At 37.7% G+C, this 144,179-nt stretch overlaps 6 protein-coding genes across 7 annotated transcripts in view; 1 reads left to right on the top strand and 5 right to left on the bottom strand.

Annotated features, from left to right (window-relative positions):
• Positions 1-4,117, bottom strand: part of LOC148300319 (endocuticle structural glycoprotein SgAbd-2-like) — a 7,076-nt gene extending 2,959 nt beyond the window's left edge. The window contains exon 1 of the mRNA XM_088274944.1: positions 4,085-4,117. Coding sequence (XP_088131070.1) covers positions 4,085-4,096 — 12 coding nt within the window. The 5' untranslated portion in view covers positions 4,097-4,117. The remainder of the gene's footprint in view (positions 1-4,084) is intronic.
• Positions 4,118-25,658: 21,541 nt separating this feature from the next.
• LOC148300318 (uncharacterized) lies at positions 25,659-27,153 on the bottom strand. Its single transcript, XM_088274956.1, has 3 exons — positions 27,083-27,153; positions 26,377-26,526; positions 25,659-25,987 (listed from the first exon to the last, which is right to left on the bottom strand). Exons 1-3 carry the CDS (start codon positions 27,119-27,121, stop codon positions 25,730-25,732), a joined length of 447 nt encoding a protein of 148 aa, XP_088131082.1. The 5' UTR covers positions 27,122-27,153; the 3' UTR covers positions 25,659-25,729.
• Positions 27,154-42,754: 15,601 nt separating this feature from the next.
• On the bottom strand, positions 42,755-50,331 carry LOC148300317 (salivary endonuclease-like). The gene is made up of 7 exons (XM_088274943.1): positions 49,973-50,331; positions 48,521-48,705; positions 47,639-47,930; positions 46,735-46,988; positions 45,412-45,567; positions 44,157-44,435; positions 42,755-42,908 (listed from the first exon to the last, which is right to left on the bottom strand). Exons 1-6 carry the CDS (start codon positions 50,214-50,216, stop codon positions 44,187-44,189), a joined length of 1,380 nt encoding a protein of 459 aa, XP_088131069.1. The 5' UTR covers positions 50,217-50,331; the 3' UTR covers positions 42,755-42,908; positions 44,157-44,186.
• An 8,237-nt stretch (positions 50,332-58,568) lies between these two features.
• Positions 58,569-89,526, bottom strand: LOC148300316 (uncharacterized). The gene is made up of 11 exons (XM_088274951.1): positions 88,540-89,526; positions 79,721-79,849; positions 77,700-77,908; positions 74,850-75,102; positions 74,072-74,180; positions 72,707-72,796; positions 71,628-71,691; positions 69,696-69,849; positions 68,101-68,279; positions 67,002-67,126; positions 58,569-65,474 (listed from the first exon to the last, which is right to left on the bottom strand). The coding sequence occupies exons 2-11, from the start codon at positions 79,800-79,802 to the stop codon at positions 65,006-65,008; spliced, it is 1,734 nt and encodes a 577-aa protein (XP_088131077.1). The 5' UTR covers positions 79,803-79,849; positions 88,540-89,526; the 3' UTR covers positions 58,569-65,005.
• A 1,292-nt stretch (positions 89,527-90,818) lies between these two features.
• On the top strand, positions 90,819-123,788 carry LOC148300315 (conserved oligomeric Golgi complex subunit 7-like). 2 transcript variants are annotated; one of them, XM_088274952.1, is made up of 19 exons: positions 90,819-90,957; positions 91,115-91,236; positions 96,643-96,780; positions 96,863-96,952; positions 99,419-99,499; positions 103,300-103,473; positions 104,278-104,415; positions 105,787-105,904; positions 106,478-106,656; positions 107,545-107,725; positions 108,691-108,824; positions 110,275-110,409; positions 112,926-113,061; positions 115,572-115,739; positions 116,685-116,779; positions 119,116-119,220; positions 120,928-121,021; positions 121,810-121,924; positions 123,649-123,788. In XM_088274952.1, exons 3-18 carry the CDS (start codon positions 96,778-96,780, stop codon positions 121,905-121,907), a joined length of 1,929 nt encoding a protein of 642 aa, XP_088131078.1. In that variant the 5' UTR covers positions 90,819-90,957; positions 91,115-91,236; positions 96,643-96,777; the 3' UTR covers positions 121,908-121,924; positions 123,649-123,788. The 2 variants fall into 2 exon arrangements, with proteins under 2 accessions (XP_088131078.1, XP_088131080.1); XM_088274954.1 differs by having other exon boundaries at positions 121,810-121,909; positions 123,649-123,775.
• Positions 123,789-123,800: 12 nt separating this feature from the next.
• Positions 123,801-138,048, bottom strand: LOC148300314 (phenoloxidase-activating factor 2-like). The gene is made up of 7 exons (XM_088274955.1): positions 137,817-138,048; positions 134,580-134,694; positions 131,860-132,069; positions 129,990-130,228; positions 128,672-128,856; positions 127,643-127,807; positions 123,801-125,952 (listed from the first exon to the last, which is right to left on the bottom strand). The coding sequence occupies exons 1-7, from the start codon at positions 138,013-138,015 to the stop codon at positions 125,779-125,781; spliced, it is 1,287 nt and encodes a 428-aa protein (XP_088131081.1). The 5' UTR covers positions 138,016-138,048; the 3' UTR covers positions 123,801-125,778.
• Positions 138,049-144,179: the final 6,131 nt, after the last annotated feature.

Here is a 144,179-nt window from a genome sequence, read left to right as displayed (position 1 = left end):
TACCTGTTCCATGTGCCTGAGGGGGTATTCCCATACGGGATTCTTCTACATCTATAACAAGAGTCTTCTTGCTTACTTTATAATTTTTATTTTAATGTACCTATACGCTTTAAATTTTAATTTTTAATGTATATATATATATATATATATATATATATATATATATATATATATATATATATATATATATATATATATACATATATATATTTATATATATTATCATTATTTCACCCTTTGACTGCCAAAAGCCGATATTTCGCTCACTCCTTTCAACAACGTCATAAATCAAAACACTTGATTTTTCAGGATATCGTTTTTAAAGTTTAATAATAATAAAAACCCTTATCCGCACTCAATGGTGCATAGGACACTGCGTCATATAAACGCAGTGTTATCTTGATCGTTTACACATGAAGGAAAGGTGATCAGCCCTCCGCTTCAGGTACCAGTCCAGGGTAGTATTAAATAAATATGACAGTGAAAAAATCACTTATATTTATTTTACCCCCCTTGGGAATTGAACCCGGGACCTCCAGAACGGTAGCCGAGCGCGCTGACCATTACACTACGGAGGCGGACAAAGTTACAGTTTAAAAATATAATAAAATTTATTAAAAATAAATATCAAGCTATCATATTCAACTTTTTACTGTGCAACAGATCTTTTTAGGTAAAACCTGAATCTTTTTTCTCCGTTTGTAAAATATTTAGTATACATATTTAAAAAAATAATTAAACAATACATTTTCTTCAAAATGCAAAAACATCACTTTCTGCCCTGTAGCGGGTAAATACCAAGTTAAAAATATGCCGCTTTTGCTGGGATATAGTATAGTATTTTCTGGGCATTCCGACAACTGATAATTGACGATTTTCGATATATGACGTTGTTGAAAGGAGTGAACTATGTGTTCACCGGCAGTATGTTTTACTTTTTAGACAGTCATCTATCAGTGACCTATGCTAATTTTGTCACACTTCCAGCACTCCGCAAACATCTGTTGACCTTTTAGCTATGATCAGGCTATGACCCAACTATAAGTGCTAAGAGTTGGATTCGAAACGAGTTTTAGCTCTAGGAGTGAGTACGTAACATTTCAGAGAAATCTCGCTTTCCGATGTGATAATTTAGAATCTGTTTGGAAACGACATCCCATCGACCTTGGCATACTGAAAATCACAAATAGGCCCCCTATGGCGTCACCTATAGAGATGTGCCTTTATCTGTTACCTAAATGAAATTGAATTCTTTTTATTTTATTAATTAATTTATTTTAACTTCATGTACATAAAAAATACGTACATAATCGGGCTTCTAGCTTGGAAGCAATATCTTTCGACTAACCAAAAACAGACAAGTGATATTGATCAAAACGTTTGATACCATATATAGCTGTTTGCAATCAGATAGTAGATAGTACTTGAACATTAAAAAAAAATACAAATTGATGATAATAAGGAAGGCAAAGGAAGAAGGGAGTTTAGGGAAGGATGTAGAGGGAGGAGGTTTGATGGACAGTTAGGATTCTAATGACAGATAGTAATGTCTCGGATGTTCCTTGAAAGTTGTTAGAGAAGGTGCATTTGTTTACGCGGAGAGGTAATTCATTCCATAGTCTGGCCGCTTGGACAGAGAAGGAGTTACTGAAGAATGATGTGTTATGGCGAGGAATGGAAAGTGTCCTTTCTTGGGAAGAACCAAGTGATAGACCATGATCTGAGAGGTATATAAAGTTTTCAGTGAGATATTCTTCTTCTAAGTTCTGTTTTTAAGAGGGATTTTCCTCCTGCGATTGTCAATCCATCCCTTTAGTTGTCTACCTTGGGGCTGGACGTGCATTGTAACGTAGGGGGAGTCTGTCGGTGACAAACTAACTAAGATAGAATAGAGCGCCACACCAGTCGGTCTAATGTATGAAGTGAAGCATGGAGTTCGCAGAAAGATGAAAGTAGACTGGATGCAGTCGGGATGCCATCTCTCAGTGCGGCAAGACCATGTATGGTAGATGTTCCAATGGTGATATAAGGAAAGGGTGCAAGGCTGAGATGAGCACTATCCAGCAAACTAAGGAAGGCGGCTTGGGATGGTTTGGGAAGGATGAGAGTAGACTGGATGCAGTCGGGATGCCATCTCTCAGTGCGGCAAGACCATGTATGGTAGATGTTCCAATGGTAATATAAGGAAAGGGTGCAAGGCTGAGATGAGCACTATCCAGCAAACTAAGGAAGGCGGCTTGGGATGGTTTGGGAAGGTTGAGAGTAGACTGGATGCAGTCGGGATGCCATCTCTCAGTGCGGCAAGACCATGTATGGTAGATGTTCCAATGGTGATATAAGGAAAGGGTGCAAGGCTGAGATGAGCACTATCCAGCAAACTAAGGAAGGCGGCTTGGGATGGTTTGGGAAGGATGAGAGTAGACTGGATGCAGTCGGGATGCCATCTCTCAGTGGGGTAAGACCATGTATGGTAGATGTTCCAATGGTGATATAAGGAAAGGGTGCAAGGCTGAGATGAGCACTATCCAGCAAACTAAGGAAGGCGGCTCGGGATGGTTTGGGAAGGATGAGAGTAGACTGGATGCAGTCGGGATGCCATCTCTCAGTGCGGCAAGACCATGTATGGTAGCTGTTCCAATGGTGATACAAGGAAAGGGTGCGATGGTGCATAGGGCACTGCATCATATGAACGCAGTGTTATCTTGATCGTTAACACACGAAGGATAGGTGATCAGCCCTCCACTTCAGGTACCAGTCCAGGGTAATATTAAATAAATATTAAAGTGAAAAAATCACTTATATTTATTAGACCCCACTCTGGGAATTGAACCGGGACCTCCAGAACGGTAGCCAAGCGTGCTGACCATTACACTACGGAGGCGGACAATTTAAATTATTTAAAAAAATAATGAATAATATATTTTCAAATTCCCATATTGTATTGAATATTTAAGTATTACCGAATTTGTGGAAAATCATTGTATGACAGAATTAAAAACGAAGATATAAGAAAGGAATGTAAGGCTGAACGAGGAATAATTGAAAAGATTAGGAAGAGTTCTTTACGGCGGTATGGACATGTGGAGCGAATGGGTAACGAGAGAATGACCAAGAAAATATATGTGGCGAATGTGAGAGGGAAAACAGAACGTGGACGACCGAAAAAGACTTGGCACGATCAGATCAATCAGAACCTAAAATCTGGCGGTGTCAAAAGTCTGCGTAATCGGAGGGCATGTAGGACTAGATGTATGGATGTGAAGGAGGCGAGGAGTGTATGTCAGGACAGAAGAGTGTGGAGTTCCATCCTCTCTGCCTACCCCTGCGGGGAAACGGCGTGATGTTAGCAGTAGTAGTAGTAGAAGTTAGAGTATTTCTTCTTGTACATAATAAGCAAGGTATAAAATAAATGCGATTCATATCTTAAAAAAACGTATGAACTAACTAACTAACTAACTAACCATCACGCCGCTTCCCCGCAGGGGTAGGCAGCGAGAGTCGAGCGCCACACCACTCTGTCCTTGCAAACATTCTTCGCCTCTTCTACATGAATGCATCTCCTCATACATACCCGACGATTATTACGACTCCTGACCCGGCCGCTTTCAAGTATTTGACATACCCGATTGTGCCAAGTTTTCCTCGGTCGTCCTCTGCTTCTTTTTCCAACTACATTCGCTCCATAAATTTGTTTAACCGTTCTTTCTTCACTCATACGCTCCACATGTCCAAACCATCTCAACACACCTTTCTTAATTTTATCGATAATGCTTATCTCAGCCTTGCATTCTTTCCTTATTTCATCATTCGAACATCTATCAAACATCGTTTTGCCACACATTCGTCTGAGGGATCGCATTTCGACTGCATTCAGTCTGCTTTCATCCTTCTTTTGCCAACTCCATGCTTCGCTTCCATACATAAGGGTTGGAACCAGAACTCCATTGTGTACTGTACGTATGTATCTCGTACGTATGTATCTCGCAAATTACCAACAAACAGAACAATACAGAAAAATCGTATTTATACCTGTCCCGACGACAATGTGTGATGTTTAGTAAAAATATGAAAATATTGTACTTACAGATATATACATGATGAAGAGACTTCACAGAGTAAACTCGAGTCCGTCTCGGAGCAAGTTATATAACTTTGGAGCAACTGACATTTAAATTTTCGACATCAAATTAGCAAACATCAGATAGAGAAGTCCCTCCTATAACGCGGCCTTACTTAGCGCGGTCCAGAATGTACGAAAAGTGGCTTATTCGCTCACTCCTTTCAACAACGTCATATATCCACAAAACTTTGATTTTCAGGAGATTGTTTTTAAAGTTTAAAAATATAATAAAATGCATTTAAAATAAATATCAAGTCACTAATTGAATTTTTTACTGTGCAACAGATTTTTTTAGGTAAAACCTGATTTTTTCCTCCATTTGAAAAATATTTAGTATATTTGAAAAAATAATTAAAACATTTTCTTCAAAATGCAAAAACAACACTTTCTGCCCTGTAGCGGGTAAATATTAAGTTAAAAATATGCCGCTTTTGCTGGGATATAATACATTTTCTGGGCATTCCAAAAACATGCACAACTGAAAATTGTCGATTTTTGATATATGACGTTGTTGACAGGAGTGCCTATGACGGTCGTAAGCCCCATTAATGCCCAGACTTCCATATTCCTCTTCATCTTTGATGAGATGTCAAAAAATAATTTCACAGAAATAGTGTGAAATTTAAGTATTTTTTTTTTAAATAATAAAAATACAAATATTTCTCTTTTATTCAAAATTTTAAAAATCGTGATTTTTTAATAGAAGCTGACGACTGCGCCTTTCACCCTCGGATCATAACTCATCGCTAGATGTTTCCGTGTCGTATTTTAAATGCTGTTTATTTTTTTTATATTCTTTTTGCAACATCTTCTATTATTTCGAGGTCAGAATACAAAATAAACATGTTTTATTTTAAAGGAACTATGATATGGGAGAGATTGAAATTGGTTTTTTACCTTGTTACTGAAAAGCAAAAGATCTAGTGTTTAGTCATATTTTCTTATTTTGTTTTTACCTTTTTCTTCTTCTCCGTCTTAATCCTCATTGCTGAGGGCTGTGACCCTTGCAGAAGCAATGACTCTTCTCCAGTTATCCCTTGACTGCGCTGCACGTAGCGCTCCAACCACTGAGGTGCCTGCTGCTGCCTTAATTTGATCGGTCCATTGTGTGGGGATCTTCCTCTCCCTCTCTTTCCCTCCAGGCTACAGATCACAACTAGTCGTTCCAGGCTATCCTTGTTGCCACGCGCAACGTGTCCAAAGAACTGGAGAATCCGTCGGGTACAGATATTGGCCAGAGTCAAGCCATCCAGGCGTAGTTGGAAAGTAGTTTTTACCTTTTACTTTATATATTTTCTCATTTTTTTGTATTTTCTCATTTGTTTATTTTAAATATGCTTCTTACCTTATGTTTTCTTCGTTCATTTCTTTCAAATATGCTTCTTATGCCTATTTATTATACCTGTTTATTGTCCATACATGGACAATAAACAGGTATAATAAATAAATAATAAATAATAAATATAATAAATATATAATTAATCTATCAGCGGAAGCTAAACTGGCAGTACGCAATGGAGTTCTGGTTCCAACCCTTATGTATGGAAGCGAAGCATGGAGTTGGCAAAAGAAGGATGAAAGCAGACTGAATGCATTCGAAATGCGATCGCTCAGACGAATGTGTGGCAAAACGATGTTTGATAGATGTTCGAATGATGAAATAAGGAAAGAATGTAAGGCTGAGATAAGCATTATCAATAAAATTAAGAAAGGTGTGTTGAGATGGTTTGGACATGTGGAGCGTATGAGTGAAGAAAGAACGGTTAAACAAATTTATGGGGCGAATGTAGTCGAAAAAAGAAGCAGAGGACGACCGAGGAAAACTTGGCACAATCAGGTATGTCAAATACTTGAAAGCGGCCGGGTCAGGAGTCGTAATAATCGTCGGGTATGTATGAGGAGATGCATGAATGTAGAAGAGGCAAAGAATGTTTGCAAAGACCGAGTGGTTTGGATTCTCTCTGCCTACCCCTGCGGGGAAGTGGCGTGATGGTTAGTTAGTTAGTTAGTTTATTGTTTTTATATTTTGCCATGTATTAGTATTAGTTTTAGTTATTTAAAAAAAAAATCTTTTTTGTTACTTTATTATTTGTGTTCCAGTCTTGTTAACCTTAATCCCATGTCCCAAAATGACAAATGGAAATTACTCATCGGGAATATTATATGTATATATGACTTATGTATGTAATATGTTTTGAAAAATAAAATAAAACTAACTAACAAACCATCACGCCGCTTCCCCGCAGGGGTAGGCAGAGAGAATAGAGCGCCACACCACTCTGTCCTTGAAAACATTCTTCGCCTCCTCCACGTTCATGCATCTCCTCATACATACCCGCCGATTGTTACGACTCCTAACCTGACCACTTACAAGTATTTGGCATACTTGATCGTGCCATGTTTTTCTCGGTCTTCCTCTGCTTCTTTAATTCGCCTCATAAATTTGTTTTACCGTTCTTTCCTCACTCATTCAAAAAATAAAATAAATAAATAAATATGGCAAATTTAGTCCCATACTCGGAATGGATCATATTCAGACGGGAGGAATATGTAATTTAACATACTCAACCTATAAAGGATTGTATTAGACTCGTGAAGTGTTTATAACAGCCGATATAATCAAAATTTTCATTCATCGTTTTCATTTGGAAAATTCGCCTTCTTATAAGAACGTTGTTTTCGTAAGTTGGTAATGAATGACGTCACAGAAACGATGGAGTTGTTTTAATATTGGTAACATCGCTTAATTATTGGCGGCTCTATTTATCGATGTCTATGGTCCACCCTCCCCTCATATTTGTATAACACAAATGATAGTGTAGTGGTAAACAAACAATCCACACTACTACTATTACAGCTCTATAAACCATATACAATAAACGATATGACGTCATAAAACGTTCGACGACGGAAATTTGATGACGTATGCGAACGCACGTTTTTCGTTTTATTAAAATATGTAAAGTTTAAACCTTCATATCTCCCTTAGTTCCCTACAGATGTCAATAAGAATGCTACCGATAGTCTTGTGATTTTTCATATTAATTTATTAGCCAATAAACCAACATCGTGAAATAAATCTGTTGGCTTTGACCTTGTAGCGGAAAACCAAAAGTAGATTCGCAGCGGTGCCAATAAAAGGGAGGTGACAATAATGGGACACTTTACCCTATCAACTTTTAAAATGACATCATCGGTCAAAACAAGAGACCATTTTTTATGTTTATTTTTTAATCATTTTTCGACATTTTGAATAATTTTATTTTAATATAACTTACTAACAGACTTACCATCACGCCACTTGCCCACAGGGGTAGGCAGAGAGGATAGAACGCCACACTTTCTTTGCAAACAGTCTCTGCAACAATTATGAATTTCCTCATACATATCCGCCGATTATTTTGACTCCTAACCTGACCGATTTCAGGCATTTGAGATTCTCATAAATATATCATGTCATACTTTCCTCGGTCTTCCTCTGTTTCTATTACCAACCACATCTTCTTCTTCTAACCCTTATCCGGACCCCAATGGTGCATAGGGCACTGCATCGTATAGACGCAGTGTTATCTTGATCGTTAAATACACGAAGGCAAGGTGATCAGCCTTCCGCTTCAGGTACCAGTCCAGGGTCATATTAAATAAATATTGGACTGAAAAATCACTAATATTCATTTTGACCCTCTTGGGAATCGAACCCGGGATCTCCAGCCTAGTGCGCTAACCCCTACACTATGGAGGCGGACAATAAATATATATACATATATATATATATATATGTATATATATATATATATATATATATATATATATATATATATATATATATATATATATATACATATATATATGTATATATATATATATATATATATATATATATATATATATATATATATATATATATATATATATATATGTATATATATATGTATATATATATATATATATATATATATATATATATATATATATATATATATATATATATATATATATATATATATATATATATATATATATATTTATTTATATATATATATATATATAAATATATTTATATATATATATATATATATATATATATATATATATATATATATATATACATATATATATATATATATATATATATATATATATATATATATAAATATATGTATATATATATATATATATATATATATATATATATATATATATATATATATATATATATATATATATATATATATATATATATATATATATATATATATATATATATATATATATACCGTTCTGGAGGTCCCGGGCTCGATTCCCAAGGGGGGTAAAATAAATATTAGTGATTTTTTCACTGTAATATTTATTCAAAATTACCATGGACTGGTACCTGAAGCGGAGGGCTGATCACCTTTCCTTCATGTATCGACGATCAAGATAACACTGCGTTTATATGACACAGTGCCCTATGCACCATTGGGGTGCGGATAAGGGTTTTATATTATATATATATATATATATATATATATATATATATATATATATATATATATATATATATATATATATTCGTACGTGAGATTCTATGAATGTACCTATTTTTAAAATTCACTAAATAATACAAAACCTATCTTGAAACGCACATATGTGCAATTTTCTCATCGTTATTTATCTTAAAACAACGTTTGAACGATCGCAGTACGTGCAGAATTCATATTTTCTGCTTATCACATCAAAATACGAAAGAATGCACTTTTTAGTATCAGATATCATTATTTTCCAACATATTTAAAGAGAAATTTCTCGGGTAGTTCCATCATTCAGCACTTGTCTTCTGAAGACAGAGTTCCACTGGATCTACAGCGTTGTATTTTGTATCTTTTATGTGTTTTAAAAGTTGAAAATGTCAAAGTATATATTCTTATTATTTTTTTGTTCGCTGGGAGTTGTAATTCAGGTATTTGTTAAACAATATTGTCTTATAATTGGTTCTAATAAACCCTTTTTGGTCATTATTCAACAATCTAATGTAGACAAAGTTCCACTGGATCTACAGCGTTGTTTTTTGTATCTTTTAAGTGTTTTAAAAGTTTAAAATGTCAAAATATATTTTCCTATTAATTTTTTGTTCGCTGGGAGCTGTAATTCAGGTATTTTTAAAACAATATTATCGTACAATCGATTCTAATAAATTATTTTTGGTTTAATTACCTAACGTCAATGTGAATTCCAAAAATCTAGCTGCGACTTATGCAACATCGCTTATCATAGCCCCAAGGGCTTCAATTTTATTTGTTTTATATTCTACACCTAGTCGTGAGTTAGTTTGCTATTTGTGTTTAAAGTTACTGGTACTAGCACTCCGTTGTGAACCGCCAGTTTGGCTTCCGCGGGCATGTTTTTGTTTGCAATGTCTCCAAATACTTGTTCACAAATTTGGATTATCTCTAACTGTAGGAGTTATTTTTCATATTATTTTTTGACATCTCATCAAAGATGAAGAAGAATATGAAAGTCTGGGCATTTACGGGGCTGACGGCCGTCATAGGCTGGTTTAAGTGATCACTTTACACACTTGTAACATTCACCAATAAAAGTCAATTGTAAAATAATATGAAAATAACTCCTGTAATTAGAGATTCCAGATTTTATGAACAAGTGTTTGGACACACTCAAAATATTTTAAAATAGATCCATTTTTATGAAAATGTAAATAATATACCGGTTTTTTTTATTATTATTTTAGATTGATCAAAGTTTGGCAGCGGAATCCCAAGTGGCAGTCGACGAGGAAGAGGCTCTCCCCGGAAAATGGCTGCAATCGTTCATCGAGCTGTGGAAAGAGATTCCGTATCCGTTCAAGCAAAACCTCCAGCATCCACCCAACCAGACGGTGCTGGGCGACGAATACGCAGAAGATAACAAGGAATACGCTGAAAGTGACAGGACTTTCTATAAAGACGATAAGGAAGAACAGGGCGAAAGGAATGGCCAAGAGGCCGACGTGTTGGTCCAACAATTAAAATATCTTTTGCTGAAAAAAGATAGCAACGACGACGATTTTGATGAATACGTTGTAGACAATGCCCCATTAAACAGTGATGACTCTTTGAGAATGCTCGATGAAGAGAGCCGCTTCAACGCTACGATACTTCTGCACCAGTTGACAGAGTTGTTGAACAAACGAATCGAGGAAGACGTTGCTGAAGAAAGCTACGACGAGTCGCAAAATTGGGGCGATGATGAAGACGAGGATATGGAGCTGTCGAGCAGGTTCAAGAGGGTTCATCCGAAACCAAAGCCTCGCCCGGCTGGAAGACGCTCCAAGCGAAAAGGCCGCAAGCCGCATAAGCCTATTAAACCAAGCAAACCTAGAGGCCACTTCAACGCCACAGTGGTTCTGGAACAGCTAAACGACCTCTTGCACAGCAGCGTACACAAGGACGATCTCTGCCCACTGGAGAAAGAAAAAGAAGCCCCTTGGTTCGACTACGCGTTGGACAATGAAAAATATTTCGGTAAAAAAGTCGATAGGCACCATAACAAAAACCACAAACCTCGTCCACATGGAAAACCCAGTCAAAACCCTGGCACAGCCCCCAAAAACTCGACTCGATTCAAGTTACCGCGTCCACATAGACCTCCGTTCAATTCTTCAGTCATAAGAGAGCAACTACTGGATCTTTTAGGTCCGGATATACACAAAGACGATCTGTGCCCGTTGGAAAAAGAATACGAAGCCCCTTGGTTCGATTACGCTCTGGATAACGAACGGTATTTCGGCAAAAGACCCGGTCATCCAAAAAATAATATGGGTAACAACAAGCCCCGTCCGCATGGCAAACCGTCTCAAAACCCTAACAACTCGACTCGATCACAGTTACCAAAAAAACCTTTCAAAAATCGGTTCAATTCCACGGTAGTCAAAGAACAATTGATGGATTTACTCAGCCAAGATATACACAAAGACGGGCTGGACGCTTGCGAGAAAGAGGAGGAAGCGCCGTGGTTCGATTACGCATTGGACAATGAAAGATATTTCGGCCCGTGCAAGGCAAATGAAACAAATGGACCCAAAGACCTTCGGTCGAAGCCACGGCCCAAAAATTTTTGCAAATGCAACAGGTGCTTGCCGATCGAAATTTTGAAAGAATTGCGCAAAAATGGATTCAATCCTGCGACAGTAAAGGAGCAAATGAAGGATCTTCTCAACAGGAAGACGGATGTTGATGATCCCAAAAAAGGCGAAGGGGCAAAGAGCTTCGACAACTTGAACGAAAAAATCGCTAAGAATAATGGTGCTGATGGAAAAAGCCTACTGCGAACGTTCTCCGAGGAATCTGATCAATCGATCAAGACTGGAGGACGCGGACAAGTCAATTTGGGAGATGGGAATCTGTTCAATAGAGTAGGAGCTGATTCGGCATCAGACAACACCACGCGCGCCTTGCCAAGCATCAAGAAGCTGGAGCAAACTTCTCTACTAACGATTCTCAGGCGGCTGTGCCCTCTCTTGTCTCAGCAACTAAACTCGACAAATGTGTCGACTTCTCCACCCACTTCTCCCACAACGACTCCTCCACCCACGCCGCCCCCTCCACCGCCACCGCCCCCTCCACCTCCACCGCCTCCTCCCCCACCGCCCTCAGAAAACAACAACCATTCGTTGTCGAACCTTCAAAAACTGGAGCAAACGTCCTTCTTGTCGGTGGTCAAGAGGCTGTGCCCGCTGCTGTCTGCGACTAATGTGACTACTGATTCATCTTCTCCACCGCCACCGCCTGCTCCCCTGCCTCCAGTCCTACCATCTCCTCCTTCCAACTGTTTTTCACCCGCTGCTCCCAGCTCACAACCGTTAGTCTGCTATTGTGTTCCACCTCAAAACCAACATCAAGTGCCCCCTAACCCTCAAAATCCATAGTTCTCCAAGCCTTAATTCGGTAGTGTAATAGCAAAATCTGTCAAATTTTTCATTTTCTTTCAAGTGTTTTTTTTTTAATTACCTAACGTCCAAGTGACTCTGAATTCTAGCTACGGCTTATGCAACACCGTTTATCATGTCCCTACTCAGGCTTCAACTTTATAAGTTTCATAGCCTATGCCTACTCGTGAGTGGATTTACTCTTTATGTTTAAAGTTACTATAATTTCATTGTCCGCCTCCGTAGTGTAATGGTCAGCACGCTCGGCTACCGTTCGGAGGTCCCGGGTTCGATTCCCAGGGGGGGTAAAATAAATATAAGTGATTTTTTCACTGTAATATTTATTCAATATCACCCTGGACTGGTACCTGAAGCGGAGGGCTGATCACCTTTCCTTCATGTTGAAACGATTAAGATAACACTGCGTTAATATGACACAGTGCCCTATGCACCATTGGGGTGCTGATAAGGGTTTTATATTATATTATATACATATAAATACACAAAACAACATTTTGAGTGTGTCCAAATACTTATTCGCAAAATCTGGATTATCTCCAATTACAGGAGTTATTTTCATATTATTTTTTGACATCTCATCAAGGATGAAGAAGAATATGGAAGTCTGGGCATTTACGGGGCTGACGACCGTCATAGGCTGGTTTAAGTGAAGTGATCACTGTTTGTTTTTGCTCTGCCTGTAAAATTTGGTCAGAGACAGATGTACCCCTTTGCCTTTACACTACCGAATTGTTCCCAATGAACCACCCACGCTAAATGAATGATATAATCGAATGACATTGTAAACAAATATTTATTTTTAAATCTTCAAAATAAATAAAAATTGAGCATATTATACGCGTGTATTTTTTGCTCTACTACGTTTTGAGTGTGTCCAAATACTTGTTCACAAATATGGATTATTTCCGATTAGGAGTTCATTTTTGCATTATTTTTTTGACATCTTATTGTAGATGACGAAGAATATGGAGGGCTTGGAATTTACAGGGCTTACGACCGACATAGGCTGGTTTAAGTGTTCACTGATATATATATATATATATATATATATATATATATATATATATATATATATATATATATATATATATATATATATATATATATATATATATATATATATATATATATATATATATATATATATATATATATATATATATATATATATATATATATATATATATATATATATATATATATATGTATATATATACAGTATCTACTCAATGAATTAGGGCCACCCATTATTTTTTTGAATACTCTGAAATCTTTTGGATTATTATATTTATTTTACATAAATACTTTAAGTTTTCTATTGACATCTAATATCATGTATATTACCTTCAATAATATGTAAAATATACCTGGATTATTTAAGCCTTTACAAAATTTCAAACCCTTTTTCTGAGAAAGGTCCCTAATTAGCACAGGTAGACAGATAGTTGAAAGTTAAAATAATAGTCCTATCTCATTTATTAGTGAAGTTTCTTGAGTTCTGGTTGTTGTTTTGTTCAGAGAGGTTATATAGTTATCGTGTCTTGTGAAAAAAACTTAATTTTTAATTTTAGTTCATAAAGTATAAAATTTTTTTGTAAACACAAGTGTTTTTTTTTGAAAAGGACAAAATGGGAAAAAGTAAAGACATTTCTGAGGAAAAAAAGTCTAGTGTTATAGTGCTACTGAAATTAGGAATACTATCTAATAGAGAAATTTCAAAAAAAGAAAACGTTTCTCGTCAAACAGTGGACATAATTTCAAAATCAATAAAAAATCAGTCACCCGCCACCAGCAATCGGCGAAAGAACTGTCGTAGGATTAGAAAAACAACACCGAGGACTGATTGAAAAATCGTTCAAAGTGCCTTAGAAAACCGTAGTGCATCAGCAAAAACATTAAAAATAAAATTGGAAGAAGAGGGTATAAATATATCGGTATCAACACTGAGGCGACGTCTTTACGAAGTAAATCTGAAATGCAGGCGCCCTGTAAAAGTACCAAAATTGACACCACGAATGAAAGCGGATCGATTAAAATGGGCCAGGCTACATCGAAATTACTCGGTTGATGATTGGAAAAAGGTATTTATTTAAATTGAATTTTCAACATATCATTTTAGTAAATAAACTTATATATTTGAATTAAACTTAAATTTTCATTATTTTTCAGGTCATCTTTAGTGATGAGTGCCGGTTAGAAGCCGTGACAGAGAGCCGTCAATTCGTCAGGAGAACATCAATGGAACGTTACAATGAGGCCTGTGTGGTAAAAGTTATCAAACAACCCCCGGCAACAATGATATGGTCATGTATTATTAACAATTTACCTGGACCGTTGTTTTTCGTGGAAGGAACAATGAACCAAAATTCCTATAAGCAGGTCCTCGAACGAATTTTATTGCCCTTCTACCATACACTCGACCCAATAGAAGGTCCATACACCTTCATGCAGGATGGGGCACCTTGCCACCGGGCTAAATCAATAATAAAATTTTTGTCTTACAAAAATCTGCCTTTGCTCCCCTGGCCTGGAAATTCTCCGGACCTTAATCCTATAGAAAACGTATGGAGCATGTTAAAAAATAAGGTATACTCATTTCCAAATCCGACAGTAGACTGTCTAAAAAAAATGTTCAAAAAATTTGGTCAGAAGACGAAGAAATAAAAAACATGATAAAACAGTGCATTTTAAGTATGCCAAAAAGAATTGAGGCAGTTATTTCTGCCAAAGGTGGAAATACTAAATACTAACTATATTTATATGAAAATATATGCATAATTTAAGCGTAATAAAGTGTTCATGTGTAAATAAAATTCAATGTTGTTTTATTCAAGGTTTTCTCTGAGTTATTCCTGTTTGAATTGAGAAATTGCGCGAAATTCTGCGTGGCCCTAATTCATTGAGTAGATACTGTATATATATATATATATATATATAAATATATATATATATATATATATATATATATATATATATATATATATATATATTTATATATATATATATATATATATATATATATATATATATATATATATATATATATATATATATATATATATATATATATATATATATATATATATATATATATAAATATATATATATATATATCTATATATATATATAAATAGATATATATATTTATATATATATATATATATATATATATATATATATATATATATATATATATATATATATATATATATATATATATATATATATATATATATGTATATATATATATATATATATATACATAAGCCATTGTATGACAAAATTAAAAACGAAGATATAAGAAAGAGATATAAGAAAGGCTGAACGAGGAATAATTGAAAAGATTAGGAAGAGTTCTTTGCGGTGGTATGGACATGTGGAGCGAATGGATAGCGAGAGAATGACTAAGAAAGTATATGTGGCGAATGCGAGAGGGAAAACAGAACGTGCACGACGGAAAAAGACTTGGCACGATCAGATCAATCAGAACCTAAAATCTGGCGGTGTCAAAAGTCTGCGTAATCGGAGGGCATGTATGACTAGATGTATGGATGCGAAGGAGGCGAGGAGTGTATGTCAGGACAGAAGAGTGTGGCGTTCCATCCTCTCTGCCTACCTCTGCGGGGATACGGCGTGATGGTAGTAGTAGTAGTAGTAGTAGTATATATATATCTTCTTCTTCATCATCGATCTTGCATATTTTTCTCATATATTTATATATATATATATGTATATATATATATATATATTTATATATATATATATATATATATATATATATATATATATATATATATATATATATATAATATATATATATATATATATATATATATATATATATATATATATATATTTATATATATATATATATATATATATATATATATATATATATATATATATATATATATATATATATAAATATATTTATATATATATATATATATATATATATATATATATATATATATATATATATATATATATATATATATATATATATTATATATATATATATATATATATATATATATATATATATATATATATATATATATATATATATATATATATATATATATATATATAATACATATCGCTCACTCCTTTCAAGAACGTCATAAATAAAAAACTTGATTTTTCAGGGTAACGTTTTTAAAGTTTAAAAATATAATACAATTTATAAAAAATAAATATCAAGCCACTTATTGAAAATTTCACTGTGCAACAGAACTTTTTGGGTAAAACCTGAAGGTTTTTTCTCCATATGAAAAATATTTAGTATATTTAAAAAAAAAATAATTAAACAATACCTTTTCTTCAAAATGCAAAAACAACACTTTCTGCCCTGTAGCGGGTAAATATTAAGTTTAAAATATGCCTCTTTTGCTGGGATATAGTACATTTACTGGGCATTCCGAAAACATGCACAACTAAAATCTGCCCTGTAGCGGGTAAATATTAAGTTAAAAATATGCCGCTTTTGCTGGGATACAGCACATTTACTGGGCATTCCGAAAAATTGACGATTTTTGATTTATGACGTTCTTGAAAGGAGTGAGCGATATATACATATCACGTTCCATATCGTCAATTTTTGTATTAGTCAGTAATTGACTGCTATTCAAAAGCGTTGAAACAATAGTTTGCCAAGCAAGCAGTATAATTTTACAATGAAAACATGTTCTTTTGAAAAGATGTTTTTTTTTAATAATAAATATGACGTTTACGTAAAAGCTGTAGAAAAACAATACACAACAGACTGAGGTAGAATCAAATAATTAAATATTTGTATTTGTGAGGGTATAGCATATAGTATGTAATGCTCAGCGTGTTTAGCTACCGTGCTGGAGGTCCCGGGTTCGATTCCCAGGGGGGTTGAAAATAAATATTAGTGATTTAACACTATAATATTTATTTAATATTACCCTGGACTGGTACCTGAAGCGGAGGGCTGATCACCTTTCCTTGTAAACGATCAAGCCTATGCCTATTTGTGGGTGGATTTACTCTTTATGTTTAAAGTTACTATAATTTCATTGTCCGCCTCCGTAGTGTAATGGTCAGCACGCTCGGCTACCGTTCAGGAGGTCCCGGGTTCGATCCCCAAGGGGGGTAAAATAAATATAAGTGATTTTTTTCACTGTGATATTTATTCAAAATTGCCATGGACTGGAACCTGAAGCGGAGGGCTGATCACCTTTCCTTCATGTATAAACGATCAAGATAACACTGCGTTTATATGACACAGTGCCCTATGCACCATTGGGGTGCGGATAAGGGTTTTATTATTATTATTTTGTGTGTATATTAGGTTAAAATTGTTTAAAACAGTAAAAATGTATGTAAAAAGAACTCCACCGACAAGACACACAAGGTGGCTTGGTGGGTCCGTGCAAAAAAATTTTTTTTCATGTTTATAATTTAAATACTTTAAATAAATGTATACAATTTATGTCAAAAAATAAGAAAAAAAGAAGAAGACTACTCGGAATTGTGATAGCTGTGTAAATTTGAGCGATGGCGCCGCCATGAGCTGAGGATTTGCGAAGCGCACAACCTTCTCCAATTGGACATCAAATCTTCTTCCTTCTTCTCACCCTTATCCGCACCCAACGGTGCATAGGGCACTGCATCGTATAGAAACAGTGTTATCTTGATCGTTGAATACACGAAGGAAAGGTGATCAGCCTTCCGCTTCAGGCACCAGTCCAGGGTCATATTAAATAAACATTAGACTGAAAAATCACTGATGTTTATTTTGACCCTCTTGGGAATCGAACCCGGGACCTCCAGCATGGTAGCCTAGTGTGCTGGCCATTACACTACAGAGGCGGACAATCCATGCCATCAAATCACACTGGATATTTAAATTTTCAAAAAACTAAATTAAAAAAAAAAAAAAAGAAAAAAAAAAACCCTTACCGCACCCCAATGGTGCATAGGGCACTGCTTCATATAAACGCAGTGTTATCTCGATCGTTTACACATGAAGGAAGGGTGATCAGCCCTCCGCTTCAGGTACCAGTCCAAGGTAATATTGAATAAATATTACAGTGAAAAAAAATCACTTATTTTTATTTGACCTCCCTGGGAATCGAACCCGGGACCTCCAGAACGGTAGCCGAGCATGCTGACCATTACACTACGGAGGCGAACGAAATTTAAAAAATCGTACGTAAATATTTAAATAAAACTTTTTCATTGCACCTCACAGAAAAAATATATATATTAAATGTCGACGACTTTATACCTTATCAGAAAGATATTTCCAGTGAACTATAAAGTAATAGTGTATTTCAAAAGTCATTCAAAAAAAATTTAGATGGACATAAAAAAAATACTTTGGATTTTCGTCAATATATATGTAAGTCAACAACATTTTGAGTGTGTCCAAATACTTGTTCACAAAATCTAACACACCTCACATACTATAAAAGAGTTTCTGCTCAAAAAGCTTCTTTACATCTCACCAATAGATGTCTCTAGTGAAGTTCTAGTGATTCAAGAATAATTTTTCAACGAGGACGACCGAAAAAGACTTGGCACGATCAGATCAATCAGAACCTAAAATCTGGCGGTGTCAAAAGTCTGCGTAGTCGGATGGCATGTATGACTAGATGTATGGATGCGAAGGAGGCGAGGAGTATGTCAGGACAGAAGAGTGTGGCGTTCCATCCTCTCTGCCTACCTCTGCGGGGAAACGGCGTGATGGTAGTAGTAGTAGTAGTAGTTTATTTCTAAGAATAATTCAAATTATTTTTTTCAATACAAAAACAATGTTTCAACGAATAACTGGATCTCAATGAAATCAAGGATGTTGAATCAGGTAAGGAGTTTCCGAGAGACCAGGGAAGGGACGAGGTTCTAAAGGATGGCAGTAACGTTCGTTCTTCATTGCAGATCCTACGTGTGGCTAGCGCTGCTGAAGGAAATGAAGAGTCGTCAACTGTAGCCAATTCGGAAAATGGCGTTTCTGGGTACATCGATTCTGTATATAAATCAAATGATGGTAAAGAGTTCGCTGAACAAGCAACAGAGTATTACGGAACAAAAAAGATAAATTTGCCTAAGTTAGAAGTATATTTTGAAGCGCTTCTTAGAAATTTGATCGGAGATCCCTTGTCTGCGTTATACATCGATATTTTAAAGAAAACCTTGGCAAATGTACCAGGAAATAATGGTGCAAAGGCGAAGATATACACAGCTGAAGTCAACCATCCTGAAAAACACGAAATAAAAGATATGTCTCCAAAAAAGTCAAAAATCCTTTACGATATACCAGTTATTTCAGACTCCAAACATACTGGAACGAGAAAACTAGGCGAAAATGAAGATATTTCGACTGACGATGACGGGTTTCACACGCGCGCTGATGACGCTCCGGAAAACGGAAGAGGAAACGATGAAATTTCAAGCCAAAAAGACGTTTTAGGATTGGACACCGCTGACGATTCAGACTCCAAACGAACTGCAACGAGAAAATCAGGCGAAAATGATGAAGATTCTAATGACGATGACGGGTTTCACACGCGCGCTGATGACGCTTCGGCAAACGGAAGAGGAAACGATGAATGTTCAAGCCAAAAAGACGATGTAGAATTGAGGACGGCTGACAGCTTCGACCAGAAAGGTGGAACAGACATTCCTGGCGTAGAGAAGTGCTCGTGGCGTTTTCATACTACGGCCAGACCATTTTGCTTGGAGACTAGCTGCCGGCAGAATTGCCACTGCGCTAAGCAAGTCTACTACGGCTGTTGCTGTTGTTGCTGCTGTTGCGTTTATTGGTGTTTATTTGATAGAGAAAAATACCACATTTTTTGCCAATATTCGACATACTAATTATGTGTTAACCCTTTCCAGTCCAAAAAAAAATAATCCATCAGGTCCACAAAAGATTTACATCATTAAAGGGTAAAACAATACATCCAAGTTTTTTTTTTAATACAACTACTTTCATTCAAACCCTTATACGCACCCTATGGTGCATAGGGCACTGCATCATATAAATGCAAAGTTATCTTGATCATTAACATATGAAGGAAAGGTGATCAGCCCTACGCTTCGCGTACCAGTCTAGTGTTATATTGAATAAATATTACAGTTAAAAAATCACTGGTATTTATTTGACCCCCCCTGGGAATCGAACCCGGGACCTCCAGTATAGTAGCCGAGCGTGCCGACCATTACACGAATATAACTGCCCTTGTGTTAAATATATTTTTATTTTATTTTAAATGTACTTAAACCACCTCGTGCGTGTGTTATTGTGCGGGAAGCCAGAAAAGGATATTTAAAAGACTTGGCACGATCAGATCAATCAGAACCAAAAATCTGGCGGTGTCAAAAGTCTGCGTAATCGGAGGGCATGTATGACTAGATGTATGGATGTGAAGGAGGCGAGGAGTGTATGTCAGGACAGAAGAGTGTGGCGTTCCATCCTCTCTGCCTACCCCTGCGGGGAAATGGCGTGATGGTAGTAGTAGTAGTAGTAAAAGAAATGCTTGCTTACAGTTTGTTTATTGATATAAATTCTTACACTTTAATTACTATTGATATTAACTATTATAATTTATTTAATCGATTATGGAACTTTGAGTTAATTATGAAGCTAAAATATACGTCCTTTAGCAATCGAGCGATGCAGGCGAATCTCGGCCGCTTTTGTTGAATCCGCTCGGGTTGCCAATTCAACAATTCAACGTCGAATGACATTCGACATAGGACTCACCGGAATAAAGTCGATGTCGAATGACATTCGACATAGGACTCACCGGAATAAAGTCGATGTCGAATGACATTCGACATAGAAGTTTTTGAGGTATCTCTACATGAGAGAGTACGGCTATTATCCTCGGCTCTACCCGACCGCGTATGATCCCGATAGTTACCTAAGACAGCGTCGGCATAGATTGTTTCACATTCCTATACACAGGACCAACCTGCCGATGGTTATGCCTGTAGGAAGAGCTACCGCTATGTTGAACAATATCACATTGGATATTGATCTGTTCCATGTGTCCGAAGGAGTTTTCCGATGCGGGATTCTTCTACACCTTTAAGTCTTCTTGGTTACTTTTAATATATACGCCTTGAATATTGTTTGTTATGTATATATTATTTTTTTGTTGAATAAATTGCTGTTGTTGAATAAATAGGGCCGGAATGGGTCAAGGTAGTGAAAGACTAATAACTCGGTAGTATTCAGATTCTGGTTTATTATGGCTAAGTATAACTATGTCCGCCTCCGTAGTGTAATGGTCAGCACGCTCGGCTACCGTTCTGGAGGACCCGGGTTCGATTCCCAGGGGGGGGTAAGAATAAATATGAGTAATTTTTTCACTGTAATATTTATTCAATATTACCCTGGACTGGTACCTGAAGCGGAGGGCTGATCACCTTTCCTTCATGTGTAAACGATCAAGATAACACTGCGTTTATATGACGCAGTGCCCTATGCACCATTGGGGTGCGGTAAAGGATTTATTATTTATTAAGTATTACTATGTCCGCCTCCGTAGTGTTATGGCCAGCACGCTCGGCTACCGTTCTGGAGGACCCGGGTTCGATTCCTATGGGGGGTAAGAATAAATATGAGTAATTTTTTCACTGTAATATTTATTCAATATTACCCTGGACTGGTACATGAAGCGGAGGGCTGATCACCTTTCCTTCGTGTGTAAACGATCAAGATAACACTGCGTTTATATGACGCAGTGCCCTATGCACCATTGGGGTGCGGTAAGGGATTTATTATTTATTAAGTATTACTATGTCCGCCTCCGTAGTGTTATGGTCAGCACGCTCGGCTACCGTTCTGAAGGTCCCGGGTTCGATTCCAAGGGGGTAAAATAAATATAAGTGATTTTTTCACTGTAATATTTATTCAATATTACCCTGGACTGGTACCTGAAGCGGAGGGCTGATCACCTTTCCTTCATGTGTAAACGATCAAGATAACACTGCGTTTATATGACGCAGTGCCCTATGCACCATTGGGGTGCGGATAAGGGTTTTATTATATTATTGTTATTACTACTATGTAGTACTAACCCTTACTGGTCCAATGTGGAATCTCATTCGACATGGAGTTTTTCCTCTTAGGTCCCGTGTCGGATGTTATTCGACATGTTTTCATCGTTAGTATTATTTATTTAAATTCCAAGCTTACATTTTTGTCACTCGTATCTATTACAACAGTATGTGGAGCAGAGGACAAAGGATTTTTTCCAATTGGAATGTAACTGTCTACCTAGATTTTTTATTTTAATTTCGGGGGACCAGGTGAGTGACTGCTTTTGTGGAGAGGAATCTAGATGCTGTTGTCCAAATTATTTAAAAAATCTCTGCCTTTTATTATCAGTGTTTAATATTTGTACCCGACGGATTCTCCAGTTCTTTGGACACGTTGCGCGTGGCAACGAGGATAGCCTGGAACGACTAGTTGTGATCGGTAGCCTGGAGGGAAAGAGAGGGAGAGGAAGATCCCCACACGGTGGACCGATTGAGTTAAGGTGGTTGGAGCGCTACGTGCAGCGCAGTCAAGGGATAACTGGAGAAGACTCATTGCTTCTGCAAGGGTCACAACCCTCAGCAATGAGGAATAAGACGGAGAAGAAGAATATTTTTTACTCCCGTGTCTTTTTTTATTAAATATTAAACATAAAATATTAATCGTCTTTAAAATATTAGCAACCTTCAGTGCATGTTGGTCTTCGGGTCGACCAAAAATCGCATGTCGCTCACTCCTTTCAAGAACGTCATAAATCAAAAATCGTCAATTTTCAGTTGTGCATGTTTTCGGAATGCTCAGAAAATGTACTACGTCTCAGCAGAAGCGGCATATTTTTAACTTAATATTTACCCGCTACAGGGCAGAAAGTGTTGATTTTGCATTTTGAAGAAAAGGTATTGTTTAATTATTTTTTTTAAATATACTAAATATTTTTCAAATGGAGAAAAAACCTTCAGGTTTTACATAAAAATATCTATTGCACAGTAAAAAGTTCAATAAATGGCTTGATATTTATTTTCAATACTTTGTATTATATTTTTATACTTTTAAAACGTTCTCCTGAAAAATCAAGTTTTTTTTATTTATGACGTTCTTGAAAGGAGTGAATGCCGAACCCTCTTCTAGTGGAACGGAAGGTCTGCTGATGACAGTCAGCAGTCCGCCTTCTCCTGAGGAGTGCAACGTGGTTTCTTCCCAGCAATGAGCAAATGCTGACAAGTTCCCGACTGGCCCACACTAGATTATCCCTCCTGTTCCCAACACAGATTCAAATAAAAACATATTTAATTAGCTAGAAGAAACAAAAATCCACTAAATGATCTATAAACCTTGTACATAATAAGCAAGGTAAATAATGAATGCAATTCCCAACTAAAAAAAAAACAAAAAAAACAGTACAGGGTAATATGAAATATATATTATAGTGTATTTTTTTACCCTCCTATAGGATTCGTACCCGGGATCTCCAACGCGGTATTACAACATGGCGGACCAAGTTATCCGAGCGTGCTCCGATACATGATCTCAATGGGAATATTGTGTGACAATGTGAACTATCTAGCCACACCGTCGAGTTGCAGCGCTGACGTGAACGGGACGGAAGCGTTTCGAGACGAACCAAACCGAAGATATCCGAGCGGACCCGACTCTGAAGCGAGAGAGCCAAAAAGCCGGGAGAACCACAGACTAACTAATTTATATAAAGACCGCCAACTGCCTCGATTTTTTATGGCTAGAAGTGATATTCGCCAGCGGCCGGAAACGACGTAAACGGCTAGAAGTACTAAGCTCCCGGCTGGGCGTGACTTCGCCGCGGCTGAATGTCGAATCCACCCGCCGAAATATTTATCATTCATTTTTCAGGTTAAATGGTATTTATATTGAAATTTGTTGTATTACATATTTTCAAAATTATAATATTAATATTACAAAGAAGATATTTCACTATCTAAATTTATTTATTTCAGTGTAAACAAAAATAGAAAGGTCACGGCTAAAACGCGACATTTATAAAAAGAGTTCAGGCGATTAATAATGGTTACTCAACTCATCCTTACAATGGTAAATGGTAATGGTAACTTTTTTGAAATTATTATCTCAAACTATGTATAAATATAACGCTTTTCAACAAAAACAAAAACGATAGAATTTTCAAATTACTATATTATATTTAAAATTCTAGAAAATACAATATTTTAAAAGGGCGGAAGGAGTGCCCACCACTTCCTGAAGTTATGTTTCTTAACGGGGGTGCCAGCGCCCCTTTGTGGGCGTTTTGGAAGTCTGGCTAGGCGTTTTTATTTTTTTTGCATTTGGGGGGTGTTGCAGAAGTTCAAGGGAGCGTTGTGTCAAGTAAGAAAAACTACACTTTCATACGCAAAATTTAACTTTAACTTTGGCATAATACTCAATATTATCAAGTTCTTCATATACGGATTTCTATTTTTCTATCGATAATTGTCTATAACCAGAGTTTGTCTATATTTATTTGAAATATTTGAACAACTTGTTCAAATATCTTGGTATCTCGTATTTTTCGTTCCCGTTTTGGTGTTTTTGTTAGTGTATTAGTGTATCTCGTCATTTCTGGTCGTTTTTTGAACAATCTGACGTTTACAAGTCGACCCCCCCTGGGGAGAACTGCTTGGATCGTTGACGCGAACAGACGTTTTATTTCGATTTTCTCTTCACTTCTTTAACTTTAAATATTGTAACTTATTTGTTATTATGTTTAGTATAGAATCGCATTTATTTCAATATAGGTTTAGGGATGAGTGGTAGAAGAAGAGGAAGACGGTCGGATTGAATGAGTATTTCAATAAATCAGTTCAATCAATTCAATAATTCCGATCAATATCGGAAGGACACGAAGCGGTGCAGTGTACTCGGTGTAGCGATGACGTAGCGTGGCGTAGCGGGGTCAAAGCGATGATATGGCTGCGTCGCAGTGGTGTTGTAGCAGCGTAGATGGACTCTCGGGCCGGACGGAGTATCTTCGTGACGTTGGCGAGGACTCTGGACTGAAGATCGTGGCGGTCTCGTGGCGTCGATGGTACTTGACAAGCTCCCGGTGGAGGAATGAGACGGCCTGTACCCCTTTTATATCAATCTTTTAGATCAAAGTCCGTTGACATGTTAGTCAAAACAAATCCAGGTAGCCTTTCACTGGACGTGTGCACTTCTTTTGCTCCCGGTCTCTGCCTCCTTTGATCTACACAGCTATTGGATTATGAGAATTCACTATTGTAAGCGGTCAGGACGACTGACTTACACGACTTGTTGGCCGCTACAAAGGGACTAACTGTAAGTACATCATACTCGTTTTCATTCTGGCACTACTCTCTCGCATTAACAATCACGATTACCAACACGCAACGGCAACACGCCACAATTAAACTGGTTGGAATAACCACAGCATTCAGCCATAACAACAAGGGGTTAAGGACTTTAAAAAATTAGGCACAGGTTCTAGCGAACCAGTGCGAACCGGCTGAATTCCACCACTGATTTTAGGGTAGTTTTCTCGTGGCAAGGTCAAAATAAAAGTCGATTGGGAATTCAAGCTATGTATTGTATATAAAGCGGTAAAACAATTGTCTGATGTCTTTCATTATCCTTCGGCGAGGTGACCGAAAAGCTGCGGCTCCTTGTCGATTGAGGTAATTTAGTAGAACAGGTTGTTAGTGATGGGAATAGTGCCGGGCAGGTTCAACAACCCCCTCATATCCTCAGTGAGGTGGCAACAGCGGGAGTACCCTAAATTTAAGTCGGTAGGATTCCATCCCAGCCAATGAAAATTTGGTGAGAGGCATTCGTCGATGGGACAGAGTTGGAATGCGTCTCCTGCGGCATCTGCGGCGTGAGGGTTGTTCAATCCAATGAACAGGGTCACTCTTTCAACCGGACGATATTGGTATACGACCTGGAAACGGAAAGAAGGTACATTATATTTTGATATTTCATGAAGAAGAATATGGATTCGGGACATTTATGGGGCTAACGACCATCATAGGCTGGTTAAAGTGATCACACATGTAACATTGTCCATCTCCGTGGTAAACCCGGCTAATGGTTATCGTGTTTAGCTACCGTGCTAGAGGTACCGGATTCTATTCCCAAAGGGGGTGAAAATAAATATTAGTGATTTTACACTCTAATATTATCTAATATTACCCTGGACTGGTCCCCGAAGCGCAGGACATCCCTTCATCCTCCGGGAGCTAGCGCTGGACGGGGACTACATGAGGCGGGCCGCAGCAGGAGCCGCTCGTGGCACTGGCCCTCTAACGGAACGCCAACAATAGTACTTACCTTGTAGAACCAGAGTGGAACTCGCTGTCTACCCAATAAAACGTCTGTCATGTTTTTGCTGGTCACGTGCTCAAGCTTCAGAGTTTTGTAAGTTCCTGTATACACTTTCGTTTGCATTGTTTGATTGTTACCAATCCTGGTTCGGAGGCCCTGAAAGCAAATCGCAATTCACAGAAACAGATTTTCAAAGAAGTTCTGGGTGTCCACAGGACTTGCGACCTGACATTGACTGGCTAAAGTGATCACTTTTTGTACGTACGTGACGCATTCGACCATTTAAACCACGACTCTGTCACATCAATGCCATTAAACTGAGGAACGAAGAAGTCAGCAATCATGAATCTGTAGCGAAACATTCTGGCCGGCATCGTCTTTTAAAAAATGTAGGCCAATGATTCCACCTGCCCAGAAAACACACAAAACGGTGGCTTTTAGTGGATGTAAGGGCGTCTCGACAAAGGCTTCTGGGTTTTCTCCACTTCAAAAGCAAATGCGCTTATTACCCTATGTCTTTGACATACAAACAAAAATGTGCTTCATCGGTTAGCAAAAAGCTTTGAAAATAAAATTTAATTGGCCCATTCGCGAACCTACGAAGCGCATAATGTCGTTCAGTCTATTCACGTGAAAAATCAAAACGTCGTAAAGTTAGAAACCAGTCATTAAATGCGGTCCAAGAGTACAAGCATATAGTAATTTAAAATACCTGTTCAAGTCGGTTCCAGTTGCCGCCATTGAAGCGCATCCATTGTGGAGCGATGTTAATGACTGAGCACGTGGCTGTTTGTTCAGCACCGAAGACAAAGTCAGCCCTAGCGGTTAGATGGCCTCTGTTGAAGAAATTCCCACTCCCAAAATATGTAACGTCCGCATTTGCTCCGAGAACTGTATTCAGATAAGCATTCTGGTTTTTGTATATATCATCTATGACGAATCAAAATTTGGTTGTGTCTGAAAAAATAATATTCCACAGTTTCAGCTGCACACAACTTCTGATTTCTCCATTCCTGACCCTGGCATAGAATCCAACTTTTCTAGGCATAGACTATACCCTCTACTCTAACCATTCTCTACACATGGCCACATATAAAATACCCTTAATCCAATTCCGCGCTCGGCAGGCCGGCCATACAAAATGGGCTCTCCTTTGAGCTTGTCGCTGGCCAATATCAATCCGATTACAATTTACCGATATTATCAATGTAACAGTCATCTTTCTAGAAGCTTTCACTAAAAGTCTCCGATACAGGGTTACCGACTACAAATGTTGCACGGAAATATAAAATGACTTTGTTTTAATTTAGTACTTTTCTAATCTACTTTAACATATATAAATAAATGAATAAACGTATTTTATAAACACAGTTTTACATTCCGCTTTATTTATAAGTATCAAGTTGCGAACACCCTGAATGTTTATACTGTGTTTTCCCTTTTTTAGGTTTTATTTAAAGGAACTTACCTTTGAATGGACGTGGACAATCGCCACCCGACACAATCACGGCGTTCTCTGCGGTCAGCTTTTGTTCGACATAGAACACTTCTCCGTTATTCGAAGAGTCACACAATTAGCACATATTAGCACAACTACTGAAAAGATCATAAGTTTGGCCATCAACAGTGAGTACAGTATCAATTACTGTTCCTATCATTTTTGCATTCGGACAAGTTGCTTTTTTAGTTTCATCGGACAAAATTTCCTTGTTACATTGAACATCGTCGATATTAATCGTTCTGCCTAGCCAATTATTCATGAAATACCTACCATTATCGCAGATGAAAACCTAAAATAATAATTAAGTAATTAACAAACAACTAAAGTGCTGGCGCACCTTCATTATATTGATAGTGCTTCCTTACACTCTGCGCTTATTTCAGCACTCTTTACTTACGTCTGTATGGAATTTAGTTAAAATATTTTGAATACGCAGGAGTCCTCCAGGACATGACATTATTAAATCCTGTCCCTTATCCAAAACGATGGAGTGGTTATTCGACTCAAGCAATTTTTTTTGGGACACATACACCGGTTGCAAATTTGGGTTCCTTAGAGAGCCTATAGGGATGGTGCATTCTCCAGCTGGAAATAAATTCACAACATAGGCAAGTTAGACCCCAAGTAGGGTATATATATATATATATATATAACAACATAGGCAAGTTAGACCCCAAGTAGGGTATATATATATATATATATATATATATATATATATATATATATATATATATATATATATATATATATATATATATATATATATATACCCTATATATATATATGGGCATGGAGTAAGAACATCTTATATACTCACCCTTTGCATTGCCGTCTCCAGGCAAAACCTTTGGCCTCGCTTCGTCCTGTTTGTACTTCCAAAAGTCTACGTACTGCTGGAAGTCATCCTTGGACAGCCTCCACACGAGTTCTTCGGGAGTCGGCAGGCTCTCATATATATATATATATATATATATATATATATATATAACAACATAGGCAAGTTAGACCCCAAGTAGGGTATATATATATATATATATATATATATATATATATATATATATATATATATATATATATATATATATATATATATATATATATATATATATATATATATATATATATATATATATATATATATATATATATATATATATATATATATATATATATATATATATATATATATATATATATATATATATATATATATATATATATATATATATATATATATATATGTATATATATATATGGGCATGGAGTAAGAACATCTTATATACTCACCCTTTGCATTGCCGTCTCCAGGCAAAACCTTTGGCCTCGCTTCGTCCTGTTTGTACTTCCAAAAGTCTACGTACTGCTGGAAGTCATCCTTGGACAGCCTCCACACGAGTTCTTCGGGAGTCGGCAGGCTCTCAAAGTCCACTCCGGCCAAGTTCAAGTCCTGGACGATCCCTGGTATAGCGTAGGCTCTAGCCGCTACCAGAAACGCGAGCAGGACGAAGCAACTCCTCGTCAACATTCTGGTCATCGTCTTCTGAGTTCTTCAAACTTTGCAGACAAATCGAGCGATGGGTCTTTTAGGTTTTTCAACTTTAAAATATCTGCTTTTGAGCGTTTCACTTATCGAAGCAGTGGATACTTCAGCTGAATTGATAGTCTTCGGGAAACCGCCACCTTATATACTAGTATCCAATCAACACACTGATAAGGGAACCAATTAATGTATTGGGAAATAAATTACACGATAAAAAGCCACTGATTTTTTAAAAAGATAAAAAACGTTTCATTGATGCTATCAGATCTTCTTCTTTTTCTAACTTTTATCCACAACCAATGGTGTATAAGGCACTGCATCGTAAAGAAGCAGTGTAATCTTGATCGAAATTATAACTTAAGTGGTAAAAAACTTTTTTAAATTCATTTCAAACCCATGTCCGCACCCCAATGATACATAGGGCACTGCATCATATAAACGCAGTGTTATCTTCATCGTTAACACGTGAAGGAAAGGTGATCAGCCCTGCGCTTCAGGTGCCAGTCTAAGGGGAATAGTAAACAAATTCAACTATCTATTTTCCCCGCTGGTAGAGGTAGAGGCAGAGAGAATACCGCCTCACACTGGCAAACAGCTATATATATGTATATATATATATATATATATATATATATATATATATATATATATATATATATATATATATATATATATATATATATACATATATATATATATATATATATATATATATATATATATATATATATATATTTCTAACATTTACTACGTTTCGTGTATGAGTTCGCTCCCTTCATCTTCATCTTCAAAATCTTCAAACCTTTATCCGCACTCGATGATGCATAGGGCACTGCATAGTATTTGTACGATGATAGAGTGTTATCATCATGAAGCAGTGGCTTTTAAGCAGTGTTATCTTGATCGTTAACACATGAAGGAAGGGTGATCAGCCCTCCGCTTCAGGTACCAGACCAGGGTTTTATAAAAATACTACAGGGTTATATTAAGCTGAAGCACGCTCGGCTACCGGGTTCGATTCCCAGGGGGGGAGGGTTCAATATTTATTAGTGCCTTATTAATACAAGTGATTTTTCACTATAATATTTATCCAATATCACCCTGGACCGGTACCTGAAGCGGAGGGCTGATCCACCCTTCCTTCTTGTGTTAACGATCAAGATAACACTGCTTAAAAGCCACTGCTTCATGATGATAACACTTTACCATCGTAGAAATACGATGCAGTGCCCTATGCACCATCGAGTGCGGATGAATTTAAGATGAAGATGAAGGGAGCGAACTCATACACGAAACGTAGTAGATGCTAGAAATATATATAAGGAGTGAAAACACATGAAAACAGTGAAAACACATCTTCGTGTGCTTACGATCAAGATAACACTGCGTTTTTAAGATATCAATTTAAATTTTTTAAATTTATTTATTTATTTATAGTTAATATACACATTATCCGCCTCCGTAGTGTAATGGTCAGCACGCTCGGCTACCGTTCTGGAGGTCCCGGATTCGATTCCCAGGGGGGGTCAAATAAATATTAGTGATTTTTTCACTGTAATATTTATCCAATATCACCCTGGACTGGTACCTGAAGCGGAGGGCTGATCCACCCTTCCTTCTTGTGTTAACGATCAAGATAACACTGCGTCTATATTATTCAGTGCCCTATGCACCATTGGGGTGCTGATAAGGGTATTATTATTGGTATTATAATATACACATTACAAACATAAATTTAAATCGTGGACATGAACAAAATAGGAAACTAAGCGAGAATACTATTTGCTAAAGGTGTAGAAGGATCCCGCTTCGGAAAACTCCTTCAGACACATGGAATAGATCAATATCCAATGAGATATTGTTCAACATAGCGGTAGCCCTTCCTACAGGCATAACCATCGGCAGGTTGCTCCTGTATATAGGAACGTGAAACTATCTATGCCGACGCTGTCCTTAGCTAACTATCGGGAACATACAGACCGATGCTCCGGATAGTTTCAGGATTATCCATCACACCGCGCAACAATGGATAGAAATGCCTCGTCAAATACACATTCCTTCTAGTCTCTAGACTGTTGTAGCCGAGCATACCCTGGAGGAACTGGTAGCTCTTCCTACAGGCATAACCATCGGCAGGTTGCTCCTGTATATAGGAACGTGAAACAATCTATGCCGACGCTGTCTTAGGTAACTATCGGGAACATACAGACCGATGCTCCGGATAATTTCAGGATTATCCATCATACCGCGCAACAATGGATAGAAATGCCTCGTCAAATACACATTCCTTCTAGTCTCTAGACTGTTGTAGCCGAGCATACCCTGAAGGAACTGGTAGCTCTTCCTACAGGCATAACCATCGGCAGGTTGCTCCTGTATATAGGAATGGGAAACAATCTATGCCCACGCTGTCCTTAGCTAACTATCGGCAACATACAGACCGATGCTCCGGATAGTTTCAGGATTATCCATCGTACCGCGCAACAATGGATAGAAACGCAGTGCCCAATGCACCATCGGGGTGCGGATAAGGGCTTGAAGAAGAAAGAAGAAGACTATTCCGCACGTAAATCTACATTTATCTCCTTAAAAAATCATGAATTCACATTGCGAAATATTTTTTTAATTAAATTTAGATAAATTGTTTTGATAAAAAATTGCGAAATCGATTCATTGAAGTTTCTGTCAGATATTATCGCATGTGGTATTAAGACATCCTGTATACAGTATTTCGCAATTAAAATCGCTTTGATAACATTTTTAACCCTTTGCCTCTTGGCCGAGAGTATTGAATTTTGAGGTTAATTTATCTGTATGCTTAAAACTACTTTAAACTTATGAATTACATGAAGTCTTGGTAACTGTAAACATAATGTGGATAACGAGAGAACGACTAAGAAGATATATGTGGCGATGTAAGAGGGACACTACTCCAATTCTTGGAACTTTTATATATATATATATATATATATATATATATATATATATATATATATATAGAGCCTTGTCCGCCTCCGTAGTGTAATGGTCAGCACGCTCGGCTACCGTTCTGGAGGTCCCGGGTTCAATTCGAGGGGGGTAAAATAAATATGAGTGATTTTTTCACTGTTATATTTATTCAATATTACCATGGACTGGTACCTGAAGCGGAGGGCTGATCACCTTAATAAATATATATATATATATATATATATATATATATATATATATATATATATATATATATATATATATATATATATATATATATATATATATATATATATATATATATGGTTATTAGAAGCAATGTGTACTAGGTACACAACACCGGGAAGGGAGGGTTTAACGTATTTTTATTATAATTCTTTGAGCGATGACCACATCGCAATTAATACAAGTTTCGAAATTTTCTGATCAGAAATCATTCATGATTACCTACTGATGATGAAACCGCCCACAAATGGTGATCACTCATCACAGTCTCGAGACGGATAAGGCGCAATTGTCAAAAGTATTTCTGGATTCATTGATTTTTAAATTTAATTAATCAATTTTTAATCTATTCAAATTTTCACTAGTCACTATCCCGCGTTCAAATGGAAAAGTTTTCATTGATAAACACGCACATTTCCAATGTGCGTAATTTCACAATGCTTAAAAATTCATAACTAACTGACTAACCATCGCGCTGCTCCACGCAGGGAGGCAGAAATAATAGAATACCGCTCTGCATATATATATATATATATATATATATATATATATATATATATATATATATATATATATATATATATATATATATATATACAGTATCTACTCAATGAATTAGGGCCACGCAGAATTTCACGCAATTTCTCAATTCAAACAGGAATAACTCAGAGAAAACCTTAAATAAAACAACATTGAATTTTATTTACACATGAACACTTTATTACGCTTAAATTATGCATATATTTTCATATAAATATAGTTAGTATTTAGTATTTCCACCTTTGGCAGAAATAACTGCCTCAATTCTTTTTGGCATACTTAAAATGCACTGTTTTATTATGTTTTTTATTTCTTCGTCTTCTGACCAATTTTTTTGAATATTTTTTTTTTGACAGTCTACTGTCGGATTTGGAAATGAGTAAACCTTATTTTTTAACATGCTCCATACGTTTTCTATAGGATTAAGGTCCGGAGAATTTCCAGGCCAGGGGAGCAAAGGCAGATTTTTGTTAGACAAAATTTTTATTATTGATTTAGCCCGGTGGCAAGGTGCCCCATCCTGCATGAAGGTGTATGGACCTTCTGTTGGGTCGAGTGTATGGTAGAAGGGCAATAAAATTCGTTCGAGGACCTGCTTATAGGAATTTTGGTTCATTGTTCCTTCCACGAAAAACAACGGCCCAAGTAAATTGTTAATAATACATGACCATATCATTGTTGCAGGGGGGTGTTTGATAACTTTTACCACACAGGCCTCATTGTAACGTTCCATTGGTGCTCTCCTGACGAATCGACGGCTCTCTGTCACGGCTTCTAACCGGCACTCATCACTAAAGATGACCTGAAAAATAATGAAAATTTAAGTTTAATTCAAATATATAAGTTTATTTACTAAAATGATATGTTGAAAATTCAATTTAAATAAATACCTTTTTCCAATCATCTACCGAGTAATTTCGATGTAGCCTGGCCCATTTTAATCGATCCGCTTTCATTCGTGGTGTCAATTTTGGTACTTTTACAGGGCGCCTGCATTTCAGATTTACTTCGTAAAGACGTCGCCTCAGTGTTGATACCGATATATTTATACCCTCTTCTTCCAATTTTATTTTTAATGTTTTAACTGATGCACTACGGTTTTTTAACGCACTTTGAACGATTTTTCGATCAGTCCTCGGTGTTGATTTTCTAATCCTACGACAGTTCTTTCGCCGATTGCTGGAGGCGGGTGACTGATTTTTTATTGATTTTGAAATTCTGTCCACTGTTTGATGAGAAACGTTTTCTTTTTTTGAAATTTCTCTATTAGATAGTATTCCTAATTTCAGTAGCACTATAACACTAGACTTTTTTTCCTCAGAAATGTCTTTACTTTTTCCCATTTTGTCTTTTTCAAAAAAAACACTTGTGTTTACAAAAAAAATTATACTTTATGAACTAATATTAAAAATTAAGTTTTTTTCACAAGACACGATAACTATATAACCTCTCTGAACAAAACAATAACCAGAACTCAAGAAACTTCACTAATAAATAAGATAGGACTAATTTTTGAACTTTCAACTATCTGTCTACCTGTGCTAATTAGGGACCTTTCTCAGAAAAAGGGTTTTAAATTTTGTAAAGGCTTAAATAATCCAGGTATATTTTACATATTATTGAAGGTAATATACATGATATTAGATGTCAACAGAAAACTTAAAGTATTTATGTAAAATAAATATAATAATCCAAAAGATTTCAGAGTATTCAAAAAAATAATGGGTGGCCCTAATTCATTGAGTAGATACTGTATATATATATATATATATATATATATATATATATATAAATATATATATATATATATATATATATCACCATTGGAACATCTACCATACATGGTCTTGCCGCACTGAGAGATGGCATCCCGACTGCATCCAGTCTACTCTCATCCTTCCCAAACCATCCCGAGCCGCCTTCCTTAGTTTGCTGGATAGTGCTCATCTCAGCCTTGCACCCTTTCCTTATATCACCATTGGAACATCTACCATACATGGTCTTGCCGCACTGAGAGATGGCATCCCGACTGCATCCAGTCTACTCTCATCCTTCCCAAACCATCCCGAGCCGCCTTCCTTAGTTTGCTGGATAGTGCTCATCTCAGCCTTGCACCCTTTCCTTATATCACCATTGGAACATCTACCATACATGGTCTTGCCGCACTGAGAGATGGCATCCCGACTGCATCCAGTCTACTCTCATCCTTCCCAAACCATCCCGAGCCGCCTTCCTTAGTTTGCTGGATAGTGCTCATCTCAGCCTTGCACCCTTTCCTTATATCACCATTGGAACATCTACCATACATGGTCTTGCCGCACTGAGAGATGGCATCCCGACTGCATCCAGTCTACTCTCATCCTTCCCAAACCATGCCAAGCCGCCTTCCTTAGTTTGCTGGATAGTGCTCATCTCAGCCTTGAACCCTTTCCTTATATCACCATTGGAACATCTACCATACATGGTCTTGCCGCACTGAGAGATGGCGTCCCGACTGCATCTAGTCTACTCTCATCCTTCCCAAACCATCCCAAGCCGCCTTCCTTAGTTTGCTGGATAGTGCTCATCTCAGCCTTGCACCCTTTCCTTATATCACCATTGGAACATCTACCATACATGGTCTTGCCGCACTGAGAGATGGCATCCCGACTGCATCCAGTCTACTCTCATCCTTCCCAAACCATCCCAAGCCGCCTTCCTTAGTTTGCTGGACAGTGCTCATCTCAGCCTTGCACCCTTTCCTTATATCACCATTGGAACATCTACCATACATGGTCTTGCCGCACTGAGAGATGGCATCCCGACTGCATCCAGTCTACTCTCATCCTTCCCAAACCATCCCAAGCCGCCTTCCTTAGTTTGCTGGATAGTGCTCATCTCAGCCTTGCACCCTTTCCTTATATCACCATTGGAACATCTACCATACATGGTCTGCCGCACTGCGAGATGGCATCCCGACTGCATCCAGTCTACTCTCATCCTTCCCAAACCATCCCAAGCCGCCTTCCTTAGTTTGCTGGATAGTGCTCATCTCAGCCTTGCACCCTTTCCTTATATCACCATTGGAACATCTACCATACATGGTCTTGCCTCACTGAGAGATGGCATCCCGACTGCATCCAGTCTACTCTCATCCTTCCCAAACCATCCCAAGCCGCCTTCCTTAGTTTGCTGGATAGTGCTCATCTCAGCCTTGCACCCTTTCCTTATATCACCATTGGAACATCTACCATACATGGTCTTGCCGCACTGAGAGATGGCATCCCGACTGCATCCAGTCTACTCTCATCCTTCCCAAACCATCCCAAGCCGCCTTCCTTAGTTTGCTGGATAGTGCTCATCTCAGCCTTGCACCCTTTCCTTATATCACCATTGGAACATCTACCATACATGGTCTTGCCGCACTGAGAGATGGCATCCCGACTGCATCCAGTCTACTCTCATCCTTCCCAAACCATCCCAAGCCGCCTTCCTTAGTTTGCTGGATAGTGCTCATCTCAGCCTTGCACCCTTTCCTTATATCACCATTGGAACATCTACCATACATGGTCTTGCCGCACTGAGAGATGGCATCCCGACTGCATCCAGTCTACTCTCATCCTTCCCAAACCATCCCAACCCGCCTTCCTTAGTTTAACGATCTCATGAAAGACAACTTTTTTGATATATGACGTTGTTGAAAGGAGTGAGCGATGTGTAACTTATGTAGGTATGTAAGTTTTTTATTTTTTTTTATCAAAATATAAAATTTAAATTAATATCCGTTAAACTTATTTTCATCATTTTCAGTTTTCAGGATTGAAAAAATAATAACATTTTTTCATTTAGCGTTTGAATTAATGAGGGGTTTTCACCCAAACATCCATAGTCTTCTTCATCTTTGTTAAGATGCCATTATAACTCCTAAGTGGACCAACCAAGATTTGTAAGCAAAGCATTGGACACACTCAACATATTGTCAATAAAATAACCGAGCAAATAATGAGTTATATAAAACATTTAATATTTTTTTCAGGCGTTTCCCAGTATGTGAATAATTCGGGAAGGATCTTACATATATTTCACCCAACTCAACCAAAGATGCTGCCGGGAACTCGCATGTGAATGGAGGTATTAATTTTAGAGGATATATCGCTCACTCCTTTCAAGAACGTCATTTATCAAAAATTGTCAATTTTCATTTGTGCATGTTTTCGGAATGCCCAGAAAATATTCTATATCCCAGCAAAAGAGGCATATTTTTAATTTAACATTTACCCGCTACAGGGCAGAAAATGTTGTTTTTGCATTTTGAAGAAAAGGTATCATTTAATTATTTTTTTAAATAAACTAAATATATTTAAAATGGAGAAAAAACCTTCAGGTTTTACCTCAAAAGATCTGTGGCACAGTAAAAAGTTTAATAAGTGGCTTGATATTTATTTTTAATACATTGTGTTATATTTTTAAGCTTTAAAAACGTTCTCATGAAAAATCAAGTTTTTTGATTTATGACGTTCTTGAAAGGAGCGAGCGATATGTGTCGCCTACTTTCAAAATCCGCCAGATCCAATTTTATAAGATTTCAAAATAAATACTCTATCGGAATGCCAATTGTGGTTTTTATTGTTTAAAATACTTATATACTTGAAAACCCTGCTAAACAATACTTAAAAACAGCGATGTATTTCAAATTCCGCTATATTCATGGAACTTACCTTCTGACCCGTATCGGCCAATCAGAGAGCGGGGATAGGTCAAAAATTAATATGACGTCATTATCGATTTGTCTCGTGTTTTTTTTTTAATATTGAAAAAAAAATAATTTAAATGTTAAAATTTTCTATTTTATAATATTTTATCTAAAGATAGACAAATCTTTTAACCGGATCCACGCAGCTCGCATAACCGTGTGTTTTAACAAAACATGCCCCATACGCGGCTGACATAAGCGTTTGTGTTTTTACATTGCTCCAAGTTTCCAACCTCAGTTCAACTTGGAGGGATTTTTTCATGGTGTGAAACTTTGGATAAAATAATACGTCGATCCTTGGCCTTATGACATCTGTTGAAATATCTGACTAATAATTTGTAACATCACAAGGATAAATAAAAGAACAGATCCCTGATTTTTCTCAAGGTCGGTAATTATTCCGCGCCATAATCATGCCCTATATCTGTCTCACTCTCGACGCTACGCATCGCCAGTGGGTAAGAGTGACACACGATGCGTGCTTTGATTTATTTATGTTACGATCTAATTTGTTTATATTACGATATACTTCAAGAATAATGTGACACACGTGTATTATAGAGTACCAAAAAGGCACAATGAATCCCATTGAACGTTTTTGTTTAGGAAAATAAGTCGTTTCTTAACTAAATACATGATAAAAGTAATCATTTAAAACACGGCGAAATACCGCCGCGCACGGGCGTCTCTTAGGAACAAAGTTAACGCGGTTAAAAGGTTAAATTATATTAAAATTAAACACTTAAAATTGAACATTTTAATGTATGAGAGTCAAATGAGTGGTTCGTTTCCATAAATTGTTCAATTTTTTAATTTTAAATTATTACACTTTGTTACAAATAAAGGTCAAGTCATGAATAATTTAGAAAATTTAGAAATACAAAAAAATTAAAATTCAGATAAAACAATAATTAAAAATATACTGTTTCAAAATACGTCACCATTATTATCAATGTTTCCTTTTACAAAAAATGTTGTTCCTTAACCCCCCTCCCTATATTTATTAACCTATATATATATTATAATAAAACCCTTATCTTGATCGTTTACGCATAAGGAAAGGTGATCAGCCCTCCGCTTCAGGTACCAGTCCAGGGTAATATTGAATAAATATGACAGTGAAAAAATCGCTAATATTTATTTTACCCCCCTTGGGAATCGAACCCGGGACCTACAGAACGGTAGCCGAGCGTGCTGACCATTACACTACGGAGGCGGACATATATATGTATATATATATATATATATATATATATATATATATATATATATATATATATATATATATATATATATATATATATATATATATATATATATATATATATATATATATATATATATATATATATATATATATATATATATATATATATATATATATATATATATATATATATATATATATATATATATATATATATATATATATATATATATATATATATATATATATATATATATATATATATATATATATATATATATATATATATATATATATATATATATATATATATATATATATATATATATATATATATATATATATATATATATATATATATATATATATATATATATATATATCTATGTATATATATATAACCATGAGAAATTTTAGCAGTGTGGATTTCAAACATGGTAGAATGGTGAATGAATGTGACAGGTTGTAATCTCTGTAAATACCCAGATATCCGTATTCTTCTTCATCTGTGTTGATTTTATTTAAAATAATTCTGAAAATTATGTGTGGGGTTCTCAGAAGAAAGATAAAAATAGACTCTTTTTATTGAGTAGAATTTTTTTATTAGTATGTGAGGTCCGAATCCTGGATTATAATCACCTACATCGCTCACTCCTTTCAAGAACGTCACAATACATGGAATTAATAATAACAATAAAACCCTTATCCGCACCTTGGGGTGCACAGGGCACTGCGTCATATAAACGCAGTGTTATATTGATCGTTTTACGCATGAAGGAAAGGTGATCAGCCCTCCGCTTCAGGTACCAGTCCAGGGTAATATTGAAAAAATACAGCAGTGAAAAAATCACTTATATTTATTTTATTCCCGTTGGGAATCGAACCCGGGACCTACAGAACGGTAGCCGAGCGTGCTAAGTGTAATGGTCAGCATGCTCGCCTACCTTTCTAAAGGTCCCGGGTTCGATTCCCAGGGGGGTTTCAATGAATATAAGTGATTTTTTCACTGTAATATTTATTCAATATTACACTGGACTGGTACCTGAAGTGGAGGGCTGATCACCTTTCCTTCATGTGTAATCGATCGAGGTAACACTGCATTTATATGAAGCAGTGCCCTATGCACCATTGGGGTGCGGTAAGGGATTTATTATTATTATGTGAACAAGTATTTGGACACACTCAAAATGTTGTAAATAATTTAACTGTTCAAATTATAAGCTAAAATAACAAAAATGAAAATGTTTGTCCGCTTCCGTAGTGTAATGGTCAGCACGCTCGGCTACCGTACTGGAGGTCCCGGGTTCGATTCCCAGGGGGGGGGATATAGTAAACATGGGTTTATTTTATCACTCTAATATATATTCAATATTACCCTGGACTGGTACCTGAAGCGGAGGGCTGATCACCTTTCTTTCATGCATTAACCATCAAGATGACACTGCGTTTATATGATGCAGTGCCCTATGCACCATTGGGGTGTGGATAAGGGTTTGAAAATGAATATTTATTCAATATCACCCTGGACTGGTGAATGAAGCCGAGGGCTGATCACCTTTCCTTCCTGTATTAACCATCAAGATGACACTGCGTTTATATGATGGAGTGCTCTATGCCCCATTGGGGTGCGCATAAGGGTTTAAAAATGAATATTTATTCAATATTACCCTGGACTGGTGCCTGAAGCAGAGGGCTGATCCTTCCCGTATTAACCATCAAGATGACACTGCGTTTATATGATACAGTGCTCTATGCCCCATTGGGGTGCGGATAAGGGTTTAAAAATGAATATTTATTCAATATTACCCTGGACTGGTGCCTGAAGCAGAGGGCTGATCCTTCCCGTATTAACCATCAAGATGACACTGCGTTTATATGATGGAGTGCTCTATGCCCCATTGGGGTGCGGATAAGGGTTTAAAAATGAATATTTATTCAATATTACCCTGGACTGGTGCCTGAAGCAGAGGGCTGATCCTTCCCGTATTAACCATCAAGATGACACTGCGTTTATATGATACAGTGCTCTATGCCCCATTGGGGTGCGGATAAGGGTTTAAAAATGAATATTTATTCAATATTACCCTGGACTGGTGCCTGAAGCAGAGGGCTGATCCTTCCCGTATTAACCATCAAGATGACACTGCGTTTATATGATGGAGTGCTCTATGCCCCATTGGGGTGCGGATAAGGGTTTAAAAATGAATATTTATTCAATATTACCCTGGACTGGTGCCTGAAGCAGAGGGCTGATCCTTCCCGTATTAACCATCAAGATGACACTGCGTTTATATGATGGAGTGCTCTATGCACCATTGGGGTGCGGATAAGGGTTTGAAAATGAATATTTATTCAATATTACCCTGGACTGGTGCCTGAAGCAGAGGGCTGATCCTTCCCGTATTAACCATCAAGATGACACTGCGTTTATATGATGCAGTGCTCTATGCCCCATTGGGGTGCGGATAAGGGTTTAAAAATGAATATTTATTCAATATTACCCTGGACTGGTGCCTGAAGCAGAGGGCTGATCCTTCCCGTATTAACCATCAAGATGACACTGCGTTTATATGATGGAGTGCTCTATGCCCCATTGGGGTGCGGATAAGGGTTTGAAAATGAATATTTATTCAATATTACCCTGGACTGGTGCCTGAAGCAGAGGGCTGATCCTTCCCGTATTAACCATCAAGATGACACTGCGTTTATATGATGGAGTGCTCTATGCACCATTGGGGTGCGGATAATGGTTTCGATTATAATTGTGGATAATCCAGATTTGTGAGCAAGTATACGCTAAAAATGTTGTATATAGGATAATTCATATTATTTTTTGAGATCTCATCAAAGATGAAGAAGAATATGGAAGTCTGGGCATTTACGGGGATGACGACCGCCATAGACTGGTTTAGGAAAACGCCCAGACTTCCATAGTCTTCTTCATCTTTGATGAGATGTCAAAAAATAATATGAGCTAGTAAGATATCAAATAGTCAATGATCACGTTTTTGTAAAAACATGCACAAGGTCACTTTCTCCTGTATGACTATGTTATATATAATATTCCCAGAGCAATTTCTATTTCTCATTTTGACACATCGCTCACTCCTTTCATGAACGTCATAAATCAAAAAACTTGATTTTTCAGGAGAGCGTTTTTAATGTTTAAAAATATAACACAATGTATTAAAAATAAATATCAAGACACTTATTGAACTTTTTACTGTGCAACAGATCTTTTTAGGTAAAACCTGAAGGTTTTTTCTCCATTTGAAAAATATTTAGTATATTTCAAAAAATAATTAAACAATACATTTTCTTCAAAATGCAATAACAACACTTTCTGCCCTGTAGCGGGTAAATATTAAGTTAAAAATATGCATCTTTTGCTGGGATATAGTACATTTTTTGGGCATACCGAAAACTTGCATAACTGAAAATTGACGATTTTTTATTTATGACGTTCTTGAAAGGAGTGAGCGACATGGGATTAAGGTGAACAACACAACGAAGGTTTGATAGTCCCTAGAATTAACAGTAAATATAGGAGTCCAGCACTGCAATATATCGTTACAAACATTTTTAATTTGTCACCGACGGAGGTTAGAGGTCAAAACAAAATATGGAACAAAGGCAAAATAAAGGAATGGGGAAATGATCAAGAGTTCATTTTATGAAAATTGTAAAATGTTTATATTCTTAATTTTTTTTCTTTTTTTGTGTGTATATTAGGTTAAAATCGTTGAAAACAATAAAAAATTTATGTAAAAAGAACTGCACCGACAAGACACACAAGGTGGCTTGGTCTCTTTATGTTGGGTCTCTGCAAAAGAAAAAAAAACTACTAAATATGTGTAAATTGCGATTTAAATAAATGTATACAAACAAAAAACAACATTTTGAGTGTGTCCAAATACTTAGCAAGTATTTGGACACACTCAAAATGTTGTAAATAAATTATCTGGTCAAATTATAAGCTTAATAATAAAAATGAAAATGGTATTTTCTGGCGTTTCTCATGTGTGTGATTATAATCCAGGATTCGGACCTCACATACTAATAAAAGAGTTTCTGCTTGGTAAAAAAGCTTGTTTACATCTCACCAATAGATGTCTCTAGTGAAGTTCTAGTGATTCAAGAACAAGGTTTCTAAATTGGTTCATATATATATAGAACTTCCAAGAATTTGAGTAGTGTGGTTGTCAATAATGGGTAGAATTGGTGAATGTTACACGTGTGTAAAGTGATCACTTAAACCAGCCTATGACGGTCGTCAGGCCCGTAAATGCCCAGACTTCCATATTCTTCTTCATCTTTGATGAGATGTCAAAAAATAATAACAAAAAACAAAACTAAACTGGAACACAAATAATAAAGTTACAGAAAAAAAATATTTTAAATAACCAAAACTAATACTAATACATGGCAAAATATAAAAACAATAAACAGGTATAATAAAAAGGCAAAAGAAGCATATTTTAAAAGAAATAAATGAGAAAATATAAAAAACATAAAGTAAAAACATTATTTTATTTATTGTTTCGGCATTAACTTTGTGGTAAGACATCGCTCACTCTTTTCAAGAACGTCGTACATGAATCAAAATGCGTGATTTTTCAGGAGAACGTTTTTAAAGTTTAAAAATATAACCACAATGTATTAAAAATAAATCAAGCCACTTATTGAACTTTTTACTGTGCAACAGGCCTTCTAAGGTAAAACCTGAAGGTTTTTTTTTCCATTAGAAAAGTATTTAGTGTATTTAAAAAAATAATTAAACAACCTTTTCTTCAAAATGCAAAAACAACATTTTCTGCCCTTTAGCGGGTAAATATTAAGTTAAAAATATGCCTCTTTTACTGGGATATAGTATCTTTTCTGGGCATTCCGAAAACATGCACAACTGAAAATTGACGATTTTTGATTTATGACGTTCTTGAAAGGAGTGAGCGACATGTTATAATGATTAAAGAAAACACTTGTTTTATTCAATCATTAAAAGTAAAAACAAAATAAGAAAATATGACTAAGCACTACATATATACATGGCAAAACATGGCCATATTAATACCTTCCGGGATCGAAAAGGTTCACGGGTGATTTACGTAAACAGCGAGTTGCTCGTGAAGCTGGGCAGCTGCGTGACGGTCCTCCGGAAGTCGCTGACGTCGCAGCAGAGGACGTACCCCATGCCGATGTTGTCCGTGCGCCAGCTCAGCCAGCTGAAGGCGGAGTTGCCGGCGCAGCGGTCCGTGCAGAAGGCCAGCGCCTTGGCCTCTGCCAGGCTCACGTGGGGGTTGTTCAGCCCGAGGAAGGCGGTGGCCTTGTTGGTGGACGGTTCGTGGACGACCTGGTCACAAAATCAAATTACTCTCTCCACTGATGTGTAAAGGCAACTCGTAACTCAAGTTGCAGCTGTTTGGCGTAACAAAGCTATATATATAAATAAATATATATATATATATATATATATATATATATATATATATATATATATATATATATATATATATATATATATATATATATATATATATATATATATATATATATATATATATATATATATATATATATATATATATATATATATATATATATATATATATATATATATATATATATATATATATATAAATTTATATATATATATTTACATATATATTGTCTGCCTGTATATCTCATCTTTGATGAGATGCTAAAAATAATATGAAAATAACTCCTGTAATTGGAGATAATCCAGATTTTGTGAACAAGTATTTGGACACACTTAAAATGTTGTAAATAAATTATCTGGTCAAATTATAAGCTTAAATAATAAAAATGAAAATGGTATTTTCTGGCGTTTCTCATGTGTGTGATTATAATCCAGGATTCGGACCTCACATACTAATATAAGAATTTCTGCTTAGTAAAAAGCTTCTTTACATCTCACTAATAGATGTCTCTAGTGAAGTTCTAGTGATTCATGAACAAAATTTCTAAATTGGTTTGTATATATAGAACTTCTAAGAATTTGAGTAGCGTGGTTGTCAAAAATGGGTAGAATTGGTGAATGTTACACGTGTGTAAAGTGATCACTTAAACCAGCCTATGACGGTCGTCAACCCCGTAAATGCCCAGACTTCCATGTTCATTTTGTGAACAATATATATATATATATAAATATGTATATATATATATATATATATATATATATATATATATATATATATATATATATATATATATATATATATATATATATATATATATACTGCTCTAACCATTCTCTCCACATGGCCACACCATCTCATAGACCCAACTATACCAAGAATAGTAGTTACCTTGTAGAACCAGAGTGGAACTGGGATTTTGTTGTTAGAAGGGCTCAAGTAAATGTTTCTCATGGCCCCACCACTGTTTCGGAGCTGCATGACACCCCAAGTCCCTGTGTACACCTTCGTCCTTGCTCCGAGAGCGCCGATCCTGGTTCGGAGGTTCTGTAAGCAAATTCATGCAGTCAGATACAAAATATCTTCATATAAAATAAAGAGTAACAGACATTAATAGGAAGGTAGAGGAAAGCCAATAGAGATGGTATGGGCATATAGGAGCATGTCGTACACCAGGCAATAGCAATGGATCTTCCTCAAAAGATATCTAGACCAAAAATTTCATGGATGCTACAAAGAGAGAACATGGCTTGAATGCATGGCCTAGGTGACATTGTATATGACAGAAGGACCTACAGCCTGACGACGGGGAGAGCTGATCCCAGCAGTATACAAAGACGACAAGTTGGGATGGAGCCAAGAAGAAGAAAAGGCTACCAGACACACTGTTACACACAGCCAAGCCTTCAACCGCTTCTATTACCAACCGCAGATCCTTTCTTCACTCATTTGATCCACATGTCCAAACCATCCCAAGCCGCCTTCCTTAGTTTGCTGGATAGTGCTCATCTCAGCCTTGCACCCTTTCCTTATATCACCATTTGGAACATCTACCATACATGGTCTTGCCGCACTGCGAGATGGCATCCCGACTGCATCCAGTCTACTCTCATCCTTCCCAAACCATCCCAACCCGCCTTCCTTAGTTGTCTGGATAGTGCTCATCTCAGCCTTGCACCCTTTCCTTATATCACCATTTGGAACATCTACCATACATGGTCTTGCCGCACTGCGAGATGGCATCCCGACTGCATCCAGTCTACTCTCATCCTTCCCAAACCATCCCAAGCCGCCTTCCTTAGTTTGCTGGATAGTGCTCATCTCAGCCTTGCACCCTTTCCTTATATCACCATTGGAACATCTACCATACATGGTCTTGCCGCACTGAGAGATGACATCCCGGCTGCATCCAGTCTACTCTCATCCTTCCCAAACCATCCCAACCCGCCTTCCTTAGTTTGCTGGATAGTGCTCATCTCAGCCTTGCACCCTTTCATTACATCACCATTGGAACATCTACCATACATGGTCTTGCCGCACTGAGAGATGGCATCCCGACTGCATCCAGTCTACTCTCATCCTTCCCAAACCATCCCAACCCGCCTTCCTTAGTTTGCTGGATAGTGCTCATCTCAGCCTTGCACCCTTTCATTACATCACCATTGGAACATCTACCATACATGGTCAGGATGAAGAAAGCAGTTATGCTAATACCTGTTCCAGGGTGTTCCAGTTGCCTCCATTGAACGGCTGCCACTGTGGGGCGCAGTTGATGAACGTGAAGGTGGCTCTCTGCGCTGGCGAGAAGACGTAGTCGCTCTTGGCCGCCAGATGGCCCCTGGCCAGGAAGTAGGTTGTGTTCACATACTGGTTGGACATGCCAGACCCTAGTATGGTGTCCATAGCTGCTTTCTGCGAGTTCTGCGTGTACAGGTTGTCCACGCTGAGTCCGGGATAGAAGGCACCCTCTGAAATAAAGAGTTCCTGTATCAGCGACTCACCCCTTCTGACTTCTACACTCCTGACCCTGGCATACAGTCCTAGCTTCTAGCCATACATGCTATGTAGACTCTCGGGCCTACTCTCCCATATGTACTGCTCTAACTATACCCCCCACATGGCTACACCATCTCATAGACCCTTGATCTTCCCAACTATACCTGCCTCAGCTGCACACCCCTTCTGACTTCTGCACTCCTGACCCTGGCATACAGTCCTAGCTTCTAGCCATACATGCTATGTAGACTCTCGGGCCTACTCTCCCATATATACTGCTCTAACTATACCCCCCACATGGCTACACCATCTCATAGACCCTTGATCTTCCCAACTATACCTGCCTCAGCTGCACGCCCCTTCTGACTTCTGCACTCCTGACCCTGGCATACAGTCCTAGCTTCTAGCCATACATGCTATGTAGACTCTCGGGTCTACTCTACCATATATACTGCTCCAACCATTCTCTCCACATGGCCATACCATCATAGAGACCTTTGATCTTCCTAGCTACATATGTCGCAGCTGCATGTTCCCTATGATTTCTCCATTCCTAACCCTGGCACACAGTACTATCTTCCAGACATACATGCTTTACACATATAAATATAAAATACATTACGTGAGAATGATGGACGAGCCACATTCGACATGGATACAGAGTTCTCCAGAGTCTGGTCATAGACGACATAGAACACTTCTGCCTTGGTTTCATGAAAACAGCTGTTGAGGATGGAATGGGTTCTTCCACCGGCTGTCAGTCCAACGCTGATGAGGGTTCCTCCATCCACGCATGTTCCAACGCGAGATTCCGCATACGTAGAATGCGAAGCGCACCCAATGGAGTTGAAGGCAGCTGTACTGGGCAGCCAGCCTGCACTGGTGAATGAGGTGCCTCCACTGCACTTGACAGCCTACAAGAGAATGAAATGTTTATTCAATATCTCATATCTAACATACACTGTCGCACCATTCAGGGAGTAGTCTGACCTCCCTGTGCTCCCTTACACTCTGCACTGCAGGTACATCTACCGTACACTGTTCTACCATTCAGGGAGTAGCCTGACCTCCATTCAGCGGGCAGTGCTCCCTTACACTCTGCACCCATTCCGACTGCAGGTACATCTACCGTACACTGTTCTACCATTCAGGGAGTAGTCTGACCTCCATTCTGCGGGCAGTGCTCCTTTACACTCTGCACCCATTCCGACTGCGGGTACATCTACCGTACACTGTTCTACCATTCAGGGAGTAGTCTGACCTCCATTCTGCGGGCAGTGCTCCCTTACACTCTGCACCCATTCCGACTGCAGGTACATCTACCGTACACTGTTCTACCATTCAGGGAGTAGTCTGACCTCCATTCTGCGGGCAGTGCTCCCTTACGCTCTGCACGCAGGTACATCTACCGTACACTGTTCTACCATTCAGGGAGTAGTCTGACCTCCATTCAGCGGGCAGTGCTCCCTTACAGTCTGCACTTATTTCAAAATCCTTTACTTACGGCTTCAACGGGTCTTGATGTAGTTGAGGAGTGACTCAGCCCGTTTCCAGGGCATGCCATGGTTATAGTCTGCCCGTCAGTGAATGCGATGGATCCCGTGTTCCCAGTCGGCATGAGCAAAGTGGTTCCTGACGCGTAGATCGGCTGCGGCTCAGTCAGACTGGATACAGTCACCGAGCAAGGAGCTGGAAATATATGTTCATGAACAATCTAAGTAGGTACAAAGTATGCAGTGGTACAAAAGCTGTAGATAAAGTGATTTGTCACAGTCAACTTGTACCATGAGAATATATATATATATATATATATATCGCTCACATTTTTCAAGAACGTCATAAATCAAAAATTGTCAATTTTCAGTCAGAAATATTTTCCAAATGGTGAAAAAACCTTCAGGTTTTACCTAAAAAGATCTGTTGCACAGTAAAAAGTTCAATAAGTGGCTTGATATTTATTTTATTTTTAAACTTTAAAAACGCTGAAAAATCAAGTATTTTGATTTATGACGTTCTTGAAAGGAGTAAGCGATATATATGATCAGCCATCCGCTTTAGGTACCAGTCAAGGGTAATATTGAATAAATATAAGAATTAAATAATCACTTAAATTCATTTGACGCCCCCCCTGGGAATTGAACCCGGGACCTCCAGAACTGTGGTCGAGCGTGCTGACCATTACACTACGAGGCAGACACCTTCAGGAAACTACTTATTACATATCTATTTCTTATCATTTACAGGAGAAGGTGACCAAGTACATTTATTTACAAAAACGTGATCATTGACTATTTGATACCTTACTAGCTTAATATTGCCCTGAAAAACATCCCAAAGGATTTTAAACTTGTAAGTATAATATATTGCACTTACAAGTTTAAAATCCTCTGCACTGATGTTTATTTTGTTGCCAAACAAAAGTGACTTAAATGGTCCTCCTGAACATTTTACGCTTTGTTAGTAGGTCACTTTCTCCTGTACGACTATATATTTATATATATATATATATATATATATATATATATATATATATATATATATATATATATATATATATATATATATATATATATATATATATATATATATATATATATATATATGTGTGTGTGTGTGTGTGTGTGTGTGTGTATTTCAAGTGACGCAATTTAAAAGATAAATTGGTATTAGAGGCTTTGGCCTCTTCATTCTGTTTTGATTTGAAAAATAGATAAAATGTCCGTGTAATAATTAATGGATTTGAGTAGATAAGATAAATTATTTATGTAATGTGATATTACATCAATATTATGCATATTATATTCAAGTTTTGTACTGACATTTCTTGGTGGAACTGCCTTTAGAATAAAATAACAATAATGTACCCTAGAACGGGGCTAGAACTTTGATGCGTTACTTGAGCCCAGTTGAATATAAAATTAAAAAATAAAAAAAGACGGAGAAAAAGTATACTCACCCTTCTCATCGATGTCTCCAGCCAAATTCGGCCTCTCTTCATTCTGTCTGAAGAGCCAAAAGTCCAAGTAGTCTTCGAACTCGTCCTCGGACAGCCTCCACACCAGGTCCTCAGGAGTCGGCAGGCTCGGGAAGGCCACTCCGGCCAAATTCAAGTCCTTGACGATCTCCGGTACATCGTAGGCTCTCGCCGCTACCAGAAACGCGAGCAGGACGAAGCAATTCCTCTTCCACATTCTGGTCATCGTCTTCCGAGTTCTTCAAACTTTGCAGACAGGTCAAGGGATGGATGCCCTATGTTTTTCAACTCCTAAATTTATATGTTCAACTATTTCGCTTAAAGTTTTATGCTTCGACTGCACTGATCGGTATTTTATCTTCGTATTATATACTTCAAAAAAGATTGTCTAATCGAGATATTGATAACGCAATCAATTAATATATTTTTCATGATTCCATATGCGATTTTTTTAAATGTTAATATAAATATCACCTTTTTGACATGCCAGCTAATCATGCGCCTAACACACTGTTATCACAGACGTCTTTGTTTTTGTAATATTTTATTCATTCGAACCCACGGATAGATCATTTGGACTATAGATGAAAAACACATCGCTCACTCCTTTCAAGAACGTCATAAATCAAAAAACTCGATTTTTAGTAGAACGTTTTTAAAGTTTTTAAATATAATACAATGTATTGAAAATAAATATCAAGCCACTTATTGAACCTTTTACTGTGCAACAGATCTTTTTAGGTAAAACCTGAAGGTTTTTTCTCCATTTGAAAAATATTAAGTATATTTAAAAAAATAATTAAACAATGCCTTTTCTTCAAAATGCAAAAACAACACTTTCTGCCCTGTAGCGGATAAATATTAAGTTAAAAATATGCCGCTTTCGCTGGAATATAGTACATTTTCTAGGCATTCCGAAAACATGCACAACTGAAAATTGACGACATTTGATATATAACATTGTTGAAAGGAGTGAGCATGGTATAAATTTTTCCGGGATTTTCCGGTGTTAGTTTTATTGAAATCCATATTAAGTGAAATGATTTGATGATAAAAGCTTATCAAATGACTGATTGATCTTGACAATGATTGATCCGTTATTTGTACGAATTGGTTATTTTTTTTGATTTGGGAGTTACATTTATTATTTGCCTTGCTTATTTTGTCCGCCCCCGTAGTGGTCAGCACGCTCGGCTACCGTACTGGAGGTCCCGGGTTCAATCCCCAGGGGGGGTCAAATAAATATAAGTGATTTTTTCACTCTAATATATATATATATATATTCAATATTACCTTGGACTGGTACCGGAAGCGGAGGGCTGATCACCTTTCCTTCATGTGTTAACAATCAAGATAACACTGCGTTTATATGATGCAGTGCCCTATGCACCATCGGGTGTAGATGAGGGTTTGAATGAATTATGACTAACTAAACTAACTAACCATCACGCCGCTTTCCGCAGGGGTAGGCAGAGAGAATAGAATAGAACGCCACTCCACTCTGTCCTTGCAAACATTCTCCGCCTCTTCCACGTTCATGCATTTCCTCAACATACCCGCTGATTGTTTCGACTCCTAACCTGACCGCTCTCAAGTATTTGGCATACCTGAACATGCCAAGTTTTTCTCGGTAATCCTCTGCTCCTTTTTCTAATTAAATTCGCCTCATAAATTTGTTTTACCGTTCTTTCCTCACTCATTCGTTCCACATGTCCAAACCATCTCAACACACCTTTCTTAATTTTATCGATAATGCTTGTCTCAGCCTTGCATTCCTTCCTTATTTCACTATTCGAACATCTATCATACATCGCTTGCTTATAATGTACAAGGTTTATAGATCATTAAGCGGATTTTTGTTTCTTCTAGCTAATTCAATATGTTTTAATTTGAATCTGTGTTGGGAACAGGAGGGATAATCTAGTGTGGACCAGTCGGGAACTTGTTAGCATTTGCTCATTGCTGGGAGGAAACCACGTTGCACTCCTCAGGAGAAGCCGCTCACAGAGACTGCTGACTGTCCTCAACAGGCCTCCCGTTCCACTAGAAGAGGGTTCAGCATTTTGTGTCCTAGCTTGGTTTATGCTACCAATGTCCTTCGCTAGTTTTATCATGTATAATACCATCTCTCATGACAATTCCTTATAAACTAGCACGGATCCGATCCACAGGGCCTGCAAGGCGCTTTAAGCTGTTGTCCTAACTTGGTATTGGAATTGGGAAAGGGGTGAGGGAGAGAGGGAGAGCCGAGAGAGGGAGAGAAGAATGTAAAAAAAAGAAAATGAATTTTTCTCTGTAATATTTATTCAATATTACCCTGGACTGGCATCTGAAGCGGAGGGCTGATCACCTTTCCTTCGTGTGTTAACGATCAAGATCACACTGCGTTTTTATGATGCAGTTCCCAGTGCGCCATTGGGGTGTGGGTAAGGGTTTGAATGATAAAAAAGGAGTAAATGTTTGTATGCATCGCTCACTCCTTTCAAGAACGTCATAAATCAAAAACCGTTCATTTGCAGTTGAGCATGTTTTCAGAATGCATAGAAAATATACTATATCCCAGTAAAAGAGGCATATTTTTTAACTAAATATTTACCCGCTACAGGGCAGAAAATGTTATTTTTGCATTTTGAAGAAAAGGTATTGTTTAAATATTTTTTTAAATATACTAAATATTTTTTAAATGCAGAAAAAACCTTCAGGTTTTACCTAAAAAAATCTGTTGCACAGTAAAAGGTTCAATTAGTGGCTTGATATTTATTTTTAATACATTGTATTATATTTTTAAACTTTAAAAACGTTCTCCTGAAAAATCAAGTTTTTTGATTTATGACGTTCTTGAAAGGAATGAGCAAAATTTCCATTTTCATATTATTTTTTGACATCTCATCAAAGATGAAGAAGAATACGGAAGTCTGGGCATTTACAGGGGCTGACGACCGTCATAGGTTGCTTTATGTGATCACTTTACACACGTGTAACATTCACCAATTCCACCCATTATTGACAACCACACTACTCAAATTCTTGGAAGTTCTTTATATATGAACCAATTTTGAAACATGATTCTTGAATCACTAGAACTTCACTAGAGACATCTATTGGTGAGATGAAAAGCAGCTTTTTACTGAGCAGAAACTCTTTTATTAGTATGTGAGGTCCGAATCCTGGATTTCACCAATTCCACCCATTATTGACAACCACACTACTCAAATGCTTGGAAGTTCTTTAAATATAAACCAATTTTGAAACCTTGTTCTTGAATCACTAGAACTTCACTAGAGACATCTATTGGTGAGATGAAAAGAAGCTTTTTACTAAGCAGAAATTCTTATATTAGTATGTGAGGTCCGAATCCTGGATTATAATCACACACATGAGAAAATAACTCCTGTAATTGGAGATAATCCAGATTTTGTGAACAAGTATTTGGACACACTCAAAATGTTGTAAATGTTGTATTTATTTTGATGTAAATAAAACAGGACTAAATGTTTGTATATATATTTATTTTGATGTAAATAAAACAGGACTAAATGTTTGTATATATATTTATTTTGATGTAAATAAAACAGGACTAAATGTTTGTATATATATTTATTTTGATGTAAATAAAACAGGACTAAATGTTTGTATATATATTTATTTTGATGTAAATAAAACAGGACTAAATGTTTGTATATATATTTATTTTGATGTAAATAAAACAGGACTAAATGTTTGTATATATATTTATTTTCATATAAATAAAACAGGATTTTCTATAAATATAGTCAGATATTTAAATTTTATCAGTGAAACTACTTTTCAATCATTATTCCTTATTTCTTATATATAAACTTACACTAGTATAATATAATTATATTTCAAAGGCTAGTCATGATACTACGATACGTCAATTTACTTTGCCGAAAATCATACTTCAACGTGGGCTATTCAAAATGTGCACTGGGTTTGGGCTGTGTAAGGTTGGGTACCTGTCTGTCTGGCAATGCCTAATATTTATACGGTGAATGAGTTATGTACCTGTTTGTCTGTCAATGCCTAATATTTATACGGTGAATGAGTTAAGGGCACTCAATTAGACATAGCACCTTTCTTAGCAACATCTTCGAAGGAAGAATCTTGGGAAAACGAACAAGAGGCCGCCCAAGAACTTCATACTTCCAGGATTTGAAGCGGCTCATGGACGTCTCCTCCTATTCGCAGCTCAAGAGGATGGCGACTGACAGAGACAAGTGGCTGACACAACAAGGCCCTGCCTTTAGAAGATGATGATGATGAATGAGTTATGTACCTGTTTGTCTGTCAATGCCTAATATTTATATGGCAAATGAGTTAGGTACCTTTCTGTCAATAGCTAGTATTTATATAGTGAATGAGTTAGGTACCTCTTTATTTGCCAACGCCTGATATTTATAAGAGTTAGGTACCTGTTTGTCTGTCAATGGAATTTATTTATTGAGTGAATGAGTTAGGTACCTTTCTATCAATGGCTTATATTTATGCGGCGAATGAGTTAGGTACCTTTCTGTCAATAGCTAGTATTTATAAAGTGAATGAGTTAGGTACCTCTTTGTTTGCCAACGCCAATATATATTCATAAGAGTTACGTACCTGTTTGTCTGTAAATGGATAGTATTTATATAGTGAATGAGTTAAGTACCTTTCTATCAATGGCTGGTGAAAGAGTTAGGTACCGGTCGGTCTGTCAATGGATAGTTTTTATACAGTGAATGAGTTAGGTACCTTTCTTTCAACGTCTAATATTTATATAATGAATGAGTTAGGTACCTGTCTGTCCGTTAATGGGTGATATTTATACAGTAAAAGAGTTAGGTACCTCTCTCTTTGCCAATGGGTGATATTCATAAAGAGAATGAGTCAGGTACCTGTCTGTCTGTCAATGGCTGATATTTATTTATACAGTGAATGAGTTAGTACCTGTCTGTCTGCCAATGCCTGTTATTTATTTATACAGAGAATGAGTTAGGTACCCATATGTCTTTCAATGCCTGTTATTTATTTATACGGTGAATGAGTGAGATACCTGTATATCTGTCAATGGCTGTTATTTATACAGAGAAAGAGTTAGGCACTCCATTATATGTTGAATTTTAGCCAAAGACACTCGGCAGATGAGTCAATGACAATATTTAATTTTTATACTGTAGCATTATCAAATATTTTTCTAAAAATAAATAAATAAAATCGAGAATAAACCGTATTCATCTTAAAATAATATAATTTTAAATACAACAAAAAAATACATGATAATTTAATTCCGTTGTTTGTCTTACAACTAGTACAGTAATAGAATCGTATGTTCCCAAGGGATGGAAAGGAGAGTACATACTCGGAGCAATGAAACCAGTCTACTAATGTGTAAAGGCAACTAGCCGTAACTCGAGTTGCGGCTGTTTGGCGTAACACGGCTCAAAGCATTCTTATACCTGGCCTCTATCATATACACTCACAGATTTTGCTCTATCTCTTTCCTCTACCGAGATATTCACTATCCAAATAGCCACAAAATTGTATTAATTTGATACATGTTTTGGCAAAAACCATCACTTTAAGTTAGCTATAAACTCATTTATCTCAAAACTACTGTTTTAAACTTGCGGCTATTTGCCTTTGCACATTAGTCTAGCTGGTACACTAGCTAAGCACTAGGGAGTCCTGGTGCCAACCCTAGCGTACGGGAGCGTAGCGTGGAACAGGATGGAAGCAGACTAAATGCAGTCGGGATGCCATCTCTCAGTGTCGCAAGACCAAGTATGGTAGATGTTCCAATGGTGATATAAGGAAAGGGTGCAAGGCTGAAATGAGCACTATCCAGCAAACTAAGGAAGGCGGCTTGGGGTGGTTTGGGAAGGAGGAGAGTAGACTGGATGCAGTCGGGATGCCATCTCTCAGTGCGGCAAGACCATGTATGGTAGATGTTCCAACGGTGATATAAGGAAAGGGTGCAAGGCTGAGATGAGCACTATCCAGCAAACTAAGGAAGGCGGCTTGGGATGGTTTGGGAAGGATGAGAGTAGACTGGATGCAGTCGGGATGTCATCTCTCAGTGCGGCAAGACCATGTATGGTAGATGTTCCAATGGTGATATAAGGAAAGGGTGCAAGGCTGAGATGAGCACTATCCAGCAAACTAAGGAAGGCGGCTTGGGATGGTTTGGGAGGGATGAGAGTACACTGGATGCAGTCGGGATGCCATCTCTCAGTGCGGCAAAACCATGTATGGTAGATGTTCTAGTGGTGATATAAGGAAAGGGTGCAAGGCTGAGATGAGCACTATCCAGCAAACTAAGGAAAATAGCTTGAGATGGTTTGGGCATGTGGAACCAGTGAATGAGGAGAGAATGGTGATACAAATGTATGAGGTGAATGTAGTTGGTTGACAAAGACCAAATATGATAAACAGATGATAATAGTGTACGAGGATTAGTGTGAGAGGATATGCACGAATGTGGAAGAGGCGAAGAACATTTGCTAATCGCAAAGACAGAGCTGTTTGATGTCTCCACCCTATATATTTAATTTTATGATGATAAAACTTACAGAAAAATGGAGTTAGTCACTTTTGGGATTTTGTATACGCACATGTTTTCATGTACAGATTTTTAAAAAATTAACGGAATGGCAGCGCCATCTATTGAGCGCTGATGCAACACGCTTGATACTACACATTTCTCGTGGCAGACAGCGTGCTTCTCGACAGGTGCTTGGCACTTTAAACGTGTTCGATTGCGCTGAATTTTTTTAGATTTCAAACATTTTCAAATAAAATTAATATTGTTAGAAATGTGTGCTTTCTTTTCTGTTTTCTTTTTCGAGCCACAGCAAAGCGTGGGCGGGCACTTATGACGTAAAAATATATTCAAAATCTTATAATAATTATAAAATTAAATATTAGAGAACACTTTGGTTTATACATACGTATATTTAAACAAAATTAATAAAGGAAAAATAAAATCTAGTCTAATTAATGTACTTAAATTATAAAGATGATGATGATGATACGATAGAAGCATACGGCAACCCGATATATTCCGGTAATAGTCACCCATTGGTCCGCCTCCGTAGTGTAATGGTCAGCACGCCCGGATACTGTACTGGAGGTACCGGGTTCGATTCCCAGGCGGGGGGGTCAAATAAATATAAGTGACTTTTCACTCTAATATTTATTCAATATTACCCTGGACTGGTACCTGAAGCGGAGGGCTGGTCACCTTTCCTTCGTGTGTTGATGATCAAGATGACACTACGTTTATATGATGCAGTGTCCTATGCACCATCGGGTGCAGATGAGGGTTTGAAGAACTGAAGAAGTCACACACACCATCCCGGGCATTTGGCGTGTGAATCAAATGAGTGAAGAAAAAACAGGAAAACAAATTTATGAGGTGAATCCAGTCGGGATGCCATCTCTCAGTGCGGCAAGACCATGTATGGTAGATGTTCCAATGGTGATATAAGGAAAGGGTGCAAGGCTGAGATGAGCACTATCCAGCAAACTAAGGAAGGTGGCTTGGGATGGTTTGGGAAGGATGAGAGTAGACTGGATGCAGTCGGGATGCCATCTCTCAGTGCGGCAAGACCATGTATGGTAGATGTTCCAGTGGTGATATAAGGAAAGGGTGCAAGGCTGAGATGAGCACTATCCAGCAAACTAAGGAAGGCGGCTTGGGATGGTTTGGGAAGGATGAGAGTAGACTGGATGCAGTCGGGATGCCATCTCTCAGTGCGGCAAGACCATGTATGGTAGATGTTCCAATGGTGATATAAGGAAAGGGTGCAAGGCTGAGATGAGCACTATCCAGCAAACTAAGGAAGGCGGCTTGGGATGGTTTGGGAAGGATGAGAGTAGACTGGATGCAGTCGGGATGCCATCTCTCAGTGCGGCAAGACCATGTATGGTAGATGTTCCAATGGTGCAAGGCTGAGATGAGCACTATCCAGCAAACTAAGGAATCGAATGTCCATATTTGGCCACTATTGGACTTGCCCAGCTGTTGCCATAACAATGTACGGAGGATAAGGAAACACCAATCCACATTCTCTAAAACTGTGACGCACTCACTCGCAAACCAAGTCACATCCTTGGAAGACCGCTACTGGACTCCGAGAAGGTGAAGCTCCTACCACCAAGGCAGGTCGTGAGCTACATGACTCACGCAGGTCTTGGGAGTGAGCTGTGACACAGAGGAAGGTCACAATAGACCTAATATGGTCGCAGTGACACAAGGGATGCGAGATCCCTTGACCTCATAATAAAAAAAAACAAGAAGGGATAATTTGCAAATCGACGATGACAATACACGCTAACCATTCGAATATTTCGTAAACCTCTCTGATGCCGCGATATAAGCTTAGACTAATGCCATATATATATATGTATATTTACATATTTTTAAAAATACATTCTATCTTCTAGACTCACTTCTAAAATAATGATTAGTAGATATATATATATATATATATATATATATATATATATATATATATATATATATATATATATATATATATATATATATATATATATATATATAAATACATTTGATCGGATTTACACTAAAGGTAAAAATTTTGTATAATTTTTTTTTATTTTATTATTTTTTAAAGCACTACGAGTAATGATTGTTATCTTATTACGAAGGCATTTTATACATTTATTTATATTTATATATATATATATATACATATATATATATATATATATATATATATATATATATATATATATATATATATATATATATATATAGAGGACTATTATATATATAAATGTTGAAAATCAGTATGAAAATGACCGTCAAATGTCACTCAACATCAATCTAACACTGCACCTTTAATTTTCAAACTTTTCAGCATAGATACAGCTTGTGTTTCAAATTTTCAGAATAGGTATTGCTTGCGTATAAAATTTACAGCGTAGGTATCACTTGTGTTTCCAATTTTCAGCATAGGTGTCACACGTGTTTCAAGTTTACAGCGTAGGTATTGCTTGTGTATCAAATATACTGCGTAGGTAACTTGTGAAAAAATAAAGAATAAGAGAAAACAGGAAAAACACGTTTTTTAATCAGTTTTATTGCCGCAATGGCAGCGCCATCTGTTGGATGAAACGGCGACAAAGGCCATACGAAATATCGCTTATGGCGGACAGCGTGCTTCTTCACGGCTGCCGTCACTTGGCACTTTGGATTGCATTATTGTTACATATATTTTTAATATATTTATTCATACCTTCACAAGCACCGAAAAGTGTTCTTTCTTTTCCCTTTAACCATGCTGGGCCACAGCAGCACGTAGTACCTTACTGCAGAAAAAATACCTCGATAAGCGCATTCATAATTCATAGTATGTGCCTTTAAAAGTACGATCCAAAATATACAAAAAAAAATACTATCTTTCCTATAAAGCGTGCTTCAGCACTTTCAACCTTGCGTAATGTATGAATAAGGGTCATAATGCGGTGCAATCGATGTAGAAAAATATGTGTGATAAGATTTATTTCCTCTCTAGGCTCTATTGAAATCATAATACTTTTGTTAAATTTTGAAAAGATTCGAAATCATACGGTGAGGAGTCATAATCATAGAATAATGATTCAAGATCATATGGTAAGGAGTCATAAACATAGAACAATGATTCGAAATCATATGGTTATGAGACATAATCATAGAGTAAAGATTTAAAATCATACGGTGAGGAGTCATAAACATACAATAAAGATTTGAAATCACATAGTAAGGAGTCATAATCATATAATTATGATTCAAAATCTTACGGTAATGAGACATGATCATACAATAAAGATTCAAAATCATATGATTAGGAGTCATAATCATAGAATAATGATTCGAAATCATATAGTAATGAGACATAACCGTACAATAAAAATCAAATCATATGGTGAGGTGTCATAATCATAGAATAACGATTCGAAATCATATGGTAATGAGACATAATCATTGAATAATGATTTAAAGTCATATGCTGAGAGTCATAATCATAGAAAAAAATATTCAAAACCATATGGTTAACAGTTAGTCAAAATACTATCGTAAGGAGTCATAATTGTACATTTAAAAGGCAGCCATATGGTTGGGAGTCATAAACATATGATAAGGAGTCATAATTGCACAATTTAGAGTCAAGTCATACTCGTACTATGAGAAGTTCCACACAGAGTAATAATTATTTGGCTAAATATCCTTATATAATATGTACGAATTGAAATTATGTAGGTATTTAAAAATCATAAGATAATGAGTCATAATCATACAATAAAAATTATAAATCATATAGACAAAGTCATAACAATATGATAAGGATTAAAAATCACACAGTGCAGAGTCATAATCAGACAGTGAAGGGTCCTTATCATATGGGTAAGAGTCATAACCATGCGGGTAATTAAAATCATACAGTCAGGAGTCATAATCATACAATAAACATTTCAAATCATATGGTAAGGAGTCATGATCATATAATAAAGCTACCTATATGCTGAGAGTCATAATCATAGAAAAAAATATTCAAAACCATATGGTTAACAGTTAGTCAAAATACTATCGTAAGGAGTCATAATTGTACATTTAAAAGGCAGCCATATGGTTGGGAGTCATAAACATATGATAAGGAGTCATAATTGCACAATTTAGAGTCAAGTCATACTCGTACTATGAGAAGTTCCACACAGAGTAATAATTATTTGGCTAAATATCCTTATATAATATGTACGAATTGAAATTATATAGGTATTTAAAAATCATAAGATAATGAGTCATAATCATACAATAAAAATTATAAATCATATAGACAAAGTCATAACAATATGATAAGGATTAAAAATCACACAGTGCAGAGTCATAATCAGACAGTGAAGGGTCCTTATCATATGGGTAAGAGTCATAACCATGCGGGTAATTAAAATCATACAGTCAGGAGTCATAATCATACAATAAACATTCAAATCATATGGTAAGGAGTCATGATCATATAATAAAGCTACCTTATCATATGGTTCAGAGATATAATCATATAATAAACGTTTGAAATCATAAAATTAGGAGTCATAATCATACAATAAACGTTTAAAATCATATGGTAAGGAGTCATAATCATATAATAAAGCTACCTTATCATATGGGTCAGATATATAATCATAAAGTATAAAATCATAGTATGAGAAGTTATAGTCATATAATAAAGCATCCTTATCATATGGGTAAGAGTCATAATCATATAATAAACGTTTCAAACGATACAATTAGGAGTCATAATCATACAAAAAACTTCATAAATCATATGGGTACGATTCATAACAAAACGGGTGATACATAATCACACAGTCAAGAGTCCTAAATTAACGTATAAAATCATACAGTTAGGAGTCATAATCATACAATAATGATAATAAATAATATAGGTATTCGTCATAACAAAACGGGTAATACAAAATCATATAGTTATGAGTCATAATCATACGATAAACGTATAAAATAATACAGTGAGGAGACGAACCACGCAAGAAATTTGAAATTATCCAGTTAGGAGTCATAATCATACGATAAACGTATAAAATCATACAGTGAGGAGTCATAATTAAACAATAAACGTATAAAATCATACTGCGAGGAGTCATAATAAACAAGAAACTAATAAAATCATAGTGAGGAGTCATAATCAAACAATAAACGTGTAAAATCATCCAATTAGGAGTCATAATCATACGATAAATGTATAAAATCATATAGTAATGAGTCATAATCATATAATAAACGTATAAAATCATACAGTGAGGAGTCATAATCAAAAAATTAACGTATAAAATTATACAGTGAGGAGTCATAATCAAACAATAAACGTATAAAATCATACAGTGAGGAGTCATAATCAAACAATAAACGTATAAAATCATACAGTGAGGAGTCATAATCAAACAATAAACGTATAAAATTATACAGTGAGGAGTCATAATCATACGATAAACGTATAAAGTCATACAGCTAAGACTCATCAGCAAACGATTCAAATTCCTTATCAAAAGGCTATGAGTTTTTACAAACTATAAGATTTTGAACGAATAAACTAAGAGATTTCTTGCTATAGACGAATTTTTAAACTATATTTTTAAATTATTAACATCAACGTAACCTTTTCCGGCTTCAAACAAACCAGTTTAAATTATAATTTATATCTGAAGCACTAACTTTGTGATTTTCCATTTTATAATTAATATGTAACTTTGTTTTAAAATCACTTTAAATATTTTATTATATCTTAATCATAATGTCTACCGGTTTCCGAGCTAACCGCTTCTTTATCGAGACTGATTAATACTAAAACACTATCTACTTAACCGGATCCACGCGGCTCGCATAACCGTATGTGTTTTCACAAAACATTCCCTGTACGCGGCTGACATAACCGTATGTGTTTTTACTTTGCTCCAAGTTTCCAACCTCAGTTCAACTTAGAGGGATTTTTTCATGGTGTGGAACTTTGTGGTGTGGAGGGATCTGTTCTTTTGTTGATCCTTGCGATGTTACAAATTATTAGTCAGATATTTCAACAGATGTCATAAGGCCAAGGATTGACGTATTATTTTATCCAAAGTTCCACACCATGAAAATATCCCTCCAAGTTGAACTGAGGTTCGAAACATGGAGCAATGTAAAAACACATACGGTTATGTCAGCCGCGTACGGGGAATGTTTTGTGAAAACACATACGGTTATGCGAGCCGCGTGGATCCGGTTAAGTTATAGTAAAATATTTATAGTGATTTTAAAACAAAGTTACAATTTAATTATACAGTTTGAATTAAATAAAATACCTTAAATTTATAGTTTTTAACGCTAAAGGAGTGTTTCCTTAGTGCTAAGAAAGCGTATATAACAATGCTTTAAACGATACATCATATCTCAAAAAATCATCATTATACTAAAAGACACTCGCGTACATTTTTCTCTTAGCGCTAAGAGATTCCTTCACACTTTGAAAAGGTTAAGAGTTTTTTATTTTTTTATTTTTTTGCTTTAAATATTTTTAAAAATATTTACGCTCGTAACTTTACACTTCAAACATTCGCATAAAATTAATTTCAAATATAAATTAATAAAAATAAGACACTGGGTTCAAAAGTCGATAACGATCATTCTTTCAACCCGCGTATAACTCAAAAGCGGACGTGTCCACGTCTTGAAACAAACACAAAGTCACTACGATATGATAGGTATTGCTAAATAATTTTATTTCTTTTGATTCGACGGTATCTCTCCTAGGTCGCAATAGACCTAATATGGTCGCAGTGACTTGAGGATGCAAGACCCCTTGGCCTCATAAGAATCTCTCCTAGCAGTGGCGTTCTTCGCTGCCATCTGCGATCGAAGTTTGTAAACTTTGGCTGGAACCTTTATGTGCGTGCTGGAACTCGATATATTCACGGTAATAGTCACACATTCGTCCGCCTCCGTAGTGCAATGGTCAGCACGCTCGGCTGCCGTTCTGGAGGTCCCGGGTTCGATTCCCAAAGGGGGTAAAATAAATTTAAGTGATTTTTTCACTGTCATATTTATTCAATACTACCCTGGACTGGTAACTGAAGCGGAGGGCTGACCACCTTTCCTTCATGTGTAAACGATCAAGATAATACTGCGTTTATATGACGCAGTGCCCTATGCACCATTGGGGTGCGGATAAGGGTTTTAAAAAAAAATTACTATAATACTTGATCCGATGATACGATAATCTGATATCACAAAATTTATATTGAAAATCATGTTTTCAGGCGTTTCCCAGTATGTGAATGGTTCGGAATAAATATTAGTGATTTTAAATTTTTTCATTAATTGATTCGGCAGTCACATTGTGGTAAAATCTATCCATTTTTAATTTAAGTTTTACTTAGTAAATATCACTATTTCTTAAAATCTACTGAGACAATACGGTGTTTGAAAATGGTGGGGAATGCATGGAGACTGTTGGGGTCAGCTCTCCTCACCCTCAGGCTGTAGGTCCTTCTGTCATATACAGCGTCACCTAGGCCATGCCTTGGGATCATGTTATCTCTCTGCAGCATCCATGAATTCTCTGGTCTTCCTCTAGATGCCTTTCTATGGCGATTGCCTGGTTCACAATATGACCAGGGTCTCTGCGCCCTATGTGCCCATACCACCTCCAGTTGCCTTTCCCCTACCTTACTATTGATGTCTGTTACAGCCAGGCTTCCACGAATGCCTGAACTGTTTATTATGTGTGTTTGAATAAATTAAAGCAGCAGGCACCTCGGGGGTTGGAGCATTGTACCCGACGGATTCTCCAGTTCGTTGCGCGTGGCAACGAGGCTAGCCCGGAACGACTGTGATGGGCAGCCTGGAGGGGAAGAGAGGGAGAGGAAGATCCCCACACGATGGAGTCAAGGTGGTTGGAGCGCTACGTGCAGCGCAGTCAAGGAATAACTGGAGAAGAGTCATTGCTTCCACAAGTGGCTCACTCCTTTCAAGAACGTCATAAATCAAAAAACTTGATTTTTCAGAACATTTTTAACGATTTAAAATATAACACAATGTTTTAAAAATAAATATCAAGCCACTTATTGAACTTTTTACTGTGCAACAGATCTTTTTAGGTAAAATCTGAAGGTTTTTTTCTCCATTTGAAAAATATTTAGTACATTTCAAAAAATAATTAAACGATACCTTTTTATTCAAAATGCACAAACAACATTTTCCGCCCTGTAGCGGGTAAATATTAAGTAAAAAACATGCCTCTTTTGGTGGGATATAGTACGTTTTCTGGGCATGCCGAAAACATGCACAACTGAAAATTGACGATTTTTGATTTATGACGTTCTTGAAAGGAGTGAGCAAAGTGTCACAACCCTCAGTAACGAGGAATAAGACGGAGAATATGAATTAATGAAATATTTTTAAAAAATCAAAGATGTCTGTGATGACTATCGATTTACGTCTTCGTCGGCTTTGCTCCGAGGATATCACGAGTCTGATAGGCTCTCGCTGTCGCCGTTCGAAGACTTGGGGTTGATGATATCAGTCTCCTCTTGGAAGTGGACCTTCCTCTTCGGGGCTGCAGTCATGGTGAGGTCCGGATGACTCTTCAGCAGCTGCGTCACGCTCGCGGCGTCGCCGGCCTCCGCCCCGTCGCCCTTGAGGAACTTCAGATTGACCACGCGAATGGCGGGGGATTTTTTCGCAGCGGAGCTCTCCTTCTCCTCCTTTTCCTCCGACTCTTCCGGCTCCGGGTCCGTTTCTTCGTCTTCCGGGCTCTCGCCGGGCGGGGAAGCCTCCTCCTTGGCCGAGGCCGGGTCGACGGTGTTGAGGTAGCTGGACAGCGTCTGCGGAGTCACGTTCAGCATCTCGGCCGCCTTGAAGAGGGAGATGTCCTTGCGCTGCAGCTTGGCCAAGATCTCTGAGCGGCCCTGCTCCGTCCAGAAGTCCTGGACTCTGGAAGAGCAAATCTGACGTCAGTTAAAGAGCTCCATCTTACATCCGATATATGCATCATCCACACACACAGACTGGTTTAAGTGATCACTTTACACACGTGTAACATTCACCAATTCTACCCATTATTGACAACCACACTACTCAAATTCATGGAAGTTCTATATATGAACCAATTTAGAAACCTTGTTCTTGAATCACTAGAACTTCATTAGAGACATCTATTGGTGAGATGTAAAGAAGCTTTTTACTAAGCAGAAACTCTTATATTAGTATGAGATCTGAATCCTGGATTATAATCACACACATGAGAAACGCCAGAAAATATCATTTTCATTTTTATTATTAAGCTTATAATTTGACCAGATAATTTATTTACAACATTTTGCGTGTGTCCAAATACTTGTTCACAAAATCTGGATTATCTCCAATTACGGGAGTTATTTTCATATTATTTTTTGACATCTCATCAAAGATGGAGAAGAATATGGAAGTCTGGGCATTTACGGGGCTGACGACCGTCGTAGGCTGGTTTAAGCTGTATGCTGGTATGCTCACACATACAGAATTGAAAATTCTATTTACTTCATATATCTTTCATTCTACATACTTCTAATAAAGAGCCGCTTAGACTCATAGAAATAGTATGAAATTTAAATATTTGTGTGAATTATAAAAACACAAATATCATAGTCGTACAGGAGAAAGTGACCAACTACTAAAAGGTAAAATGTTCAGGAGGGCCATTTAAGTCACTTTTGCTTGGCAACACTCTATTAGTGTATTCATTAGTGTATTTTATATTAGATACTGTATATATGTTTTATGTTAACCGGATCCACGCGGCTCGCATAACCGTATGTGTTTTTACAAGACATGCCCCATACGCGGCTGACATAAGCGTTTGTGTTTTCACTTTGCTCCAAGTTTCGAACCTCAGTTCAACTTGGAGGGATTTTTTCATGGTGTGGAACTTTGGATAAAATAATACGTCAATCCTCGGCCTTATGACATCTGTTGAAATATCTGACTAATAATTTGTAACATCACAAGGATAAATAAAACAACAGATCCCTGATTTTTCTTGCGGTCGGTAATTAGTCCGCGCCATAATCATGCCCTATATCTGTCTCACTCTCGACGCTACGCATCGCCAGTGGGTAAGGGTGACACACGATGCGTGCTTTGATTTATTTATGTTACGATCTTATTTGTTTATATTACGATATACTTCAAGAATAATGTGACACACGTGTATTATAGAGTACCAAAAAGGCACAATGAATCCCATTGAACGCTTTTGTTTAGGAAAATAAATCGTTTCATAACTAAATACATGATAAAAGTAATAATTTAAAAAACGGCGAAATACAGCCGCGCACGAGCGTCTCTTAGGAACAAAGTTAACGCGTTTAAAAGGTTAAAGGTTTTAGCCGTTCAATAAATAAATAAATATATATAAATTTAACACATTCTTCATTATTCACACGACTTCTGCCAATCTAAGTGTGACTGTGACGGACTGACCTGTACGGGCGGTTGATGCACCCAAAGCAGTCCCGGTAGCGGCCGTACAGGGTCCCGTACGACACTCCTAGCATCTCCGCCGCCTGCTTCATCTCCAGCTCCTTGCAGAACACGGCCTCCATCACCTGCGAACCAAGCGGAACATGGCTACATCCGCACAGAGGCTGTGATCACCCAAACCGACCCATGACGTTGTCGGCACTGCGATCGTGTACATAGTACATGGTATAATCAATGTTTATATCGTGATGTGTCCCAATTTTAACTTAATTTATCTTGGAGACTGAGCTTTGATCGTTACCATTTCCCCATTTCCTCCCTCCCGCTCCTCTTCCGGGTATTCACAACCAACGACATATCGCTCACTCCTTTCAACAACGTCACATATCAAAAATCGTAAATTTTCAGTTGTGTATGTTTTCGGAATGCCCAGAAAATGTACTATATCCCAGCAAAAGCGGCGTATTTTTAATTTAATATTTACCCGCTACAGGGCAGAAAGTGTTGTTTTTGCATTTTGAAGATAAGGTATTGTTCAATTATTTTTTTAAATATAATAAAAATAAAATAATAAAACCCTTATCCGCATCCCAATGGTGCATAGGGCACTGCGTCATATAAACGCAGTGTTATCTTGATCGTGTGTTGAGATGGTTTGGACATGTGGAGCGTATGAGTGAAGAAAGAACGGTTAAACAAATTTATGGGGCGAATGTAGTTGGAAAAAGAAGCAGAGGACGACCGAGGAAAACTTGGCACAATCGGGTATGTCAAATACTTGAAAGCGGCCGGGTCAGGAGTCGTAATAATCGTCGGGTATGTATGAGGAGATGCATGAATGTAGAAGAGGCAAAGAATGTTTGCAAAGACAGAGTGGTGTGGCGTTGGATTCTCTCTGCCTACCCCTGCGGAGAAGCGGCGTGATGGTTAGTAAGTTAGTTAGTTTAGCTGGAAGCTAGCGTGTAACAGTCAGCTATCGTACATAATACCCGATTCATAAGAGTGCGGCCCGCAGTGATACCTCACATTGTCCCATGTGGCCCTTGACCAGAAAAGTGTGACGACCGCTGCTCTAAGCCATTCAATGTTAGACGCTCACCCTCTTAACATAGTCCTCGGCCCAGAACTGGGGGCGCCGCCCGCGCACGAGGTAGTCGGACAGCTTCACCACGTCGGAGAACTGCGCGGGCACGGCCCCCGCGGCGGGGGGCGCCGGCGCGGGCAGCTCCAGCGACGTCGGGGGCTGCTTCTCCGGCTGCAGGCTGGCCAGGGGGTCCGCTGGAGTGGGAAGTGCAACGAAAATGAGACGGAGCTCTTTGGAAAATGAAAAAATAGGCCTTTTCGGACATGCAGTGGAACCTCTCATAAGTTATTCGTATAACGAGTTTTTCGTATAACGAGTGATTCGTATAACAAGTAATTTGTATAACAAGTAATTCGTATAACAAGTATTTCGAATAACGGGTAATTTTTATAACGAGTAATTCATATAACAAGTAATTCACATAACGATTAATTCGCATATGGAGTAATTTGATTAACGAGTAATTCGTATAAAGAGGTATTTGTATAACAAGTAATTCAATAACCAGTAATTTGTATGAGAGTAATTCGTATAACGAGTAATTCGTATAACTAATAATTCGTTTAACGAGGAATAAGTATAACGAGTAATTCGTATAACGAATAATTTGTAAAACGAGGAATTAGTATAACGAGTAATTCGTAACGAGTAATTCATAACGAGGAATTTGTATAACGAGTAATTCATATTACGAAAATTCATATAACGAGTAATTGTATTAAGAGTAATTCGTATGACGAGTAATTCGTATAGTGAGTAATTCGTATAACTAATAATTCGTATAACGAGGAATTAGTATAACGAGAGATTCGTATAACGAATAATTCGAATAACGAATAATTCGTATAACAAATAATTCGTATAACGAGGAATTAGTATAACGAGGACTTAGTATAACGAGTATTTCGTATAACAAATAATTCTTATAACGAGGAATTAGTATAACGATAATTCGTATAACGAATAACGAGGAATTAGAATAACGAGTCATTCGTATAACGAGTAATTCGTATAACGAATAATAAGTATAACGAATAATTCGTATTACGATGAATTAGTATAACGAGTAATTCGTATAGCAAATAATTCGTATAGCGAGGAATTAGTATAACGAGTAATTCGTATAACGAATAATTCGTATAACGAGGAATTAGTAAAACGGGTAATTCATAACGAGTAATGCGTATAACGAGTAATTCATGTTACGAAAATTCATATAACGAGTAATTGTTTTAAGAGTAATTCGTATAACGAAAAATTCGTAAAATGAGTAATACATATAACGATTAATTCGTATATCGAGTAATTCATAAAACGAGTTATTCGTATAAAGAGTAATTCGTATAATGAGTTCTTCATATAACGAGTAATTCGTATAACGTGTAATTCATATAACGAGTAATTCGCATAACGAGTTTTAAAAAACGTGAAATAATTGCTCCCTTACAGAGCGAAAATTCGTATTACGAGTTACAGAGAAAGATCAAGTCCTTTTTTCACGACATAAACTTGTAAGCCGCAACTTAGGTAACATTCTACAAAGACGCTCAGTCGGGATGGAGCCGGGAAGATGAAGAAGCCGTTGTTTGAAGTGGGAGTGCCGTACGCACCTTTAGGGGTGGAAGTGACCGGCATCGGGCCCGGCGAGGCGGGGTTGTCCGTTCTATCCACTCCCTCTACTTCCATGGTCGTGTCGAGGAACTGCGATATGTCTCGGCCCTCCAGCGACGCCTCCGAGTACTCCGAGGACAGCTCTTCTGAATCCTACATATAAAAAACATATATATATTATATTTATTGATCTGGCGTTTAATTTGTAGAACTCTATTTTAATTTATGTATTAATTTTAAATCAAACACAGATTTTTCGAGTCTACTAGGTTGTATTTTATTGTTAAAAACATATAAAAATTAATTTTGTGACTAATCGCTCACTCCTTTCAACAACGTCATATATCAAAAAACCATCCCAATTGCCTTTTCTCTACCTTACTATTGATACCTGTTACAGCCAGGCTTCCATTAACCTTTTAACCGTGTTAACTTTGTTCCTGAGAGACGCCCGTGCGCGGCGGTATTTCGCCGATTTTCAAATGATTACTTTTATCATGTATTTAGTTAAGAAACTATTTATTTTCCTAAACAAAAACGTTCAATGGGATTCATTGTGCTTTTTGGTACTCTATAATACACTCGTGTCACATTATTCTTGAAATATATCGTAATATAAACAAATAAGATCGTAACATAAATAAATCAAAGCACGCATCGTGTGTCACTCTTACCCACTGGCGATGCGTAGCGTCGAGAGTGAGACAGATATAGGGCATGATTATGGCGCGGACTAATTACCGACCGCAAGAAAAATCGGGGATCTGTTCTTTTATTTATCCTTGTGATGTTACAAATTATTAGTTAGATATTTCAACAGATGTCATAAGGCCAAGGATTGACGTATTATTTTATCCAAAGTTCCACGCCATGAAAAAATCCCTCCAAGTTGAACTGAGGTTGGAATATTGGAGCAAAGTAAAAACACACACGGTTATGTCAGCTGCGTATGGGGCATTTTTTGTGAAAACACATACGGTTATGCGAGCCGCGTGGATCCGGTTAATGCGTGAACTCTTTATCATGTCTCCAAGGGACACTCCAGCTGAGCACCTGAGCATTCGCATTTCAGCAGTTTCTAGTTGCCTAGAGTAGGTGTTGTACATCGTCCAGCTATCTAGTCTAAAATTATACTGCTTGCTTGGCAAACTATTGTTTCAAAGCCTTTGAATAGCAGCCAATTACTGACTAATACAAAAATTGACAGTATGGAACGTGATATGTATATATCGCTCACTCCTTTCAAGAACGTCATAAATCAAAAAACTCAATTTTTCAGGAGAACGTTTTTAAGGATTTAAAATATAAAACAAATTAAAAATAAATATCAAGCCACTTATTGAACATTTTACTGTGCAACACATATTTTTATGTAAAACCTGAAGGTTTTTTCTCCATTTGAAAAATATTTAGTATATTTAAAAAATGTCTGCCTCCGTAGTGTAATGGTCAGCACGCTCGGCTACCATTCTGGAGGTCCCGGGTTCGATTCCCAGCGAGGTACAAATAAATATTTGTGATTTTTTCACTGTAATATATATTCGATATTACCCTGGACTGGTACCTGAAGCGGAAGGCTGATCACCTTTCCTTCATGTGTAAACGATCGAGATAACACTGCGTTATATGACGCAGTGCCCTATGCACCATTGGGGTGCGGATAAGGGTTTTATTATTTTATTATATTTAAAAAAATAATCAAACGATACCTTTTCTTCAAAATGCAAAAACGACACTTTCCGCCCTGTAGCGGGTAAATATTAAGTTAAAAATATGCCGCCTTTGCTGGGATATAGTACATTTTCTGGGCATTCCGAAAACATGCACAACTGAAAATTTACGATTTTTTATTTATGAAAGTTTTTTGATATATGACGTTGGAAGGAGTGAGCGATATCTATTATAAATGATTCAAACTTTAAATATATTACCTCAATCCCATGCGGCGGAGCGCTGGGAGCCCATTCTATTGGTAGTTCTTTCACTATGTTGACGCTGAAAAAAAAAATATATATTTATATATATATATATATATATATATATATATATATATATATATATATATATATATATATATATATATATATATATATATATATATATATATATATATATATATATATATATATATATATATATATATATATATATGTGGAAAATCATTGTATGACAGAATTAAAAACGACGATATAAGAAAGGAATGTAAGGCTGTACGAGGAATAGTTGAAAAGATTAGGAAGAGCTCTTTGCGGTGGTATGGACATGTGGAGCGAATGGATAGCGAGAGAATGACTAAGAAAATATATGTGGCGAATGTGAGAGGGAAAACAGAACGTGGACGACCGAAAAAGACTTGGCACGATCAGATCAATCGGAACCTAAAATCTGGCGGTGTCAAAAGTCTGCGTAATCGGAGGGCATGTGTGACTAGATGTATGGATGTGAAGGAGGCGAGGAGTGTATGTCAGGACAGAAGAGTGTGGCGTTCCATCCTCTCTGCCTACCCCTGCGGGGAAACGGCGTGATGGTAGTAGTAGTAGTATATATATATATATATATATATATATATATAAATATATATATATATATATATATATATATATATATATATATATATATATATATTATATATATAATGATCAAAGAAAATAATAGATACTAATCACTCATTTCACTCTCATAAATTTAAACTATTACACCTTGTTCCATATAAAGGCCAAATTATGAATTATCTTGAAAATTTAGAAATACAAAAAAACCTAAATTCTAATAATAATTTATTAAATAATATATTGTTTCAAAATTCTTCACCTTTGCTTTCCATTTTTCCATTGTTTTCAAACTCCGCCCCTTGACTAACCCCTCCCCCTAACTTCCCCTCTCCTTATTTATAGAACAATTTTATATTTATGTAAATAATAAAAACAAAAGTATTTCTCTTTTGTTTTTTTTTTAATTGTATTTTTTTATCAGAAATAGGTATCGTTATGTAAAAAAAAAATTATCATACCTTTCGTCAACCGAGTTTTTGGTCAAATTGATCACCGGAGATTGGATCTTGATCCTCTTGGGGCTGGAGTGCTCCGGGGTGAGTACCTCACTGGAATAAAATGCAAAAAAATACATATCACAATATTGTTAGTGCGTCCGAATCGTATATCAAAGGGAAATACGGAAAGATTTTTCATTGATATCTCAGCATAGATGAAGAAGAACATGCAAGTCTGGGTATATACGGGGCTTACGACCTGTCTTAGGCTAGTTAAGTGATAACTTTGATCATGATCTCCAATTTTTTACACCTTATAATTTGACCAGTTATTTTATTTGCAACATTTTGAGTGTGTCCAAATCCTTGTTCACTTTTTTCTCATAATTTTTACATTTTTGACATCTCAACATAGATGAAGAAGAATATGGAAGTCTGGGTATTTACAGGGCTTACGACCCGTCACAGGCTTGGTCAAGTGATCACTTTACACACGTACAACCCATGATTGACAACCACGCTACTCAATTTTTTGGAGCTTCTAGATATATCGATTAGACTCGTAACACAGTGTGTGCGAGTTCACAAGAGCCATCTATGTTGGAAGCCCTGTAAATGCTCAGACTTCCGTATTCTTCTTCGTCTATGTTGAGATGTCAAAAATGTAAAAAAATTACTCCTAAGTGAATATAATCCAGATTTGTGAACAAGTATTTGGACACACTTAAAATCCTACATATATCATTAATCCTATGACACTGTACGAGTGCACTGGAACCATCTATGGTTAGATTGGGTAAGCTTTTATTTTATTTAGAAGAGACCATTTTATTTGGACGTCTGCAAGATGCGAACCCCGGATTATTTTACATACTGGGAGACGCCTGAAAACATGATTTTAAATTTTGTTTCATATAGGAATGCTCGGACTTCTATCTTCTTTTGTAATATATCGCTCACTCTTTTCAAGAACGTCATAAATCGAAAATTGGCAATTTTCAGCTGTGCATGTTTTCGGAATGCCCAGAAAATGTACTATGTCCCAGCAAAAGCGGCATATTTTTAGCTTAATATTTACCCGCTACAGGGCAGAAAGTGTTGTTTTTGCATTTTGAAGAAAATGTATTGTTTAATATTTTTTTTAAATATACTTATTTTTTTCAAATGGAGAAAAAACCTTCAGGTTTTACCTAAAAAGATCTGTTGCACAGTTAAAAGTTCAATAAGTGGCCTGATATTTATTTTTAAAACATTGTATTATATTTTTAAACGTTCTCCTGAAAAATCAAGTTTTTCGATTTATGTCGTTCTTGAAAGGAGTGAGCGATATGTATAGATGATAGATGCTTCATCTCAAGTTAGACGGCTATAACGGAGTCTTCGTACCTGTCTTGGGACAGCTTCGGTTCCAGTGGCGGCCTTCCGCGTCTTCTCTTGACGGCGTCGGCGCCGGAAGGAGTGGGGGTCATGTTCAGCGGAGGTACCACTAGAGAACCTGGAAGAGTGAGAAGGGTTACCAGGCGGGTTCACCGAGTGAACAAGGCTCTTCGAAGGAGCTCAGGGTGGCGGATGTTGCTGCTATACGGGGTAAGGAAAGTGAGCCTTTCTAAGGAGCTCGGGGTGGTGGATGACTGTGACCAGTGCCTATGACCGATGACTATTACCGGTCACTATGATCAGTCCGTATGAGCGGTCACTATGACCAGTCACAATGACCAGTTACTATGACAAGTCACTATAGCCAGTCACTAAGAGCACTCACTATGACCGGTGACTTTGACCACTCACAGTGACCAGACATTATGACCATTGACTGTGAACAGTGAAAATGACCAGTGACTATGACCAGTCACTTTGACCAGTCACTATGACTAGTTACTATGACCAGTCACTATGACTAGTCACTATGACCAGTCATTATGACTATTAACATTGACCAGTGACTATGACCACTCACTTTGATCAGTCACTATGACCAGTCACTTTGACCAGTCACTTTGACCAGTCACTATGACAAGTTACTTTGACCAGTCACTATGACTAGTCAATGTAACCAGTGACCATGACCAGTCACAATGACCACTCACTATGACCACGGACTATGGCCACTCACTATGATTAGTCAATATGACCAGTGACTACGACTGGTGCACCCGACACATACCGTTGACCGCGACCATGATCGGCTGGACGGGGTGGACCTCCTCTATGTCGGACATGAGCGAGTCGGCGGCGGGGGCGGGCTTGGCGGCCGCGGGCGCCGGCGCCGGAGCCGCGGGGCCCGCGGCGGCCGCGCCGGCTCCGGGGGGGCTGCCGCCGCCGGCCGGCTGCTTGCTGACCGAGTCCTTCCAGGACACGTCTGCGAGCCCCTTGATCTTCAGCTCCTCGGCGGTCTTCAGCAAGCCGGTGAGCTCCGTCTGTATTGATAAATAAACAAATTATATACAAAAAAGAAGTTTCATTTCTGTTGTGTCCTGTAGAAGGTAGGTACCTATATTGTATTGATCACTGGCCGGAAGATCGGGTGTAGTGCAACAGTAATCACTAATTTTAATTTTCTAATAAGAGTGGGTAACAAATAAATATATAGCAAATAAAATATATATAAGCAAATAAAAACCTATCAGCGGAAGCTAAACTGGCAGTGCACAACGGAGTCCTGGTTCCAACTCTAATGTATGGAAGTGAAACATGGAGTTGGCAAAAGAAGGATGAAAGTAGACTGAATGCAGTCGAAATGCCATCTCTCAGAAGAATGTGTAACAAAACGATGTATGATAGATGTACGAATAGTGAAATAAGGAAGGAATGCAAAGCTGAGATAAGCATTATCGATAAAATTAAGAAAGGTGTGTTGAGATGGTTTGGACATGTAGAACGAATGAGTGAGGAAAGAACGGTAAAACAAATTTATGAGGCGAATGTTAGCGGGTAAAGAAGCAGAGGAAGACCGAGAAAAACATGGCACGATCAGGTATGCCAAATACTTGAAAGTGGTCAGGCTAGGAGTCGTAACAATCGGCGGGTATGTATGAGGAGATGCATGAACGTGGAAGAGGCGAAGAATGTTTGCAAGGACAGAGTGGTGTGGCGCTCTATTCTCTCTGCCTACCCCTGCGGGGAAGCGGCGTGATGGTTAGTTAGTTAGTTAGTTAGTTAATAAGAGTGGGTATAATATGGCGATAAAATACATTCAAAATGTGTCATATCCTATACATCCAGTGTAACGAATTCTCATAATAGCGAAATCGTGGTCCCGTGAAGTCCGTAATACCGAGATTCGACCTGTATATGTAATAAACTAACCATCACGCCGCTTTTCCGCAGAGGTAGGCAGAGAGAATAGAACGCCACACCACTCTGTCCTTGCAAACATTCTTCGCCTCTTCCGCGTTCATGCATCTCCTCATACACACCCGCCGGTTGTTTCGACTCCTAAACTGATCGCTTTCGAGTATTTGGCATACTTGATCGTGCCAAGTTTTTCTCGGTCTTCCTCTGCTCCTTTACCAATTACATTCGCCTCATAAATTTTTTTCACCGTTCTTTCCTCACTCATTCGTTCTACATGTCCAAACCATCTCAACACATCTTTCTTGATTTTATGGATAATGCTTATCTCAGCTTTGCATTCCTTCCTTATTTCGCTATTCGAACATCATACATCGTTTTGTCGCACATTCTTCTGAGAGATCGCATTTCGACTGCACTCAGTCTACTTTCATCCTTCTTTTGCCAACTCCATGTTTTACTTCCATACATTAGAGTTGGAACCAGGACTCCGTTGTGCACTGCCAGTTTAGCTTCCGCTGATAGGCTTTTATTTGCCATAACTGATATTATTAGAGGGTATTTCTTTTTCATCGAGAATTTTAATGACTTCCTTTAATCTGACTCTATCGAATGCTTTAGTAAGACCTACAAAGCAGAGGTAAGCTGTCTTATTGAACTCTTTTGCTTTTTTAACTAATTTGTCTAACAACAAATGTGTTGATCTTATTTATGTCCGAGTTCACTCGGTTTCTCAGCGTCACATATTTAGCATATTCTTCTGGTGACGGCGAGCTTCTGTATTTCAGATGGCTTTTCTTCGGCGAGGAACTCCTTGACTTCATCAGTAAACCATTTTATCGATAATGCTTACCTCAGCTTTGCATTCCTTCCTTATTTCACTATTCGAACACCTATCATACATCGTTTTGTCGCACGTTCTTCTGACTACTCTACTCCTAACCTTATATTAACACACTATCTGCGGGAAGGGTAATTTTACCTTTTCACTCGACTTTTCGTAAATTGCGTGTAAGTTATTGTTACGCATGACTTTTGCGGCATCTTTTGGTCTCAAAACGATGTATACAGTATGGTTAGATGTTATCGCTTCTTTTCAGAGATGTTTATCCCTATTATGAGCGCGAATCCGCCCGCAGATAGTGTGCTAATAACACATAAAATTATTGTATATTATAACACAATTTTCTTGTCCGCCTCCGTGGTGTAATGGTCAGCACGTTCAGCTACCGTTCTGGAGGCCCCGGGTTCGATTCTCAAGGGGGGTAAAATCAATACAAGTGATTTTTTCACTGTTATTTTTATTCAATATTACCCTGGACTGGTACCTGAAGCGGAGGTCTGATCACCTTTCCTTCATGTGTAAACGATCAAGATAACACTGCGTTTATATAACGCAGTGCCCTATGCACCATTTGGGTGCGGGGTACCCATAAGGGTTTTATTATTATTATTATTATATTATAAAACAAAATTATCGTATATTATAACTAACTAACTAACTAACCATCACGCCGCTTAATTCGAGAATCGAATGGCCACACCACTCTGTCTTTGCAAACATTCTTCGCCTCGTCTACATTCATGCATCTCCTCATACATACCCTCGTATATTATCAACACATAAAATCTGGCATTGTGCGGTCCGTTTCCGCCCCGGCTCGGGCGTCAAACAGGGATGTGCGATGTCGCCGCGGGTGTTTATAGCGCAGACACTACTCACGTGGTGCACGCTGACCTCGCCCGTGTACATGAAGGCGAGCAGCTGGCGCAGGTGCTGCGGGTCGGTGCGGTCCAGCACGAGCGCCGGCTCCGCGCCGCCCTCGTGCCCGCCGAGCAGCGCGCCCAGCAGCCCCGAGCAGGAGGCCAGCACGGCGCGGTGCGCGCGGAAGGCGCACCCGCCGCACCACAGCGTCACATCGCAGAAGCTGCCTGCAAGGGGGGACAGAGAGAGGCCGTGAGCGACTGTCACTAGAGGCGGGCGGAGCACTTTCCTCTCTGCACACAATTTTTTAAAAATTGTATACATTTGTTCGCCTCCGTAGTGTAATGGTCAGCATTCTCGGCTACCGTTTTGGAGGTCCCGGGTTCGATTCCCAGGGGGATTTAATAAATACAAGTGATTTTTTCACTCTAATATTTATTCAATATTACACTGGACTGGTACCTGAAGTGGAGGGCTGATCACCTTTCCTTCATGTGTAATTAAATAATAATAAAATAATAAAAACCCTTACCGCACCCCAAATGGTGCATAGGGCACTGCGTCATATAAACGCAGTATTATCTTGATCGTAAACATATGAAGGAAAGGTGATCAGCCCTCCGCTTCAGGTACCAGTCCATGGTAATATTGAATAAATATTCCAGTGAAAAAAGTCACTAATATTTATTTTACCCCCCTTGGGAATCGAACCCGGGATCTCCAGAACGGTAGCCGAGCGTGCTGACCATTACACTACAGAGGCGGACAAAATTTAGGACTGTACTTCACAGGATCATGGATTGAAAAATAAAAATTATAAATTGTTGGAGGGTCTTCGACAACTCCGCTTGGAACACCGAGTACTTTGATCGGGAACGCCCCTGCAAAACAATGTTACTGAACTTTTTTGCTACTCAACGTCTTGCAGCCATTGTACAGTAGATTTTAAGTAATAGTGGTATTCACCAAGTAAAACATTAATTAAAAATGGATAGATTTCACCACAAAGCGACTGCCGAATCAATTAATGAAAAAATTGAATACATTTATTCAAATCGCTCACTCCTTTCAAGAACGTCATAAATCAAAATACTTGATTGTTCAGGAGAACGATTTTAATGTTTAAAAATATAACACAATGTATTCAAAATAAATATCAAGCCACTTATTGAACTTTTTACTGTGCAACAGTTCTTTTTAGGTAAAACCTGAAGGTTTTTTCTCCATTTGAAAAATATTCAATTTATTTATAAAAATAATTAAACAATACATTTTCTTCAAAATGCAAAACCAACACTTTCTGCCCTGTAGCGGGTAAATATTAAGTTAAAATATGCCTCTTTTGCTGGGATATAGTACATTTTCTGGGCATTCCGAAAACATGCATAACTGAAAATTGACGATTTTTGATTTATGTCATTCTTGAAAGGAATGAGCGAAATGTCCGCCTTCGTAGTGTAATGGTCTGCTTGCTCGGCTACCGTTCTAGAGGTCCCGGGTTTGATTATTGAAAATAAATATTAGTGATTTTTTCACTGTAATATTTATTCAAAATTACCATAGACTGGTACCTGAAGCGGAAGGCTGATCACCTTTCCTTCATGTATAAACGATCAAGATAACATTGCGTTTATATGACAGTGCCCTATGCACCATTTGGGTGCGGATAAGGGTTTTATATATATATATATAATTAAAAACAAGCTTGATGGCGGCGCTCGGGAGGCATGCGGAGTGCATGGCCAAGCCAACTGAATCGCCTTTTCTTGACGACAGTTGCGACCAAGATTTGCTGCGTCCTACGCCTTATCTCTTCATTCCTCACAAAGTCAAACCACCGCACGCCTAAAATTCTCCGTTGTAAATGAAAAATGTATTCAAAAAGAACTCCACCGACAAGACACACAAGGTGACTTGGTCGGTCTCCCCAATTTTTTAAAAAAAATATGTTTAAAATTGTGATTTTAATAAAAGTATACAATTTATGTAAATAAAAATTGAAAAATATCATTCCGAGGATGATGAGGGTCGTCTGTTACCTTTAGCTAGCAGCTCCGAGAAGGTGAACTGTATGTTGGTGTTGTGGTACTTCCACTTGAGGCAGTACTGTTGCGGGAGCATCGTGGCGGAGAAGTCCTCAGCCCAGCATTACAGGCGGCGGTGCGGATCTACAACACACACACGCACATTAACCTGCGATAAGTCAAATCCTAAGTTTTCTAACGCACATATCGCTCACTCCTTTCAAGAACGTCATAAATCAAAAATCAACAATTTTCATTTGTGCATATATTCGGAATGCCCAAAAAATGTACTATATCCCAGCAAAAGCGGCATATTTTTAACTTAATATTTACCCGCTACAGGGCAGAAAGTGTTGTTTTTGCATTTTGAAGAAAAGGTATTGTTTAATAATTTTTTTAATGTAATAAATATTTTTCAAATGGAGAAAAACCTTCAGGTTTTACCTAAAAAGATCTGTTGCACAGTAAAAAGTTCAATAAGTGGCTTGGTATTTATTTTTAATACATTGTATTATATTTTAAAACTTTAAAAACGTTCTGAATGTGAGAGGGAAAACAGAACGTGGACGACCGAAAAAGACTTGGCACAATCAGATCAATCAGAACCTAAAATCTGGCGGTGTCAAAAGTCTGCGTAATCGGAGGGCATGTATGACTAGATGTATGGATGTGAAGGAGGCGAGGAGTGTATGTCAGGACAGAAGAGTGTGGCGTTCCATCCTCTCTGCCTACCCCTGCGGGGAAACGGCGTGATGGTAGTAGTAGTAGTAGTAGTAGTAAAAACGTTCTCATGAAAAATCAAGTTTTTTTATTTATGACGTTCTTGAAAGGAGTGAGTGATATCAACGTGCCCTACGTAAAGTGCTCTAACTACATTTTTGTCAATTTTGAGATATTTGGTGTATGTTATCAACTGACCGTTAGCTACAAATATAAACAAACAAAAATATGTATAAAATAAATAACGCCTAGTTTTCAGGTGTATAAGACGCTATCTACATCGAATTTTTTAAATGAACTGAACTCCTAAAACGCTAACTACATAATTTTGACAAAGCATAAAGTTTTAAAACGATGTAATACATTATTTTATCGTCTTTTTTAATGTATAATACTAGGTTAGAATTTCAGATAAAACCGTTAATTAATAAAAACAATACGTTCAAATCTTCTAAGCTCTCTCCTGTAAAGTAACAGATTTGCAGATAGAGTACTTTACGTAGGGGCCGTCGATATATAGTCACATATCGCTCACTTCTTTCAAAAATTGTCAATTTCCAGCTGTGCATGTTTTCGGAATGCCCAAAAAATGTACTATATCCCAGCAAAAGCGGCATATTTTTAACTTAATATTTACCCGCTACAGGGCAGAATGTGTTGTTTTTGCATTTTAAAGAAAAGGTATTGTTTAATTATTTTTTTAAATAAACTAAATATTTTTCAAATGGAGAAGAAACCTTCAGGTTTTACTTAAAAAGATCTGTTGCACAGTAAAAAGTTCAGTAAGTTGCTTGATATTTATTTTTAATATATTGTATTATATTTTTAAACTTAAAAAACAATCTCCTGAAAAATCAAGTTTTTTGATTTATGACGTTCTTGAAAGGAGTGAGCGATATATACTATATAAAATATAAAAATACGCTATTAGAGAAACAAAAAGTCTTAAACATAAAATAATAATAAAATAACAAATAGTAAGCACTGGTCAATACACGTCTCCTTCACACACCATCAGCGAGCAGCGAGAGAGAGTGAAACACAACGTTTGCATTTATCCATTATAACATGGAGAAGAAATGCTGAGAAAGTACACACTTCAAGGTGGATAACAATATATTAAATAAATCTATACTTTCAAAAGCATTGGCTAACATGTGAAGCCGCGGAATGGGAGAGAACATGGCACAGTTTGCATTATGTACAAATACTGGGAATACAGATTTTTGCCTAGTACCTCTTGGACGCACGCTAAGCTTTATTTGATTTAGGAGATCAGGGCTGTTGAGAATTTTATATAACAGGACCAAATCAGTAATTACCCTTCTATCACTAAGATTTATTAATTTCAGCCGCTTTATTAAGCAATTATAATATAATCTAACTCAGAGGTTCCCAAACTCTTTTATCTCGTAGACCCCTTGCCTTACCTGATATGGATTTTTATCAAATTCATCAACTTCAAATGTATTTTTGACAGCCGGTATATGTAGTGTCACTCACATTGAACCACACATGTTAGGTTTTATCCTTGTCCGCCTCCGTAGTGTAATAGTCAGCACGCTCGGCTACCGTTCTGGAGGTCCCGGGTTCGATTCCCAAGGGGGGTAAAAATAAATATAAGTGATTTTTTCACTGTAATATTTATTCAATATTACCATGGACTGGTACCTGAAGCGGAGGGCTGATCACCTTTCCTTCATGTGTAAAACGATCATGATAACACTGCGTTTATAAGACACAGTGCCCTATGCACCATTGGGGTGCGGATAAGGGTTTGATTGATATTTTAAATTCAAATTAAAACATAGACCCCTTGCAAGTTGTCATAGACCCCCGGGGGTCGATATAGACCACTTTGGGAATCACTGATCTAACTCAGCAATGAGTATATATAGTCTACAACAAGGTATAGTTACAACAAGGTATACAACAAGGTATAGTTTGCATTATGTACAAATACTGGGAATACAGATTTTTGCCTAGTACCTCTTTGACGCACGCTAAGCCTTATTGATTTAGGAGATCAGGGCTGTTGAGAATTTTATATAACAGGACCAAATCAGTAATCACCCTTCTATCACTAATGTATTACGGTAACATATTTAACATATTATGTTTAACGGAAGGATGAAAGCAGAGTGAACGCTGTTGAAATGCGCTTCCTCAGACAAATGTGTGGAAAATCATTGTATGGCAGAATTAAAAACGACGATATAAGAAAGGAATGTGAGGCTGAACGAGGAATAATTGAAAAGATTAGGAAGAGCTCTTTGCGGTGGTATGGACATGTGGAGCGAATGGATAGCGAGAGAATGACTAAGAAAATATATGTGGCAAATGTGAGAGGGAAAACAGAACGTGGACGACCGAAAAAGACTTGGCACGATCAGATCAATCAGAACCTAAAATCTGGCGGTGTCAAAAGTCTGCGTAATCGGAGGGCATGTATGACTAGATGTATGGATGTGAAGGAGGCGAGGAGTGTATGTCAGGACAGAAGAGTGTGGCGTTCCATCCTCTCTGCCTACCCCTGCGGGGAAACGGCGTGATGGTAGTAGTAGTAGTAGTAGTAGTATTATGTTTAACGCCAAATGTGAGCCTACGTAACTGAGCGCAGGCAATCAAAATTTGGAGCGATTGTGTTATTTTCACAAAACTAGACTTTTTCAGCGGCACACCAGCTAATCACCGCGGTACACCAGTGTGCCGTGGCATACACTTTGCGGAACAACGACCAAGAGGAAGACCAAGGAATTCATGGATGCTGCAGAGAGATAACATGATCCCAAGGCATGGCCTAGGTGACGTTGTATATGACAGAAGGACCTACAGCCTGAGGACGAGGAGAGCTGACTCCAGCAGTCTACAAGGACAATAAGCTGGGATCTAGCCAGGAAGAAGAAGATAAACAAAATAACCAATAAAAGTATGAGAATGCTCGGTTTCATAAAAAGAATTACTTAAAACTTCGATAGTAATTCACCAATTCTACCCATTATTGGCAACCACTTTACTCAAATTCTTGGAAGTTCTATATAAAAATATATAATAAATCCCTTACCGCACCCCAATGGTGCATAGGGCACTGCTTCATATAAACGCAGTGTTATCTCGATCGATTACACATGAAGGAAAGGTGATCCGCCCTCCACTTCAGGTACCAGTCCAGTGTAATATTGAATAAATATTAGAGTGAAAAAATCACTTACATTTATTAAACCCCCCTGGGAATCGAACCCGGGACCTCCAGAACGGTAGCCGAGCATGCTGACCATTACACTACGGAGGCGGACAATCTATATATATGAACCAATTTTAGAAACCTTGTTCTTGAATCACTAGAACTTCACTAGAGACATCTATTGGTAGGATGTAAAGAAGCTTTTTACTAAGCAGAAACTCTTATATTAGTATGTGAGGTCCGAATCCTGGATTATAATCACACACATGAGAAACGCCAGAAAATACCATTTTCATTTTTATTATTAAGCTTATAATTAGACCAGATAATTTATTTACAACATTTTGAGTGTGTCCAAATACTTGTTCACAAAATCTGGATTATCTCCAATTTTTATTATTATTTAGTTATTTTCGTATTGTTTTTTGACATCTCATCAAAGATGAAGAAGAATATGGAAGTCTGGGCATTTACGGGGCTGACGACCGTCATAGGCTGGTTTACGTGATCACTTTACACACGTGTAACATTCACCAATTCTACCCATTATTGACAACCGACACTACTCAAATTCTTGGAAGTTCTATATATATATGAACCAATTTTAGAAACCTTGTTCTTGAATCACTAGAACCGTAAATGCCCAGACTTCCATATTCTTTTTCATCTTTGATGAGATGTTAAAAAATAATAGTATAATTGTCGCCTACCTTAGATACCATCTTTAGATAAAATATTATGAAACGGACAATTTTCCCATTTTTTTAGACAGTTACTTTACAGTTTATTGTAGCTGCAGACAGTTGGTAGAATTCCATATTGAATTGTTGGGTATTATTTGTCCGCCTCTGTAGTGTAATAGTCAGCACGCTCGACTACGGTTCTGGAGGTCCCAGGTTCGATTCCCAGGGGGGTCAAATAAATATAAGTGATTTTTTCACTGTAATATTTATTCAATATTACCCTGGACTGGTACCGGAAGTGGAGGGCTGATCACCTTTCCTTCGTGTGTAAACGATCAAAATAACACTGCGTTTATATGAAGCAGTGCCCTAAGCGCCATTGGGGTGCGGATAAGGGTTTTATTATTATTATTATTAATATTTATTCAATATTACCCTGGACTGGTAACCTGAAGCGGAGGGCTGATCACCTTTCCTTCGTGTGTAAACGATCAAGATAACACTGTGAAGCATTCATATGAATCAGTTCCCTATGCACCATTGGGGTGCGGATAGGGGTTTTATTATATTATTATTATTATTATTTCCAAAATAAAACAAGGTTTATTGGATTGAATTCTACATTTATTTATGTATATGTTAATACGTGACGCGTTTCCTCTTCTTAGGACATTATCAAACACAGTTATTCAGAATTGAAAAAAAAACAGGATACACAAACCGATAATGACGTCATCTGAATTTTTGACCTATCCCCGCTCTCTGATTGGCTGATGTGGGTCAGAAGGCAAGTTCCATGAATATAGCGGAATTTGAAATACAACGCTGTTTTTAAGTATTTTTTAGCAGGGTTTTCTAGTATATAAATATTTTGAATGTGTGACAAAACGATGTATGATAGATGTGCGAATAGTGAAATAAGGAAGGAATGCAAAGCTGAGATAAGCATTATCCATCAAATTAAGAAAGGTGTGATGAGATGGTTTGGACATGTAGAACGAATGAATGAGGAAAGAACGGTAAAACAAATTTATGAGGCGAATGTTAGCGGGAAAAGAAGCAGAGGAAGACCGAGAAAAACATGGCACGATCAGGTATGCCAAGTACTTGAAAGTGGTCAGGTTGGGAGTCGTAACAATCGGCGGGTATGCATGAGGAGATGCATGAACGTGGAAGAGGCGAAGAATGTTTGCAAGGACAGAGTGTTGTGGCGCTCTATTCTCTCTGCCTACCCCTGCGGGGAAGCGGCGTGATGGTTAGTTAGTTACCAACTTTTTCTTTTTCATCTTTTTACTAATTAATTTTTTAATTTATCGTTTTCTGTAAGGGTCAAATCTTCGTAGTTTATATTCTTCAATCTTCTTCAAACCCTTGTCCGCACCCGATGGTGCATAGGGCACTGCATCATTTAAACGCAGTGTCATCTTGATCGTTAGCACATGGAGGAGAGGTGATCGGCCCTCTACGCTTTATGTACTAGTCCAGGGTAATATACCCCTGCGGGGAAGCGGCGTGACGGTTAGTTAGTTAGTTAGTTAGAAAAGGGAGTTATGTAAAGCTGTGATATTCTTCAAACAGACACATTTTTACATGTCAGGGTTAGTCACAAATTGACGCAAATATAATAGGCACGAAAGTATTGCAAACCCAAATAATTATCCTACAACATTTTGAGTGTGTCCAAATACTTGTTCACAAAATCTGGATTATCTCCAATTACAGGAGTTATTTTCATATTATTTTTTGACATCTCATCAAAGATGAAGAAGAATATGGAAGTCTGGGCATTTACGGGGCTTACGACCGATATCACCAATAGATGTCTCTAGTGAAGTTCTAGTGATTCATGAACAAGGTTTCTAAATTGGTTCATATATATAGAACTTCCAAGAATTTGAGTAGTGTGGTTGTCAATAATGGGTAGAATTGGTGAATGTTACACGTGTGTAAAGTGATCACTCAAACCAGCCTATGACGGTCGTAAGCCCCGTAAATGCCCAGACTTCCATATTCTTCTTCATCTTTGATGAGATGTCAAAAAATAATACCAAATAATTGTGTATATTTTTATTCACATTATTAATGACATTATGTCAATTAAACAAACATTTTGTCCGCCTCCGTAGTGTAATGGTCAGCACGCTCGGCTACCGTCCTGGAGGTCCCGGGTTCGATTCCCAGGGGGTGGGGGTCAAATAAATATAATAATAATAATAAATCCCTTACCGCACCCCAATGGTGCATAGGGCACTGCTTCATATAAACGCAGTGTTATCTCGGTCGATTACACATGAAGGAAAGGTGATCAGCCCTCCACTTCAGGTACCAGTCCAGTGTAATATTGAATAAATATTACAGTGAAAAAATCACTTATATTTTTTAAACCCCCCTGGGAATCGAACCCGGGACCTCCAGAACGGTAGGCGAGCATGCTGACCATTACACTACGGAGGCGGACAGAGGAGACATATAAGGGATTTTTTTCACTGTAATATTTATTCAATATTACCCTGGAATGGTACCTGAAGCGGAGGGCTGATAACCTTTCCTTCGTGTGTAAACGATCAAGATAACACTGCGTTTGTATGATGCAGTGCCCTATGCACCATTGGGGTGCGGATAAGGGTTTATTATTATTATGTCAATATCGTGCGATCCACAAATGGCATTGTATCTACAAATATAGTTAACTCATCAAAGATGAAGAAGGATATCGAAGTTTGGGCATTTACGGGGCTGACGACCGTCATGGGCTGGTTTAAGTGATCACTTTACACACGTGTAGCATTCTCCAATTCTACCCATTATTGACGACCACACTAGTCAAATTCTTAGAAGTTCTATACATACCGCTCACTCCTTTCAAGAACGTCATAAATCAAAAAACTTGATTTTTCAGGAGAACGTTTTTTTAAGTTTAAAAATATAATACAATGTATTAAAAATAAATATCAAGCCACTTATCGAACTTTTTACTTTGCAACTGATCTTTTTACGTAAAACCTGAAGGTTTTTTCTCCATTTGAAAAATGTTTAGTATATTTAAATAAATAATTAAACAATACCTTTTCTACAAAATGCGAAAACAACACTTTCTGCCCTGTAGCGGGTAAATATTAAGTTTTAAAAATGCCGCTTTTTCTGGGATATAGTAAATTTTCTGGGCATTCCAAAAACATGCACAACTGAAAATTGACGATTTTTGATTTATGCTGTTCTTGAAAGGAGTGAGCGATATATGAACCAATTTTGAAACTTTGTTCTTGAATCACTAGAACTTCACTAGAGACATCTATTGGTGAGATGAAAAGAAGCCTTTTTATTGAGCAGAAACTCTTATATTAGTATGTGAGGTCCGAATCCTGGATTATAATCACACACATGAGAAACGCCAGAAAATATCATTTATATTTATATTATTTTAGCTTATAATTTGATCAGTTAATTTATTCACAAATATGAAGCAGTTATTATTCAAATTAGTTTTAAAACATCTCAACAAAGATGAAGAAGAATATGGAAGTCTGGGCATTTCGGTCGCAAGCCCCCTAAATGCGCAGACTTCCATATTCTTCTTCATCTTTGATGAGATGTCAAAAAATAATTAATATTGTGTCATTACAACTATATGGGAAAGAAAATGGAGGTGTATTTGTAAGATGGAATACAATGTTTCAAGTTTTAATACTACCACAAGGCTGTACATGTCAATTTTAACATGTAAACACACCGCCATAAAAAGTGTATGGGTATAATTTTTAAGGTTATTTTGCGCAAAATATGACTTGCCCAGAGAACTGTGATAAGAAACCTAATTTGTGAATGCAAATGAATAAGAATATAAATGAACGACGAAGAAATTAGTGAAAATTTCAAATTTCCAAGGAAAAAAATCAAGACTTGTATTAGAAAATGCTACACTTTCTTTTAAAGCATACGTACTTTTTTTAACTGGTTTTCCCACAACATACTTCTTACGAGTTTATTTGAGTTCAAATAAAGATTGATAAACAATTGAGCGTCGGAAATTTAACAGAAGAAAGTCGTTTTGAAAAAAAATATACGGTTTTCCAAAAATCTAATTACAATTCTTATTATGTGGCAAGTCTAATTTAGCCTTTCGAATTTTGGAAATCGTAAGACCGCAGCGACGTCGGTCAAATTCGAAATGGCATCCGTAATAAGGTGAATTGAAAGATTACAACAAAATTTAAGCGAATAAAGTACAATTAATGCAGTAAACTAACCATCAAAGATGTCGAGCCGCCTGGGAAACTTCAAAAAACATAAGTCACTCACAAAACGGAACTTCACATTTGATTTTTTTTTTCAAAAACACACACAAAACTTTGCGATTAGGTTCTCAAAAGTTGACACACAGAGTAAAACGCGAGAGTCGAGTGGATACGATTAATTTCAATTAACTTCAGGAAACCACGGAGTTATAATTTGTAAAAAACAACCCGAACTTCAAGCCGCTGTCACAACTCGCCGAATACATTTCGATTTTACTGCGCTGTGGTAATTTTGAAAAACTCGTAAACGGTAAAAATCAATACCGCTTTCACATGCCCAACAATTGTAAACTTATGTATTTTTTTTCGTAAAAAACGTAATAAAAACAACACAGCCACACGATACAACGCGAACGCTAGCTGTCAGACGTACAGACATAACGGAACTCCTCATACCGGAGCAATTCGGTCCCTGTTCCGTTTGTAATCGCAGCCATTTGAGCCGAATACTCCGAATTATTTTATAATCTGTTAAAATTGCTATTAAATATTTATTTATTAATCACTTTTGAAAGCGGTGTACTCTACGCTTAACTTGTCGGAAAACTGCGCACAGGAAAGTCGGCTCTATTCGCGACGTCTATAGAGACCATTGTCCGCGAACGCGAAAACGCACGGACGGGCTCATTCGCTTCTTGCAATTTCGGATTTTGGTTCGCGGAGGTCGCTCGTTCGTGAAAAATGACAAAATAAAAAATACATTAGGCAGTGGCTCGGCTGGCGGAGTAGCAATTTTGAGTTTCATGCAGCGTTTGACCGGCGTAATTTTTACGTTATTTGAAAAGGCCGCCCGACCGAGTTAGTGGAGCCGTTCGGACGGCATCCAATGACCCGGGCAGCGCCGGGACACTCACAAAAAGGTCCTATACAAATGTCGCGTCACATTTGGAAGAAAATATATGCGAGTGTTGTTGCCTAGAATTTTTACTCATGAATTACATTAAATTATAGTAACGTTAAACATAAAGAGTAAATCCACTCACGAGCAGGCATAGGCTATGAAACTTAAAAAGTTGAAGCCTGAGCAGGGTCATGATAAGCGGTGTTGCATAAGCCGTAGCTAGATTTCAAAGTCACTTGGACCTTAGGTAATTAAAAAAAATGCAAGAAAATATTAATATATCTGTTTTATGTATATATTAGGTTAAAATGGATAAAAACAATAAAAAAAATGTTAAAAGAACTCCACCGACAAGACACACAAGGTGGCTTGGTGGGTCTCTGCAAAAAATATTTTAAGTATGTTTATAATTGTGATAGTTTTGACATGTGGAACGTATGAGTGAGGAAAGAACGGTTAAACAAATTTATGAGGCGAATGTAGTTGGAAAAAGAAGCAGTGGAAGACCAAGAAAACTTGGCACAATCAGGTATGTCAAATACTTGAAAGCGGCCGGGTCCAGGAGTCGTAATAATCGTCGGGTATGTATGAGGAGATGCATGAATGTAGAAGAGACGAAGAATGTTTCCAAAACAGAGTGGTGTGGCGTTCGATTCTCTCTGCCTACCCCTGCGGAGAAGCGGCGTTGTTATCAAGTTGAAATACCTTTAAAATTAAAAATTGATTTTTATAAACAATATTTTGTAAATCTCCGCCCTTTTGACTAAGTTGCCTGCGTTTCCATTCGCCTGACACCGTCCGGATCCTATTCAAAATTGTACTAAATCAACTCAAAATTGTACGCGCGTACAATGTTGTCGCTTTTCGAAGTTTTTTCGCTTCGAGCACGCGGCAACAGTGTTTTTTGACTACGCCAACCAAAATCAATAATCTAAAAATTAGTTTATTTTAAATCTGGCGGCGTCATCGTCGTTTTTGTTTGCCCGCCGATAAGAATAGACACCATTTTTTGGGATGGAATTTTTTTACACGCACACATACACTCTTTACAGACACTTGCGAGCCATTTCCGCTCCACTGGGTGCCGTGGATATATTTTGAAAAGACTTCTTAGGAAATTTGTTATCTCGACTATTTTGTGATTTGTTGATTTGTTCAGGCGACACTTCCGCTAGGTTCTAGCTATTGTCGGCCGTTCGTAATTAAAATATTGCTCTGTAAGTACGGCTAATTATGCCGGTAATTTCTAATTAAGCGTGGCTAGCACATTAGTATGTAGCTCGTTCAAAATTCGGCTTCTGTGTCGGTATTTTTCATTCAAATTTCGTTTTTAAAACGTGTTTATTACGATTTTAACTGGAAATTGATCGAAATGAACGCATGTATGCAAGTACTTATTTAGAATAATAAACGAATGACAGTAATTCATATGTACTTGTTCGGAATTAGTTGAAAATTAATTGTTTCTTACTATTTTAACTGAAAATGGATATAAATGAACGCATGTATGCGTAATACATAAATAATAGGTACGTATCCCAATTCAGTTAAAAATTATGTTTTTCTTACAATTTTTACTATATATAGATCGAAATAAACCACATATATATTCATACATTAATTTATATTGAGAAATTATGATATTTTGAACGAATGACGCATTAATTAATTTATTTATTTGTACAGAAAAGAAATAAGTGCATTGGCGCGCTTATTGCTAAAAAGCAATATCTTCCGACCAACCAAAAACAGACTAGTGATATTGGTCAAAACGTTTGATACCATATATAGCTGTTTGCCATCAGAGGGTAGGTAGTACTTGAACATTTAAAAAACAACATAAATTACAAATTGATGATAATAAGGAAGGCAAAGGAAGAAGGGAGTTTAGGGAAGGAGGTAGAGGGAGGAGGTTTGATGGACAGTTAGGATTCTAATGACAGATAGTAATGTCTCAGACGTTTCTTGCAAGTTATTAGAGAAGGTGCATTTGTTTACGCGGAGAGGTAATTCATTCCATAGTCTGGCCGCTTGGACAGAGAAGGAATTACTGAAGAATGATGTGTTATGGCGAGGAATGGAAAGTGTCCTTTCTTGGGAAGAAGGAAGTGATAGACCATGATCTGAGAGGTATACAAAGTTTTCAGCCAGATATTTAGGTGCATTGGAACTGTGAAGATTATTATAAAGTAGCGTGAGAGATTGAAGAATTATGCGCTGGTTGATTACACATTCTAAATTAGTTAAATACTTAGTTTTTCTCATAATTTTTACTATACACACACTTGTATAGACAGAAATATCCTAACGAATAATTTTCGAATGAGAAATAATGATATTTCAAATGAATGACGCATTGATTGATATTTATACAAAGTGTCCCATATTTTTTTTTGAATTACCTAACGTCCAAGTGACTCTGAAATCTAGCTACGGCTTATGCAACACCGTTTATCATGTCCCTACTCAGGCTTCAACTTTAAAAGTTTCATAGCCTATGCCTACTTGTGAGTGGATTTACTCTTTATGTTTAAAGTTACTATAATTTCATGTAATTCATGAGTGAAAATTATAGGCAAAAACACTCGCTAAAGTGTCCCATAATCCAACGTATTCCTTTTAAGGGGTGTTAGGCCAGCTTATGGCTCACCTAAAAATGAAAATACCGCTCACTCCTTTCAAGAACGTCATAAATCAAAAATCGACAATTTTAAGTTGTGCATGCTTTCAAAATGTCCAGAAAATGTACTATATCCCAGCAAAAGCGGCATATTTTTAACTTAATATTTACCCGCTACAGGGCAAAAAGTGTTGTTTTTGCATTTTGAAGAAAAGTTATTGTTTAATTATTTTTTTTTAAATTTACTAAATATTTTTCAAATGGAGAAATAACCATCAGGTTTTACCCAAAAAGATCTGTTGCACAGTAAAAAGTTCAATAAGTGGCTTGATATTTATTTTTAATACATTGTATTTTATTTTTAAACCTTAAAAACGTTCTCCTGAAAAATCAAGTTTTTTGATTTATGACGTTCTTGAAAGGAGTGAGCGATATGACCTCAGTAAAAGTGCCCTAGTTTTCAAGATACTTCCACTTATATGAATTTCCCGAACATCTTCGCCTTTAGATCAGTTTTTCGAGTGCCATTTTTTAAATTTGTCATATTTTTGGATTTTAATTTATGTTTCATAATACTGAATAACTATTCTGTTGATCACAGTCCAAAATATTACCAATACTGGCTTGCCTTGGCGGGAAAGAAATTAATTAATTGCTATTATTAAGGTCCGCCTCCGTAGTGTAATGGCCAGCACGCTCGGCTACCGTTCTGGAGGTCCCGGGTTCGATTCCCAAGGGGGGTAAAATGAATATAAGTGATTTTTTCACTGTCATATTTATTCAATATCACCCTGGACTGGTACCTGAAGCGGAGGGCTGATCACCTTTCCTTCATGTGTAAACGATCAAGATAACATTGCGTTTATATGACGCAGTGCCCTATGCACCATTGGGGTGCGGATAAGGGTTTTTATTATTATTATTATTTTTATTAAGGAGGTTGGGCATTTTTAAGAAGCAGTTTGTGGCCATTTGTAATCCTACCTTAGATCCTTCAGGAATGGACCCCACAAAGAAGCGTCATCGTCTAGAACTCATCTTTCTTACTTGATATTAAAATATTTCATAGTAAAATGTATTCTTTGTGTATATTAATATATTGTGTAAAAAATGAATCACAGTATTTTTGAGTCAGCAACGCTTTGTTGATATTTATTTTTCGTATGAAATTCATCATTTTTCATGTCATGTTTGAATGTGTGTGTAAGAACTGTATGAACGTGTGCACACACTTTTATACAGAGTCGAATCCTGCTTGCAAAACACATTTTTAAAATTTTTTTTTTATAATTTATAATAAAAGATTGTGTTTTTATTATTTACACAAATATTTCAATTTCATACTATTTTTGTGAGCCTAAGAGGTTCATTATTAGAAATAGGTATCAAATTGCTGTAGAGTGGGTTCGAACCGAGAAACTCTGACTTAAGAGTCCGCGACACTGACCACGGGACCATAACCGGACACCAAAAAAAAAGTCAACATACCTTTGACAGCTATATTTTTTAAACTAACTAATCACGCCGCCTCCCCGCAGGGTAGGCAGAGAGAATCAAACGCCACACCACTCTGTCTTTGCAAACATTCTTCGCCTCTTTCACATTCATGTATCTCCTCATACATACCCGACAATTATTACGACTCCTGACCCGGCCGATTTCGAGTATTTGACATACATACTTGATTATGCCGAGTTTTCCTCGGTCTTCCACTGCTTCCAACTACATTTGCCTCATAAATTTGTCTAACCGTTCTTTCCTCACTCATACGTTCCACACGTCCAAACCATCTCAACACACCTTTCTTAATTTTATCGATAATGCTTACCTCAGCCTTATTTCCTTATTTCGTAGTCTTACAGGAGAAAGTAAAAATATTTGTAATATTTATATCCTAGATAACTAAACATTCGTCCACGCGACGACGCCCTTCTGGGAAAAAGTCAAGTGCTTTTAGTTAAGTTACTTCTCTGCACCCCGCACCCGCCAGGCTTTGTTTGCGGAAAAGTGATTTAAATATCTCTTACATTAATTCCTAGTAAACCAAACTTACGTGCCATGTAACCAGTTACTATTTTTAATCAGTACTTTTGATAATTTTCACGTTTTTAATTGCGTAGTCCGCTTGACGAATGTCTAGTTACTATGTATCTTCAAAGATAGTTTAATTATCTATGGTTAATATACTTTTTTTTCGATTATTTTGGCCGGATTACAATCAGCTGTCAGTTCGCCCCTGCGCCGGCTTCTAGAATTTCTCGATTTTGAAATTTGAAAATAACAAAAAATATCGAGCGCCCCACATCTGGCAACGCCGGAAATTCGAACCGAGAGACACACACATTACAATTTTTTGTAAATACAAGTACCTACACGCTGCTGTGCGCTGTGTGTAGTAAGAAGTAAGCATATCGCTCACTCCTTTCAACAACGCCATATATCAAAAAATGATTTTTCAGGAGATCGTTTTTAAAGTTTAAAAATATTATACAATGTGTTGAAAATAAATATCAAGCCACTTATTGAACTTTTTACTGTGCAACAGATCTTTTAAGGTAATACCTGAATGGTTTTTCTCCATTTAAAAAATATTTAGTATATTTAAAAAAAATAATTAAACAATATCTTTTCTTCAAAATGCAAAAACAACACTTTCTGCCCTGTAGCGGGTAAATATTATGTTAAAAATATGTCGCTTTTGCTGGGATATAGTACATTTTCTAGGCATTCCGAAAACAGGCACAACTGAGAAAATCAACGATTTTTGATATAAGACGTTGTTGAAAGGAGTGAGCGATATAGGCGGTGTCGGTGCGCGGGCAGGCGCGCGGGGTGATAAATTCTTCTTCTTCTTTTTTTGATGGCTTTTCACCCTTCTTGGGTGTTATAGCCAGTGTCGAGTTATTCTTTATTTACACTTTTTACATTTGACTTATAAGTGTTAGTATTCCTGTTAGTGGGGTTAGTTTTATTAGTTATGTTAGTTTGTTTAGTGAGTTATTTTAGTAAGTTATCATACACCTTTACAAATTTATACAATTAATTTTAAGATATTTACAAATTATTTTATAAACAAGTTTGTTAGGGGAGGTTAGTAAGGTTAAGATGTTGGTAGGAAATGGGACGTTTATGCTGGAGAGGTCTGAAAGGAAGCTCGGGTAGCCGTCATTCAACGGGCACCCAAAGAAGCGGGGTGATAAAAAAAATATGTCGGATCAAATTTAAAAATGAAAAACGTACGCCCGCCATGGCGGCCAACGCCGCGAGACGAAATTCAAAAACGTCGCTGCGAGGAAATCTTTTGACGTTTGCAAGGCGAATGTTGCCATGGCGCGGAAAATTTTAATGGGGAGCGCTGGGAAAATAGTCCCAAATGATAAATATTTCTTTTTCCTTGCTCTATCTGAATGTATCGTCTTTGTAGACTGTTAAAATAAGTAATTACTGATCATTTATAAACATTTTGTGCCATTGTTTAAAAAATACGTTTTAAAATTTAATATCCACAGTATTTTTAGTTGAAAACACAGTTACAAATATTTTTACAAAAAAAATGAAAACGGTGAAAACAAGATGGATGAATGTAGACTGAATGCAGTTGAAATGCGATCTCTCAGAAGAATGTGCGACAAAACGATGTATGATAGATGTGCGAATAGTGAAATAAGGAAGGAATGCAAAGCTGAGATAAGCATTATCGATAAAATTAAAAAAGGTGTGGCAAAACGATGTTTGATAGATGTTCGAATGATGAATTAAGGAAAGAATGTAAGGCTGAGATAAGCATTATCGATAAAATTAAGAAAGGTGTGTTGAGATGGTTTGGACACGTAGAACGAATGAGTGAGGAAAGAACGGTGAAACAAATTTATGAGGCGAATGTTAGTGGGAAAAAAAGCAGAAGAAGACCGAGAAAAAAATGACACGATCAGGTATGCCAAATACTTGAAAGTGGTCAGGTTAGGAGTCGTAACAATCGGCGGGTATGTATGAGGAGATGCATGAACGTGGAAGAGGCGAAGAATGTTTGCAAGGACAGAGTGATGTGGCGCTCTATTCTCTCTGCCTACCCCTGCGGGGAAGCGGCGTGATGGTTTGTTAGTTGGTTAGTTAGTTAGAAAAGAAGATGGATGAATGTAGGCTGAATGCAGTAGAAATGAGCTCTCTCAGACGAATGTATGGCGAAACGTTGTATGATAGGTGTTCGAATAGTGATATAAGGTAATAATGCAAGGCTGATATTAGCATTATCTATCAAACTAAGAAAGACATGTTGGGATGGTTTGGGCATGTGGAACCAACGAGTGAAGAAAGAATAGTCAAACAAATTGTAAATAATAAAAGCGGAGGAAGATGGGGGAAAATTTAGCACAATCTGTATTTAAAATACTTGGCCGTGATCAGCCCAAAAATCGAAATAATCGGGGTATGTATGAGGAGAAGCATTAAAGTGAAGGAGGTGAAGAATATTTGCAAAAACAGAGCAGTATGGAGTGACATCCTATTCTCTCTGCCTACCCCTTTGGAGAATCTGCGTGATAGTTGGTAATTAATTGTACAACTTACTCCACACTTCCCTTATTTTACAAAGCAGGTACCTACTTCTGTGAAATAAAATATACGTCTGGCAGCACTGAGATCCGAAGAACTGTCAAATCCCTGTCAAAACAAGCCATGTGTCAACTGCTGGCTTTTAAATTGAGATTTTATATATAAAATCAATGAAGCAATGGTAATCTTTTGAAAATAATCAATAATTACATTGTATATATGTAGTTTAAATATATTTTAATGTGTTTGTGCCTTGATTTTAGGATATTAACGCATTTTCGAGCGATAATTTTGACGTCAAGGAGTGGATCAACCAGACGTATGAGGCCTCTAATAAAAGCCATCTGAAGGAGGTAAATTCACACACACACACAGATAACTAACATACTCTTAACGTAGATGAATAAGAAATCTCAGTCTTGCACCCTTTCCTTATATCACCATTGGAACATCTACCATACATGGTCTTGCCGCACTGAGAGATGGCGTCCCGACTGCATCCAGTCTACTCTCACCCTTCCCAAACCATCCCAAGCCGCCTTCCTTAGTTTGCTGGATAGTACTCATCTCAGCCTTGCACCCTTTCCTTATATCACCGTTGGAACATCTACCATACATGGTCTTGCCGCACTGAGAGATGGCATCCCGACTGCATCCAGTCTACTCTCATCCTTCCCAAACCATCCCAAGCTGCCTTCCTTAGTTTGCTGGATAGTGCTCATCTCAGCCTTGCACCCTTTCCTTATATCACCATTGGAACATCTACCATACATGGTCTTGCCGCACTGAGAGATGGCATCCCGACTGCATCCAGTCTACTCTCATCCTTCCCAAACCATCCCAAGCCGCCTTCCTTAGTTTGCTGGATAGTGCTCATCTCAGCCTTGCACCCTTTCCTTATATCACCATTGGAACATCTACCATACATGGTCTTGCCGCACTGAGAGATGGCATCCCGACTGCATCCAGTCTACTCTCATCCTTCCCAAACCATCCCAAGCCGCCTTCCTTAGTTTGCTGGATAGTGCTCATCTCAGCCTTGCACCCTTTCCTTATATCACCATTGGAACATCTACCATACATGGTCTTGCCGCACTGAGAGATGGCATCCCGACTGCATCCAGTCTACTCTCATATTCATTTCACACATAACTTATCTGTACTTACTTTACTCTGTTACTTAATCCAGCACGTGGAATATTGTGGATGAGTATCATCGTTGAACAACAAACTAGACAAAAATATCCACATTTTCTAGTACACAGCCATGATACACGATTTACCCACAACGAAGGTTTGATAGTCCCAAGACAGCCCTGAATATATAAACTGTGTGTTTTCTGAGTAAGCGGCAGCTCAAACGCCACACGGTGTATATATTTGGCAAGGTTTCATAATATCCTTTATATCTACTAGACAGAAATATAGAAATCTTCTAGTACACAACCATGATACACGATTTACCCACAACGAAGGTTTGATAGTCCCAAGAATCAACAATAAATATGGGAGTCCAACACTGCAATATATCGTTACAAACAATTTTAATTTGTTGCCGACGGAGGTTAGAGGTCAAAATAAAATATGGAACAAAGGCAAAATAAAGGAATGGGTAAATGATCAAGAGTTAATTCTATGAAAATTGTAAAATAGTTTATATTCTTAATTTTTTCTCTCTCTTTGTGTGTATATTAGGTTAAAATAGATAAAAACAATAAAAAACGTATGTAAAAAGAACTCCACCGACAAGACACACAAGGTGGCTTGGTGGGTCTGTGCAAAAAAATATTTTAAACATAATCCTAACATCGATTGGTGAGAGATAATATGAAAAGTGACTCCTTTAATAGGAGATGGTCCAGAATTATTTTAAAGTATTTGAACTCACTAAAAATAAAGTACCACCAAGGCACCTTCCAAGGGCCCAGAGCAGCCGTGTACTAAGCTTTGAGAATAGGTGTTTGCGGAGAATCTTAGGCGTGCGGTGGTTTGACTTTGTGAGGAATGAAGAGATAAGGCGTAGGACGCAGCAAATCTCGGTCACAACTGTCGGCAAGAAAAGGCGATTCAGTCGGCTTGGCCATGCACTCCGCATGCCTCCTGAGAGCCGCCATCAAGCTTGCCTCTTTTACAAGGCATCAGGTCCCCGACCACTGCTGACAATTCGTCGGCAGTTCTCGTCAGAACTTCGGGACGCGGACTTGGGAGGATGCAAGGCAGCTGGCAGCCGACAGAAAAGCCTGGAGACAGTTTGTGGACTCCATGTGCTCCACCTAGGGAGCGGATATGGTTCAATAATAACTAACTAACTAACTAACCATCACGCCGCTTCCTCGCAGGGGTAGGCAGAGAGAATAGAGCGCCACCCCACTCTGTCCTTGCAAACATTCTTCGCCTCTTCCACGTTCATGCATCTCCTCATACCCGCCGATTGTTACGACTCCTAACCTGACCACTTTCAAGTATTTGGAAAACCTGATCGTGCCATGTTTTTCTCGGTCTTCTTCTGTTTCTTTTCCCACTAACATTCGCCTCATAAATTTGTGGACTCCATATGCTCCACCTAAGGAGCGGATATGGTTATATATATATGGATATATATATATATATATATATATATATATATATATATATATATATATATATATATATATATATATATATATATAAATAAATAAATTATCTGGTCAAATTATAAGCTTAAATAATAAAAATGAAAACGATATTTTCTGGCGTAAATAAAAAATCTTATTAAATTAATGTGTACAATTTATGTAAATAAAAAAAACTTCATTAAACTTTTTGAATTTTATTTTCAGTCGTTTGTGAACCACACCATACAAACACTCCAGCTGTATATGCAACAGCTGAACCATGCCTTGGAAGAGACCACTTCACGGGTGATCACTTTTTTTGTACTTCTTTTTCTGTATTAACCGTCCCTTCCCGGTGTTGTGTACCTAGTACACATTGCTTCTAATAACCAAAATATCTCTATATATATAATAATACATAATCTCTATATATATTTCGTCCGCCTCCGTAGTGTAATGGTCAGCACGCTCGGCTACCGTTCTGGAGGTCCCGGGTTCTATTCCCAAGGGGGGTAAAATAAATATAAGTGATTTTTCCACTGTAATATTTATTCAATATTACCCTGGACTGGTACCTGAGACGGAGGGCTGATCACCTTTCCTTCATGTGTAAACGATTAAGATAACACTGCGTTAATATGACACAGTGCCCTATGGACCATTGGGGTGCGGATAAGGGTTTTATTATTTATTATATATATATATATATATATATATATATATATATATATATATATACATATATATATATATATATATATATATATACATATATATATATATATATATATATATATATATATATATATATATATATATATATATAAACAACGCGTGAAGAGTGTGCGGGAACCGCGACAGCTATCATCTTCTTACAGTATTAACCCTCCCTTCCTGGTTTTGTGTACCTAGTACACAATGCTTCTAATAACCAAAATATCTCTATACATATAGTAAATACAAGGCTAAGATTTTAGGTATTCCTCCATAACATATTTACGCAATGATTTAAAAAATAATATTAATAATAATCACAATTTATCGGGTACTTCGGAGGTATTTTGTGAATATCGGAAATAAATTCGCGTATAAACAGCGCGTGAAGAGTGTGCGGGAACCGCGACACTATATTCGCATCTCACTCTTGCAACTTGCACTCTGGAAGCGTGAGGAGCTCAAAGCTCAATGTTCTCTGGCTAGCGGCAGTAGCTCTTGGGCTTCCGACAAGAGTGGACCTATGCTTGTTCCGTGAGCGTTGCCAGATGGTTTTTAAATATTTTCAGCAAATAAATCTAAGTTATTATAATTTTTGACTTCATTTATAATTAATTAAGGGGATTAGCTATGAATTAGTATTTTTCCGATTTAAAATCGCTAATTTTTTTGTGTAATTAGTGACTACCCAATACCGGGACGCATGTTTTTATTTTAACACCAGCAGGCAAAGGTCAACGGCCGTAGCAAATTTGTACAAAAACCAACTAACCATCACGCCACTTCCCCGCAGGAGTAGGCAGAGAGATAGAGCGCCACACCACTCTGTCCTTGCAAACATTCTTCGCCTCTTCCACGTTCATGCATCTCCTCATACATACCCGCCGATTGTTACGACTCCTAACCTGACCACTTTCAATTATTTGACATACCTGATCGTGCCATGTTTTTCTCGGTCTTCCTCTGCTTCTTTTCCCACTAACATTCGCCTCATGAATTTGTTTTACCGTTCTTTCCTCACTCATTCGTTCTACATGTCCGAACCATCTTAACACACCTTTCTTAATTTTATCGATAATGCTTATCTCAGCTTTGCATTCCTTCCTTATTTCACTATTCGCACATCCATCATGCATCATTTTGTCGCACATTCTTCTGAGAGATGGCATTTCGACTGCATTCAGTCTACTTTCATCCTTCTTTTGCCAATTTGTACATACATCATGTATTACATGTTGTATAATATAATACATTTTTTCTTTCCAAGTACCATAGAACGGGGCTACTTGAACCTTGATTTGTTACTTTTTTATTATTTTTTTATTGGCATAGTACCCAGAAATGGGTGATACTTTATTATTTACTATTTAGTATATTTAACCTTTTAACCGCCTTAACTTTGTTCCTGAGAGACGTCCGTGCGCGGCGGTATTTTGCCGTTTTTTAAATGATTACTTTTATCATGTATTTAGTTAAGAAACGATTCATTTTCTTAAACAAAAACGTTCAATGGGATTCATTGTGCTTTTTTGGTACTCTATAATACACTAGTGTCACATTATTCTTGAAATATATCGTAATATAAACAAATAAGATCGTAACATAAATAAATCAAAGCACGCATCGTGGTACCTCTTACCCACTGGCGATGCGTAGCGTCGAGAGTGAGACAGATATAGGGTATGATTATGGCGCGAACTAATTACCGACCGCAAGAAAAATCAGGGATCTGTTCTTTTATTTATCCTTGTGATGTTACAAATTATTAGTCAGATATTTCAACAGATGTCATAAGGCCAAGGATTGACGTATTATTTTATCCAAAGTTCCACACCATGAAAAAATCCCTCCAAGTTGAACTGAGGTTCGAAACTTGGAGCAAAGTAAAAACAAAAAAGCAGGTTATGTTCAAGTAAATTATACAGCGCGTCACTCCTTTCAAAACCATAAATAAAAAATCGTCACTTTTTAGTTGTGCAATGTTTCGAAAGCCCTAAAATTATTTAGAAAACAACACTTTCTGCCCTAAAGTGGGTAAATATTAAGTTAAAAATATGCCGCTTTTGCTGGGATATAGTACATTTTCTGGGCATTCCGAAAACATGCACAACTAAAAAGTGACGATTTTTTATTTATGACGTTCTTGAAAGGAGTGAGCGACATGTCATACTACTGATTTTACTTGAACAATTTTTTTTTAATGATTTTACTTGGGGTTACACGTTTTTGCCATACTTTTTTACATGTTCAATGACTGCACTATTAATATTTTTGGAGTTGATTGGTAAAAGCTGGTGGACATTCAGCGGGAAGGATAAACCCTCCGACCAAATGTCCTGAATGAACTCGAGGTTAGGGAGTAAGGGGCAGTCAAAACATATTTCAATTTTTCAATTTCAATTTATTCAATAAAAAAAATAATATATACATAACAAACAATATTCAAGGCGTATATATTAAAAGTAAGCAAGAAGACTTAAAGGTGTAGAAGAATCCCGCTTCGGAAAACTCCTTCGGACACATGGAACAGATCAATATCCAATGTGATACTGTTCAACATAGCGGTAGCTCTTCCTACAGGCATAACCATCGGCAGGTTGGTCCTGTGTATAGGAATGTGAAACAATCTATGCCGACGCTGTCTTAGGTAACTATCGGGAACATACAGACTAATGCTCCGGATACTACTACTACTACTACTACCATCACGCCGTTTCCCCGCAGGGGTAGGCAGAGAGGATGAAACTCTTCTGTCCTGACATACACTCCTCGCCTCCTTCACATCCATACATCTAGTCATACATGCCGTCCGATTACGCAGACTTTTGACACCGCCAGATTTTAGGTTCTGATTGATCTGATCGTGCCAAGTCTTTTTCGGTCGTCCATGTTCTGTTTTCCCTCTCACATTCGCCACATATATTTTCTTAGTCATTCTCTCGCTATCCATTCGCTCCACATTTCCATACCACCGCAAAGAGCTCTTCCTAATCTTTTCAATTATTCCTTGTTCAGCCTTACATTCCTTTCTTATATCATCGTTTTTAATTCTGTCATACAATGATTTTCCACACATTCGTCTGAGGGAGCGCATTTCAACAGCGTTCACTCTGCTTTCATCCTTCCTTTGCCAGTTCCATGTTTCGCTCCATGCTCCGGATAATTTCAGGATTATCGATCATATGTGGTCAGCAGTCTCATCCTCCTCTCCACACGGGCATAATCAAAAAAATTAGTATGTTAATTTTTTTGAGGTGGGATGCGAGTATAGTGTGTCCGATCCTCAGCCTGCACAGAAGTTATGTGTTACTTGAGCCCAGTACAAAAAAAATATGTAGATCTGTATTTATACTTCGCAAATCACCTCTGTACTCATCTCGGGAACTCCTCAGGTGATGTTCGGGCTGCCGCACCTCATCAGGGAGACGGGCTCGGCGCAGGGCGGCGCCAGGGGCCTGCAGGGCCGCTGCTCCTCGCTGCAGCAGGCCATCGAGGAGGCCCAGAGGGCCGCCGGCCAGCCGCTGCTGACGCTGCAGAGGACCGACCGACTCAAGACAAAACTGGAGGTAACCGCAAGGTCTTCAGCCGCACCGCACTTGAAATCTAACGCCTGACCTGGCCATACTTATGACACAAATATTAGCAAGACTGTTTCTGGTTGTCCGCCTCCGTAGTGTAATGGTCAGCACGCTCGGCTATCGTTCTGGAGGTCCCGGGTTCGATTCCCAAGGGGGGTAAAATAAATATAAGTGATTTTTTTAATGTCATATTTATTCAATACTACCCTGGACTGGTACCTGAAGCGGAGGGCTGATCATCTTTCCTTCATGTGTAAACGATCAAGATAACACTGCGTTTGTATGAAGCAGTGCCCTATGCACCATTGGGGTGCGGATAAGGGTTTTGTTATTTGTTGTTATTTGTTCAATATTACACTGGACTGGTACCTGAAGCGGAGGGCTGATCACCTTTCCTTCTTGTTTTAACAATCAAGATAACACTGTGTTTATATAATGCAGTGCCCTATGGACCATTGGGGTGTGGATAAGGGTTTGAATTGAATGAATTATTCAAGTAACAATTTTAAACATTCAAAAAAAATATTAAATAAATTGCAGAGACCCACAAGCCACATATGTATTCAGTATTTACCCATGACCTGGTACCTGAGGCGGAGGGCCGATCACCTTTTCTTCATGTGTTAACGATCAAGATAACACTGCCTTGTGAAGCTCTTCACATGTCCAAACCATCTCAACACACTTTTTTTCTCAATTCCGTATTACATTCTCTCTTATATCACCATTCGAACAGCTATCATACATCGTTTTCTTAGCTCAATATCAAGTTTAGCTTTGCTGCTCTTCCAGGTGGCGCGACAGGCGCTCCGGGAAGCCGACAAATGGGCCGCACTAGCCGGGAACCTGGAGACCATCCTGGAGTCCGGCGACACCATGGACCTAGCCGGCATCACCAAACTCATGGACGACATGAACGAGTGCATGGAGGTAGTCCCAAATTGCATATTTCCACTTTGTACTGTAATGCAGGCGCTGTGGCGCAGTTAAGTAGAGGCTCGACTGCGATACTGGCGTCGCGGGTTCGATTCCCGCCACTCGCAAAATAAATCAATAAATAAAAACCCTTATTCGCACCTAATGGTGCATAGGGCACTGCGTCATATAACGCAGTGTTATCTCGATCGTTTACACATGAAGGAAAGGTGATCAGCCCTCCGCTTCAGGTATCATCTTAGGGTAATATTAAATAAATATTACAGTGAAAAAATCACTTGTATTTATTTTACCCCCCCTGGGAATCGAACCCGGGACCTCCAGAACGGTAGCAGAGCGTGCTGACCATTACACTACGGAGGCGGACATAAAAAATTAAATTATCGTTTTAAATAATATTTTTATTGAATTGAGAGATAGGCTCTCGTCTATGCAGTATGTCAAAGTGACCATACGTGACCATGAGTGTTTTGAACGGGACCGTCCCGTTTTTAGATAGCCTGAACCACATAATTTTTTCATATTTATAGTACATTCCTCTTTTGTGAAGGAGAGATTAGACGTCCTATCGCTATCGCCAAAAGTGCCATGTCTAAGCTAGACAAAATGTGAAAAGACCGGGGTCTTTACCATGTGAAAAGACCGGGGTCTTTACCATTTTGTTTAAAATGTTTCAAATTACACTACGGAGGCGGACAAAGTCTGAAATAAGCTCCAAGACAATGATACCAACATGAAATATCGCTCACTCCTTTCAAGAACGTCATAAATCAAAATTCGTGAATTTTCAGTTGTGTATGTTTTCGGAATGCCATGAAAATGTACTATATCCCAGCAAAAGAGGTATATTTTTAACTTAATATTTACCCGCTACAGGAGAGAAAGTGTTGTTTTTGCATTTTTAATAAAAGGTGTATGATTATTTTTTTTAAATATACTTAATATTTTTCAAATGGAGAAAAAACCTTCAGGTTTTACCTAAAAAGATCTGTTGCACAGTAAAAAGTTTAGTAAGTGGCTTGATATTTATTTTTAATACATTGTGTTATATTTTTAAACTTTAAAAACGTTCTCCTGAAAAATCAAGTATTTTGATTTATGACGTTCTTGAAAGGAGTGAGCGATATATACAAGCACTATTTCTGTTACATAGGCAACACATATTGCACTATGGCTCTAACTAGAAACCTGTAGGCACTTTGACAATTTATTTACAATTTGTGGTTAGGAGCAGTAACCAGTTGTCCTGAAAGGGTTAAAAAATACAAAGGAATGTGGGTATGTTGATGACACAGTGGTGACAACAACATCCCGCAACTGCGTGAGTACCCATGTAGTCTGGTGGTTGATTCAGATTTGTTCCAGGTCCTCTCCGGGACTTCTGACCATGAGGATAAAAGGCTGCAGCTGGAAGGACTCCGGAACAGGTTCGAAGCCCTGTTGAGTCCTGTCGTCGTAGAATCTTTCACCGGGAGGCAGACGGGTAAAATTACTTTCAATCCCGGGTCGGCACACAGTATGTGCCCGCTTGAATAGTGCCAGGCGTGCATACGGCACACAATCTATGCTGGCTTGGATGGTACTAAGAGTGCATAGAGCACACAGACAGTCCCAGCTTATTTAGTACCAATCGTGCATATGGCACACAGTATGTGCCAAAAAAGAGTATGCAAGTTGTGCATATGGTACACAGACTGTGCCAGCTTAGATTGTGCCAGGCGTGCATATGGCACTAAGTCTGTGCTAGCTTGGATAGTCCCAGTCGCACACTGGCATACAGATTGTGTTAGAAAAAGATTGAGCCAGTCGTGCTATGATACACAGTCTGTGCTAGCTTGGATAGTGCCAGTCGCGCGGGTGGAACAAAGTATACGCCAGCTTGGATACTCTCAGTCGTGCATATGGCGCACAGTCTATGCTAGCTCGGATTCTCCAAGGCGTGCATATGCCATACAGTCTGTGCCAGCTCGGATAGTCCCAGCCGCGCGCTAGGCACACAGTTAACGCCCTTGTGCTGCGGCACCAATGCATAAAATACATGTTTATTTTCGCCCAGAGCGATGCCGCCAGCTGTGGTGGGCGTTTGCGGCTATGAACCGCCTCCCTGCGCTCTCCGTGTACCGCGCCAGGTGCGAGGCCGCAGCCCTGCGCAGCCGCATCACCGCGGACAGCGTGCGGAGCCCCGCGCAGCTGAGGGACCTCCACGCCGCGCTGCTGAGGCACGCCGCCCATCAGGTACTTTCGATTTGTGCACGTAGATGCCGAGGCTACCAGTTCCTTCGGGTGGCTTTTGTCGTTTGTTTGTGAGGACTATTTGTCTGTCTAGTGGGTCAGAATTTTAACATGCTCTGGACAGCTGCTGTGTCCAAACGGTCGGGTGATTGACAAAATGTGATAGCTTTGTCAAAATGATCACATTTTTTGAAAATGCTTTCTCCAAATAATCACAAACAATCATGTTTTGACAAAATGTGATTGTCGTGACAAAATGTCATTGTCATGACAAAATGTCATTGCCATGACAAAATGTCATTGTCATGACAAAATGTCATTAAAGAAAACACTTAGTTTTTTACCACTTGAGTTTTATTATAGACTACATGTTTCAGAAGTTAAACTTCCATCATTCAGGTCTGTATAATAACGTAATGTTATTATACAGACCTGAATGATGGAAGTTTAACTTCTGAAACATGAAGTCTATAATAAAACTCAAGTGGTAAAAAACGAAGTGTTTTCTTTAATCATTGTAACATGTCTTACCACAAAGTTAATACCGAAACAATAAATAAAATGTCATTGTCATTACATAACTAGATTTTTCTTGACAAAATGTGATTGTCTTGTCAAAATGTGATTGTCATGAGAAAATATGATGGTCTTAACAAAATATGATTATTTTGATAAATTGTGATCATATTAACCAAATATTTTGTGATTGTTTTGATAAAACGTGATTATCTTGACAACATGTAATTATATTGATAAAATGTGATTGCTTTGACAAAATGTGATTGTCTTGACAAAATGTAATATTTACATAATATTATTGTGTTGACAAAACGTGATTGTTTCGACAAAATGTAATTGTCACAATAAAATGTGATTATTTTCCGTACTCAGTTGGAGTGGCTGCCGCAGGCCTGCCCGGGGGAGGGGCACCTGTCCTGGGTGCTGCGCCTGCAGGCCCCACTGCTGAAGGAGGGCTGCTCGGGGGGCTCCTGCAGCCCCGAGGAGCTGCAGCAGCTCCTGGCTGCCTGCGATCACTACGCCAGCGAAGTCTCCGCCATGGACCAAGGCAAGGGTAGGTCACGTTAGGTTACGCCTTTTTTTGGATGGGAGTCGCATTTATTATTTACCTTGCTTATTTGTCCAACTCCGTAGCGTAATGGTCAGCACGCTCGGCTACCGTTCTGGAGGTCCCGGGTTCGATTCCCAGGGGGGGTGATTTTTCCACTCTAATATTTATTCAATATTACCCTGGACTGGTACCTGAAGCGGAGGGCTGATCACCTTTCCTTCGTGTGTTAACGATCAAGATAACACTGTGTTTATATGACGCAGTGCCCTATGCACCATTGGGGTGCGGATAAGGGTTTGAAATTGAAATTGAATTATGTACAAGGCTTAAAGGCCATTTAGTGGATTTTTGTTTCTTCTAGCTATGATCGTGTTTTATTTGAATCTGTGTTGGGAACAGGAGGGATAATCTAGTGTGGGCCAATCGGGACCTTGTCAGCATTTGCTCATTGCTGGGAGGAAACCTCGTTGCACTCCTCGGGAGAAGGCGGACTGTCGACCGTTACCGGATAATTTTAACATTTTTTGTAAAATCGACGTGGATCTGGCGGTTTTTTAAAGTAGGCGACACAATTATATCGCTAGATAAATCCTTAGCGGAGGAAGGCCAAGCTAATAGGGCACTCAATTAGACATAGCACCTTTCTTAGCAACATCTTCGAAGGAAGAATCTTGGGAAAACGAACAAGAGGCCGCCCAAGAACTTCATACTTCCAGGATTTGAAGCGGCTCATGGACGTCTCCTCCTATTCGCAGCTCAAGAGGATGGCGACTGACAGAGACAAGTGGCTGACACAACAAGGCGCTGCCTTTAGAAGATGATGATGAAATCCTTAGCAGTTAGTGGAGGCTGCTAGCAGTCGGCAGACCCCACGTTTAGCAGGCAACCACACAACTAAACCCATACTAAACACACCATGATGATGGTGTGTTTAGTATGCTGAACCACAAGATGTTGTTCTGTCGCAGGTTCTATACCGACGGAAGAGCTGAACGACTTCGCTCGGGCGATATACTCTCCGGTACGCAGCGGCCTCTCCAGTCTGGGGACGATCCTGGCGGCAGCAATGGCCGAGGATCTAGGCCCAACACCCGCTGTGGACGTGAGTCATGCATCATACCCCTCACTCCTTTCAACAACGTCACATATCAAAAATCGACAATTTCCAGTTGTGCATGTTTTCGGAACGCCCAGAAAATGTACTATATCCCAGCAAAAGCGGCATATTTTTAACTTAATATTTACCCGCTACAGGGCAGAAAGTGTCGTTTTTGCATTTTGAAGAAATGTATTGTTTAATTATATTTTTAAATATACCAAATATTTTATAAATGGAGAAAAAACATTGAGGTTTTACCTGAAAAGATCTGTTGCACAGTAAAAAGGTCAATAAGTGGCTTGATATTTATTTTTTATACATTTTATTATATTTTTTAACTTTAAAAACAATATCCTGAAAAATCAAGTTTTTTGATATATGACGTCGTTGAAAGGAGTGAGAAGGAGTAGGAGTTCGAAGTCCAAATCAGTCATCAAAATTTCATTAATTGATTCGGCAGTCACTTTGTGGTAAAATCTATCCATTTTTAATTAATGTTTTACTTAGTAAATACCACTATTTCTTATAATAAAGAGCTTCCGAGAATTTGAGTAGTGTGCTTGTCAATAAATAAATAAAATAAAAAAACCCTTATCCGCACCCCAATGGTGCACAGGGCACTGCGTCATATAAACGCAGTGTTATCTTGATCTTTTACACATGAAGTGAAGGTGATCAGCCCTCCGCTTCAGGTACCAGTTCAGAGTAATATGAATAAATATTACAGTGCAAAAATCGCTTGTATTTATTTGACCCCCACTGGGAATCGAACCCGGGACCTCCAGAACGGTAGCCGAGCGTGCTGACCATTACACTATGGAGGCGGAGGCACTGGTCAATAATGGGTAGAATTGGTTAATATTACACATGTGCAAAGTGACCACTTAAATTAGCCTATGACGGTCGTCAGCCTCGTAAACGCCCAGACTTCCGTATTCTTCTTTATCTTTGATGAGATATCAAAAAATAATATGAAAAATAACTCCCATAATTGGAGATAATCCAGATTTGTGAACAAGTATTTGGACATACTTAAAATATTGTAAAGCTATACGTATATGGTATCAAACGTTTTGACCAATATCACTAGTCTGTTTTTGTATTATTTTTTGACATCTCATCAAAGATGAAGAAGAATATGGAAGTCTGGGCATTTACGGGGCTTACGACCGTCATAGGCTGGTTTAAGTGATCACTTTACACACGTGTAACATTCACCAACAGTCTGTTTTTGGTTGGAAGATATTGCTTTATAGCAATAAGCCTGCCAATGTACACACATATTGTACAAAGTTCAAATAAAATAAAAATAAAAATAGTCTAAATAAAATGCATGGAAACACGTGTCACAGTATATATTAATAGATACAAAATCATTGTTGGCCAGTGTAATAGGACAATTTTCACATATTTAGCGTAACTGGAAATACATTTGTCCGCATTGCGTTTCCAGATCAACAGCTCCGAGGCTGGAACTGTCCTACAGCTGCGCGCGTCGCGCGGGTCGCGCACGCTCCGCGAGCGCCTCCTGCAGGGGAGGGCCCTGTCCAGGGGCGCGGCGCACAGGCACCTCGTGTACGCGGCTCAGGTACTATTTATTATTCTTCATGCGCCTTTTTAGGTCCCCCCATAAGCACTGGTCAATACACGTCTCCTACCACCATATCCATGTCCATGTCCGCCTTCATAGTGTAATGGTCAGCACGCTCGGCTCACATTCTGGAGGTCCCAAGCTCGATTCCCAGGGGGGGTCAAATAAATTTAAGTGATTTTTTCACCATAACATTTATTCAATATATCACCCTGGACTGGTACCTGAAGCGGACGGCTGATCACCTTTCCTTCATGTGTTAACCATCAAGATAACACTGCGTTTATATGCAGTGCCCTATGCACCATTGGGTTGCGGATAAGGGTTTGAAGTGAGAAGTCCCACCATATCAGCGAGCAGCGAGAGAGAGTGAAACACAACGTTTACATTTATCCATTACAGCATGGAGAAGAAATGCTGAGAAAGTACACACTTCAAGGTGGATAACAATATATTAAATAAATCTATACTTTCAAAAGCATTGGCTGACATGTGAAGCCGCGGAATGGGAGAGAACATGGCACAGTTTGCGTTATGTACAAATACTGGGAATACAGATTTTTGCCTAGTACCTCTTGGACGCACGCTAAGCTTTATTTGATTTAGGAGATCAGGGCTGGTAAGAATTTTATATAACAGGACCAGATCAGTAATTACCCTTCTTTCACTAAAATTTATTAATTTTAGCCGCTTCATTATGCAGTTATAATCTAACTCAACAATGGGTATATTTATATTATTTTTTGACATCTCATCAAAGATGAAAAAGAATATGGAAGTCTGGGCATTTACGGTGCTGACGACCGTCATAGGCTGGTTTAAGCGATCACTTTACACACGTGTAACATTCACCAATTCTACCTATTATTGACAACCACACTACTCAAATTCTTGGAAGTTCTATATATATGAACCAATTTAGAAACCTTGTTCTTGAATCCTAGAACTTCACTAGAGACATCTATTGGTGAGATGTAAAGAAGCTTAATAAAAAGCTGAATTGGTTCATATACATAGAACTTCCAAGAATTTGAGTAGTGTGGTTGTCAATTATGGGTAGAATTGGTGAATGTTACACGTGTGTAAACTGATCACTTAAACCAGCCGATTACGGTCGTCAGCCCTGTAAATGCCCAGACTTCCATATTCTTCTTCATCTTTGATGAGATGTCCAAAAAATAATATGAAAATAACTCCTGTAATTGGAGATAATCCAGATTTTGTGAACAAGTATTTGGACACACTCAAAATGTTGTAAAATTAATGTTATTTGGTTTTTTTATAATTATGAGTTGTGCAGTTTCTGGGTGATGTGTGTGATTCCAGTAATGCTCTGTGATCAGCATACGTACATGCATTGTCGTACGAGCCTCAGTGTTCTTCTTCATCTATGCTGAGATGCTTAAGAAATAAAGTTACACTACAGCAAGCCAAATGGATAGGCCATAGTATAAGGATTATCAGGTAGGAAGAACGAGGTCGGAACATGTAGGGAACAACGAGGTGTAACGCAGGGCTGAAGAGGCTAGATGCTTACTAAATAAAGTAGCACAACAGAGAGCCAATAGGATGGCTACAATATAAGGCACCCAGGCCTGCTGCTTACGATTGCGGAGGGTATGCGCGAAGGCACAAACTACAGAGGACGACCATCTCAACACACCTTGGCTTGCTGGATAGTGGTCATCTCAGCCTTGCACCCTTTCCTTATATCACCATTGGAACATCTACCATACATGGTCTTGCCGCACTGAGAGATGGCATCCCGACTGCATCCAGTCTACTCTCATCCTTCCCAAACCATCCCAAGCCGCCTTCCTTAGTTTGCTGGATAGTGCTCATCTCAGCCTTGCACCCTTTCCTTATATCACCATTGGAACATCTACCATACATGGTCTTGCCGCACTGAGAGATGGCATCCCGACTGCATCCAGTCTACTCTCATCCTTCCCAAACCATCCCAAGCCGCCTTCCTTAGTTTGCTGGATAGTGCTCATCTCAGCCTTGCACCCTTTCCTTATATCACCATTGGAACATCTACCATACATGGTCTTGCCGCACTGAGAGATGGCATCCCGACTGCATCCAGTCTACTCTCATCCTTCCCAAACCATCCCAAGCCGCCTTCCTTAGTTTGCTGGATAGTGCTCATCTCAGCCTTGCACCCTTTCCTTATATCACCATTGGAACATCTACCATACATGGTCTTGCCGCACTGAGAGATGGCATCCCGACTGCATCCAGTCTACTCTCATCCTCCCCAAACCATCCCAACCCGCCTTCCTTAGTTTGATGGATAGTGCTCATCTCAGCCTTGCACCCTTTCCTTATATCACCATTGGAACATCTACCATACATGGTCTTGCCGCACTGAGAGATGGCATCCCGACTGCATCCATTCTACTCTCATCATCTGCCAACTCCGTGGTTCACTTCCGAGCTGTGTTGTTCTGTGGCCTCTGCCGATGGCTGTGATGACGTGGATGAATTACGGATGTCCTTCCTCATTGCAGTGGCTGATTGATGAGATCTCCATGACCTGGGTGGGAGTCAAGGAGCTTCCCGGATGCCTGTCTCTCCTGAGGACCTACTCTCACCTGGAGAACCTGGTCACCGAGGCAAACCAGCTGCTGGAAGAGGCGACAGAAGGTGACTATATCCTATTTTCTTCTCCGTCTTATTCCTCATTGCTGAGGGTTGTTCATTGCGGAAGCAATGACTCTTCCCCAGTTATCCCTTGACTGCGCTGCACGTAGCGCTCCAACCACCGAGGTGCCTGCTGCTGCCTTAATATGATCTGTCCATGGTGTGGGGATCTTCCTCTCTATATCCTATATATTGTAACTATAGCGTATTGCTATTTTTTTGGTTTGGCGACACGTTGCCGCGTTTCGTGACCACGCTAGGTGGTCACGTTTTTAATGTAAAGAGGCAGTGCCAGAATGAAATTAAAGAATGTTGTACCCGCAGTTAGTCCTTTTATTTATACAAATGCGATTAGATAATTAAAAAATACTTTATACTATATATATAAATTAAATTTGTCCGCCTCCGTAGTGTATGGTCAGCACGCTCGGCTACTAAAATATATACAGTATCTCATATAAAAATACACTAATGAATACTTTCCGAGTGTAGTGTGTGATGTTGGAGTCCGCCTCCGTAGTGTAATGGTCAGCACGCTCGGCTACCGTACTTGAGGTCCCGGGTGCGATTCCCAGGGGGGGTCAAATAAATATAAGTGATTTTTTAGCTGTAATATTTACTCAATTTTACCCTGGACTGGCACCTGAAGCGGAGGGCCGATCGCCTTTCTTTCATGTGTAAACGATCAAGATAACACTGCGTTTCTATGAAGCAGTGCCCTATGCACCATTGGGGTGCGGATAAGGGTATTATTATTATTATTATTATATAATTTCATGTAATTCATGAGTGAAAATTCTAGGCAATAACACTACCCCAAAAATCCCTGTTATTCAAAGCTTTTAAGCCTGAACAAAATACCCTCTATTCAAATTCAGTTTAATTTACTTTTCATTAATTTTTTCATTCAAACCCTTATCCGCACCCCGGTGGTGCATAGGGCACTGCATCATATAAACGGAGTGTTGCATTGAGCGTTAACACATGATGGAAAGGTGATCAGCCCTTTGATTCAGGTACCAATTTTGTATTATTATTTATTATTATATAAATCAAAGAAGCGAAATGAAAGTCGCAATAAAAGCGTCCGATGGTTCCGGCAAACTAGGTAGCTCTCAGCGTTTTTGAACTCGGCCCGTTCCAGCGTCGCTTTCGCTCGGAAATCTCCGTTCCAATTTGTCTCGTTACGCGTCCCGTACGCTAGTGTTGCCAACTCGACGGTGTGGCTGCGTAACTATTAAACTTCACGAGTCTAATACAATCCTTTATAGGTTGAGTATGTTAAATTATTTTTTGACATCTCATCAAAGATGAAGAAGAATATGTAAGTCTGGGCATTTACGGGTCTGACGACCGTCATAGGCTGGTTTAAGTGATCACTTTACACGCGTGTAACATTCACCAATTCTACCCATTATTGACAACCACACTACTCAAATTCTTGGAAGTTCTATATATATATGAACCAATTTAGAAACCTTGTTCTTGAATCACTAGAACTTCACTAGAGACTCCATATTATTCTTCATCTTTGATGAGATGTCAAAAAATAATATGAAAATAACTCCTGTAATTGGAGATAATCCAGATTTTGTGAACAAGTATTTGGACACACTCAAAATGTTGTATGTTAAATTACATATTCTTCCCATTTTACAGCATTTTGAGTGTGTCCAAATACTTGTTCACAAATCTGGATTATCTCCAATTATAGGAGTTAATTTTCATATATATTGTAACTGCAGACAGTTGGTAGAATTCCATTTTGAATTGTTGGGTAATATATCCAAAATTAAACACGGTAATTGGATTAAATTCTACATTTATTTACATGTATCGCTCACACCTTTCAACAACGTCATATATCAAAAAACTTGATTTTTCAGGAGATCGTTTTTAAAGTTTAAGAATATAATAAAATGTATTAAAAATAAATATCAAGCCACTTATTGAACTTTTTACTGTGCAACAGATCTTTTTAGGTAAAACCTGAAGGTTTTTTCTGCATTTGAAAAATATTTAGTGTATTTAAAAAAATAAATAAACAATACCTTTTCTTCAAAATGCAAAAACAGCACTTTCTGCCCTGTAGCGGGTAAATATTAAGTTAAAAATATGCCGCTTTTGCTGGGATATAGTACATTTTATGGGCATTCCGAAAACATGCACAACTGAAAGTTGACGATTTTTGATATATGACGTTGTTGAAAGGAGTGAGCGATATATGATAATATGTGACGCGTTTCTTTGATAATGTAACGTTTTGGTGAGGATCTCCACGAATGTGTTATTTTAAAAGAGATTTTTTTAAACATCTGCATATATGAATGTGTCATTTTTAAAATAATCTCAACATAAAAGAAATTTTCAGTGATACGCACAAATGTGTCGTTTCGATCGCGTACCATAATTATGTCAACTCGCAAACTATCGGCCACTATTACAATATGAGTCACGAATGATCCTGCTAAATAAAATACTGCTATTTCTCAATTTCCTCCTCGCTCTTCCAGAGGCCCTGGGGGCGCCGCCCTGCGCCCTGGGCTCCGCCCCCTGGCCGGAGGTGCTCCGCGTGGACGGGGAGCAGGCCTGCCCGCCCATAGTGCCCCCTGCCAGGCTGCGGGCGCACCTGCACGCCACCGCCAGGCGCCTGCTGCTGGCGCCCATAGCGCAGCATCTGGGTGAGTGAGGGCAGTCATCACACCGCCCGTGTTGGCATAAACAGTTGTTGGCATACCTAATTGTCTTCATATCCAATTTTCAACATCCCCAGTTGCTAACATCTCCAATTGTCAACATCCCCAGTTGTCGACATCCCCGTTGCTAACATATCCAATTGTCAACATCCCCAATTGTCAACATCCCCAGTTGCTAACATCTCCAATTGTAACATCCCCAGTTGTCAAAATTCCCAATTGCTAACATCTCCAATTGTCAACATCCCCAGTTGTCAACATCCCCGTTGCTAACATATCCAATTGTCAACATCCCCAATTGTCAACATCCCCAGTTGCTAACATCTCCAATTGTCAACATCCCCAGTTGTCAACATTCCCAGTTGCTAACATCTCCAATTATCAACACCCCCAGTTGTCAACATTCCCAGTTGCTAACATCTCCAATTGTCAACATCTCCAGTTGTCAATATCCCCAGTTGCTAACATCTCCAATTATCAACATCCCCAGTTGTCAACATTCCCAGTTGCTAACATCTCCAATTGTCAACATATGCAGTTGTCAACATCCCCAGTTGCTAACATCTCCAATTGTCATCATTCCCAGTTGTCAACGTCCCCAGTTGCTAACATCTCCAATTGTCAACATCCCCAGTTGTCGGCATCCCCAGTGAAGAACAGTAAAACAAATTTATGAGGCGAATGTAGCTGGTAATAGAAGAAGTCCAAGGAAAACTTATATGATCAAGTATTTCAAATAATTGGCGTGGTCAGTTTAGGAGTGGGAATAATCGGAGGGTATGTATGAGCAGATGCATGAATGCAGAAGAGGCGAAAATTGCTTGTAAAGACATAGCTCGGTGTGGCATTGTATTCTCTCTGCCTACCCCTGCGCCAAGCAGCGGGATGGCTAGTTACCCAGTTAGTTAACACATTGATATTTTGTTCTAGATGGTGTTGAAAGCCTCTCCGGATGGTCGGATAACGAGCAGTACGCGTCGGATTTACCGGATTTCAGTCTATCGCCACAGGAATACGTTACGCAGGTAATTTTTTTTTTTTTTTTTACGAATTTAGTAACATTTGGGAAGAATCTTGCATACATTCCATGAATGTCTCTTCTAATAAAGAAAAAACATTCTAAAATCAATGATAGATGGTGCCCAGAACTCACACGTGGAACGCGGTGTCAATTTTAAGAATATATTCCGAACTCTGAGTATGGGTTATCATCATGGGTAGAATGGTAAATGTTACATTAAGTGATCCCTAAAACCAGCCTAACGCAGGTCTTCATCTTCTTCTGCTTAGTGTGGGCCTTGTGGCCTGTTTTCAAGAGGGATTAACCTCCCGCGATGTGGATTCCCAGCTGTCAATCCATCTCTTACAGGTCTACCTTGCGGCTGGCCGTGCAGTGCAATGTGGGGGCGCCATACCTATGACAGGCCATAACCCAGACTTCCATATTCTTCTTCGTCTATGTTAATAAAAGTGATGTTTTTTGACCAAATGAAAGCATAGGGAAAGCATGCAAAACAAAAAATATTAACCTTTTAAACGCGTTAACTTTGTTCCTAAGAGACGCTCGTGCGCGGCTGTATTTCGCCATTTTTTAAATGATTACTTTTATCATGTATTTAGTTATGAAACGATTTATTTTCCTAAACAAAAACGTTCAATGGGATTTATTGTGCCTTTTTGGTACTCTATAATACACGTGTATCACATTATTCTTGAAATATATCGTAATATAAACAAATTAGATCGTAACATAAATAAATCAAAGCACGCATCGTGTGTCACTCTTACCCACTGGCGATGCGTAGCGTCGAGAGTGAGACAGATATAGGGCATGATTATGGCGCGGACTAATTACCGACCGCAACAAAAATCAGGGATCTGTTGTTTTATTTATCCTTGTGATGTTACAAATTATTAGTCAGCTATTTCAACAGATGTCATAAGGCCGAGGATTGACGTATTATTTTATCCAAAGTTCCACACCATGAAAAAATCCCTCCAAGTTGAACTGAGGTTCGAAACTTGGAGCAAAGTGAAAACACAAACGCTTATGTCAGCCGCGTATGGGGCATGTCTTGTTAAAACACATACGCTTATGCGAGCCGCGTGGATCCGGTTAAATGATGCACTAGCTACAAATACCTGAGATGTGTAGTCAACGAAAAGTGGGACACGAGTCAAGAAGTCAGAAGCAGATTAGAGCAGGCCCGAAATGTCTTTGCCAAAACTAATAAAGTGTTTTTGTCCCGAAACTGAAACCTTGAACTTCGGAAACGTATGTTGAAGTGCTATGTCTTCCCTATAATAATATGTCATTAACCACACTATTCAATTTTAATTTATTTTTCAATTTATTCAATAAAAAAATAATATATACATAACAAACAATATTCAAGGCGTATATATTAAAAGTAAAAGTAAGCAAGAAGACTTAAAGGTGTAGAAGAATCCCGCTTCGGAAAACTCCTTCGGACACATGGAACAGATCAATATCCAATGTGATATTGTTCAACATAGCGGTAGCTCTTCCTACAGGCATAACCATCGGCAGGTTGCTCCTGTGTATAGGAATGGGAAACAATCTATGCCCACGCTGTCCTTAGCTAACTATCGGGAACATACAGACCGATGCTCCGGATAGTTTCAGGATTATCCATCATACCGCGCAACAATGGATAGAAATGCCTCATCAAATACACATTCCTTCTAGTCTCTAGACTGTTGTAGCCGAGCATACCCTGGAGGAACTGGTAGCTCTTCCTACAGGCATAACCATCGGCAGGTTGCTCCTGTATATAGGAATGTGAAACAATCTATGCCGACGCTGTCTTAGGTAACTATCGGGAACATACAGATCGATGCTCCGGATAATTTCAGGATTATCCATCATACCGCGCAATAATGGATAAAAATGCGTAATTAAATACACATTCCTTCTAGTCTCTAAACTATTGTAGCCAAGCATACCCTGGAGGAACTGGGTCGGGTAGAGCCGAGGATAATAGCCGTACTCTCTCATGTAGAGATACCTCAGATACTTCTTTTGGACTTTCTCTACCATAAGAGAGTACTTAAGCTGGTGTGGCCCCCAGATCATGGAGCCGCTCTCGAGTCTACTTCGCACCAAGGAGTTATAAAGAGTTCTCAGCACGCGGGTATTTTCGAAAACCCTGGCAGTACTCAGAATAATTCCTAGCATTTTCAATGCGTTACCACTGACTGGTAAGTAGTCAAGATAGCCATGATGATCGCCGATCTTCGTTACAGGTGGCACAAAAAGAAGAAGAAGGGAAAGCATGAGAAGTTTCACTCAAAAAGAGCCTTTTTGTTTAGTTTTTGCAAATTTTCTTGTTTCGTCTAGATTGGGCAATATCTGCTGACGCTGCCGCAGCACTTGGAGCCGATGCTGGACCGAGGAGAGCTGTCTGCGTCCGAAGAAGATCCAGCTTATCACTTCCTCAACCAGGTAAGTCCCTACGAATGATCTGTCCCTTTTTTTACGTGGATGCTTTCAACCGTGGGTGGCCGACATTTTCAGCGGCCGGGCCGGATTTTAGAAATGAGATATTCTACCGGGCAAGAAAATAAATATCAATGTCGTTAAACATTTTTACTAACTAACCATCACGCCGCTTCTCCGCAGGGGTAGGCAGAGAGAATAGAGCGCCACACCACTCTGTCCTTGCAAACGTTCTTCGCCTCTTCCACGTTCATGCATCTCCTCATACATACCCGCCGATTGTTACGACTCCTAACCTGACCGCTTTCAAGTATTTGGCATACCTGATCGTGCCATGTTTTTCTCGGTCTTCCTCTGCTTCTTTTCCCAATAACATTCGCCTCATAAATTTGTTTTACCGTTCTTTCGTCACTCATTCGTTCTACATGTCCAAACCATCTCAACACACCTTTCTTAATTTTATCGATAATGCTTATCTCAGCTTTGCATTCCTTCCTTATTTCACTATTCGCACATCTATCATACATCGTTTTGTCGCACATTCTTCTGAGAGATCGCATTTCGACTGCATTCAGTCTACTTTCATCCTTCTTTTGCCAACTCCATGTTTCACATCCATGCATTAGATTTGGAAGCAGGACTCCGTTGTGCACTGCCAGTTTAGCTTCCGCTGATAGGTTTTTATTTGCCATAACTGAGTTCAGTGCACCGTTCACTTTGTTCCCAGCATTCACTCTCCTTTCTATGTCTTTATCAATCTTTCCATCCCTAGAAAACATACTACCCAAATACACGAAATCATCTACCTGTTCCAGAATCTCTCCGTTTACCAATATTTCACATTCAGATCTGCATTCTTCTCTTTCAAAAACCATGATTTTGGATTTGCTAACATTCATCAATAGATTACTTTCTTTGCACACATTATACGCTTTTGTCACCAACGCCTGCAGGTCTAAACATTTTTAATAAGTGAATGCTGGGAACAAAGTGAACGGTGCACTGAAATCAGTTATAGCAAATAAAAACTTATCAGCGGAAGCTAAACTGGCAGTGCACAACGGAGTCCTGGTTTCAACTCTAATGTATGGAAGTGAAACATGGAGTTGGTAAAAGAAGGATGAAAGTAGACTGAACGCAGTCGAAATGCGATCTCTCAGAAGAATGTGCGACAAAACGATGTATGATAGATGTGCGAATAGTGAAATAAGGAAGGAATGATGCAAAGCTGAGATAAGCATTATCGATAAAATTAAGAAAGGTGTGTTGAGATGGTTTGGACATGTGGAACGAATGAGTGACGAAAGAACGGTAAAACAAATTTATGAGGCGAATGTTAGTGGGAAAAGAAGCAGAGGAAGACCGAGAAAAACATGGCACGATCAGGTATGCCAAATACTTGAAAGTGGTCAAGTTAGGAGTCGTAACAATCGGCGGGTATGTGTGAGGAGATGCATGAACGTGGAAGAGGCAAAGAATGTTTGCAAGGACAGAGTGGTGTGGCGCTCTATTCTCTCTGCCTACCCCTGCGGGGAAGCGGCGTGATGGTTAGTTAGTTAGTTAGTTTAATATATTATACTTCCAAGGTTAAAATCCTTTGGGATGTTTTTCAGGGCAATATTAAGCTAGTAAGATATCAAATAGTCAATGATCTCGTTTTTGTAAAAAAATGCACTCCTGTATGACTACGATATATAAATTTGTTTTTTTTAGGTGTGCAATTCTGCCTGTGAAATGGTCGCTTCAAAAATTGATGCGATTCTTACTATGGACAGTCTCGGAGTGAGGAAGTGCTCGGCGGACATAGGTAAGCTGTTGTCGGGAACCCACTGCTACTGGGTCGTCAGCCCCGTAAATGCCCACCACCAATAGATGTCTCTAGCGCAGTTCTAGTGATTCAAGAACAAGGTTTTATAAATTAGTTCATATATATATATAGAACTTCCAAGAATTTGAGTAGTGTGGTTGTCAATAATGGGCAGTATTGGTGAATGTTACACGTGTGTAAAGTGATAACCGACATGTGTTTTTACTTTGCTCCAAGTTTCCAACCTCAGTTCAACTTGGAGGGATTTTTTCATGGTGTGGAACTTTGGATAAAATAATATGTCAATCCTCGGCCTTATGACATCTGTTGAAATATCTGACTAATAATTTGTAACATCACAAGGATAAATAAAACAACAGATCCCTGATTTTTCTTGCGGTCGGTAATTAGTCCGCGCCATAATCATGCCCTATATCTGTCTCACTCTCGACGCTACGCATCGCCAGTGGGTAAGAGTGACACACAATGCGTGCTTTGATTTATTTATGTTACGATCTTATTTGTTTGTATTACGATATATTTCAAGAATAATGTAACACACGTGTATTATAGAGTACCAAAAAGGCACAATGAATCCCATTTAACGTTTTTGTTTAGGAAAATAAATCGTTTCTTAACTAAATACATGATAAAAGTTATCATTCAAAAAACGGTGAGATACCGCCGCGCACGGGCGTCTCTCAGGAACAAAGTTAACGCGTTTAAAAGGTTAAATCTCTCCTGTTTTGTGTCTTTTGATGGCATATGTATTTTTTTGTTTGTTCTAGCTTACTTGACATCTGTTCTGGAAGAGCTTGGAGCTGGCTCCGAAGGTCTCCAGCTCCTCACGGCTGCTGTGTCGAAGAAGCAGTCTTCCGCGAACTGAACGTAATAACGTCCAGGGTAATATTGACACACTCAAAATGTTGTAAATAAATTATCTGGTCAAATTATGAGCTTAAATAATAAAAATGAAAACGGTATTTTCTGGCGTATCTCATGTCGCTCACTCCTTTCAAGAACGTCATAAATCAAAAATCGTCAATTTTCAGTTGTGCATGTTTTCGGAATGCCCAGAAAATGTACTATATCCCAGCAAAAGAGGCATATTTTAACTTAATATTTACCCGCTACAGGGCAGAAAGTGTTGTTTTTGCATTTTGAAGAAAATGTATTGTTTAATTATTTTTATAAATAAATTAAATATTTTTCAAATAGAGAAAAAACCTTCAGGTTTTACCTAAAAAGATCTGTTGCACAGTAAAAAGTTCAATAAGTGACTTCATATTTATTTTGAATACATTGTGTTATATTTTTAAACTTTAAAATAGTTCTCCTGAAAAATCAAGTATTTTGATTTATGACGTTCTTGAAAGGAGTGAGCGATGTGTGTGATTATAATCCAGGATTCGGACCTCACATACTAATATAAGAGTTTCCGCTTAGTAAAAAGCTTCTTTACATCTCACCAATGGATGTCTCTAGTGAAGTTCTAGTGATTCAAGAACAAGGTTTCTAAATACGTTCACATATACAGAACTTTCGAGAATTTGAGTAGTGTGGTTGTCAATAATGGGTAGAATCGGTGAATGTTACACGTGTGTAAAGTGATCACTTGCCTATGACGGTCGTCAGCCCCGTAAATGTCCAGACTTCCATATTCTTCTTCATCTTTGATGAGACGTCAAAAAATAATATGAACGTAATACTCACACGCTCTTGGTGCGGTACCAATGTGCAAAGGCAACTGGCCGTAAGTCAAGCTGCGGCTGTTTGGCGTAACACGGCCCAAAGCATTCTTATACCTGGCCTCTATCATATACAATCACAGATTCTGCTCCATCTCTTTCCTCTACCGAAATATTCATTATCCAAATAGCCGCAAAATTGTATTAATTTGATACATGTGTTGGCAAAAAGCATCATTTTAAGTTAGCTATAAACGCGTTTATCTCAAAACTACTGTTTTTAACTTGCGGCTATTTGCCTTTGCACATTAGTGTTTTAAGCCCATAATGGTGCATAGGGTACTGTGTGAAATTGATACATTGGTGCAGCGTTATCTTGATGGTTTTATCCGTCAATTTTGCATCAACTTTGTGGGGTACCGTGATGATTTCAATATATAAATAGGACATATGTATGCCATTTTCTATTTTATTTTATATGCCTTTGCATATAAATATTTCATTCCACCTCCGTAGTGTAGTGGTCATCACGCTCAGCTACCGTTCTGGAGGTCCCGGGTTCGATTCCCAGTGGGGGGGTCAAATAAATATAAGTGATTTTTTCACTCTAATATTTATTCAATATTACCCTGGACTGGCACCTGAAGCGGAGGGCTGATCACCTTTCCTTCGTGCGTTAACTATCAAGATACCACTGCGTTTATATGATGCAGTGCCCCATGTACCATCTGGTGCGGATGAGGGTTTGCAGAAGAAGAGAAGATGTACAAAATAACGTTGTTATAAAATACTGCATATCCTAACTTAATTACAATCGCATTGCCTTCATCTGTTAACCATCAAGATAACACTGCACCAACACGATACAGTGCCCTATGCACCCGATGGTGCATAGGGCACTTAGTTTAGAAGAATATTAACAGTTTTTAATTTTTACAGCATCAAGTTGAAATCAGATCGTCATCGCTGAGGCTTCTCGTACGCTCGGACAGACTGACGACGCATGTGATTTTACTCTGCCCAGTGAACTGATCCTCAAAAACGTGACTGGCATTTTGTTGGGGAACAATGTGTTGAAGAAAAAAAAAACATTTAAAAAATTTATTCATTTATTTTTAAATGAAATTGCATAAGTGAAATAAAAAAATATAAATACGATATATTTAAAAATGTAATTTTTATTTTATTTTTATTTTTCATAAAAAAAAAATGAAATTATGTGATTCATAAGACATCAAATGATTTCATAGTAAAAAATTAAATTTAAAAAAATTAAAACGCCGTTTTACAATTTTCTTCATTCGACAATCAAGATCGCACTGCATCAATCCAATAAAGCGGGCTTTGCATCATTGGGCAACAAATACGTCTATGTAGCCAGAGGCTAGATGTATGGCTGCAGAACTATGTCAGGAGAGATGAGTGTGGCAATCCATCCTCTCTGCCTACCCCTGCAGTGAAGTGGCGTGATGGTGATTGTAATAGTAGCCATAATAGGATACAATTTTAATGACTAATAATTTTTTTTAAATCAGAAATTGTCGACGCGTTTATATCTCCAGACTTCCATATTCTTCTTCATCTATGTTGAGATGTCAAAAAATAATATTAGTTTTAATTTTTGTCATACATAGATCTTTCCACACGTTCATCTGAGGGATCGTGTTTCAATGGCATTGGTTCTGCTTGCCTGCGGAAGGCCGGGTAAAGCGTAGGAGATCGTCGTATGTACTGCTTATCATTGAAGAGTAAATGCCGAGAGTGATATTTTTCCGGCTGAATTGGCTCACCATGTGGCCCAGTGACAACAGCCTGATAAGATTGTTAATGCAGTGCTTATTGTTGATGAGCAAATGCCACAAAAATCAGAGATTCTGCAAAAGGCGATGCAAGAGGCCTAAGGAATGATCTATGCAATCGTACGGCAGACTGCTTATGGTTGAAGAGTAATTGCCGCGGACCTGGGTCCGAAATTTTCACGTCACGAATTGTAAAACGGGTTTTAATATCTCCTTATGTTGTCATATCACAAAATTTATTCAGTAATTTTTACATAAAAAATAAATGCATGTCATTCTATATATTTTTTTTCACAGTATTAATTTTTTACTAATAAAATTACAATAAAATTGTTCCTTTTTCATTTGTCTTCTAACACCTCTGGTGATTTCATAGACTCTAGAAACTAAAAAATATTAAATGGTCCTAAAAAGGTTCACTTTGTGCAAAGTGGTCTGTTTATTAAAGGTCCTAGAAAGGTGCATAAGTCGATCTGTAAGTGGTCCTAAAGATCCATCCTCTAAAAGGTTCACTTTGTATAAAGTAGTCAGTCTGTTAAACGGTCCCAAAAAGGTTCACTTTGTGTAAAGTGGACTTTCTGTTAAATGTCCCAAAAACGTTCGATTGCAAGAAGTAACCTGCTTAATGAATCTTCTAACACCCCTGGTGATTTCATAAAAACTATCAAATGGTCCTTAAAAGTTTCACTTTGTATAAAGTGGTCTGTCAGTTAAAGGTCCTAAAAAGGTTCACTCAGTACGTAATGGTTAGTCTGTCAAATGATCGTAAAAAGGTTCAACTTTTCAAGTAAGTAAGTAAATGATTCTTTTAAAAATATGAAATTAATATGCAAAGCGACACTATCCATTATCAAATTGGGGTTAAAAGTGACCCTGAGAAGGTTACTTTGCATACAGAGTAGACTCCAAAACTGTCAACTCTATCCAAAAAGATCTTTTTGCAAAACGGCTTAGTTTGCGCAGTGGCCCCAAGAAGGACTTCATCACCAGGCGTTCTGTAGTACGCAATGATGCTTAAAAAGTATGAATTTAATTTCAAATCAACCTTATTCATTATATCCGAGTAATAAGTCACCCTGAGAAGGTTACATTGTATACAGAGTAGCCTCTAAAAGGTACATTTACAAATGTCAACTATATGAAAAGTAGGTCCAAAAAGATCTATTTGCAAAACGGCATAGTTTGCACAGTGGCCCCAAAAAGGGCTTCATCACCAGACGCGCTGCAGTACACAGATGACGAAGGAACAGCGTTATTCAAAGAGACGGCCCTATTCGATGTCGTCTATGGTGTAGCCTGTCATGTCTATGTCGTTGGTGAAGAGCTGGTCGTCGATCCACTTGCGGAACTTGGCGACGTTGGCGTAGACTCCGGGGGTCCTGTTTTCTCCGCAGCCGATTCCCCAGGCAACTATGCCGGACTGCATGTACCTGTTTGGTTTGCCCTGCAAAGAAAAGAGTTGGCAAATAAATCGCTGATTTCAAATTAGCAATTTTTACAATTTTTGGTTGATAGAAGTTGCTGTCCGCCTCCATGGTGTAATCAATGGTCAGCGTGTTTAGCTACCGTGCTGGAGGTCCCAGGTTCGATTCCCAGGGGGGGCGAGAATATTCATTCATTAGTGATTTTACACGCTAATATTTATTTAATATTACTCTGGACTGGTCCCTGAAGCGCAGGACCTATCACCTTGCCTTCATGTAAGTAACGATCAAGATAACATTGCGTCAATATGATGCAGTGCCTATGCACCATTGGGTGCGGTACATTTTCTTCAAAATGCAAAAACAACACTTTCTGCCCTGTAGCGGGTAAATATTAAGTTAAACATATGTCGCTTTTGCTGGGATTTAGTACATTTTCCAGGCATTCCGAAAGCATGCACAACTGAGAATTGTCGTTTTTTGATATATGACGTTGTTGAAAGGAGCGAGCGATATATATGACATTTCAGACTACTTGGTGTATTTTGCCAGTTTAAAGAAGGTTGAAAACTTTATAAGTATGTATAACTTTATACGTATGTCTAATGATGCGAGTAAATATGAAAAAAAAAGCAATTTTGACTGAATAGTCAAAAATGCATATTTTCGATTAAACGTTTTTTCCCAGTATTCTATTTTATTCCAACCTTTATCATGACTCAATGGTGCATAGAGCACTGCATCGTACAGAAGCAGTGTTATCTAAATCGTTAAGTACACCATCATTCAGCCCTACGCTTCAGGTACCAGTCCAGGGTCATATTAAATAAATATTAGACTGAAAAATCACAAATAATTATTTTAACCCTCCCGGGAATCGCACCTGGTACCTCCAGCGCGGTAGCTAAACACGCTAACTATTACACCACGGAGGCAGACAAAACCCTTTTTTTTTGCCGGTATACCCACAATATAATCTTAATAAAAAAATTAATGCCCATTATATATAAGTCTTGAAAAAATATGTTTAAAAAAATATTATTTTACCATTAATTATACAAAACATTAAACCATGAGTGTAAGTCCCTCTCCAAGCACAAGAGCTTAGTCTCTTTTTTGGAGAGGCACAACGAATCTAAAACTAAAGTTTGCCATATCGCTCACTCCTTTCAAGAACGTCATTAATCAAAATTGTAAATTTTCAGTTGTGCATGTTTTCGGAATGCTCAGAAAATGTACTATATCCCAGCAAAAACGGCATATTTTTAACTTAATATTTACCCGCTACAGGGCAGAAAGTGTTGTTTTTGCATTTTGAAGAAAAAGTATTGTTTAATTATTGTTTTAAAAATACTAAATATTTTTCAAATGGAGAAAAAACATTCAGGTTTTATCTAAAAAAAAATGTGTTGCACAGTAAAAAGTTCAATAAGTCGCTTGATATTTATTTTTAATACATTGTATTATATTTTTTAACTTTAAAATCATTCTCCTGAAAAATCATTTTTTTTATTTATTCGTTCTTGAAAAGAGTGAGCGATGTGTATAAATGTGTATATTGTACCTAAAAATGTAACTATATTAAATAAATAAAAGAAAAATTAATATTTTATAGAAAAATCATTTGGCAAAATGTTCTGGTTTTTTTGCAATTAATAGTCAATGGATGATTCCACCAGTTGGGATCTGTCTTATCTTGGCTGTACCAACCGGAATAGGACAGACGAGAGGCGATCCTCCGTCTCCCTTGCACGTGTCTTTGCCAGGCTCGCCACCGGCGCAGAGGAAGGACTGGTGGAGCTCGAAGTGCTGGCCCAGCCGTGTTCGGCGCAGAGACGCCTGGCACTCCCGCTTGTTGACTATGGGCAGCTCAATCTGCAAACAAAAGCGACATGTCATAATTTCTCCGACCCAGTTCCTCCAGGGTATGCTCGGCTACAACAGTCTAGAGACTAGATGACTAGAGTCTATATGCTTACTGTATAAAGTAGCCAAATGGATAGGCCATAATATAAGGCACCCGGGCCCGCGTCATAGGATTGCAGAAAGCATGTGCGAAGACACACTACAGAGGACAACCTCACTTGTGGACTCACTACATGGACTTAAGTACTCTCTTATGGTAGAGAAAGTCCAAGAGAAGTATGTCTACATGAGAGAGTGCGGGTATTATCCTCGTCTCTACCTGACCCAGTTCCTCCAGGGTATGCTCGGCTACAGCAGTCTAGAGACTAGAAGGAATATGTATTTGATGAGGCATTTCTATCCATTGTTGCGCGGTATGATGGATAATCCTGAAACTATCCGGAGCATCGGTCTGTATGTTCCCGATAGTTAGCTAAGGACAGCGTGGGCATAGATAGTTTCCCATTCCTATATGCAGGAGCAACCTGCCGATGGTTATGCCTGTAGGAAGATATGCTGAACAATACCTGTTCCATGTGCCTGAGGGGGTATTCCCATAAGGGATTCTTCTACATCTTTAACAAGAGTCTTCTTGCGCGTATGTTAATTATAAATAAATAAATTGAATTGAATTTCAGAACGACATTAAACTTTTTCATACTGATCAACCAAAAATTAGGATGACTACCTCCTTGATGATGACCTGAAATGATTAAAAGTTGTCCCACCACATTCTCTGATCTGATACAGAAGCATCCAGGCTTCCTAAAAAACCCTTTCTTTTTGAAACTTGAATAACCTACTCTACCTCTAGTATGACCCGGAATGACATACCTCCTTCAGGATGACCTGGTAGCGGCCCTCCTTGCCGAAGACGTCCTTGCCCCAGCCGGAGGCCACGCAGCGCGTGGGCGCGGCTATGATGGGGTTTTCCGGGGGCAGACAGACCACGCCCACATTCTCGGCTTCCACCACAGGCTTATCCAGGAAGAGCAACGCTATGTCGTTGAAAAGACCGCCTGGAAAAAAAACGGGAACTCAATTTTAGTACCAATCAATGAGACAAATGTGGCTGAAATTGTCGAGTTAGATTATAATTGCATAATGAAGCGGCTAAAATTAATAAATCTTAGTGATAGAAGGGTATTTACTGATTTGGTCCTGTTTTATAAAATTCTTAACAGCCCTGATCTCCTAAATCAAATAAAGCTTAGCGCGCGTCCAAGAGGTACTAGGCAAAAATCTGTATTCCCAGTATTTGTACATAATGCAAACTATGCCATGTTCTCTCCCATTCCGCGGCTTCACATGTTAGCCAATGCTTTTGAAAGTATAGATTTATTTAATATATTGTTATCCACCTTGAAGTGTGTACTTTCTCAGCATTTCTTCTCCATGTTATAATGGATAAATGTAAACGTTGTGTTTCACTCTCTCTCGCTGCTCGCTGATGGTGTGTGAAGGAGACGTGTATTGACCAGTGCTTACTACTTGTTATTTTATTATTATTTTATGTTTAAGACTTTTTGTTTCTCTATTAGTGTATTTTTATGTTAGATACTATATATTTATATATATGTATTATGCTAAAGGCATTAGCCGTTCAATAAATAAATAAATAAATAGAGCAGAGAAAGACCAAGGAAAATTTGGCATGATGTACTTTAGATGATTTTTAATAAGTCAGCAAATTCAAGTCAGTGGGAATAATCGGTGGGTATGTATGAGGAGATGCACTAAATGGAAGAGATGAGTAATGTTTGTAGAGACCGATTGATGTGGCATTCTATTCTCTATGCCTACCTCTGCTGGGAAGCAGGGTATTGGTTACTTAGTCCATCAGGAGATAGCACTGCATGCTAGGGTAAACGTCTCATTTTCACCTTGGTTTGGCATCTCTAAGGGTGTTAAACAGGGCTGTGTGGTGTCACCCACCCGCGTAGTACTGGCCGTGCACCACGATGCTGGCCACCTCGGGTTGGTTAGTTAGTGTATTATTATCTGAGTAAGCAGTAAACAGGGCCTTGCGATGTCACCCACCCGCGTAGTACTAGCCGTGCACCACGATGCTGGCCACTTCGGGTTGGTTAGTTCTAGTATTACTATCTGAGTATGTAGTAAGCAGTAAACGGGGCCGTGCGATGTCACCCACCCGCATAGTACTGGCCGTGCACCACGATGCTGGCCACCTCGCGGTCCTGGTGCTGGTAGATCTCGTCCTTGGTCTGCGTGTCCCACTCGCCGGCGCGCACCTTCAGCTTGGGCTGCGGCTCGCCGCTCTTGCCGGCGGGCACGCAGTGCGCGGCCGTCACCACCACCTGCGGGTGGATCAGCGCGCCGCCGCACTGGTACACGTTCAGCTTCTGCTGCGTGCTGCCCACCGGCACGGACCTGCGAGTTCAGTTGAAAATAATGCAAGTTCGAACGGAATAATGCAAGTGTTGGACTCAAAATACTCGTATTGCTCTGTTAAGCAGAGAAACGACACTAAGGTTTATCGAATCTTTCTCGAAACTGCTGTAACTTCCCTGTTGCAGTCTGTTTTGGAACAGTTTTATAATAAAAAAAAACTAAGGGAATATATTTACTTACACACACATACACATAGCTACTATCCAGGGAGAAAGACTAACTAGCTAGCGTCATAGTTACGTGGCGTCGTGTTCACAAATCGCTCACTCCTTCAGTCAACTGTCAGTTGTGCATGTTTTCGGAATGTCTAGAAAATGTACTATATTCCAGCAAAAGCGGCATATTTTTAACTTAATATTTACCCGCTACAGGGCAGAAAGTGTTGTTTTTGCATTTTGAAGAAAAGGTATTGCTTATTTATTTTTCTAAATATACTAAATATTTTTCAAATGGAGAAGAAACATTCAGGTTTTACCTAAAAAGATTTGTTGCACAGTAAAAAGTTCAATAAGTGGCTTGATTTTTAATACGTTTCATTATATTTTTAAACTTTAATAACGATCTCCTGAAAAATCAAGTTGTTTGATATTATATATCGTAGTCGTACAGGAGAAAGTGACCAGCTACCGAAACGTAAAAATGTTCAGGAGGGCCATTTAAGTCACTACTACTACTACTACTACCATCACGCCGTTTCTCCGCAGGGGTAGGCAGAGAGGATGGAACGCCACACTCTTCTGTCCTGACATACACTCCTCGCCTCCTTCACATCCATACATCTAGTCATACATGCCCTCCGATTACGCAGACTTTTGACACCGCCAGATTTTAGGTTCTGATTGATCTGATCGTGCCAAGTCTTTTTCGGTCGTCCACGTTCTGTTTTCCCTCTCACATTCGCCACATATATTTTCTTAGTCATTCTCTCGCTATCCATTCGCTCCACATGTCCATACCACCGCAAAGATCTCTTCCTAATCTTTTCAATTATTCCTCGTTCAGCCTTACATTTCTTTCTTATATCGTCGTTTTTAATTCTGTCATATCATGATTTTCCACACATTCGTCTGAGGGAGCGCATTTCAACAGCGTTCACTCTGCTTTCATCCTTCCTTTGCCAGTTCCATGTTTCGCTTCCATACATTAGTGTCGGTACTAGCACGCCGTTGTGAACCGCTAGCTTGGCTTCCATGGACATATTCTTATTCCCAATCACTCTGTTAAAAGCACCATTTATTCTATTCCCTGCATTCACTCTTCTCTCAAGTCACTATTGCTTTGCAACAAAATAAACACCAATGCAGTTAGTCATTTTTAACTAGTCAATATATTATACTTCCAAGATTAAAATCCTTTGGGATGTTTTCAGGGCAATATTAAGCTAGTAAGATATCAAATAGTCAATGATCACGTTTTTGTAAAACAATGCATTTGGTCACTTTCTCCTGTATGACTACGATATGTATGACGTTGTTGAAAGGAGTGAGCGATATATATTACCAAATCGTGTTCACAAATTTGAGCTTACTTCAATATACCTTCTCCCAGGAGATTAATCTGACTAGCTAGCGACGCATATAAACCGAATCTCATTCAAAATTCACACTCACTTCAAGATTGCCACCATCCATGGGAACTCGCCGAATTCGGCCTCGTTATCCTTGTCGCCCGTGATGCGGAAGCCGATGCCGTCTGGGTTGCGCACGCCGCAGCCGGCCGGGCGCGCGTCGGGCGCAGGCGCGGGCGTGATGGGGACCTCCACGGTCTGCGGAGGCAGGCAACACACGTCCATGTAGCTCTCACAAGGCCCGTTGCCAGCCCTAGAATTTTATCAATTCAATTTCAATTTCAATTTATTAAAAAAAAAAAAAAAAAAAAAAAAAAAATATATATATATATATATATATATATATATATATATATATATATATATATATATATATATATAAATTACAAACAAAATATGTAAGGCGTATATACATCAACCTTTCCAAGAGTACAATAATTGATGTCCGACATTCTCTGGGGAGTGAGTTTTTTTAAATTAAATATGTATTTTTTTTAAATAAAATCTTTGTATCATGAAATTATGTAATCTCTAGGTTTTATTTTATGACAAAGTTAAATACAAATATCCACAGATGTCATTAATGTACAAATTACATCGTACCAACTGACAGATAGACTTTGACGTTCATTAAAACGTTGATACTCCTTTGAGGAAAATTTGCACCAACGTTCATTTATGTCCACACTCCCGGGAAGGTTAAAAAGTAAGCTAGAAGACTCTTGTTAAAGATGTAGAAGAATCCCTTATGGGAATACCCCCTCAGGCACATGGAACAGGTATTGTTCGGCATATCTTCCTAGAAAGCTAAACTGGCAAAACGGAGTCCTGGTTCCAACCCTGATGTATATATGTAGATCTCGGTGTGAAATAGTAGTGAATGAGATAATTATGGAACATGAAGACGGTTTCCTATATTTGGGAAGTATGTTTTCTAGGGATGGAAAGGAGAGTGCATGCTGGGAACAGATAAAATGGTGCACTAAAGTAAAACCAAATAAAAAATCTATCAGAGAAAGATAAACTGTGAGTACACAACAAAGTCTTGGTTCCATCCCTTAGGTATGGATATGATGAATAGAGTTGTCAAAAGAAGGATGCAAGTAGACTGAAAGCAGTCAGTATGCCATCTCTCAGTGCGGCAAGACCATGTATGGTAGATGTTCCAATGGTGATATAAGGAAAGGGTGCAAGGCTGAGATGACCACTATCCAGCAAACTAAGGAAGGCGGATTGGGATGGTTTGGGAAGGATGAGAGTAGACTGGATGCAGTCGGGATGCCATCTCCCAGTGCGGCAAGACCATGTATGGTAGATGTTCCAATGGTGATATAAGGAAAGGGTGCAAGGCTGAGATGAGCACTATCCAGCAAACTAAGGAAGGCGGCTTGGGATGGTTTGGGAAGGATGAGAGTAGACTGGATGCAGTCGGGATGCCATCTCTCAGTGCGGCAAGACCATGTATGGTAGATGTTCCAATGGTGATATAAGGAAAGGGTGCAAGGCTGAGATGAGCACTATCCAGCAAACTAAGGAAGGCGGCTTGGGATGGTTTGGGTAGGATGAGATGCAGTCGGGATGCCATCACTCAGTGCGGCAAGACCATGTATGGTAGATGTTCCAATGGTGATATAAGGAAAGGGTGCAAGGCTGAGATGACCACTATCCAGCAAACTAAGGAAGGCAGATTGGGATAGTTTGGGCATGTGGAACCAATGATTGAAAGAAAGAACAGCAAAACAAATTTATGAGGCGAACGTAGATGGAAATAGGAGCAGAGGAAGACTTGTCCCAATCGGGTGATTAAATAAACAAATCACTCACTAATTACACTTTTAGGATGATGAAAATCTAATGTAAGAACTCTGTTACTTTGTGCAATTATTTGTGATAAATCTCTCAAAAACAAAACAAAACAAAATCAGTGTAATTTGAAGGTAAAACACTGAAAGTGTACTGCGAGCTAGATGACCTGACCTTGTCGTTGTGTTGACAATAATTGCTGACCTGTGAATCAATTAAAAATCAATTTACACACACACACACACACACACACATATATATATATATATATATATATATATATATTATATATATATATATATATATATATATATATATATATATATATATATATATATATATATATATATATATATATATATATATATATATATATATCTATATATATATATATATATATATATATATATATATATATCCCACTATGAATAATTAACATATACTTGACAAACTTACATTTAAGGCGTACATATTAAAAAATAAGTAAAAAGACTCGCTAAAGATGCAGAAGAATCCCTTATGGGAATACCCCCTCAGGCACATGGAACAGGTATTGTTCAGCACATCTTCCTACAGGCATAACCATCGGCAGGTTGCTCCTGTATATAGGAATGGGAAACTATCTATGCCCACGCTGTCCTTAGCTAACTATCGGGAACATACAGACCGATGCTCCGGATAGTTTCAGGATTATCCATCATACCGGGCAACAATGGATAGAAATGCCTCATCAAATACATATTCCTTCTAGTCTCAGAACTGTTGTAGCCGAGCATACTCTGGTGAAACTCAAGTAGAGTCAAGCTTAATACCGTAATTTCTCATATTTTATAGCGTCTGCTACGTCACTGTTGCCAACTTGACGGCTTGAAAGGTCCACTGTCTGTTTGGGACCTGCCCGAGTCACTATACTAGTGATACTCTATGTTACTGAGTGTCCTACAAATGCGCTGTGCATACCTGATGTCTATAATGTTGACTCCGTCTGATATGACGGAATTGTTGGCGTTGCAGAGGTAGTACTGGACACACACGCCATCTTGGCCTTGTTCAGTCTTGCACTTTTCCAAGGGAGCTACAAAAAACATCAATAAATCAATAATACACATGGCTCACTCCTTTCAACAACGTCATATATAAAAAAACTTGTTCCCATTGCGCGGCTTCACATGTTAGCCAATGCTTTTGAAAGTGTAGATTTATTTAATATATCGTTATCCACCTTGAAGTGTGTACTTTCTCAGCATTTCTTCTCCATGTTATAATGGATAAATGTAAACGTTGTGTTTCACTCTCTCTCGCTGCTCGCTGATGGTGTGTGAAGGAGACGTGTATTGACCAGTGCTTACTATTTGTTATTTTATTATTATTTTATGTTATAAGACTTTTTGTTTCTCTATTAGTGTATTCATTAGTGTATTTTTATATTAGATACTGTATATATCGCTCACTCCTTTCAAGAACGTAATAAATAAAAAAAACTTGATTTTTCAGGAGATCGTTTTTAAAGTTTAAAAATATAATGTAATGTATTACAAATAAATATCAAGCCACTTTTTGAACTTTTTACTGTGCAACAGAACTTTTTAGGAAAACCTTATTGTTTTTGGAATGTTTTTTTCTCCATTCGAAAAATATTTAGTATTCTTACTTATATCCCTTATCCGCACCCGATGGTGCATAGGACACTGCATCGAATTGACGCAATGTTATGTTGATCATTACTTACATGAAGGCAAGGTGATCACTCTTGCGCTTCAGGAACCAGTCCAGGGTAATATTAAATGAATATTACAGTGTAAAATCACTAATATTTATTTTCAACCCCCCCTGGGAATCGAACCCGGGACCTCCAGCCGGTAGCTAAACACGCTGACCATTACACCACGGAAGCGAACAACGTATTGGTATTTAGATTATTTAAAAATAAACAAAATAAATATTATAATTAAACAGTACCTTTTCTTCAAAATGCAAAAGCAACACTTTCTGCCCTGTAGCGGGTAAATATTAAGTTAAAAATATGCCGCTTTTGCTGGATATCAAAACGATTCAAGGAGTCTGTGAAAATTTGTTTATTTATTTATTTAATTGAAAACATATTACATACATAAGTCATACATATAATATTCTCGATGAGTAATTTCCATTTCTCATTTTGGGACATGGGATTAAGGTTAACAAGACTGGAACACAAATAATAAAAAAGAATTTTTTTTAAATAACCAAAACAAATACTAATACCTAATAACTAATAATGTCCGCCTCCGTAGTGTAATGGTCAGCACGCTCGGCTACCGTTCTGGAGGATCCGGGTTCGATTCCCAGGGGGGGTTAAATAAATATAAGTGATTTTTTCACTGTAATATTTATTCAATATTACCCTGGACTGGTACCTGAAGCGGAGGGCTGATCACCTTTCCTTCATGTTTAAACGATCAAGATAACACTGCGTTTATATGACGCAGTGCCCTATGCACCATTGGGGTGCGGATAAGGGTTTTATTATTATTATAATATTTATTCAATATTACCCTGGACTGGTACCTGAAGCGGAGGGCTGATCACCTTTCCTTCATGTTTAAACGATCAATATAACACTGCGTTTATATGACGCAGTGCCCTATGCACCATTGGGTACACAAGGGTTTATTATTATTTCTTTTAGCACATGAACGCTAGCTTCTTACTTTTTTTAACTTTTCATCTTTTTATGTTTTTAAGTATTTAATTTTATTTTTAAAAAAAATTGTTTTCCGAGAGTTAAGTATTTTTTTGTATTTTATATTAAGTTTTTTGTATTTTGTATCATCTAATTCTACTTAGAAACCTATACCCTTATACCCTGTACTATGACTATTTATTTTGTTTACCCACACACAGGCCATGCCTTTGTGGGATCTTTTTTTGTATTAATTTTTATTCTAATTATTTTTTTTTGTATTTGAATTTATGCTATGTAATGCAAAAGAATTTAAAATTAAAAATTAAAAAAAAAACACAAAATATTATGAACTGGACAAAATATATGTAAGCTGGTTAAAAAATACGTTTTCAGGCGTTTCCCAGTGTGCAAAATAATCCCGCATTCCCGGAGCTAATACTGAAGCATCTAGGCTTCCTGGCAGACCTGTTGCACTCTTGGGATGTCAAAAAAAGTGTTGTGAATAATTGTCGGGTAATATATCCAAAATAAAACAAGGTTTGTTGGATTGAATTCTACATTTATTTATGTATATGTTAAAACGTGACGCGTTTCCTCTTGTTAAGACATTATCAAACACTGTTTGAGTACATTGAGTATTTGATAATGTTTTTATAAAACGCGTCATGTATTAATTAACATACACATAATTAACATATACATAAATAAATGAAGAATTCAATACTTTTTCATATTTTTTATGTTATTAAGTTTTTAATTTTATTAAAATGAAAAAAAATTGTGTTCTGAGACTCGAGTTTTTTTTGTATTTTATATTAACACTATTATATTATACTATTATATTATATTATTCAAGTTCTACTTATAATACCTATACCCTTATTACCCGTATTAATTTTTATTCTTTATTAATATTTTTTGTATTTGAATTTATGCTATGTAATGCAAAAGAATTTAAAATAAAGAAAAAAAAATCCAATAAACCTTATTTTTTGACATCTCATCAAAGATGAAGAAGAATATAGAAGTCTGGGCATTTACGGGGTTGACGACCGTCATAGGCTGGTTTAAGTGATGTAAAAAAATAATGTGAAAAAAACTCCTGTAATCGGAGATAATCCAGATTTTGTGAACAAGCATTTGGACACACTCAAAATGATGTCAATAAACCTTGTTTAATTTTGGATTTGTCCACCTCCGTAGCGCAGTGGTCAGCGCGTTCGACTACCGTACTGGAGGTCCCGGGTTCGATTCCCAGGAGGGTCAAAATAAATATGGCCGATTTTCACTCTCATATTTATTTAATATCACCCTGGACTGGTACAAGAAGCGCAGGGCTGATCACCTTGCCTTTATGCAATTTACGATCAAGATAACACTGCGTCGCTACAATGCAGTGCCCTATGCACCATTGGGTGCGGATAAGGGTTAGAAGAAAAAGAATTTTGGATATATTACCCAACAATTCAATATGGAATTCTACCGACTGTCTGCAGTTACAATAAATATGCTGTAAATAAGTTTGAACTCACCGGGGTCCACGCCGGTGTCGCCCACGTTGGCGGGGCCCGCCCCGGGGGCCGGGTTGGTGTTCCCGGGGGGCTTCAGGTTGCCGGGGGTGAGGTCGGGCGCCGCCGTGGGGATGTCGAAGACCCCGGCGATCAGGGAGTCCAGGTCCCCCTGCGCCAGGCAGACGCCCGCCAGGGAGATGACTAGCAGGGCTCGGAGCATTCTGGAAGGCCGGATGAATTATTAGCCAGTGAGTTGGCAAAACATTCACAGTGATACGAGTAAACATAGCAAATGATTGCTGTATTGTGAAGACAATGGTATGAGTTGACAAATCATTCAGTGTTTCACTTAAACACAGTAAATTGGTACATTGTGAAGACAATGATATGAGATAATAAATCATTCACGAAGTTTCAAGTTAACACAGCAGATTTTTGCAGGGATCGAAGTTATCAATACGTTTGCAGTGTTCGAAGTTTAAGAATCGTTTGCAGTGTTTGAAGTTAATAAATCGCTTGGAATATTTAAAGTTAGCAACTCATTTGCAGGATTCAAAGATTAAGAATCGTTTGCAGGATTTGAAGTCTATGAATCGTCTGCAGAGTTTGAAGTTAAAAAATCGTTTGCAGAATTTGAAGTTAGAAAATCGTTTGCAGAGTTTCAGGTTAGAAAATCGTTTGCAGGGTTCAAAGTTTAAGAATCGTTTGCAGGATTTGAAGTCTATGAATCGTCTGCAGAGTTTGAAGTTAGAAAATCGTTTGCAGAGTTTGAAGTTAAAAAATCGTTTGCAGAGTTTCAGGTTAGAAAATCGTTTGCAGGGTTCAAAGATTAAGAATCGTTTGCAAGATTTGAAGTCGGAAAATCGTTTGCAGAGTTTGAAGTCAGAAAATCGTTTGCAGAGTTTGAAGTTAGAAAATTGTTTGCAGAGTTTCAGGTTAGAAAATCGTTTGCAGGGTTCAAAGTTTAAGAATCGTTTGCAAGATTTGAAGTCGGAAAATCGTTTGCAGAGTTTGAAGTTAGAAAATCGTTTGCAGAGTTTCAGGTTAGAAAATCGTTTGCAGGGTTCAAAGTTTAAGAATCGTTTGCAAGATTTGAAGTCGGAAAATCGTTTGCAGAGTTTGAAGTTAGAAAATCGTTTGCAGAGTTTCAGGTTAGAAAATCGTTTGCAGGGTTCAAAGTTTAAGAATCGTTTGCAGGATTTGAAGTCTATGAATCGTCTGCAGAGTTTGAAGTTAAAAAAATCGTTTGCAGAGTTTGATGTTAGAAAATCGTTTGCAGAGTTTGAAGTTAGAAAATCGTTTGCAGAGTTTGAAGTAAGCAAATCGTTGCAGGTTTCCATTAAATTACAACATACACATAAACAGAATATATATTTTTTTGACATATTTGATATTCAGAATCATTGTACATATAATTATCTCAGCGTGTGACACGTATGGCCTTTTTATCTGACTTTTTGCTATAAACATTTACTTAAAAATGATGGAACAGTATGACGGATAAAAATAAAAACATCAAGTCGTAACTACATAATTTTATATTTGTTTATACGGAGAAGGGAATACAGATATCTGGGCATTTACAGGTCTTACGACCGCCAATTGGCTGGTTTAGTTATCATTTAAATCACAAAATTTTGACGCACTTAATAATTGTGAATAAAAAAACGGTCTTTATGAGTCACTTTGGGCTCAATGTTTGGTACATTCAAAATACTTCGAATAAAAAAATGGTATAAGAGTCACTTTGGGCACACTCAAAGTACTCTGAATAAAAAAACGGTCTATAAGAGTCACTTTGGGCACAAGATTTGGGCACACTCAAAGTATTGTGAATTGAATAAAAAAACCGGACAATAAGAGTCGCTTTCAACAAACTTAAAGTATTTAAAAAAGGTTAATTAGAGTCATAGATGATTCGGACACACTCAAAGTTTTGTTAATAATAAATAATAATTATTAATATATTTGGCATTGTCTGGTTTAAGTGATCACTTTACGCACTGTTAATCATTCACTTTTCTACGCACGATTGACGACCACACTACTTTAATTTTCGGAAGCTGTATAAATGCTACTTCAAACCCTCATTCTCATATGGTGCATAGGGCACTGCATCATATAAACACAGTGTTAATCTGTTCGTTAAAGCATGAAGGAAAGGTGACCAGCCTTCCGCAAAATGCCACAATTGGTGTATTTTTCTAATAACTTTGCCTGTGACATCTTTGGGTGAAATTAGTAAGTTACCAGAGGCCTTCATGAAATATATGTAATATCCCCGAATTATTTTTACATACCGGGAGAATGCTGAATACAACATTTTAAATTTTATTAAACCTGTTTGTACTGGTTATTTTATTGACAATATTTGTAAAGGTCATTGACAGGTCATAAGCCCTGTAGGTACTCGAATTTCTTCGTCTGTGTTGAGTTTTTTAAATGGGCAATTTTGGTGTGTGTGACCGGAGGTTTGGTCGCATTTAAAACATTGTGAATCTCTGGTAGCTTTTTGCATAACTTAGCATAACGTCAACCAGTTAAACCGGTTGGGAGAATACCGGCTGATGTGATCTGTTTACATATATATATATATATATATATATATATATATATATATATATATATATATATATATATATATATATATATATATATATATATATATATATATATATATATATATATATATATATATATATATATATATATATATATATATATATATATATATATATATATAACGTGGTAATATTTTCCTTTTGAAAATTAAGTGTAAATAATATGTAAAGTGGGTGTATAATAATAAAATAAACAATGTGTTGCTTTGTAATTAAAGAAACGACAATAAAAGTTTATTCTTAATTAATCTTTATAATAATTTTTATATCTATCTATCTATCTATCTATCTTATTCTGACAGTTAATAATATTATCGTAAGTCTTTTGTTTTCTCCTGAGCGACGCATGCGGCATCTGGTGGTTGAACTGTTTTATGTAGGTACTTTTTGTAAGTACTTAATAAAATGTATAGGTAGGTACCTAGTTATTTTATTACATCTCCCCCCTTGGGGATGAAAATTCATAGTAAAATTTTCACTCGTCCTCCGGATCATCTTCTTGTATAAGTTTAGTGATATAATAAAGTTTTTTTTTTTTTTCGTTCTTTTTTTTTTCTTTCTTTTTTTTTTTTTCTTGACCCTTTTAAAGTAGACACAGTTTTTTTTCAATCCATTTGTTTTTTTCTTTTGAATTCCTTCATTTTTATTCTGATCTCTTAAATTATCTTCTAATTTAACTAAATTTACAACTTTTAATTGTTCATCTGCATTTTCATTCGAGTTTAATACTGAATTCCTGCTTGGACAATCTACTTCTAAATTCTTCTTTCCTGGAGAATATTTTATTTTATCTTTCGTAGAAGTTTTTTCTACTTTATTTTTATTTTCATTTTTCAAGCACTGTTTCTGTGTTATTTGTATGTCTTTATTTTTATTCTGATCTTTTAAATTATCTTGTAATTTAACCAAATTTACAACTTTTAATTGTTCATCTGCATTTTCCTTCGATTCTAATACTGGATTCCTGCTCATACAATCTGCTTCGAAATTTTTCTTTTCTGGGGTATATTTTATTTTATATTTTGTAGAAATTTTTTCCACATTATTTTTATTTTCATTCTTCAAGCACTGTTTCTGTGTAATTTGTAAATCTTCATTTTTATTATTAATCTTATCATCCTCTTTTGTTTTAAACCAGCACGTTGCTTCAGAGTGATATCGAGTTCCCTTATTTAAATTTTCACAAATCTTACATGGACTTTTATCTTTAATTTTATCACTAGTTCTTAGATTTCCACGTCTTCTTTGATTATCTTCTAATCGTTTTCTTTGATCATCTTCTAATTTTTCTCTCTCACTCCGAACATATTGTAGTAATTGTTTTAATACATCTAATGTTTCATCATCCATTTCCAATTAACAAAATTGTCGTTTTATAACGTGGTAATATTTTCCTTTTGAAAATTAAGTGTAAATAATATGTAAAGTGGGTGTATAATAATAAAATAAACAATGTGTTGCTTTGTAATTAAAGAAACGACAATAAAAGTTTATTCTTAATTAATCTTTATAATAATTTTTATATCTATCTATCTATCTATCTATCTTATTCTGACAGTTAATAATATTATCGTAAGTCTTTTGTTTTCTCCTGAGCGACGCATGCGGCATCTGGTGGTTGAACTGTTTTATGTAGGTACTTTTTGTAAGTACTTAATAAAATGTATAGGTAGGTACCTAGTTATTTTATTACATATATATATATATATATATATATATATATATATATATATATATATATATATATATATATATATATATATATATATATATATATACATATAAATATACAGTGGGTGCCCAAATTATTAGGGACACTTCGAATTTCCTGTAATATTATGATTAAATGAATTTAATAGGCAATAATTTGACAATGTTACCAATATATAAATAATTCCATCGTTTCTGTGACGTCATTCATTACCAACTTACGAAAACAACGTTTTTACGAAGGTGAATTTACCAAAAGAAAATTATGAATAAAAATATAGATTATTTCGGCTGTTATAAACACAAAACGAGCCGTACACAATCCTTTATAGATTGAGTGTGTTAAATTAGGTATTCCTCCCGATTGATATTGTAGAAAGGACATAGACTGTATGGCGTTTACCAATATTAAAATAACTCCATCGTTTCTGTGACGTCATTCATTGCCAACTTACGAAACAACGTTTTTACGAAGGCAAATTTTGCAAAAGAAAATGATGAATGAAAATATTGGTTATATCGGGTGTTATAAACACTTCACGAGTCTAATACAATCCTTTATAGGTTGAGTATGTTAAATTACATATTCCTCCCGAGTGATATTGTAGAAAGGACATTGTCAATATGGCATTGTAAGGACGTTGACGATTCGACACAGAAGACGATTTCGACAGGATATAGCGAGGACAACACGCGATATGACTCTAAATTAAACCTTCCTAGCCCAAACTGTCTACAAAATACACTTGTTCCAAAAAGGGGTATTTTATGACCCTAGTTATGTTAATTGAAATAAAAAATAAACTAAAAACATATACAACATTTTGAGTGTGTCCAAATACTTGTTCACAAATCTGGATTATCTCCAATTACAGGAGTCATTTTCATATTATATGTATTTCTTACGTTTAAGTCACTGTTTCTTACGCTAAAGTCACCGTTTTTTTACACTACAATCGTATTTCTTACGCTTAAGTCTCTGTTTCTTACGCTACAATCGTATTTCAATTAATAAAAAATAAATAAAACCCTTCTCCACACCCCAATGGTGCATAGGGCACTGCGTCATATAAACACAGTGTTATCTTGATCGTTTACACATGAAGGAAAGGTGATCAGCCCTCCGCTTCAGGGTAATATTGAATAAATGTTTCGATGAAAAATTCAGTAATATTTATTTGACCCCCCCTGGGAATCGAGCCCGGGACCTCCAGAACGGTAGCCGAGCGTGCTGACCATTACACTACGGAGGCGGACATCTCCAATAATCTCCAATTACAAGAGTAAATTTTCATTCTTGGGTAATATATCCAAAATTAAACAAGGTTTATTGGATTGAATTCTACATTTTTTTATGTATATCGTAGTCATACAGGAGAAAGTAACCAAGTGCATTTTTTAAAAAACCTGATCATTGACTATTTGATATCTTACTAGCTTAATATTGCCCTGAAAAAATCCCAAAGGATTTTAAACTTGTAAGTATAATATATTGACTTGGTAAAAATGACTAACTGCATTCATGTGTATTTTGCTGCCAAGCAAAAGTGACTTAAATGGCCCTCCTGAACATTTTACCTTTTGTTAGTTGGTCAATTTCTCCTGTACGACTGCGATATGTTAATACGTGACGCGTTTCGTCTTCTTAAGACATTATCAAACACTATATTAACATATACGTAACATATACATAAATAAATGTAGAATTCAATCCAATAAACCTTGTTTAATTTTGGATATATTACCCAACGATTCATTATGGAATTCTACCAACTGTCTGCAGCTACAATAAATAAGATAATTTTAACATTATTTATGCTCAATAAAAAGCTTCTTTATATCTCACCAATAGATGTCTCTAGTGAAGTTCTAGTGATTCAAGAACAATGTTTCTGAATTGGTTCATATATATATATATATATATATATATATATATATATATATATATATATATATATATATATATATATATATATATATATATATATATATATATATATATATATATATATATATATATATATATATATATATATATATATATATATATATA

This window comes from Brachycentrus maculatus, unplaced genomic scaffold (assembly GCF_059751285.1).
Source record: "Brachycentrus maculatus isolate JH-2025_06_01 unplaced genomic scaffold, ASM5975128v1 h1tg000750l, whole genome shotgun sequence".
Taxonomy (NCBI): Eukaryota; Metazoa; Arthropoda; class Insecta; order Trichoptera; family Brachycentridae; genus Brachycentrus; species Brachycentrus maculatus.
The sequence above is the reverse complement of the archived record's forward strand: the minus strand, read 5'-3'. Positions and strand labels throughout refer to the sequence as shown.

Excerpts from the sequence above, each read along its gene's own strand:
- LOC148300318 (XM_088274956.1), bottom strand. The coding sequence starts at position 27,121 with ATGCGCTTCAATGGCGGCAACTGGAACCGACTTGAACAG. Across the intron at positions 26,527-27,082 it reads ACTGGAACCGACTTGAACAG|GGCCTCCGAACCAGGATTGG; the intron begins GTATTTTAAATT and ends ATTTGCTTTCAG. Across the intron at positions 25,988-26,376 it reads TTCCACTCTGGTTCTACAAG|GTCGTATACCAATATCGTCC; the intron begins GTAAGTACTATT and ends TTCCGTTTCCAG.
- LOC148300317 (XM_088274943.1), bottom strand. The coding sequence starts at position 50,216 with ATGACCAGAATGTGGAAGAGGAATTGCTTCGTCCTGCTCGCGTTTCTG. Across the intron at positions 48,706-49,972 it reads TGGAGACATCGATGAGAAGG|CTCCTTGCTCGGTGACTGTA; the intron begins GTGAGTATACTT and ends ATATATTTCCAG. Across the intron at positions 47,931-48,520 it reads CATCAAGACCCGTTGAAGCC|GCTGTCAAGTGCAGTGGAGG; the intron begins GTAAGTAAAGGA and ends ATTCTCTTGTAG.
- LOC148300316 (XM_088274951.1), bottom strand. The coding sequence starts at position 79,802 with ATGCTCCCGCAACAGTACTGCCTCAAGTGGAAGTACCACAACACCAAC. Across the intron at positions 74,181-74,849 it reads GATCATGGTCGCGGTCAACG|GTTCTCTAGTGGTACCTCCG; the intron begins GTATGTGTCGGG and ends TCACTCTTCCAG. Across the intron at positions 67,127-68,100 it reads CCGAGGACTATGTTAAGAGG|GTGATGGAGGCCGTGTTCTG; the intron begins GTGAGCGTCTAA and ends CTTGGTTCGCAG.
- LOC148300315 (XM_088274952.1), top strand. Across the intron at positions 96,953-99,418 it reads ATAAAAGCCATCTGAAGGAG|TCGTTTGTGAACCACACCAT; the intron begins GTAAATTCACAC and ends TTTTATTTTCAG. Across the intron at positions 105,905-106,477 it reads TTTCACCGGGAGGCAGACGG|AGCGATGCCGCCAGCTGTGG; the intron begins GTAAAATTACTT and ends ATTTTCGCCCAG.
- LOC148300314 (XM_088274955.1), bottom strand. The coding sequence starts at position 138,015 with ATGCTCCGAGCCCTGCTAGTCATCTCCCTGGCGGGCGTCTGCCTGGCG. Across the intron at positions 132,070-134,579 it reads GTCAACATTATAGACATCAG|GGCTGGCAACGGGCCTTGTG; the intron begins GTATGCACAGCG and ends ATAAAATTCTAG. Across the intron at positions 128,857-129,989 it reads GCACGGCCAGTACTATGCGG|GCGGTCTTTTCAACGACATA; the intron begins GTGGGTGACATC and ends TTTTTTTTCCAG.